General features: G+C 42.7%; 5 protein-coding genes across 5 annotated transcripts; 2 read left to right on the plus strand and 3 right to left on the minus strand.

Annotated features, from left to right (window-relative positions):
• Nucleotides 1-249: 249 nt before the first annotated feature.
• UBA2 (ubiquitin like modifier activating enzyme 2) lies at nucleotides 250-17,215 on the minus strand. The gene is made up of 17 exons (XM_082290252.1): nucleotides 17,070-17,215; nucleotides 13,485-13,568; nucleotides 13,148-13,218; nucleotides 11,967-12,031; nucleotides 11,427-11,527; nucleotides 11,160-11,281; nucleotides 10,433-10,500; nucleotides 8,060-8,181; nucleotides 7,203-7,302; nucleotides 6,499-6,659; nucleotides 5,483-5,576; nucleotides 5,280-5,392; nucleotides 4,663-4,818; nucleotides 4,027-4,123; nucleotides 3,418-3,523; nucleotides 2,504-2,640; nucleotides 250-1,587 (listed from the first exon to the last, which is right to left on the minus strand). Exons 1-17 carry the CDS (start codon nucleotides 17,211-17,213, stop codon nucleotides 1,304-1,306), a joined length of 2,025 nt encoding a protein of 674 aa, XP_082146378.1. The 5' UTR covers nucleotides 17,214-17,215; the 3' UTR covers nucleotides 250-1,303.
• A 1,416-nt stretch (nucleotides 17,216-18,631) lies between these two features.
• On the minus strand, nucleotides 18,632-24,311 carry PDCD2L (programmed cell death 2 like; the record flags this gene model as incomplete). Its single annotated transcript, XM_082290020.1, has 7 exons — nucleotides 24,188-24,311; nucleotides 23,922-24,085; nucleotides 23,741-23,810; nucleotides 22,218-22,705; nucleotides 21,068-21,181; nucleotides 19,289-19,437; nucleotides 18,632-18,762 (listed from the first exon to the last, which is right to left on the minus strand). The coding sequence occupies exons 1-7, from the start codon at nucleotides 24,296-24,298 to the stop codon at nucleotides 18,632-18,634; spliced, it is 1,227 nt and encodes a 408-aa protein (XP_082146146.1). The 5' UTR covers nucleotides 24,299-24,311.
• Nucleotides 24,312-27,906: 3,595 nt separating this feature from the next.
• LOC309577848 (uncharacterized protein) lies at nucleotides 27,907-50,393 on the minus strand (the record flags this gene model as incomplete). The annotated part of the gene is made up of 27 exons (XM_082290101.1): nucleotides 50,291-50,393; nucleotides 49,529-49,733; nucleotides 49,071-49,209; nucleotides 48,673-48,806; nucleotides 48,043-48,196; nucleotides 47,702-47,803; nucleotides 46,852-46,950; nucleotides 46,245-46,385; nucleotides 44,982-45,062; nucleotides 44,014-44,161; nucleotides 43,236-43,385; nucleotides 41,460-41,532; nucleotides 41,139-41,310; nucleotides 40,489-40,507; nucleotides 36,439-36,567; nucleotides 35,224-35,416; nucleotides 34,262-34,406; nucleotides 33,685-33,818; nucleotides 33,215-33,368; nucleotides 32,221-32,322; nucleotides 31,283-31,387; nucleotides 30,462-30,602; nucleotides 30,291-30,377; nucleotides 29,168-29,315; nucleotides 28,851-28,982; nucleotides 28,485-28,557; nucleotides 27,907-28,078 (listed from the first exon to the last, which is right to left on the minus strand). The coding sequence occupies exons 1-27, from the start codon at nucleotides 50,364-50,366 to the stop codon at nucleotides 27,907-27,909; spliced, it is 3,408 nt and encodes a 1,135-aa protein (XP_082146227.1). The 5' UTR covers nucleotides 50,367-50,393.
• A 1,625-nt stretch (nucleotides 50,394-52,018) lies between these two features.
• CIAO2B (cytosolic iron-sulfur assembly component 2B) lies at nucleotides 52,019-53,996 on the plus strand. Its single transcript, XM_082290245.1, has 5 exons — nucleotides 52,019-52,267; nucleotides 52,338-52,417; nucleotides 52,621-52,746; nucleotides 53,226-53,271; nucleotides 53,777-53,996. The coding sequence occupies exons 1-5, from the start codon at nucleotides 52,129-52,131 to the stop codon at nucleotides 53,872-53,874; spliced, it is 489 nt and encodes a 162-aa protein (XP_082146371.1). The 5' UTR covers nucleotides 52,019-52,128; the 3' UTR covers nucleotides 53,875-53,996.
• A 14,668-nt stretch (nucleotides 53,997-68,664) lies between these two features.
• Nucleotides 68,665-72,507, plus strand: RRAD (RRAD, Ras related glycolysis inhibitor and calcium channel regulator). The gene is made up of 5 exons (XM_082290068.1): nucleotides 68,665-68,745; nucleotides 68,890-69,227; nucleotides 69,375-69,448; nucleotides 69,961-70,165; nucleotides 71,639-72,507. Exons 2-5 carry the CDS (start codon nucleotides 68,894-68,896, stop codon nucleotides 71,914-71,916), a joined length of 891 nt encoding a protein of 296 aa, XP_082146194.1. The 5' UTR covers nucleotides 68,665-68,745; nucleotides 68,890-68,893; the 3' UTR covers nucleotides 71,917-72,507.
• Nucleotides 72,508-144,179: the final 71,672 nt, after the last annotated feature.

The raw sequence follows: 144,179 nt of genomic DNA on the forward strand, positions 1-144,179 counted from the left end.
TTTTGGTACAGTGACAGAAATGGCCAATTAATGCATTCTGAGAACCAACACTGACACTGCTGAGTTACAACACAAATGGAGTAGGTTTTAAGACACTAGTTCTAAACATTACACTTTTGTCCTACACACAAAGTGTAATGTATAAAAATCAGAGCTTTCTTCATTCTGAAGGCATGAGGTGGTGAAAGCATGTGTGTGGTGGTGCAACTGCTGCAGCTCACGAGCCCAAGAACTGATTGTCCAAGAAAAAAAACATTCACAAAAGTTTTATTAAAAAAATTCCCCTTTCACCTCAAACAAGTGAAGCTTAAGTTCTGTACTACTAGGTTATGTTTAGAAAAATGGAAATAATACAGTAATTTTTGAAGGCTATACATTGTAAAATCCCATAAGTCAGCATAATCTTGGACTGTGCAAGCAAATATAGCAAGTATTTCAGATGTTATTTATTTGGTCCATCAGATGTACAGTATAGTAGTAGTATCTGAGTTTACAAAACATCAAATATAAATAACCTGAAACTGTAACAATACACAAAAATTTGCTTCTTACATTGACATACCAGGCAGTACGAGCTGAAAAACTGGAGTAAATTAACAGTTTTACAGTAATGTACATAGTGCCAGCTGATGTTTAAGAACACTGTTAAAACATGGCACTAATTTGCTTTGTTGGATTTTCTTCTTTACTTGTTCAGGGTGTGAAAAATGTTTAGGACTAGGCTAAAAATGTTTTTCTTCAAGCATCTGTGATTCTGTGAATGCTGGAGGTGAAGCAGTCACACTTAAACCACAGCCTCAGAAAGGGATAAGCAAATGTGCAGGCAGGCCACTGCTGGGAAACTTCAAAAGTAATCACTGAAAAATAAAAAATGTAGTTGCTTAAAATCTGGGCATCTGATGATGGCCCTTTTCTGAACAAAAGTAGGGGTTTTTTTGTCCTGTTGGATGATACCTAAAAGGTATTTACACAAAAATACCATGCTGTTTTCGTGACTGTTTAGGTAAATACTTATCTGTAAGTATTCATAGACTATGTTTCTACTACATTTACTATATGGAGTACGGAAAAAACTTCTGAAAAGAGTCTACTGATACGAGAGCTTTATCATCATGAGAAACAGACACAAATTATTTAAGCCAGTGATTTGGTATCCACTTTGAACCAAGGCCTTAGAGTTAGTCTAGTTCTGGACATTTTTCACATCCCACCACAATTTGCTGTTGCAGTATGACATTATGTGAATGACTTTGTCAAGGGGCATTTGGAGGTTCCCCCAAATGCTCTTCATCTTGCTCTTAGCTCAGCACACGCTCTTCGCCCCGACACACTCGCACCCTTTCTCCTCGAGTTTTCTCTTGAGGCTCCTGTTCTCCTCCTCCCCAACACTGCTGGAAGCACCTTCATCCTCAGACTCCACGATCATGAGGTCGTCTTGCTCCTGCTCAGCGCGCGCTCTCTTGGCCCCCACGCACTCACAGCCCTTCTCCGCTTTCCTCTTGCGGCTTTTGTTCTCCACATCGTCAGCATTGCTGGAAGTACCTTCATCCTCAGAGTCAACAATCACCACGTCATCCTGGTCTGGAGCTGCAAAAGAGGGGTTTGGAATTCAAATGGGTACTGCAAAGACAGTCTAGTCTCAAACCAGTTTTCATACATAAAATACTGGAGCATTCTTTATCCACATTCTTTACCATGCAACTGCAAGAGTATCTTAAATGTCCCTAAATTACTATAAAATATGGTTTTCACACTGGTATTCCTTCTGCACCACAGGTGTGGAAAATACTGCAATAAGCCAAAAATATGGGAAATGCATTAGTTAGCAGGACTTTTTTTGCATGTACAAAACAGAAGAATTGCTGCTGTCTGCAGTAGTTGTTGGGAAAGGAAGTTTTACACACACCAAGCTGTAGAGCAGCCTCTCATTTCCCTACTGCACTCAGCACAACTCCCACAAGAGGCCACATTCCAGGAGAGAGAACTCACAAAGAGAGGGAGAAGTGGAAGGTTGAGCAGACTTACAGAGCTGAAAGATAACAGTGGATAGTATGTAAGGGAAAAGAGAACCCAATGTGAACTTTCAAGACATGTAGTGGATTTTATTTGGGTTTAAACACAAATTCACTGTAAAAACTAACTTTATGCAATTTTTAATATAATTTGAAGTAAATTTTAGCAATATTCTTAAAATTGAGTTTTCCCTCAAACAGGAGGCAAGGGACTACACAGTGTCTTAAATCTGCACATTATCTTACAGGCAAAGGAACACCAGGTAAATAATACAATTTCAAGGCATATGTACCATAAACTTTTGTGCCTTTTGTGCCTGCTGTAACAATTGTAAATGTGTATTTTTTTATTTAGTATGAGTTATACACAGAGGCAACTTAAATGCCTTTTATTTTGTATTGGTGAAGCTAAATCATACAACTGAAGACAACTTTAATTGGACTGCACTAGTGAAAAACTGTTTTGTTTAATATTGATTACTGTTGATTACCTGTTGATGTTGAGGGCTGTGCTCCATCATCGCTACCATTGCTAATGTTCTTGGGTGTTGGTTCTGATGGCTTAGGGCCAATTCTTTCAGGGGTATCACCAACAACTTCAAATTCTACATCTTTTTCTAGGTCTTCACTGCAGAAAAATACACATGCTTTTAAACAGCCAGAAAACAAACTCTTTTACACAAAAAAAAAAAAAAAATTCAAGTATTTGAGCACCCTGCAACTATGACAAAATGAGAAAAACATATTGAAAAAGAGGAAAATCTGTTCAGTCCTCTCTTGTAATTTATGCTTTGTCTATTCTTAAACACTATTCCACCCAGTGCTATGAACTCAAAATTCTTAGGAATCAGAAAATCATTAGCTGAACTTACCTTTCTTCCTTAACATCACAGCCCTACTCCCACTGAATGTGCAGTGTGCTCAGTTTCTGTGTATAATATGTCTATTACTTACCCAGGGTTAAATACACACCCCAGCTATTTCAGAGTGACTTCTGAACACATGCAGTCAAGCAGAGGATCTATTATGCCAACAGGCTGGGGTTTTCCTGCCTTTCTAAATTTTAGGGTTTTTTTAAAATGCCAGTTTCTTTCTTGTTGGTTGCCCCAAAAAATAATCTGTTTTTGCAATGTATTCTTATGTTGTGTAACAAAAAATTACTGAAATAAACCTCTTTCAGTTATTGTTGTAAAAAACAAAACCACAAAAAAGACACAAAACAAAACCAAGCAAAACCCCTTAAACTATAATTTCTTAAAAAACAACAATTCCTCTTTTGCCTCTATATTTCCTTTCAGCAGCTTAATCTGTGAACTTCATTCACGTACTTAAATTGTGAGTGAAAAATTCCCTGTGGAACTGTTCTATGTATATACACAAAAAATCCTTATTTCAGAATCCTTACCTATGAAGCACATTGATTAACAGTGTATAGTCCTGGAGGAAATCATCTGCTTGTAGTCGAGTGCCATTTCGAATTCCAAAGTCTGATAATTTCCTGTGGTTATTTGCTACAAAAACAGTAAAAAGCCTGCAGTGTAGAGAGCTATTTATAAAGATCTTTACACCTGAAAAAATACAGAGTACTCCAGAACATTTAAGCCTACTAGGAGTTAAAGCTACTTATGTTTGATTTATTTACTCCTCATGCCATCGTGTTCAAGCACTTCACAATTACTGCATTTGAGAACGCTTTGGAGATGGTTTCTGGCATCATGAACAGAGCACCATCTAAGAAGCAGAAAATGAAGGGGGCTTGCAGGCAGATACCTGTTCCTGAAAGGAATCCTGACATGCCAGCTGAGAAGTGCTTTGTTCAGGAAAGCTGAGCTGGACAGCTTGCACACAATACCACTGGCTATCCTCAAGCCACTTGAAATACTTGCAAATCCAGTTCTCTTCAAATACTAGTCCACAGGGTGAACACAGCAATGTCTGCTATACATATATTCTGTATGGTGTCCTCCAAGGTTTTATGTACTCTTATCCCAAGACCCTCAGAAGGCATACCTACCTTCTGTTTCACCTTCTTCTGAAGAGATAAGGATAGTTCCCTTTCCATCATCTATTTGTACATCTGGTGCTACCATAGCAAATTTTTCTTTCAGTATCTGAAAATACAAATATATTAAAATACATTCAATCAATCTCTGACTTTGAAAGTTTTATTTAAAGAGAACCTTGAATTATGTTTATTATTCTGGCTCATTTTCAGACATTTACTGAAAGTCTATACTTTTTTGTTCATTTCCATGAACAAAATGACTGTATTTTTGAGGTCTGATATCTACAGGTTTACGTATGCTGGAAAGTTTTTTAGAATACTTCATAAAATGACAGAATTATGAATCAATAGTGACTACAACTGTAATGTAGCTACTGAACTTTCAACTGAAATACAAATTTAGTTTTTTGCTCTCAGATATTAACAGGCTTTAAAATCACCAAAATTTGCAAAATGCAAACATTCTTTCACAAGACATACAACACACATGGGCAAGAAGCATAGTGGCTATCAGCTCTTCTTGCAGCTGAGAGAAATGTAGAGTAAATAGGAGATGCTCAGTCAAAATATATTGAGCAAATACCTTATTTTAATAATTTACAGTATTAGGTTCAAAATGAAATGTAACTATAGCTCAAGATTTACCTTGTCCTGGAGTGTCAACACAGTAACTTTGTGTGTGTTAAGTTTCACAGTCACTTCTGGCTTACTTGCACATACATAACAATTAGGATTTGGTGGATCCAAAGCACAAGGAACCAGTAGCTTCTTCCTGGGATTTGGCTGCTTGTTCAGAAAAATCTTGAGGACAGACAAGAAGAAACCGAGTTATTCTGTAAGTACCAGCAGGTCTAAAGCCTGTTTTCCTGCAGATTTCTTCTCCTGGTCTCACAAGCTGTCCTGTTCCCTAATCCTCTCTGCTTTGCCTGCTGAGCAGGAGTCTCACACAGCCAGTCCACCCCACGCTGACTGCCCAGCTCCTGCCCAACAGCCATAACACCAAATAACTGCAGTGCAAATTATGGCAGCCTGGTTCTCTCTCCCACCCAGCAGCAAATTTTTATTGTCATAGGAATTTAACGATCCTTAAGACCTGCACTTCTCTCTTCCCATTGTGACTGAAAGTTCCCAGCATATTCAGAATCTACTCAAGTGACAAGTGAGAGACAGCAAAACTACACAGAGTAGTCAAAGAATGTTAAATGGAACTTTTAAACAAATAATAAACAGCAAGAAAGCAAAAGCATTTTATTCCCACTTACCGTTCTACACTGATCTATCTTCCCCGATAAAATCTTCAAACCCTCCAGCACGATCAGCCCAGCTATCACTGCATTGGTAGTAGCTATAGCTGGGATAATATTTCCTGCCATTGCTGCAAAATAAACAAGAGTTGGCAGACTTTTAACAGCAAAAGAAAACAAGATTATAATTTAAATGAAACAATGTTACATTTTATCCTTACACTTGATATCAAATCTGCTCTTCATATTCATTCCAAAAACATGCATCCTGAGGTTTGCAGCAGAAGTGACGAAATCCATGGCAGAAGGGTCATCCTAACAAGAAGTTATTACAAAAAGCATTTAAAAATCAGATTACTCATTGGAAAGAGTTTGCAACACATGGTTCCTAAAACCTTAAAATCTGGAATTAAGAAGTAAAAAGTCTGTACAGTATTTAATTTCGAAGTCCATATACTTCCTCTTTCAGATGGTGTACTTGGAGCAGTAATACTTTAAATACTACCTACAATTTCTAAACATATGTATTTTAGTACCAAGTTAGTATATTATTCGTACTAATAAAATGCCTTGTGTGTTATAAAAATGTTTAAATCCTAAATCTTACAATGTTTCAAACATTTTCAACACTGAATTTCAATACCGAATCAGCTGTTTCAAACATTGGGTGTTTCAGAGATAAGAATTTTTACTATTGGTCATAGTAATATTTTACTATTTTTCCCCCTCCCATATTTACAGACTACTTTTTTTCTTATGCCAAAAGATAACTGACTGGAAGTGATCCTGTGTGTGGTGATAAAAGAGAAAATTCTTGTCTTCTTCAACAGAACTTGTATTGCACACCCATCATCAGCTGATTGCTCATAACCTCAGCAGAACCTCAGCTACTGACCACTGGCTTAGAGCATGTTTTGGAGAGAGGTAAGAAGGGAAAAAATGAAGTTGCATTATTAAAATATTTTCAAAAATCAAAATATGACAAATACTTGTGAATTTGTGCTTTTATAAGCTGGAGAATTTGGTGAATTAAGTTATTTCACACCGCAGCAGTTAATGCTTGCCCTCAGTGAGTCACACAAGACAGTGTTTAAAGAATATATTTGTTGATGTATTGAAAGTGTTTCCATGAGGTGCCAGATAGTTTTGTTCTAAGTAGTACTATTTTGGAAGGAAACTGAATGAGCCCAACTAATATTTGTACTACACACGTGGAGTTTATATGCAGCAAACTAACCTTATCCCAAATAAGTGCTTCTCCATCAGCCTTCTCAGCCAGGTGAAGGCTCAGGGTTTTAACACTCTTTGAAAACAGGTCTGCATAGCTCCTGACATTGAGAACCTGCTGATCCTTCAACACTGCAGAGCTCTCATTCTGCTGGTCAGATATGTTTTGCTCTTTGGGAAAAAAAAGAAAAAAAACCCTAAGATCAGGAATAATTGTAAGCTCCATAGAAGTTCTCTCAAATAACTTTCCAATTTCAGCAAAATTAAGTATTTTCTAAAGTGAAGAACAACATCCTTAACCTACAGTAGCCCTAACATATTACAACAAATCCACATTTAAAACTGCAACTACAGCTACGGCATCAGTCACCTAAACATGCACAAATTACAGCAAATGTAAATTTCGAACAAATTAAACTTTGAGAGATAAATCTATCAGTGCTTATGGCAAGGTGTCCTAGAATAAGGTGACATGTAATTTTGTTAAATGTGTATTTTCTACAGCCAATACTGAGTATCTAAAATAACAACTGAAAAACAGTCGTAAAAATGTTATCTTTACAGAGAAAAATTTGAAATCTTCAGGAACTGTAAAGAATTAATATTCATTATCAGTACTCAACTGTGACAGTAAAAAAATGTACATATCACAGAGATGCCTTAATAAACAGCAGGTGTGATTTACAAATGTACAGTAGGAGGAGGGATAGCTACCTTGCTTTTGTACCTCAGCCCAGTCCAGTGGCACTGGAGGCTTTCTTTTCCTCCACAGCTTATCCATTGTCAGCAGGTATCTAATGTCATCTTTGAAAAGCTAGGAAACATAAAAAAAAATTTTAAGTGGAAGGGGAACAAAAAAAAAGACACTGAAAAATCAGCATTACATGGATGAGGTTTTGATTTTCTCTTTGACAGTATTTTCAACTACATAAAAACAGTCTAAAAACTTATTCCCCACTCTCTAACACCCATGTCATGAGCAGACACAGATCTGATTAACCTGGGGAGGAGTAAAGTGAAAAATCAAGAAACAGTAATCTAAACAGTGGTTTCACCTGTCTACTGAAGCCATCCCTACCGCTCTTTGTATGCCCTCTCTGAGACACGTGAATGAACATGCCAATGAATTTCCAAAGAAAATTATTACTACCCATGAACATTACTCCTCTAATTATCCACTTTCAGTAACTATTTAGAACAAAAACTCCTAAATCAGTTTGTTTTCTCTTATGCCAGAGCCTGATGATGCACAGATGACTGATAGCTTTTAGATCCTCAGACTGGTTCTGATTATGCCCAGTGCAATTCCAGAGGTGACACAGACCCTCTCCCATTAAAAGTAATTGCAATGGAGTTTTGTCTGCACAGAGGAGGCAAGCTGCTGCAGCCATCTGTGCAGAGGCAAGTGGAATCCTGTAAAACAGGCAAGAGACCAACACAACAGCAAAACTGGTGGATATCTTACATGATCACATAATTGATGGCTAGCATTAAACATCCAAGCTGGGGTTTGATTTAACTTTACAGCACCTCATACATTTCAAATAAAGACATTTGGATAAAGAAAATACCTTAGTAAAAAGTTTGACAGGATCATAGCCAGTTGATTTAGCCCACTCCTTAGTTGAAACACGTTTAATCTCACCATCTTCATTGGATGCTAGTGCTCTGGCTTCTGCTTCTGCTGGCTCCCCTATTAATAAAGTGATAACCAGTATTTTAAATTAAAAAAAAAAAAAGAAGAAATCCCATCCAAATATTACCCTGAGTCAATTGCCAAAATTATGCAGGGACCATAAAATGGCTTTATTGCACCCAACAAAAGCTGAATTAGGTACAGTGTGCCTGTTCCTCTTTGCCTCTGCAACTGCAACTCACTGATTTAAGTTAGTAGCACCCAACTCCTTTATCTGCAGAAACAAAGAAAAACTGTTTCCCATTAATTTTCTCCACATTATGATGTGACTTCATAAATGTCTTACCACCCCTTTTTAGTTGTCTCTTTTTCTGGCAGAGTCTTAGTTTGGCTGGGATTTCAAAACAAACAAACAAAAATTTCCGTTTCCAACCTCTGGTTCTTTTTATACAAAAAATTCTCTAGAAAGATTCTAATAATTTTCTTTCTTTCCCAGTCACATTCAACAATTGCTATCATGATTTCTAATAAGCAGGTTGATGTTTTCATAAAACTATCTATTAACATTTTGACTGAATGAGAAAGATCAACTCAGAGATCATAACATGATGCGTAAATTTGTGAATGTTTCCCACCTTTCACCAATGCATCGTTTGCATTATTTCATATTTATCTGCCTCAAGTATCATTGCCCAGTCATTCTATATTGTGAAGCTTTCTACTACTTTTTGCAGTTATTCCTCACCTTTTTTATTTTGAGTGACTTTGTTCAATCATCCGTGCTGAACAGCACACATCTCCCATCTGGGACTCCTCTCACCACCATTTATCATTCAAGTAGTTTAGCCACTTCAGGATCTTCAGCCTTTTTTGTCCCCGTGGCTGCTTATCTCCCTCAGGTTCCCCTCAACAGTTTTTGAATCTGCCCCCTGCACATTCAGAACAGTCTACACCAGATACACTTTCCAGAAGTTTGCTGATTCCTTCCAAGGACCCACAGAGCCGTGCAGGGCACGACTTCCCTTTATAAAGGCTGCCTTGACTCTTCCCTGGATATCCTGGTTAGGGCTGGGAGAGAGTTAATTTTTTTTCTAGCAGGTGGTCTGGTGCTGTGTTTTGGATTCTGCAAGAGAACAATGTTGGTAACACGCTGATGTTTTAGCTGCTGCCAAGAGGTTACTCCAAGTCAAGGACTTTTCAGTTTCCTGTACTCTGCCAGTGAGCAGGAGCACAAGGAGCTGGGAGGGAGTAGAGCCAGGAGAGCTGACCTGAACTGGCCACTGAACTGGGATATTCCAGACCTCAGAATGTCCTGCTCAGCACATAAACTGGGGGAGTTGGCGGGGAGGGGCTGATCTCTGCCTGGGGACTGGCTGAGCATCCATTGGCCAGTCAGCAACTGTGTCACTTGTTTGTCTTTATTCCCCCTCTCTGTTTACTCCAATTTTAATAGCACTAGTATTACATATTTGTTTGTTTCCATTGTTAGCTTTTCTTACCCCAGCCTGTGAGGTTCACTTTTTGTGTGGCTCTCCCTGCTCTGGGCGGGGCAGGGAGCGAGGGCTGCGCAGTGCCCAGCTGCCAGCTGGGTCAAACCCGGACACTGTGTGACCAAGGCACCCTGACCATGGGCAGTCTGGCACTGCAGACACCAGGCTACAGCTCACACCTCCTACAAGTGCCCTGGTGTCTTTACTTAAAGAAGTGGCATCGCACCTGCTACCTCTCGAGTATTTCAGCAGCCATTGTTTTAAGTGACTTTATATTGCCACTCTTTTTAAGACTCATCTATTTCATTCTGGATTTCCTGTAGAAACAACCTGTTCAGTGATCACTATCTGATGTTCAAAGAATTTGAAGAGTTGAAGGATCCTCTAAGCTCCCTGTCCCAAGTCCATTCATCTATCAAAGGATCCAAAAGAAGCAACCAACAATGATGCTTATTCACCTCATAGTAACTATGACTACTGTCCTTACAGAAAAATACTGAATAGCTATAAAAATATCACTCAAAATGGGCATATTTCTCATGTAGATTAATGCTGGAGTGCTGCAGGCTAGAAGAGTTCAAACATAATTCCTGCAGTTCCTTGCAAACCCTCAGCTAGGAGTGGAAAATGCAGAGAGACTACAAATATCACTCAGTGTTCTGTTCAAAATACAAGCCTCCCAGAGGCCAGAAACAGAATCTTCTTTAAAGAAAAGGAGCTGAACTCTCTAACCTTAAGAAATGTACAGAAAGGAGTCATAATCTCTGAAACAGAACATTTTGGTAACAGGGTAAACCACCAGCTTATATCACACTCACAGGCAGCTTCAGGATCAGCTCTGTCAGGTGAGACTTCTTGATCAGCATCTTCTTCTCCAAACAACTGGCTATGTAACAATGAAGAACAACAACAAGACTAGAATTTCAGCATATCTGGTTAAAGACTCAAATATTTGCTAACGGATACATATTCATTTTAGGATTTTGCTGTCAGACTGCCACATCATACATTGTTTTTAAACTGCTGGGATTCATCACACGTGGACTTAACACTGACAACACGAAATGCCCAATACAAGAATGAATTTAGCAAAACATTTTTCTGTATAATTCACTCAACTGTTCACCCAATATTCAGTCTAATATTTACACTGCAGTACTAAATGCATTTTTAGAACCTGTGGGATATCCAAGATTCCAACAAACTTTATACTTGTTAAAACATGCATTAAACTGAAAAATGTGCTTACTTCTTATGAAGATGACGAATAAAGCAACCTCAACCTACACTGTTGTGCCAAACTACTCTGCCAGATTTTTTGTGCTATTAGAGCAAGGCCTAAATACTAATCAACCTTCCATCTTTATAACAACCCCAGAACCCAGGTCAAGAAACTTGGGGTTTTCACCATAATCTGTTTAAATTAATTTAAAATATACATTATAATAAATATAAAAGTGTGTCAATTTTATTTCTCTCTCTGTAGGTTTAGAAACCAGAAGAATGAACCATAGTACCTATTAAAAAAATAAAAAAATCACTTACTTGAACAAATACTTAGCCCACACAATGCAGTGGATAGGCTCCGAGGGCGTATTTCGGATTGTGCAGCCTGGGAACGTTTTCTGAGTTGGTTTAGGCTGACATTCATAACATTCTGTCACTCCCTGGTGAAAAATGAAGCATTTACTTGTCACTCTGAGATGGCTACTGATAGTTTAGGCTACTAAGAGATGAACTGTAACTCTATCTCCAAACACCCACTCCTTGTTGTCTAAAATAGCCAAGGACAAGAGTAACACCCAACCTAACCTTTTTGATAACTGTGACTTGTCCAAGGTAGCCTGCAGTTCCACTCTCTATAAGAGGAATATCAGCAGCCAGACACATCCTGTTCACATGGTTACGGGCAGCTGTAAATCAAGAGGGTTTTAAAGAAATAATTTGAATAGTTAAGAAAAAAAAAGTTTTACTTCTCCAAATTCAAACTAGCATCCTAGGCAAACATTTATCCTTAATCTGCCTTGTTTCTTTATAGAGCAGTACACCATTTTCACGAAGTCCAGTTTCCCATTCTCACAAGATGTAGTCACATTAATAAACACAGCAAACTCAACTGACTAAAGCTACACTGAACCCACAATACCCATCAGTTCCCATGAAGCAGCAATTAGCAGTTAACATTTACTTTCAAAACACCTGCAGAAACATCAGCCACCCTTTCAAGTTTCTAGCAAAGCACACAAGGCTTAGTCCAACTGCAGAGAGGTTAAGAGGATACTTGTTACTCAAATGACACTGCAGCAAGGAACAAGCAACATCTGCAATATAAAATCATAGTGAAAACTTCACCTCTGTTATCCAGAGCATTCATAACCAACGTAAACTGGCGGAAGAACTCTACGTTATAGTCAGGGCTACAGAAAACAAAAACAACATTTCAAATGGCACAAAGTTGTTGGTTATATCTGCACAAGAGAAACTCTACACATGCAACCGATGTTCGTGTGATAAATTACACATATTATAAATTTAGCTACCCTTTAACTGCCCCATTTGTCTTCTGCCCATTTTAAAGCTGGGTGAAAGCATGAATTTATGCTGCTGGAAGGAAGCTACTGCAATTAGTACTAATTTGACCAATGAAACAGGCAGACAAGGAAAAGTGATTAAACTACTCTGACCTAATGAGTAAATTGGCTGAGCTGTGGTAACTGACCTTAAAAACCATCAGCTGTGGCTAAAACATGCACACTGTAATTACCACAGCTCATCAGACTGTGCATAATTCATTGTACTGTGATAGCTCCATTGGTTTGACTGTGTGTCCATACCCTGAGGAGCCAACACATGGGACCTTAAATCTCAACACTTCAGTTATCTTCACATTGCATTTTTCTGACTTAAAGAAGAAGGTGGAAAAGAAGAGAGAGTAAAGAGGAAACAGGATTAGCAGTTTCAGGAAAAGGATGCAGTGAGTCAGTGTTTCACTGGCTAATAGCAACGTCAGAGTTCAAATCTTCATGATACAGAATATCCATTTTTTAGACATTGGGGCAAATATAAATGAAAACGCGGGTAACAGCTAATGGAACCCTACATAATCTTGTACTCTACTCACTGGTTGCAGATCATAAAGACCAAATTTTAACAGCTTGGGGCATATATAAATAACAGTTACCTACACACACACAAAGGACTTAATTTTTTAAATCACAGACTTAACATTCGCATGTCTTTTAATTTAGTTATTGCTCAAGACATCGGGGCATCCTTACAGAGTAGAAACTTACATGGCAAATATAGCCAATAAAATGAAAAACAGACACAAACAAATGACTACAGCTTACTACCAGAGCTTAAAACCCATGCAAAAGCCACACTCCCACTCAGGTGTGTGGTAGCTCACATTTACAGCTATTTCTCCTTACTGAGGACTCTTTGTAAAATATCTTAAAGAACACCATTGTAGCATTTAAATAACACAGTACTTGCAAATCAAACATGTAATTAGAGCTTAAAACCAAACATACTTCATGATGCTATCATGGTAAGCTATAATATTAGCTTCTGGACAAAACTGTAACACGCTTTCCTTGGCAACCTAGAAACAAAACAAAAAAAAAGAAAACAAAAAAAACTTATTATTTCTTCCTTCCTTCTAAAAGACAGACTTGATACCAGCTGTGTATCGACTAAGTTGACTACCTTAAGAGATTTAAATACTTTAATAATGAAATGCTGTGGACAGCCACATTCAACCAACCAACACTTACCTCTTCCCAGCAGAAACTAAATTGTGACATGTTTCTAACACTATCCATAAAATAATACTGAGTAATGAGACTTGGGCTTTGACTTTTTCCTCACCTGTGATTTTGATCTTCCAACATGTTTCTTTTGAAACAGAAACTGTCTGTTGAGATTGCTGACATCAATAGTATCCAAATCAATCTATAAACACACAAGAGAGGCATTTCACTTTCACAGAAAGAGAAGGAACAAAACCATTAACACAGTTTGAAGAAAAGACAATTGGCCAAAATGCAGAAACTTTACAGACCCCTTTTCAGACCTTTCAGGTGTTACATCAGCACCACAGCAACTGAAAAGACACAAGTGGTCACCTAATTATCTTCAGGAATCCATACGTGATCAATCATTGCTGACAGGGGACCATGACAAAAGTGCAGGGCTACCACAACAAGCTTTCTGAAGAGAGTCCCTGCCAAAAATGCACGTGACTCTTGAGAGAGCTCCTCACAGCAGTGAGTAGAACGTCAACACCACCTGTCCTGCTTACACAGGATAAAGATTTTAGTGGCAGTTCCTGAGGAGCAAACTCAGGAGGGAAACTGCAGAAATCCATCTACATGGGTCCAGCCAGCCTCTCCCTGCACTGCCCACCCTGAACACTGGCTCTGTGCTTCCCCAAGGCCCAGGAAAGGCTGCTCCAAATCAACTGGTCCTTCCACTTTATACGAGCATGGCTTTAAGCACCTGAATCAGTAAAACAAGGGCTGCACAGCCATCTTACACACACACTGCAGGGCAAAAGCTTTTACTGCCTGTGCCCAGCACTAATTGCCTAAGTGCATGTTAACAAATTGTGAAGTCTACTTATAAAAAAAGAAACCAAATCACACAATCAAAATGTTTAAAAACACACAGCACCAAACACCCTGAGGTGCAGCCTCAAAGGATGCCATGACTGCAACTCCCCTAACAGCTATGCTTCTATTTATTAATATATACACAGCAAGAGCATAAAATCAAGTATCTTTAGCCCCCACAAGAATTTAAAAGATTCAACTAGAACTTTGACATTTTTTTCCTAGCTTTGTTACCACTACTTTTTGTGCAATTAAAGTTTCTTTGATCAACAATTCTTTTTAGAAGCCTTCTCCAGAGTTTTTCTGAGCATCAGAGAGATTTCTCCCAAATTCCCACAGGTAATGCTGACATACTCAACACAATAACACACCTTCAGCTACCCAGAGAGCACTCTCAGACTGACTGTGCAGTGTGAAGTTAAATTATGACCTACTCAGGGTGTTCTCACACACTTCTAACTTCATTAACCCAACCTGAATTATGAAAAAAGCACGGCACACACTCACTGAACATCCTTTGTGTGACAGATCCAAACTCCAATATTAACCTTCCTGTTTTCTGAAGGGAATATTTTTAATTGAAGGACTAAGTTTTAACATACTAAGAACTGCAATAGCTAGAGAGTTTCATTTAAACAGTTAATAAAAGCACGTGTGGATACAAAGCAAACAGAAAAGATACATTTAAAAAATGTATTATAGAGCTGAGACTGTTAAACAGTACTATCATGGTATCATAGTAACTACCCACGGCCTTGTCTCTTTTCATGAAAATGGTATTTGCATGATTTACATTTCTACCTCCTTTTCTTCCTCACAAGACACACAGAAGGCTTGCTTAGTCCAAAACCAAAAAGCCCTAGAACCTCAAGGGAAAACAGTAAAGTGCAAAACTTTGTTAAAACCTTCACTACCCAGAAAGCTTTGAATATTTCAACTGGAGACGATGACAAGTGACATCAGCTCCTGCTAAAAGCAGGAATTAGAGCACTAAAGGGAGCAAAGGGAGTTCTTCTCCAGAGAGGAAACTTGAGACCATTAGACCTCAACAGAAGCTTCACTCTAGCTAAGAATGATCAGAATTTAACAGCTCACTTATAACACAACTACACTGTTCCCATTTTTGTAACCTGGAAGAAAAGGCATCATAACAACATTTACTCATGTTCTTAATTCAGACCAGGATATTGAAAAAAATTCATTTTGTTCTTCATTCATAGGACAAGGATATGCCTCTCAACATACTATACTTAAGCCACGTATTTGTCAGTTGTCTGGTATTCAAAATTACTAATTTTTTTTAGTATTAATATTCTTTTTTTAAAAAATCACAACTGATGTATAAAAAGCATTTTCAGATGTTCAAGTTTGTTAATATTTAAGAACTGAGGAAAACCCTCAACAATATCACAAATGTTGACAAAAGCAATTTATTCTGCTAATAGCAAATTCCCTCTTTATGTAATAATTCTTTTTTTGCTCTCACCTTGTCTTGTACCCACCTGTTTCCTATGTTCTTAAAACATTACTCTCTTGCATAAAACACTGCCTGTGATATTGTCATATGAAGACAACCCTGATCCAACATGTACTTAACCTAATGGAGTCCCACCAAGTCAGCCTTGAAAGGCAACACCAAACCCCAAACTATAATAAGTGAAACAATAAGCACACCCCAGTGAGATTTGTGCATAATGACTAACTGGAAAATCAGGAGCTTTAAGCTCTATTATAATGGACTGCAGGAGTATATAACTGACACAGTAGAGTAGGGGGGAAAAAAAGAGGAGAACAGTGCAGAGAATGCCTCCACTCCTCTGCAGTTATCTATTTCCCTGGTGCAATGTTCAAACTGGACAGGCTCTCAAACCAAAGGGACAATTTGGAATTAAACATATTCTATAAGTTTCAAAAGCATTCCAGTAGGAAAGCCCAAGCCGTAAGAATAACAAGGCAAGCCAGTAACTATTTTTTTCTACAAGCTGATTTGGTTTTAGGTACGCGCTGCTCTGCTCAACAAGTCTGCCTGCAAACCCAAACTCCTCACAAGCTGTCACATAAAACTCTCAGATGTGACTCCTGGGCACGTTAGTAAACCGGTATTCAAGGAAACAGACCTATGCTCTGGCTGGATTTAAAACCTATGTTCTTTCTCACTACAGTAAGAAACCAGTAAAGGTCTGGACACCAGGCAATCAGTTTCACCAGCAGTATTTGTCTCTATCCCGTTTTCGTTACTACCCTCTCACATCTGCCCTTCCTGTAGGCATTCACAGATTAATATCTGGAAGCAAAAGTGAAAGCACGAGCCCGCGGGAAGCGCCAGCTCTGAGGGAGTTTGCAGCCCGCGATCCAAAAGCACAGTTCACCTCTCCCGGGGGGTTTCTCGCTGCAATTCATCACGGGACCATCACCCCCAGCACCGGCAAAGGCGGCACTGGGCTAAACTAAAGATTTTCAAGGTATCGCCGGGCAGCAAACACGGCACAGCGCGGTACCCCGGGCGGTTCCATCCGCGGGCTCCGGAGATATACGGCCTTCCCGAGGAAGGCGGCCGGACCTCGGCGGGGGAAGGAGGAGCTCCCGCGCCCGGCGGGAGCCCGGGCTGAGGGGGGGCGGCGATGGCGCGCAGGCCGCGGCCCCTTTGTGGCGCTCCGGCCCGGCGGTCCCGCGGCGGCTTTGGCGGGCTGGGACGCTTTGAAACCGCGCACACACAGCGGCGGGCGGAGCGGCCGCGCCCACACCGCGCCCCCGCCGAGCGGCACCCGCGGCCCCGGGCCCGGCCTCCCCCCGCCCGCCAGCCCCGGAGCGCCCCAGCCCCCGCCCCGGCCTCGACCCGCACCACGTAAATGCTGCTGAAGCCGGTGAGCACCAGGTTCTTGAGCAGCTCGCAGCCGATGCCGCCGGCCCCCACCACCAGGACCCGCGCCTGGGACACGGCCTGGGCCAGCTCGGGGCGCAGCGGCCCCGACAGCGGCGCCGCCATGACGGACACGGCGGCGGCTCCGCGCGCCTCCTCACGGGCCCGCCGGGACAGAGCGCCGCCCGCGCGCGCGCAGCGCCCCCCGCCGCCCCGGAGGGCCGGGCACCGCGCACTGCCCGGGAAAGCCGCGGCGGGGCAGGAGAGCCGCGAGTTCGAGCCCCGCTCCAGCCGGGCAGCCCCAGGCACGCATTCCTGGTGCACCAGGAGATTTTTGTTATAGTCATTTTTAGTATATTTGTAGTTCAAATATACATATACAATATATTTATATGTTTAATAGTTTTATATCTGATATTAATATAAACAGATTTCAAGAAGTTTTTGGACACTGCTCCCAAGCACATGGTGGGATTCGTGGGGTGACCTGAGCAGGGCCAGGAGTTGGACTTGGTGATCCTGATGGGTCCCCTCCAACTCACCATATTCTATGATATTTTTAATATATTTATATTTATTTCTAATGTATTTTTATTTTTTATATTTATTTTTATGATTTCACCTAAGTTAACTAACTTGCCTCTAGAAGCTGACATGGTAAGCTACAATTCTTCCTTACAAAGTTTTGCAAACATTCCATCACCCTTGTGTGTCATTTCCTCTCCTCCCCACCTCCCCTTATTTTAAACCCACACCTTTAGTGCATTAATTTCTGTTGCAGCATTAAACCTGTACAGAATGCTCTAAGGACACTTAAACTACCTTTCCTTCAGTCAGTTAAGACACTGCAGTTCAGCCTAAGCCAACAGGGAAGGCACAGGAGAATGCAGACGGTTTTAACTGAAGCTGCACCACCACACTGTGGTACCAAGGCAGGTGCTCAGCCCGCCCCAGTTCTGTACCTGTGAGAACACAAGAGTTAACTCACCCCTCCGCCTCCTCCCCACCCAAACCCATGGCACTGTCACAGCTCATTTAACCACACAAATGGAGCTTTTCCTTCGCTGGAAAAACACAGAAAAGCTTCATGCTGGAAGGCTGCAGGGACAGCAAGGCCCTTCAGCCACTCCCCACTGAATTTCCAATCTGTGGTCAAATCAAAGCAGAATTGCTTTTTAAAATCAAGCTGGCATTAAGTTCTCCACTTCTAGTATGGATGAATATTTCCAATATATGAGAAAGGTTTTCTCATTGCAGTTTTCTCCTTTACTTCTTTCCCCAAATGCTGAGAGTAACTAGAACTGTGAAACAATCTCTACACCTCAACTTCCATGTGTAACTGAAGTACGCAAGTTTTGTCACCACATTTTAGAGGCATGCTAATAGATTTCAATCAGTTATTCCTGGAAATAAGCACAATGCCATCAAACAAATTTAATTTTTCATCACATCTGAGGAAAATTCTGTTACCTAATTAGAAACTTGTAGTAAAAAAAAGCCCAAAACACACCAACAGACTTTTCATCTACGCAGAGAAATACAATTTATTTAAATAATCTCTGATCTGGGTCTTCTTGTACAAAAATAAATTCTTCAAGAGGGGTTTGATGATTTGTTGGCCAACAGCTTCTCTCACATGTGTAAACTATAACAGTTCCAAATTCCACTGACAGATCTAAAAACAAAGCAACAGAGGTACATAAGGGTAAGAAAAATGACATAATCAGGGGCTATTGCTTATCACTACACTTCAGTCTTTGCACAGATTATTAATTCAGAAAATATTTCTCATATTCAGTCTCCTCTGTAAACACCATTTTCCAATGTTAACCATGCTAAAGGTAGCCAAATCGGAATTTTCCAAGAGATTTTTAAGTGTCTGCAGTCTTACCTCACAGCATTTATTATTTTCCATGGCCTCCTTTAAGAGACAATACAGACAAATTATTCCCAAGGCCATGGAATTATCCCTGATTCAGTTATTAAAGTTCACTAGTGAGCGAGTCAAGCTGCAAACAGAGCCTCCATAAAGCAGAGTTCTCTCTTAGTTCAGTGAAACCCGTAATGGAGACAGCAGACCCTCTGGAACACCACCACTGTGGTAAGCACATGTGGGTAGCAGGAAACAACCCAAACTGCAGTTCACTACACTTTCCCACAAAGAACACTGTTAGAAATATTGATTCAAGCAAGTCAAGCACCTGAGTCACTCTGGAGCATGCTGACCAGTGTGGGCATCAGCTGGAACTCAAACACTCTGCTGCTTCCACAGTTACTGCAAGCTGGGATATCCTGGTCCAGGTTGGCTGGAGGACACGCTATGAATAAAGGTTGGCCACCCCAAGAGTATCTGAGAGAAGACAGGGAAGAAAAAAATCATTATTTTTTTAATATCTAAATTTGATAGGAAAACTTGTATGTTGGCAACAGTGTCCAGGATTTGCTGAGATCTCTGAACCTGCTTCAAGTAAAACATGGTTGTGAGTCAGAATCATTGCCTCAGCTACAAAGGAGTCACTAAACAAAGAATAAAGATGGGGAGGGGGAAATAGCTGGTAGGTTAATGCTGGGAAAATCTTAAGGAAAGAGCTGGATTTAAAGGAGACAAATGCTCTGAACGGACACCTCCAAAATATGCTGTACCAGAACCATTTCATTAAGCAAACCACACTTTCCTGAAAAATGGAATCCTAAACAGACAAAAGACATAAAAGATAACATTCAACAAGCCTTAACACAGAATAGGTCTCAAAACCACAGTAGCCATGTCTCAGAAGTGATGGTTTATTTGTAATAGCTATCAGAGCTTCACAACCAACAGGAAACAGACCAAGGATGGTTTCCACTGAATGCCAAGCAGGAGATTTGGTGCTCTGCTGAAGGGCAACAGGGACCCTGCAGCCAGGAGAAATGGGAGTCTAAGAGCACACTGACAGTGCCCAGGGAGGGCAAACGGAGGCTACGGAAAGATTGTAACCAGGGACAGCCCCAGAGAACACCAGAGCTGATCTCTTAGAGGAAGGGCAAATTCAAAGAGCACAATACTGCAAAGTGACAGATCCAGTGAAAAGCTGTCTGAAAATGCTACTTGCACTCTGCATTAGAAAATCTCCTGTATGATCTTTGACAGTTAATAAAAGTGTCTCATGTTCTTTTCTGTCTACACAGCCACTCAGACTTTTAACTCCTCATCAAAAAGGGACCAGACCTGGTACTGGAAAGTTGGTAAACAAAAGCCCTGCCACTACACTTAGGCAGCCTTACCAGACAGGCAGCACTGGACTCCCTGGAACACTTGGTATGATCCATGAAAACCTGTATTTTCTGATACTATGAATGACTTAGGATTTACTCTTTGCTATACTCCCAACCAGAATTAACTCCTCTCCCAGGAAGAGCAGCTACTCTGAGGTTACACCTGCTTCTGTTCTAGGAAAAGCAACAGATTTACAAGACCTGAAGACTGCTGGGGGCTGAGAGGTGTCCACAACAAGCTGCAGAACTGGGGCTTTAAAACAAGAAATTCCTTGCTTCAGTCAAGGACAGACATTAGAAATTCCAAATAGGTCACAAAATTTCAGAGGTGCAGATAGCCTTGTAAATCTATCACAACAGCACACCACTGTGTGTTAGACTTCCACCTCAACACTGTCTCTTGAAAACCTCTGTGCCTGGATTTCAGTGAGGCTTCAAAGACAGTCGGGGTCTTCTCATCAGGTCTTATGTCAAAAGTCTCCCACAGCCAGAGCTACGGCCTCTGATCCTGTTTGTTTATCATGTACTTAAACTCTGTATAAAGAAAGCCCAGCCAGGGACTGAAGTCTGACCAGAGACATGGCAACAGCCTCCACAGCAGGTTTTTTTAATTAAGAAATTAAAACATACACATATTTCCAATTAAAGAATTCATTTTGATGTACCAACCATCCATGCCAATGACTTGTATCTATCTCCCTGTTACAACTAGATTATCAACATACCTTAGAATCTGTTCAGGACACACAGATATTCTTTTCATGAATTTATGGAACGTGTGGTCCCAGCTTTTGACTTCACTCTTCTCATATTTTTCATTACCATCTTCACCTGCAAAACTGTAAGAAAACAAGAAACAAACTGTCCAGCAAGGCTTTCAGTATGACATGAATGTTTTAAATAAGGAATGGCTAATATACACTCACATTAAATTACACTAAATACATTGAGAAAAGATATACATGTTAAGAGACAACTCTTGTTAGAGGTTGTAAGTGCACATTTTCCTTCTACTTCTTTGGTTTCTGGTGGCTTAATTACACAATTACTAGCAGTGTTTCAAACTATCACATGTGACTCAAATCCAACATGTACCTGCTTTATTCCACCAAAAACCTCTTCCTTTAATAACATCGCAAATTTTTTTGTGGTTTTAAATTATGATGTTGTCTTTTTCAATTTTGAATCAAGCATAATTAAAGTTCTATGATTCTATAAAGGTCAACAAAACTCAACAGGAACATCACTGCTGAAAAGTTTCCTGTGCAGATTCTGGGACTGACAGCAACTTTAGCTATAGACAAATTCAATGTTGTCCACAATTCAGGCACAAGTGGCTGAAATGTAAGTGCTCACTGTGACCACCTAAGTTAAATACTTTACTAAGAAATTATTTTCAGTAACAGCTCAACAATTGTTTTTCAGGCAACCCTTACTAAACCTTCAGGTGTCTTACCATCATCCCAGTCTCTAGCCAAAATCCCTAAATAATCAAACTCTTAAAAATGCAACTGAAATACAAGAAAAGCTTTAGCTCTGTAAAGAAAAAGCCATGAAATGTCATGATATAAAGTCATGCCATTTAGCATATATATTGTGTCAGAGATGAACCATCTGTTGCCCCACCTGGAGCCCACGAACACTCCAAGTGCTCAGTCACTCAGAAATAGCTGCATCTTTGAGTAACTCCAGATTTGACAGCACTGGGTGCACTGTTCTGTTCTTCCAGCACAGCTCTACACAGCAATGGTTTCTGAAGGAGCTTCCAGACAAAATCATTCAGGTTCAGTCAGAGTCCCATTTAGATTATCAGTAAGCATACAGGAAACTACACAATTCCTTCAGTTTCACCATGAAATCCAGACCTGTTCTCACCTTTCTGACATCATCTGTTCCAAATCAACACACTCTCTCTGCTGATACTCCTTCAGTAGCTTATCTGCATGATGTGTATCAAGGAAACCCATGTAGTCTTCCTCATCCACAACATTAATGTAGAAGGGCTGGAACACAGGAGCTGAACCAGCCGTTCCCATCACCATGTCCTCACTGGCTGCAGGATGTGTGTCCTGGGGACCTGGGCCATCCATGCCCTCACTGGCTGCAGGGTGTGTGTCCTGGGGACCTGGGCCATCCATGCCCTCACTGGCTGCAGGGTGTGTGTCCTGGGGACCCAGGCCATCGGCAGCCTCAGACAGGTGGAGCTGTTGGAACTGGGATGCAAACTCCACCTCGCTGCTCACAGCTTCGTTTAGCCCAAGCAGCTGAAGGGAGGCACGGGCAGGAAACTCTGCTCCATCACAGGCTCCCCAGTCATCTGCATCCTCACACCAATCCTTTGCAGCAAAGTTTGATTCTTGCTTCTGAGAACCAAAAAAAAAAGAGAAGACAACACTGCCAAGGTTTGCCATCCTACTGCATTTCAAATTCAGCTTCTAACAGATGAGAGAACTGAGACCTTAAACTAATGCTCAGTGTTATTGCACCCACTCTCCTCACAGTGGTACTTCCCAACACACCCACATTTACTTCTCACACCAGCACAGTTATGGCAAAACCATCTCACACTGGAGAATAAGAACAAGAATTCATCAGGCTTCTGAGTGGCCCTTGTGCCTCCCGCTGCCATGCCCTGGCTGTGGCACAGCCCCTGCCAGCTGCCTGGGCAGCTCCAGCACCACAGGCAACCCAAAGGGCAGAATACAGAAGGAAATAATAATAACAACACCATCATTTTACCAGAGTAAAAGCTCATTTACCACAGGCCAAGATTTCACATTGCAAATGCATCAGCTGAATAAGCCCTTCCTGCCTGCCTTCACCAGTGTGGTGCCACCCTACTCTTCCAATCTGCTTTAGCCAACATGCCGTTTTTCTTCACAAATATATTAACAATAATTGAGTCAGATTAATTTAAAAGCTTGTGTTAAATTTAAAGAGATCAATTTAAATTAGAAAACAAAGAAAACAGCTTAAAGATCCAAACCTAAACAGTATAGCCTTTATTTTCCAACTTCAAGTATCACTTGAAGTTGAAAATAAAATTTAGCTAGCTGAACTAACTAAAGTATTAAGTATCACTTTTGGCCATACAGCTGGACTGCAATCTCCACTTAAAAACCCGCCTGACATAGACACAAACAGGAGGTTAAACACTGTTTAACAGTCTTATAGTAAACAGTGTAGTGCAGTGACAAAAATTCCATGACTATGACTTCTCCACACAACCACAGAACACGACTGGAAACCATCGCAGAGTGCAGCTTCTGGAGGAAGGTTATGGTTACTTAAAACAAGGAGATGTAGGGTGTGAGCTCATGCAGCTCAGCCGCGGCTCCGGTTCAGAGCGCCCTCCCTGCAGCCCCGGCACAGCCCGCGCGGGCAGAGCTGAGCTGTACCTGTTTGCCGCTGAGATCTCGGCTTTGATTCTCCTGGGCCTGCGAGTAATGGGAGCGTAGCACCTTCCAGCTTCGATGTGCGGGGCAAAGAGAAACAGAGGGTGAGGGGGGGGATCACTGACCAGCAGCAGGAACAACAATAACAATAACAATGGTAAGCACCCGCGGCCCCCGCGCTCACCTGCGGGCGGCTCCCCAGCAGCGCGGCGCGGCGCAGGCGAACACGTGGAGCGCGCGGTGCGCGGGGCCGCGCTCCAGCGGGCAGTACACCTGCGCCAGCAGCAGCAGCGCCCGCCCGCACCGCGCGCACCGCGGCGGGCCCGCCCGCACTGCCGGCATCCAGTCCTGCAACACCGACACCGCCGCTCAGACCGGGCCGGGACACGCCCCGCCGCCCCGGCCGGGCCCGGCCCCGGCCCCGCCAGCCCAGCCTCGCCCCGGCCCTACCGCGCTGCCGCCCAGCTTGTTGGTGGCCCATGGAGGGAGCGGCCCCGCCGGGCCCGGCCCCACCATGGCGGCGTCGCGCAGCCCCAGCAGCACCGGCGGCCCGCCCGCCATGGCCCCGCCGGCGTGCGCGCGCCCGCGTGTCCGGCGTGCGCGTGTCCGCCTAACCCGCGGCGCGCGGGCCCGCCCGGGCCGGGAGCTCCCCTCACGAGAGCTCCGTGCCGGCGGCCGCTGCTGGCGCAGGGCAGGCGCAGAGCCTGTGCCAGGGAACACGGTCCTGGCCCAAAACGGGCTCTGTCCTGCGAGAGGCCGAGCCGCACAGGAGTCCTGGCATATGGTTTATTTACACTTCTGCGGAGAAGGGGGCACTGGGTGGCAAATCCACCGAGTCAGCAGCACGACTGGCAAACCTTTCCACTCTTTACAACTTTTAGCAAACAAAGATATTAATGTGCATTGGTTACAAGGTACATAGCTCTCTTATTAATTAGTATTCTATCTTCTATTAGTTAATGAGTCTCTTGCCTCTCATGCTAATCAGCGCCACGATCTATCTATCTATCTATCTATCTGTCTGTCTGTCTATCTATCTATCTGTCTGTCTGTCTGTCTGTCTCTTCCTTTGGCTCGGCGGTTTCCTGTGTGGGTGGTCCGTGAGTTGGTGGTCCTGATCTGCCCCTGCCGGGATTCCCTTGCCCAGTCGGAGCTGATTTCAGTACAGTTGCTGAGTTGGCTTTATTGGTTTCTTCCTTGTCTTGGGGGTTCTGCCAAATGTCCTCGTGGCCCATAAATTCTGCATTCTCTGTGTCCGCTCTCAGAAAAAGCTTCTTCCCAAGCTTTGTTAATCTCCCGCTGGGCTGAGATCATTGAAACATGTCCAGCCCTAAACCTTAACAAGGCAACTGGGCTGACCAGGAATTTGTATTTCTAACACCTGGACATCACTTAGAACTTGTTGGCTGCTCTGTTTCGTGGATTAAATCTCCCTCCTTGTTGATTAGGCCAGAAAATTACAAAGATCAAACAGCAAAGAACATCCTATCTTAATAAAATTGTACATATTTCACGTTTTGCAACATGATTACCTGAGAAGCAGGACTGGCACAGAACAAATATACTTGGTGACCAGTTGGAAAGGCAATTATAGAAGTTATGGATAATTAATACATTTTTAAAAAAATATTAAGGCTTTTACTGACAGAATGGGAAAAACAGAACAGCAGTAATTCTTGCTGAATATTATCAGTACTGCTAAGAATTTCTTCAAATATAGGTGCAACTGGAAATCGATACCAAGTGGCCATTAATACTAAAGTTATGAAATAAAATGAAGTTTGGGACATAATGTAAGAATCTGCTACTTAAATGTAGCCTATACATTGTGGCCATGGTGTTATTCCTTTCTCAGCTGTTTGACAGCGTGCCAGTACTTATATTTGGGATTTAAAATGCACAGATGGACAGAACACTTCTTCTCACACAGTCAGAAACCATTTTGTTATCATCCGTGCCTAATAAAATAGTTCCCTTTTACACAGGAGTTATTCTTATGGCTTTGCATTCCCAAACACACAGGATTTCTTCTGTCTTGGGCAAGATAATAATTTTGGTGAACCTACAAGGACAGACACATTGATTCAACAAACATACAAACCAATAATGGACATAAAGGCTGTGTCAGACCAAAACAAGGGAAGGGATAAGAAATGTGTGACACAAGCAGCAGTATGGTTGCTGCAGTCAGCTGTTACTAATTGTATCAAGTGGTGGTTTTCACAAGTTAGGGAAAATGCACAAAAGGGGGTGGCCAGGGAGTGTAGATCATGCTGCTCAAGGTCCACAGGTGTGCAAAAGCAAGTGAAGCCAGAGGTGAGGAGGAAGAAGACACCTACAAAGGGTCAACATCTGCAGGCAGGAGCTTGGGCTGTGTCACTGTGAGAGCCTCTCCTGGGGTGCTGTAGGATGTGGGAGCTGGGCACCAGTAAAGGGGTAGTTAGAGTATTGCTGATTGTTCATTGTCATGAGGAGAGCTCTCCAGGATTCCTGGATTCCCAGATTGTCTATTTCTTTGTATCCTGCTTGTCATGTAACTTGGCAAAAAAGCTACTTCACTACCTGTGCGCTCTGACCCATTCCAGATGTGCCCAGAACGTGGTCACAGCTGTGGGAGACTGGGGGTGCACACTCTGCATGTCAGCAGATCTTTGATGATGCTGAGCCAACAACATGCAGCGAACACCACCAGCCTTTGCTCTCCCCTCTGCCTCCGTGGGCATCTGTCGTGCCAGCAGAGCTTCCTCCCCCCAGCCACTGGACTGGGGATTTGCCAGGAAGGGTGACGGGCTGCCCGCTAGCCAAAACAGAAGGAGCCCAGAGGTCCAGCTGCACCCTCTGGTACAAGGCAGCACTGAACACGAAAAAGGGTTCAAGAGTGAGCTGCTCACCCGATGGGAGCTACTCCTGGGCTGACTGGAGGGCACGCACAGGCAGAGGCGAAGAAGGAGGGAGGGGACTCCTCATACGGATTCCACAGACGAGATTTACTGTGAAGGTACCAGGAACGAAGAGCCCCAGACCTGAACGTGTCCAGGGGTTTTACAGTGGGGATAGGAAAGGTGAGGATAAGGTACCCAGCCAGTGAAATAAAGGGAAAGAGGGGGGGGGGGGTTGAAGCTGAGGGAACTAATGGGATTAACACATAGGCGGGACTTAGGGAAAGAACCAATGGGGTGTCGAGGAGTACAGAACTTTCTAGAACTAATACATAGTTAACTAGGAGAAATAAATATTTATAACTTCATACATAAAACAAGATGGGGAAAACATTAACCAATCACATAAAAACATGTAGATTACAGAACTGGGGGATTATGGGTTCTCACCCTAACTGCGAGTGCGTGGTTAAACTTCGGTGTCTGACCGCCAGATGTTGGTCTTAGTTGTACCTTCAGCGGTCGGGGTGGTTACAGCCACCTGCACTGCTGCAGAAGGCTTGAAGGACACAGTTACACCCCATCTGCAAGAGCCTTAAGCCTCAGGTCCTGAACAATTGGTACTTGAAACCCTTTAGGTTGAAAAAAGAAACTGGGTGTGTTTCTGGTTTCTTGGGTGTGACTTAACCTCTTGGAATTAACTTCTGTCAGTTAAGTGAAAGAAAAGGAGGTTCCAAAAAATCAAAGCAATATTCATTTATAACAGTTCACAAAGCAATAAAACAACTAGAGATTTTCTGTCCTCTTTTGTGAGATGTCAAGTCCATCTCACAGACGTGGTTTGATGGATGCTCTGCTCCCTACAAGTTATATCCAGTTAGAGAAAGAAGAGGCTGTAGGAAGGACAACTGACCATGTTCTTCTGAAAGAAGAGAGGAATAAGCATGTAAGATAGTCTGACACTTACGGTATATTCGGTATAGATAATTTCTTACAGATTTCAATTCATGTGCCCTTTCCCACCTCATTATTCAGTCTTGACATGCACCGAGTAGGTACTGTGATCTGTTTGAACCTAAATGATTGTGGGAATTATTTTCTGCTTCTTCATTAGTGATTTTTAGTCAGACAAATATTCTGAATTCCCCTTGTTTCTCCCCTTTCGCTGTGATCAGGACAACAGATTACACGACAGTGACTTAGAAGGTGATTATTACTCTGCATCCTGACAAACTTATTTTGTTTGACTTTTCTTTGGGTTTTAAAAGCAAACTGTGTCCTCCACAGCTCTTATAGATCTGTGTGTTTTCTTTCAGTCTGTGCTTGTTTCGCGAGTTGTGCCCAAAACTCCACTCTGTGTTCTTTCAGTTTCTCTGCTGCCTTTTGCTGCAGGTCTATTCCCAGGTATCTTTCCTCCAGGTCATACTGAGGCCAATGGACCAAGCCTTCTCCGTTGGGATTTCTGGAAATAATAGTACAAAAAGTTAGCTCTCCATTTGCCAATTCATTGCTCTCTGACTGCTTGGGTTCAGAGCATTTCAGAAAACCAACATGAGTCCAGATTATGTGATTCTGGTACCTGAATAAACGGGCAGTTTTCTATGAAAATGCCCATCGGTGGAACAGCAGAAGTGTGGTAGCTGCCATTACTTTTAGATCTAAAACTCCATTGCAGATGGAGTAACAGCTCTTAGATTTTTTTTTTTTTCTCCTGTCTGCAGGTTCATTTAAAACACCATTAAGAAGATAAGTTGCTTCAATATTTATCTTAAATTCTGCCAAATTTCTAGGAACCACCTTCAGGCAGGTGAGTATGTTCTAGGCAGCACAGCCAAAACTTGAGCTGTAATTAGCACTGTGATTCTCACCCATTTTTAGCAAAGTTGGTCCAGTATCTCATAACAGTTCTGCTAAGTTTATTTTCTTCTTTTGTAGCACCTCCTGCAAAGGGAGAGATGAAATAGCCACATTAGAAAGTAAATAATTAGTAGCAGCTATATGAACTGCAGCAGGCTGTAGTCACTTCTACTTGTTGCCCTGAGCTATTGGAGTTTTTTCTAGGAGAGAACTGCAGATGAATGGTTTAATGAAAAGTATCTGCTACCAAAGACAGAAAATGTTTATGCCCATTACAATGCTTATAAGAGAGAAATTCTATTCTAAAACCCTTCAGTAAGTAAAATGAGTAATAATGAGGTTCTAAAAGGAATATGGAGTAAGCCTGGATACATCACCAGCTAAGAATGGCTTTCCAAAGACAAAGGCAATCTCAGCTCCATGATCTGCTTTTACAAACGCTGGTACCACACCTTCCGCTGAACTTGGTCGATGTTGGAATTCATAGAAGTAGACTGGGTTGCCTGCATCTGGAGGATACAGAAAAGTGCTAGTTTGAGCTGAAAATACCTGCTCCAAAGATTATAAACTTTCATTAACAACTGTTTTGGTTAAATGAAACACTACCAGTTCTCTGGATAGTGAGGAGTGCTGCATACTGTCCACACGACCCCCAGGAGAGAATTCTACAATTGCTCTAATGCTACTGAGTTACCTCTGTGGTATCTGGCCACTTCCACAGCTGAGATGACAAAGAAGACATCTCCCATTGCCTCCAGGAGGCCATCTCGGACCTGAGCAGGGCTTTCTGCATCCCCCATGTACTCCTTGTACACTCTGTCAACAACTTCAGACGTAATACCCTGAAACAGCAATAAAAAGTACTTATCATGACGATGAATACTATAAGGAGTAAGAGCAGTAAATGAGTGTGGCATCTGCACATCCCTGGCTGAACCCCAAACATCACCTTTCAGAGAAAATCCTCAGCTGTGTCAGAGCTCAGGACTGGAGTTACACAGCTATGGATACGGGTGTTCTCAGGGAAAAGAGGGGTGCAAGATCAAGGGATCAAACACCTTTAGATAAACAGCAGTCAGTGATGCTGATTGTTCTCCCTTCTGAGGGAACAACCCTCATAACAGCAAAGAAATCCTGCTGGATTTCATAAAATCCATTGATTGTTGTAGATGACCATAATTTCTCCCTTTCAGAACAAGCCTGGGCTCTGCATTTCTAAGTTCATGGTGGATGTTTGTGTCACTGAATGACACCTTGCAAGTACTGGCCCTGTTTATAGAGTCCTTAATTCTTACCTTTTAATCAGTATTTTTCTATATAGTGGTTTCAGGAGAGCACAAAGGCACCACAAAGCCAAGAGATTTGTGAATTACAGGGAACCAAAAACTCAAGAAACCTGAACATAGGTGTCAGTTCACTCTAAACCTCTCAGGTTTTACTTTCTAGTGCCCAGCTACTGCTTTAGGAGGTTGTGTCCCACAGGTCTCCTGTCATACCTGCTGGTACTCTGCATGTCTTGGATAACCTGGGGGTATCTCATATGTCCCAGAGACCTGTGTTTAGGTACCTGCATCACTCCTGGATTCCCACAGAACTCCTCCTTTTTAAGAAGAGGGGCATTTAGGCTAGAAATTTAGAGAGTATTTTCTGTCACAAGAGGGAACAGGAATGCAGTGCTTCTCTGCCCATTTCTGCCTGATGGCAGGGAGCTGTACAATAGAATGTCATTTCCCTGTGAAATAGATCCCTCCAGGGGTACAAACAGAGCCAGAACAGCAAAGAAGCAGCACTGTGTTATTCAGGAAATGGTCTCTCACCTTAATGAATAGTGCTAAGCTGCTCTGTAAAATTTGACGTGCAACATCTTTATCCAGACCATCCACAAAAGGAGGAAATTTCATCATCTGCGTGATACAGAGAATCATACTTATTAAAACACTTTGTATTTACAAAGGGATGTTTAAATAACAACACTGTAAGTCTCTTACCATTGGAATTCCCCATCCAAATTCACAGTTATTTACTCCTATTATGTAGGGGACTGCATTGATTGATTTTTCAGATAGTAATTCCCTGGGACTCTTTGGAAAAAATACACCATCTACACATGAACTGATGAAAAAGGAATCCTAAACAATAAGGGAAAAAAGAAAAAGAAAGCTTCATTAATACAATAATTTTGCTTCTAAAAGTTTAGATTTTTACTGCAGTTCCAAAGGGAAGCCTAATGAAAATAGAAGTAGTAATGGTATCCAAGCCATCTTAAAATTTTCTCTGACGGATTTTCTGCACTAGGCAGAAGATTCTGTGAAGATTAACATTGTATTTCTAATGCTTGTGAAACAAAAGTCCAAAAGTCATTATACTGAATTTACATCTTTTTTTTAGTTCAATACTGCCATGGATGTGTGGGACGGTGGGGGAAAAAATCAACTTCTGTATTGAAATGTCAAAGGCACGTGGAGTCCAGTATTGTGATAAAAGCTTTTAAGTAAGACATAATATATTATTTGATTTTCAGGTTCTCCAGAATAATCTGTGCCATTTTCTTTTCCTTGCCCTGGTAGAGCATGGCAGAAAACCACAGGTAGCTCCAAGTGCCTGCAGAATGGAAGGGCAGTAACCTGTTTGCACTTTTCAGGCAAGGCATCGCTGCACAGCTGCAGTGCTGTCATGTCCTGAAAAGGTCAAGAAAGTCAGATTTTACATTCACTTCAAGTTCTCCTAATATCACAGCACACAAATAGTATTCTCTGTTATGAAAAAGTCTGAGATGTCAGTTAAATGCAAGAAATATCATTTCACCTACCATCTTCAGTGCTATCTGTACTAGCTCTTCTTCTGTTTTTTCTCTCAAGCATTCAACTATTGCAGCTGAACTGGATTTTTCACAGCCAGAGACAGCAGCAATTTTCTGCAAGCAGTAAAAACAAACAGTTTTGAACACATTTCCTATATCTGGCTCTATGAGACACCGAGTCCAGCTGGAGGAGATGGAGCTCCTTCACAAGAGTTGCTGGAGCCTGGCATGTCCCAGCTCCAGAGGGAGGGATTTGGAAGCCCTCACAGCCCTTCACACCACAGGATGGGCAGAAGGACAAAACCTCTGCCTCCAGATTTTTTTTGATACAGAAATATTCCAAGATAATAATTCTGGTAAATAATGTGCTGGGCTGAGAAGGCTGGGTGACATAAAGGAGTTAGAGAATAAACCCTCTACAGGGTAACAGAGACCACATTCTACCACTCTTGGTGATGTCCTTTTGGCTGGAGTAACAAGCTGTCATTAGAGAGAGCTGTCTCTTTTATATCCCAGGTTCCAGGAAATTGTTTCTTTAGTTGAAGAGAAAAGAAAGGGATTGAAGCCAGTACTTCTCAAATTAAAAAATTTAATAAAGTCTTGTTTATTTGCACACTACAGGCATCAAACAGGAGGGGAAGAGAAGAATATTCAGAATCTGATACCATTTTCCAGCCAAAAATTATAGATTGACTTTTGTTGAAGACACTACATGTTATACTATTCCTTTACATTTAATTCTTCCCTGCCTTCTCTCTTCTTCTTTGTGGATATTTGGGTGTTTGAACATCATCATTAAACATGTACTATTTGCAACAGAAATACTGTCTTTAATGACTGTGTTTTGTTTCACAAGGAAAAAACCATGTTCCTATATTTTGGAATGAACAGTTTAAGATATGCAAAACTATCTGCAAAAAGTGATTAAAATTACCACAAATACTCACTTGTGCTTCCTCTTTAGGCTGTTCAGTGAACAAACCCAGGCCTGCAGTACCACTCTCTGAAATGGCCTTGTGGAACAAGCCCTTGGCCAGGGGAGATAAGACCTGTGGAAAAGCAAGAACGAGCGTGACGAGCGCTGCGTTCTAACTAGCAGCTTGGGATTTCAGTATCAGCAGTAGCCATTTGAAACCTTTTGAACGCCCATGTCGTAAGAGTGTTACTGTGTAGCCGCTGACCATAGTCCAGGTGAGCAAAGTGCTTTGGCAGCGCTCTCAGGGATCAGGAGCTCAGCTGCCTGTCCCCTCCCCCGGCACTTTGCTTCCAGCGCTTCATGGCACTGCACTGCAAGCCAGGTATAGATTGAATGTGCCCAAAGCAGTCTGGCTATGCTGCAGAAGGGCAATAAAGAACTGTTGGCCAGAGGAAACAGGAATTTGTATCCCATGTACAATGAACCCTGGTTCAACCGTGTGATCTGCACCAAATTTTGAGGGACTGCAGGAGAGCGTCGTAGCCAATGTGCTCCATGTTGATACAAAGATTTTTCGCAATCACTGGGTCACAAACTGCAGGGCTAGTTCAGCTATCATGACTATTCACCTCGATTACTTTGCACAAGTGGCTGTCAAAGCAAACAGGGAATGGGCAAGGGTCCACAACTCCTTTTAAAGGACTTTTCTCATTAGGTTAGACTTTGAGGGAATTTTTACATTAAAAAAAAAAAAAAACCAAACCAACCAGAATTTAATTCAGCAGATCAGTAATAACATTCTGGCACATAACTACAACATTTGAGTATGAAAATTACACAGTTTCATCAATCAAAATCTGTATTGTTTTGCTGTATTGTTGCCTTACTGCGGTATCAAAGACCCAGGTGATTTGTCACTGTAATACCATCCCTTTTCTCTCATTGACTTCTCATGGAGATACTGAAAATGGATGGTGGGGTTTTTTTCCCTAAGTAATTAAAATTCAATATTACTGTGAACTTACAAGAGCAGAAACACTGATTCCTCCTGCAGATTCTCCAAAGATAGTGACAGATCCTGGATCTCCTCCGAAGTGTATGATATTTTCCTGAATCCACCGAAGAGCCGCTACTTGATCTAAATATCCCCAGTTACCTCGGGCATGCTCATCACCAGTGCTGCAGGGAGAGAACAGATTTGTTTAAATGCTCAATGCAGGCAAAAAGGTGAAGGAAAACACAATCTGTGGTGTGAAAAATCATCTGCCATTTTCTACACAACTGACAAATGAATGGCTCGGAAAGCCCTGAGATTGGAGCAACAACCCCTCAAGAACAGGTCTGGAAGCTGCCTTGGGACTGGAAATTGTTCCCAACTCTTGCAGATGCAATTCAGAAATGTTTCTTTGCATAAGCAAGCCTTCTGCGCTCCACGAAGACTTTGCAGACATCATTTTGGAAGTCACTTAGGAAAAACTGAGATAAAACATCTTACCTAAGATATCCAGCAATACCTAATCTGTACTGAATTGTTACAACCACCACGTTGTCAAAGGCTGCTAATGCTGAGCCATCATAGGATGAAGCTGCTCCAAAAACTAATCCACCTCCATGGATCCATACTAACACCTGAAAAGAAAAAAACAGGGTCAACCCAGCACAGGTATGAGCTCCCAGTGATAAAAACTAAATACAACCCAAGATATATTATTTTGTGCTGTTTCACTCCTGATTCTTCCAGATTACATTTCGCAAATGGTAGAAATCTGTTGAATCTAAAGCCTACAGGTCTACAAATTTGCATGATTTTGTTAAATACCTACACTGTCACAGTGCCCTGTGACTTTGGACAGATTATTTAGAGTCAATCAAGCACTGCTTAGTTAAAATGCCAATACAATTTTTCTTGTAAAATAGTATTTTTTGTCTCTTTAATTTCAGTTAATATTTGCTGGGGCAAAGCGTTGAAGTTTATCATCACTAGAGAACTGCCCTGTCTGTCTGCTCATGGCACAGGCTGTAGGTTTGCTGTCAGATAATTTTGCTCACAGTGTTATAAGGATTTTGCTTACAGGCAGCTTCTCCTGTTTTCCTGTAGAAACGGGTGTGTACACATTCAGGTACAAGCAGTCCTCAGACACTTGGAGAAGAACTTTCTCTTTTCTATTGGTAATAATGTCTGAAAAATATTGTCCTTGTACTTTATCCTGTAGACACCTGAACAAGTGAAAAAGTAACAAGCAACAGAATTAACTAAAACCTGAAAGCTATGAAGTTTTTTTGTACTTCCACAAAAAAGTGCAAACCAGAAACTGATCTCTAGTACATTTCTGGATTGGTGGCAATTGAAAACTTTTTTTTTCTTTTAATAGATTTTCTTCCTTTGACCTGTCATTAATGAGACCTGTAAAAATAAAGACACTGCAGTACACAGTGACATGCAGATACAATTTTGCATGTTTCAAAATATCACAGAAATATATCTGCAAATACATATGGCTATAAATGACTTCAATGAAAATATAAATTGATTATTTTACATCTCCCATAGCTTTTTACTTTGCAATGGTAGATATTAGGCTTGAGGCACTAAACAAGGGCAGTGGGACAACTGGAGTGAGACAATTACAATGTCGATTAGAATTGCTCTGCATTTTTATGTGCCCTTTGAAGCACTTGACTCAACATTTTTGCCTAATGCTGTATTCCAGCGTTTCCCCAGCTTCTTTCTGTATCTACTCCAAAGGTTTATAGTCAATGGTAAGTGATAGCCAAGTGCTCCTGAGCCAGAGCATTGTCAGAAAAGTGCTGGTCCATCTCAGTTCATCACTGATGCCCATAAGATAGCAGCTTTTAGTAAAGAGAACAGCTTATAAAGGTGTCTTTAGAAATGCATCCACTGTAAGAGCTGCAGGTGCAACGAGATGGCACCAAGGAATTTATCTTTGTGGATTGTCCTGTGTATACATCAGTGTCATGGAATTGCACAGAGTGTAACATCATTAAAAGTTCAGTGGTTTTGTCATGGCCTTACATTGGTGGGTAAGAAGTGGCGTCTCTGACACCTTCCCATGGCTCAGGTGGCTGGGGTTCAGTAAACCTCAGTGGTCCAACTGGAGGCTTAGCAAAAGGAAGTCCCAAAAAAACATTTACAGTCCTCTCAGCTGTGTCTACTTTGAATTGGTACCCTCGGACTCTCCCATATTTGGTCTCCGCTTCTGGTTGTTCTGCTTTTTGTTCTGTGGGACAGGAGCACAAAATCACATAACTGGTCTATTTCTAAGCTATTGCCAGATTTACTACTTAAATATACACCTTTAATTTACTTAAACAAGTAATTTTTATACATAAAGCTTCAACAAACTCTGATCAGTTTTAACAGTACACTATTCTAATCTACTATTTCATTTCACTAATTTGATTACTAGTATTTACTCATTTAAATTTTAGATTTACTAATTTATTCTAACCAAGTTTTATTACACCTCTATTAAATTAGTATAGATGACATTGTTTTAGCCTTGATGTTTCATTTTGATTGGTCTGTATGTATAATCTCCCTCAGGTATATCATATATATTGTCTTGCCATACATGCATTAGTGGTTGCACATAGATCTTAATCTCTTTTTGCCCTGGGTTGTTAGATAAAAACCCAATAGATTGCTCTCATTGAGAAAAGGCAATGAACAGAGAAAATATGTTCCAGACTCATGATAGTATGTACAGCCAGGAGAAAAAGCTTCTAACATACCCAAAAATAGTCTGGCACAGACAAATACTGTTAACATTTAAGGAAGACTCGTTTTAAGATCGGTGTGAAAGTTCTTAATATCAAATTGCAGATGTGGTGCTGCGGCTGCTCGGCCTCAGCAGGCAAGATTTTGGGACAGGGATTTGATTTTGCTATTTGCGAAAAAGGCAAATAAGAGAAATGACTGAAAGCAGATTAAAAACTGAAATAAGCTTTTTGCTACTGCAGCTCAGATTGTGGGTCCAGCTGTGCACGGAGTTGGTGCCCAGCTCAGCCCAAGGTTTGCATCCAGCTCTGCTCGGGGTTTGTGCCCAGCTCTGCCCAGGGTTTGTGTCCATCTCCGCCCAGGGTTTGTGCCCAGCTCTGCCCAGGGTTTGTGTCCATCTCCGCCCAGGGTCGGTGCCCAGCTCTCGGGAGGCACAGGGGCTGCCCCGGGAGGCAGCTGCAGGTGCCCTCTCGCCCTGCAGGGACCACAGAGCAGAACCCCGGCGTTTACCTGTGGCCACCAGCGCCGTGCCCCCGATGAAGAGGATCCAGGCCAGCAGCGCCGCGTCCCTCGAGGCTGCCATGGTGCCACTGGCACGAACCCCGCAGGCTGAGGCTTTATAGGCTCGGCCAGGGCCACCTTACGCAAGGCAAACACGGATAAGGCGAGGGAGTGCTCGGGCTGCGAGCCAGGACCGGGACTGCCGGGCTGGGGTCGGGAGCAGGGAGCCCTCCTGCCCCACGGGGCTCCTGCTGCCTCCCCGCTGCTCCTCTTGAGTTTTCACAGAATCTCAGGCTCAGTGGGCTTCAAAATGCTTTGGAAATAGCCTTGCACTGCACCGGGAGCGGTGTCCTGCTGCTGCAGCACCACCGGCTGGAGCAAGGCGGGGAGGATTTCCTCACCCTGCACAGCAGAGAGACCTGGAAGGCACCTCGTTTCTACTTTATGATGTTTACTTCATTCTGGTACTAAGATCTCAGTGTAAGAAACACAATATAGCCAAATCCAAACCAACACCTCTGAAGAGTGGGATTTTACTGAAGTAAGAGTTGAGTGATTTTTATTGCCATAAAAGCATATTTTCTGACAAAACCAACACTAGAAAAATTCCAGCTTTTCCTGCAGGGTGCAGGAGACACCTGTCACTCAGTCCTGTGTGTTCAGGGATGTTTGGTATAGTGTCGCAACACAGTTACAATAATAAAGAGATGAATTATCAGCTTTTGTAATGTGGGAACAATATTGAAGGGTAGTATTTGGGTGGTAACTATATATTTAATGCCTCTGAAAAATCCAGTGGTTTTATTTTCAGTCATTTCACATCCATAATTGAAGGATGATTTGAAAAGGAGAGAATAGAATAGCTGAATAGACATTTTCTGCTCATATTAACTAAGAGCTTGTGTTGGTTTTACAGAAGTATTAGGCTCTGCCTTTTTCTTTTTTTTTCCCCTGACTCAGTAGCTCTTGCCCCAGAAAGGTAGTTTTGCAATTTCAGATCATGGGAATTCTCAGTTGTCAGAAACAGCATTTCAAAGAATCTTATGATATGACCACAGAATGGTTTGGGTTGGAAGAAAACTCAAAGCTCTACTCATTCCACCCCCTGCCACAAGCAGGGACACCTTCTACTATCCCAGATTGTTCTAAGCCGCATCCAACCTGGCCTTGGACACTCCCAGGGAGGGGGCAGCCACAGCTTCTTTGAGCAACCTGTGCCAGGGCCTCCCCACCCTCACGGGGAAGAACTTCTTCCGCATATCTGATTTAAACCTACATTTGTTGGTTTGAAGCCATTCCCCCTTGTCCTGTTACTACATGCCCTTGGCAAAAGTCCCTCTCCATTTTTCTTGTAGGCTCCCTTGGGGCACTGCAAGGGGCTCCAAGGTCTCCCCAGAGCCTTCTCTTGTCCAGGCTGAACAGCCCAACTCCCTCAGCCTGTCTCCACAGGAGAGGTGCTCCATTTCTACAGATCCCTTACAGCTCACACCTCTCTTTACAGCTGAGTGGGTTACAAGACCCAGAGTCTTTAAATTAGTTTAGCACACCTATTATATACCTGTTAATCCTGTGTGCTGTGGCTCTGCTTGTGCACTTTACTCCAGATGTTGCTTGTGTACTTTACTCCATATCTTCCTGTGTGTATCTGCACAGTTGTGATTTACAGCCCCTGGAGGTAAACCCCCGTCAACTTTAACCTGGACTGCTCACAGAGCAAACTGTTGGAAGGTAACTGCAGGTGACTTCATCCAGTGCAGTGTCTCAAGCCTTTGCTGTGTTTTTGGTGGCTCCTGAGCTCTGCCCCAGTGCCCTGTGCACCCTACCAGGGCTGTGCTGGGGTGCAGCTCCTGAGCCTGAGGGCAACACCAGTGCTCGCTGTACACTGGCACATGGATAATGCTGTAAATCTGAGCTGCTGAGAAAACAATGAGGACAAAAGCTTCAGTGCAGAATTACAATGAACTGTGGCTGTATAGGTGTTCCCTGGGAGACTTTTTTCCTTGTTTCTCAAGAGTGAAGTTCAGGACACTAAGGGTCGATAAAACTGCTCTGGGAGTAGTCTGTGCTGCTTGAATGTATAATAATGATAGATAAATGCATTGTCTAATGCAATTAATAGAACAGGGGCCTGGGGTACAAGGTATGGAGCTTAGAATAAGTTATCTTTTACCTTTATCTGAGTGATAAAGGTTTCTGAGACACCTCAGAAACACTGCACAGGAGTAAACTCTGCACTCCTGTTTGCCTGCTTGGGTGTCATTGTAAATTCTCTCACTGTCTCCTTACCTTGGATTGCTTTGGTTCCTGGCAAGGAAAACTGTTTCCATGCAAGGTGGAACTACAAGGATCCCTCCTTGTGGGTCAGATCCCACACTGGTGGGCATTCATGCCTCAGCTCACTCGTGACCCACAAGCTACAGGAGGGCTCCTTTGCTGCAAAGCCAAATACGCTGTACTCCACCTGCTGCTCTCTCCTTTCGCTGTAAAAAACTTTAGTTCCAAAACCAATTTACTTTCAATCTCCTGGTCTTTACTAGACTCCATATTTTCCCACTTACTTTCCTTTTATTTTCCCCCTTCATTACTATTTTAATTTCCAAGTTTTTCTCTTCAATCTTTGTTCTACTCACTACTTCTCTTCCAAGTACCCACTCCGCAAAAAGTCTGAGCCCATATCCCATCCACAGACCTAGAGAAGCAGCCATTCTGAAAACATTATGTGTGCAAAACAGTTTCTGCAAATTCTGTCCTTCTTACTTACAGTAAGATAACAAAAAATGGGATTTTAGATCCCTACAGCCTTGTCTGTAGATACTTTGCAGGATCTGCAAGCATGGCCTACATGCTTTGCAAATGTAGAAACTCTTACCCTAGTGGCACGGACTAGACTTGTAGAATCTGGGGACAGTGCTACATACCTGGTGAGTACCATTCTTAAATCCTGTTTGGCATTAATTTAAAGATATTTTGCAGCTTCCCCTCAGTCAGTGAATAATGCGTAAGTCAAGGGTCAACCAAAAAATCCTGCCACATGGTGACCTTTGCCTCTTTGTAGTTTAACACACTGCTATCTTTCCTGATTTCAATAGCTGAAAAAAAAATAGACAAATATCACAGCCCCTGGTGAGGATTCAGTGAAGCTACAGTATATAGAAATAGGGGCTAGAGCCTGTGAAACTTGGACAGCTTTACCACATGCTAAAGAGCCAGTGTTAATCTCACCTCAGGATGTCTCTGGGATGAGACAGGAGTATCACAGCGCTTATCTCTACATAGAAATGAGTAAAATCTTCTGACGTTTTCCATTGTGATTTATTTTTAGTGCTGGCCTGTGCTCAGAAGTCAATTCAACTGCACTTCTCTGCACACACAAGATGAGCATACATTCTGTGCACTGCCTGTTCATCTCCTTTTAAAGGAAGTGGCACAGTACCTCAAGGGTTTCTGCAATGAAGATTTAGCAAGACTATTTTGAAATTATATTCCCCTCACAAAACAAAGGAAGTAAAAAAAGGAGTGGGGGCAGATGCTTAGGAGGAAGTTCTGCTTACCAGAACTGCAGTTGTCCTAACAGTCTCACCCTGCTCCTGAGTTCTGCCTGGCAACAGAACCTGGGCAAGAAGATGTAGGAAATCCCACCCTACTCCTTCCAGTAATGCAATTTGGAAAGGAGGGTTGGGTAGCTAGTTGCTGTAGGACATTATTAGCCATGAACAGTTTAAAATTCTTCCAGAGATAAAGAGAGGAGATGAAGGGAGGGGGAACTTATGTTCATTGCCCTGTAGGATCTGTGGAGCTGCATCACTCTGCTGTGAGGCACCAGTGTGACCAGGAATGTGGCTGGGATAGCTGGAGCAGCCTAGGAGCCAGGTACAGGAGAAAAAGACATGGCAGAGAAGTGATTGACAACTCTGCCATGAAGAGTCCAAGCCTTGCTCTTGGCAGCCCAAGTGCCAATCAGCCAGTGAGGGCCCTAGAGTGGCCCTGGGACAGACCCAGTGCTGGCAGTGAGGCTGTGAGCCAGTGCAAACAGGCACACTGGCACTGACTGGCACTGACTGGTGGCACAGGGAACAGCCTGAAGCACAGAGAGAAGCACTGGGGAAAAGACAGAAATGTTAATCCTTGTAGGGAAGTTACAGCCAAATTTAAAAGGAGAGAACTGTGGGTACTGGAGGCATATTCTCCCTTTTCTCCCTTTGGGAGAAGTCTTCATTCCAGCACTACTGTTACAGATTAGGTACCACAACATTCAGAACTATCCTGTCTCAGTTGTAAAACCAACTGATGAAGCAGAACATTCTGTAGTTTCATCTTCTTTCCACAGAGGACATTTTTGTATCTACACCACAACAAAACTTCTGTACCACCAATAAACTTGGCATCAAGAGACAGTTTTACTCACAAATTGGGTCTTCATTGATTTCACTTTATTAAAACAATGTTGCTGCTACATTCTGTCTTCAGTCATGGGGGAGTGACAGAAAAATCTGAGCACTGGGGAAATCAGGTAGCTGTATTTAACAAGTGAGGGATCAACTGGAATTATTACAGGGAATAATTGCAAGTATGAGAACTGTGAAGAAAAGGTGCAAAGAAGGGAAGTGTAATTTTTATCCTCAAAATTACTTCAAGTAATTCCTTTTACTATCCTAACAGTTTGCATATTATATGCATGTTTAGACTGTAAACTATAACTCTAATTTAACCTTCTTGTTTTCCATGCTTTTGTTCTTTGTCTTTTCAAGGATCACTTTTTTCCAGAATTCTACCTTCTTTTCTTTCAACTTTCTGTCTTTCTTTTGTTGTAGATTTATCTGCAAGTATTCTTCATTTTGGTTGTAAGATGGCCATTCAACCAGACCCTCTCCATTAGGATTTCTGTAAGCAAGAAGAAAGAAAGAGTGAGTGCCCTTTTCAGTTGCAGGGGAATTCAATCACAGAAGTTAAGACTGAACCAACAAAACAGCCAATTCCCCATGGAGTCAGTGCAAAGCAGCAATATCTGTCATTAATGTCATGATTCTTACCCATTTCGAGCAAAGTTAGCCCAGTACTTCATTAGAGTTCTGCTGAGGTTCTTCTCTTCCTCTGTAACTTCATCTGACAGACAAAATACAGAATAGTTCCTCTGTGTGGCAGAAATCAAGACATTGCTACTACACGAGCAGCATTTCTGTGTGTGAACATACTGTAACAACTTAGCAATTGCAACAGAGACACAACACCAGCAAAATATCAGCAATACAGCAAACATCAAGGGATTTCAGCACTCCTCATGAACTGCATAATTACCTTACTGCAGAAATCAGGGAATTAGGGTACAAGGAAATAAGGTGATGTGCCTGTAACCTTCCAGGAAATCAGAGCAGAACCAAAACCCCCTCATGTGTACTGCATCCCAGTACAACTCCAGGAATGGGCCACATGGCTTTGTTTCCTGGATCCCATTCTAGTCTTGTGGGACTGAAATTCTCCCTATTACTCAGTGCATGACTAGGCAAAGATTTCTTCATTCTCACACAAGATGATGCCACTCCATTTCTGAGCACGTAAGATCACTGTATCACTGGGTGAGAATTATTTCAGTTCCAGTGTGTTTTTAATTATAAATGCATCTCAATACACTAAGAAAAATATTTGATATCTTAATGCCCTTGGTAAATTCAGGCAAAGAGGAGAAGAACTGTTCAGTGTTTTCTAGTGCCAAGATATGTAAGTAAAAAAAATAAATATAAAATATAAGCAAAAGGAAAAGGCTCTGGTAACAGATTAACAAAGGGCTTTACAACATAGCTGGATTGCTCCAAAGTTCAATGGAGTAAAAGGAAATACTTTCACTTATGTAGGCTTTGAACCAGATTTGAACTACTGCACAAATGAGAAAAATAAAACCAGAAAAACTGGTGAATTCACTTAAAATAAGCAGACATTTTGTGTCTCTTTGTCAAAATAAGAACTGTTCCAAATTTGTTCCATGGGAAAGCAAATGCTCCATGTTGAGTATTACTGGTTTAGGCATATGTAATTAAAGAATGTTGCTGGATTCATAATGTTCCTTAGGAAGTGGCATCATGTATCTTAACTGTTCAGTGATTGGCAGATTCATCTGGAATGTAACAATGTGGGATTCTGCCAGAAGGAACTTCCAGAATCCCATGGAAATGTTGGGATTACACCCTTAATCCTCCCTCAATGGACTGGTTCCATTTGAATAAATGCTCAAGTATTATTGAATTGTGGAACAAAATAGACCTAACCATTAGGTCTTCACATAGAAAATGAAACACTGGAATTCCAAGCCTTGCTCTGAACACAGCTGGAATCACTTCCTGCAAAAAAGATCAAGTCCCTCAGTCTCTGGAGCCTGACAGCCCGTGAGATTTCCTGGAAAGGAGGAGACACTGGCCTAAACTCCTCAGGAAAAGAAGAGATCCTGGATTTCCTGCTTCCCAAGCATTCTGCAAGTTTAATTGACCTTTCCTTCAATTTAATTTTCAGCCAAAGCTATTTGGCAAATTCATGCACAGTCCTGGGATAATGACAGTGAATTTTCTAGCAAATGTCCTATTTGCTGAATTGCTGACAAGATGTGGAACTTACTGTGCTTCAGAACAAGCAAACTGTACAGGAGAGAAGACAGAGAGGGTTAAATTTGTAAAACCAAATCTGTCAGGAGAAAGGGTTATGGTTTGATCTCACTGCCAATATATGCACTTCAGTCTGATAAAAATGAATAGAACACTGAATAGAAGAATGCCAGTGCTACCAGATTAATTTATGAGTGAGCAGTGTCTGTTCCTTACTGCGGAGCTGGATGTCACCAGCCAGAAATGGCCCCCCAAAGACAAAGCCAACTTCATCCCCATGGTCAGCCTTCACATAGTCTGGTTTGCTATCCCAGTATGAACTGGGCCGGTGCTGGAATTCGAAGAAGTAGGTAGGAGCTCCAGACTCTGCAAGACATAACATTTAGAGTTAAAGAAGAGATACATAAACTACAGCTGTCTCAGCTGTTTAAAATATTACTTTAAACAAAGCTTTATACTGGGCATATTTTTAATGCAATTCTTACATTCAAGTATGTACTTCTATTTTTAATGCAGAATTAAGAATTCAGCACTTACCAAAAAAAAAAAAAAAAAGATAAAAATTCAAAGATCCACCCTAGGAAAACTTACAGAAAACAAAATAACATCAGTCTATTTCCAGTTCTGGGTATCTTGGCATGGCTTGTCTACACTTTCAGACCAGAAAATCTCCAGACCACAGAGCTGACCTTCCAAGTAGCTGTGGGCCAAAGGACAAAGGTTGCTTTGATATGTTTTAATTTTTAAGCCTGCATACTTAAGTTAGCAAGCATTCACCTGTGTTATCATGCTCTGCTCTCAATATATTGTGATTATGAGCACAGTGCAAGACACTTAATACAAAGATAAGGGACTACACACAACCCTGCAGACCAGTATCATTCCTCAAGTTCTCAAAGGCAACTTGCCTATATATGACAAGATTTGAGTCTACATCATTTGATCCAGCCTCCAGTAGGAAGTCTGAATGTCCCACTGCTGTTGATCAGCTTACCCCTGTGATAATTCAGTGCTTTGATGGCAGGCATGACAATTGCCATGTCCCCCAGCAGGTCCAGGAATCGGTCCCGTAGCTCTGCAGGATCCTCTGTGTCTCCCAGATATTCATCTATGATCATGGGCAGAAAATGTGAGGGTACATCCTAAGAGACAAGAAACAAACAGACAAATGATCACTGTCTAAATTAGCAGCTGAAATTGCCATCTTTTAAACTTCAGAGATTCTGCAAAGGCACAAAGGTCCAGGACAGCACCCACGTTGATGCAGAACAAAACCTATTCACGATTTTTGTAGGGAAAAAAATACCAAACAAACCAGCCACCTCAGGTCAAATTTGCACTAGATTTATATGGGTTAAAACTCTACAGGAATAAGTGTAGATCCAGCAATTTCTCCTGACAATATCTTTGGCTTCTGTTTTCTTCAGGAGAAGAGAGATGGGAATTTCAAAAGTAAATTCTCAGTCCTTGACAGATTTATGGACTATTAGACAAGAAGACAAGGCCAATGGAATTTCCAAAAACAGTGTAAGTTTTCAGGGTTAGAATTTGCTGCCTCAAAGATACACCTCAAAACTAGGAGTGCAAAGTAACTACTTTAAAAGCTACAATTAGTGTAAACATACTGAAAAATATGCCTTGAAGCCCCCCAAGCAGGAGACTAGCCATGAGATACTTTAACACTCAGGATACCATCACAGTAATCCTACAAACATGTAGGATTAAAGTATTGGTTGAGGTCTAGAATGAAAAAGGCATTTTCCCAAATCCCAGGCCTGACTCAATCCTATTTGTGTGCAACTCTGTACACCCTGGTCCTGTCAGCTTTGCTGGGACTCTCCCCAAAGCATAACATGACCTCAGCCCTTAGTGACACTATGACTCAAGCAGTGAGACCAGGTCTGTTAGATACCTGAAAAAGAAAACTCACTTCTCAAATTAGATTAGTGCAGCAGTACTTACTATCATTGGTAGAAAAAACTCTAGAGTTGAGGCAATTGATTTTCTATCTCCTATTTCCCTCAAACTTGTCATTTTTGATGTCTGTACAGAGAAAAAAACCAATGTTATTAGCACCATTCAATGTCTCCATTATTTTCAACATTGGAACTACATTATTCCATTAGTTCTTACTACTGGTGTTTATTTTTGAACATCAAATCACATGCAAAAGCACAGCACAATGCAGCCACTGTCTTGAAAAGCTTGTATTTACTGCAGTAAATGTTGCCTTGGTGAAGGTTTCTACATAGACCACTCATACTACATAGTTAATCCTTAAATCAACATTAAGAAAATTGTAGGACCAGAAAACATAAGGGCAGAGTTGAAGCAAAAAGCTGCCTCTGTCTCACAGGCAGATTTTCATTCTACTGGGGGAGATCTTAAAAGTCACTGGCAGCCTGTCTCTAGTCCAACTGTTTGAGCCCTTTGAAATAAGGATAAGGCAGGGTTCCTCCTCTTTTACAGCATTACATAAAACAACTGTTCTGGCTGCAAAATAAATTCAAACCGATTTCACTTTGCACTGGGAATCAAAACCAGCATGTTCCCACAGACAGCTGCTACACAGATTCAGAACAAATGCTTTGTACTGCAGAAAGGAAACTGAATACTTAGGAAATGAAAAAAAAAGGGACAAGAAAGAGAGAGAACATAAATCCATCTCCTGCAGTTTTTGAGCACTGAGAGCATTTGCTCATGTTTTTGTGTTACCCATTGAGTTCCTATGAGAAAGGATTTCTGCAGAGTGGGCTGGACACCTGCATTGTCCCCACACTCTGCCCCAAGGTTTTCAAATGAAAGCTCTTTCTGCAGGGTGGTGATGACACACAAGGGAAGCTGGTCTAGGTGATCAGTGGCACACTTTTAAACACGCTATGTATCAACCCTGACTACAGTGGGGGAAAGGATTGGCTTTAATTTTCTTTCTGTAATAAGCCCTTGATTGTTGCATTCTTTTTCCTCTCTCTGCCTGGGTGAGGGATTAAAATTCTAGGATAAGAAAATACTTTACAAAATTGATGTTCCAGCTGATGTGTCCATGTTTAACTTGCAGATGAAGCCTCTCTCACCCTCTTGTGACAAGGTGGTTCTGGGTCACTGCAGAGCCACAATGCAAACAAAGTTTACCTTGTATGTATTTCCAACAATGCAAAGACTTGTCCTAACACCTAACACAAACATTAAAAACACACTAAAAGTGAAGAATAGACATTAAATTACAGATCTAATATTCCAGCCAAATTCATTGTTGGTGACTCCTATCATAAATGGCACTACATTGAATTCTTTTCCAGCCAATATCTCTTCAGGTGGCTTATGAAGAAACACTTCATCCAAAACTAAGGGTAGAAATGAGATTTCCTGAAGGAAGAGAAAAAAAAAAGATCAAATTAGTTGTTAATAGTATTTCCAAATTTCCCTTGAAGTCATGTAAGTTGTCCACATTCAATGTCCTAAGTGCAAAAAAGGGCTTTAAGAAATTCAAGTGTCTACATCCACTGTAACATAAATTTAGTTTGGCACAGGAGTATACAATGGCTGGGTCAAGGTGTAGAGGAATGTAATGGGTTCCTGATCCTGTGCTGCTTCTGACATTAAAACATAGGGATGCTCAAACCTCACTCACAACTTTACAGGTGCTGCAACACTGCCAAAACTTCCAGAGAGAAATTCTGTGTGAAAGGATTTCAACATTTAGGGAGTATTTTGACAAAAGATAAGAAAAATCAACTTTGGAACAGACCATCAATGAACTCTGATCAGAGGCTGAGCCAAAGTTTTGCAAGAGAGCCATTAAAAAATTCTGTTGCCATGAAGTCTCACCTACCTTGCTGTTAAAGACCAGGTGCTCTGCTTCCTGCTTCCTCAAGCAGCTCAGCAGGGACAGGGAACTGCTCGTCTCACACTTAAAGATACTGGCAATTTTCTGAAAATTACCAACAAAGACAAGCACTGTTAGAAAATCATTATACACACTGTTGTTAATAGCTGGATTTAGTGGCAGATTTAGGTGAGCTTGATAGATCTTTGAGTATTTTATTTTACTAGAAATGCTACAATTCGATCACAAAGTGAAATCATTCTGGTGTACTTCTCTTTCTTGCTGTATTTCCATTCACTGTTCTTCAAACTTTGCTGTAGAGATAACACTAGCTTGTAGCATAAACCAAATAAGAAAAGAAAATCCAGAAACATTTACATTATTACTATCTGTCATTACAGGAAAAGAAATTAAAAGGCACTTATAGAAAAAATGTTAAGATTTTTTTTATTTTAAATTAATTTACTTCACATAAAATAAAAGACTCCCTTAAAAAACTGTAGGTCAATAAAAACCTGAATTCTTCTTCTGGATTCTTATTAAGTTTTCCATAATAAATGTCCCAGTTACTGTATAGGGTACAGTGGGTACAAAAATGGACATTTGCCTAGCTTGGCATGTGTATGACTGAATACACCTTTGACAGCCCACAGGTGTTACAATCATAGAGCTGTACAATCTATTTCTAACACCAAATAGACTGAAATTAAACAGGTGTGCTGCAAGAATAAACTGGATCATCTTTGTTGCACAGCACACAATGAGATTTTCCCCTTTTCTCGTTTAAACAAATTATCACATATAAGCATCCTATTTTAGGTTATAAAGACTTTAAAATGCAAAAAAATGAGCCTACCTCAAGATTTGTTGAAAGATGTAAGTCTTTATTGGGGGGAATTAGAATTCCACTCTCTGATATTGCTTTATGAAAGAGACCCTTGGATAAAGGAGATAACACCTGCCAAGAAGGGAAGAAGAGAAAGTATTTATTCTACATTAACACCCTTATCCATAACTCTATGCTTGACTAGGCTCCTGGATTCAGTGGGGAATTACACATCTTTATTTGCTTACAGGGGAAGTCTCCAGATTTAGCACAACGTGCTGTTAAACTTACTGTCAAAAACCAGATTAAGCATGAAAAGTTACACTAATTGAGTTTTTGAAGACTTTTATTCCTATCTACTATATACCTACATGTGCAAAAACAGAGCAAGATCCTGCAGATACACCAAAGAGAGTGACAGAGCCTGGATCTCCACCAAAGTGCTCAATGTTTCCTTGGACCCACCGAAGAGCTGCGACTTGATCCAAGTATGCCCAGTTCCCGCGGGCGTGCTCATCACCAGTACTGAAAGGAAAGCAGCACAAGCCACTCCTCAGGAACACCAACAATCCCACAGTAAAGTCAATCTCAACATTTTCTATATTGTCCAAAGGGTCATATTTGGCCCTGACCTCCAGCCCCGCACGGTCACACCTCAGCCCCTGACTCGCCTCCACTCTCTGCTCACCCCTGCACGGGCGGATCCCTGGCCTTTACTCTACATGAGTTTTTGCTCTACACACCAGAGGATGGAAGCAAAGGCCAGAACAAACAACCCATCCAAATAAGCCCAACTATGATTTGGTAGCAGGCTGCAATCACATGGGATGTACAGACATTTCTTGGTGTTCTGAAGCCCTGATGTCAGTGAATTATGTACATTTAAACCACTGTAAGAGTGGGAAGCTGATATAGAAGTTCAGCAGATTTAGCAAACAGAACTACCCATGCTTTGAACATGACAGCAAGTACTTTGTAAAAAGTGAAATAGGTGATCTTACTTGAAGAATCCAAGGAGTCCCAGTCGGTACTGAATTATTACCACCACAACATTCTCGTAGGCTGACAGTGCAGAGCCATCATACCTAGCAGCACCACCAAATATAAAATTGCCTCCATGGATCCACACCATTACCTTCGAAACAAAAGGGTGAGACACGCCTTTATGCACTGGTTTGCATGTTTCATTTCAAAAAGGAAAGCAACCTCAGAGAATTAGGAACACCAAATCACTGAAGCACAATGGCAGCTGAATTTCAGATTGGTGGACTTTGAATTTTACACGCTAATATTATTTCTGCCTGTGCAGCATCACATTTTCAAAAGCAATTAAGTCTCTTAGGGGCAATCATTACTTGCAAGCTTTATAAAACACAAGTTTGTTCAATGGTTTACATACAGGTAACTTGTCCTTCTTGCTTGAGCCAGCAGGGCTGTAAACACTGAGGTACAAACAATCCTCAGAAGTTTGGAATGCAATGTGCTTTTCTTTATAGTTTTTTTCAGCTGTTTTCAACAGGGACAGATCTTGAGGACACCTTCACAAAAAAAAAGTACAATTATTAGTACAAAAACTGCAATTGCATCAATGTAACAATGATTGAGAAAACACACTTTTTTTTGCCCCACAGGCTGAATCCCCACAGGGTGCTTGAATTTTGTGTTATTTAGAATCAGTGAGAGGTGCAGCCTGTAAAAGCACATCTCCACACCTGTACTTGAAATATTCCAGTACTGGCAATGTATCCACTACCAAACATAAACTCCTCAGCAAAAATCAGGCCCCTGTATCCCAATAAACACAACCCTGACCAGCATGGGCAGGTTCTGTCTACAAATGAACTGAACAGCTCTCACAGTGGTGGGTAAGAAGTTGCATCTCTCAGACCAGTCCAGGGTTCAGGCGGTTCAGGTGGGGAAAACCTCAAAGATCCAAGAGGGGCTTTTGCAAAAGGAATTCCCAGGAAAACATTCACATGCTTGTCTGTCCCCTTCACTTTTGTCTGTGTTCCTTTGAGCCGTCCGAGTGCAATAGTCACTTCTGGCTCAGCAGCACTCTGTCCTAAGCAACACAAAAGGTAAAAAAGAAAAAAAATTAAATTGCACCTTCATAATTATCAGATAGACTTCTCTATTAAGTATTTTTAACTGACTGTTTAATTTAGAACATTTCAGCTTATTCCTTTCAATTTTGTCCAGGTTTCATTTTGCTTTGGTGCAGTGGCAGACACCCCATGCCAAACCCTCCTGCCAGTGACACCTGGAGCCAGGTAGCACAGAGTTTACCTGTTTCACTCTGCAAGAGCAAATTTCAGAGCAAACAGCAAAACCATTAACATTTCCTGAATTTATAATTTAACAAGATCTTAAAAATATTTTGTTTAGATAAGTCAGAAATGTTGCTACTTTCTACCTTTTAAAAAAGACAGAAAGCTTTCTTTTCATTAAATCATCTCAAAAATAGCTTCATCCCACAAAAACAGTAATTTTAGCAATATGAAGGCATTTTTGCAGATTGGTAACCAAAGCATAAAAGATTTACTGCCTTTGAAAAAAACATTGCAACTTGTTGGTGCAGTGGCTTCCCCAGCAGCAACAACAACAGCTCGCGTGTCTCACCTTCTGCCCCGCACACGAGGAACACTACACTACAAAACAAAGTGCAAAGCACTGCAATCGGGCTTGGAAGAGCCATTTTTCACCCTCGAGTGGGCTCTCGATGACTCTCTCCGGTTTTATGCGGAAGAGAAGGGGACAAAGGTCCCAGCGAGGGCACTCGGCGCAAGGGAGCGCGGCTTAATTGTGAATGTGAACTGAAGCGACCGCCTCCAGAGCGCCAGCACAGTCCCTGAGCGCCAGTACAGTCCCTGAGCACCAGTACAGTCCTGAGCATCACCAGTACAGTCCTGAACACCACCAGTACAGTCCCTGAGCTCCAGTACAGTCCTGAGCATCACCAGTACAGTCCTGAGCTCCAGTACAGTCCCTGAGCACCAGTACAGTCCCTGAGCAGCACCAGTACAGTCCTGAGCTCCAGTACAGTCCCTTAGCACCAGTACAGTCCTGAGCACCAGTACAGTCCCTGAGCTCCAGCACAGTCCCTGAGCACCAGTACAGTCCCTGAGCACCAGTACAGTCCTGAGCATCACCAGTACAGTCCTGAGCTCCAGTACAGTCCTGAGCACCACCAGTACAGTCCCTGAGCACCAGTACAGTCCCTGAGCATCACCAGTACAGTCCTGAGCACCAGTACAGTCCCTGAGCACCAGTACAGTCCCTGAGCTCCAGTACAGTCCTGAGCACCAGTACAGTCCTGAGCATCACCAGTACAGTCCCTGAGCACCACCAGTACAGCCCTGAGCACCAGTACAGTCCCTGAGCACCACCAGTACAGCCCTGAGCACCAGTACAATCCCTGAGCACCAGTACAGTCCCTCAGCTCCAGTACAGTCCTGAGCATCACCAGTACAGCCCTGAGCACCAGTACAATCCCTGAGCACCAGTACAGTCCTGAGCACCAGTACAGTCCCTGAGCACCAGTACAGTCCTGAGCACCAGTACAGTCCCTGAGCACCAGTACAGTCGCCGAGCACCAGTACAAGCCCCGGGCGCCACCAGCTCGCCTTACCTGCCCCCGGCAGCGGCCCAGCAGCGGGAGCGCCAGTCGCAGTTCATCCGCTGTCAGTGCCACAGGCAGGGTAAACAGGGCAAATGTGAACAGCCTCCAGAGCTTAAATTCTACAAAGTTCTCAAAAAAACCCCCTTAAAACAACAAAAACCTCACCGAAACACCACGACAAACAAAACAGAGCAACAAAACACCCCCCACCCCAAACAACCGGGATTAGAGATTACAAATAACTAGAAACTAACGATTAAAAAAGAAGAAAAATCAAAATAGTTAATTCTTGCCTTAATCCCCTTTTAAAGGAGTGTATGAAGCCAAAGTATGTTATGGCTACACTCTATCACTCCAGTTTAAGTTTGCGGGGGATTTTTTTGTTTGACTTTTCAAAGCAGGGAACAGATGAGATTAACAGCTTTAATCGGAGCATCCTTGGCAGCACCGGGCCCAGCCCGGAGGCCCCTGACGGACACTGCGCCGCCAACCGCATTCGCTTCCAGCCTGGAACTGCAGCCGAGCGCCTGATCCGGGGCTCGGGGGAACCGGGCCCGCTCCCGCCCCTGGCAGGCTCCCTCAGAGCCGGGCCCGCCCCAATCCCGCCCCCGGGATGCTCCCTCAGAGCCGGGCCCGCCCCAATCCCGCCCCCGGGAGGCTCCCTCAGAGCCGGGCCCGCCCCAATCCCGCTCCCGCTCCCGGGAGGCCGCGCCCGCCCAGGGCCCCGCGCGGTGCGGCGCTGATCGCGGTCCGTGCTGGTTCCGGTCCGGGCTGGTTCCGGCGCTGATCGCGGTCCGTGCTGGTTCCGGTCCGGGCTGGTTCCGGTGCCGCTGCCGCCATGGTGGGCCCGGGCCCAGGCGCGGCGCCGCTGGAGAATGCAAACCCCCTCATCTACCGCCGCTCCGGGGAGCGCCCCGTGACGGCTCGGGAGGAGGACGACGAGCTGCCCGACGCTATCGACGACCGGGAGATCTTTGATATCCTGCGGGAGCGGAGGGCAGGGTCGGGCGGGCCGGGCCGGGCAGCTCCGCTTTCCTTAACCCGCACATCTCATCCGCTCCATCAATGACCCCGAGCACCCCCTCACCCTGGAGGAGCTGAACGTCGTCGAGCAAGTGCGAGTGAAAGTGAGATCCCCCCGGGATGTGCTGCCTCAGCCGTCCGATAGCTAATTGTTTTTGAAAAATACTTAAATATATTCATCGTAGTACCTAAACATAGTACTGAAAAATGCCAATGAACAAATCTGTGAGCGGGTCGAATTTGACCTGCAAGGCCTCGGGGTAGGCTGGGGTGAGAGCAGCGGGTTTGTTGGTGTGTTTTCCCGCAGGTGAACGATGCCGAGAGCACGGTGTCGGTGGAGTTCACTCCCACCATCCCGCACTGCAGCATGGCCACCCTCATCGGCCTCTCCATAAAGGTCAAACTGATCCGCTCTCTGCCCGAGAGGTTCAAGGTGAGGGGTCAAATCAATGGGGAAAGCAAAAGAGGGGGATTGTGTTCGGAAAAATTTAAAAAAAAAAGGCGGAAAAAAGAAATGCTAGCTATCTTATAGTGAAAAATAACTGCTTTTTTTTCATTTTTTGTGTGAGGGAGACTGCAGGAACCAGAGAGGGCAGTGGGCTGAAATATCAGTGCACAGTTGTGGCTCTGGGGCTGTTGTCATGGGCCAGTGGGGTTCTGAGGGAAATCCCTGCAGTGCTCTGTGGCACGGCAGGAGGAGAGGTCTCACCTTGGCTGAAGCAGGCTTAAGCAGATGCAAATGCAGAATACTCTGTGATTTCAGACTTTTATTCTGTTATATAGAGTAACTGATAGTGGCAAGAATGTCCTTTCCCCCCTCTTTTTGTTACTATCCTATTTTTATTAGTTTGAACTTAACCTTCCAATGTTTTGTCGAACTCATCCTCTGTTTCTTTTGTGATGCTATTTCAGCTGGATGTTCATATAACACCAGGAACACATGCCTCTGAGCACGCAGGTAAGGCTTTTAGTCCTCTCTTGGGTGGTTTTTATATCTGTTTTAATCTTGAAAATTAGAGAGGAGAGAGATTCCCACAGCTGCAGAGCAGCTGCTCGGTGTCTGGGACTTCCCGTGCGTCGGATTCTGGGGGATGTTCCAGAGCAGGAACATGGAGTGTCACTTAGATTGTTCTGTGGTGTTCTTTAAACATCTCCTTAGGCAATCTGTGCTCTCAGAGAGTCACTGATTTGCCTGAGCACTCGGAAGAGGGGAGGAAAATGGGAATTTCTTGCGTTACACCTCCGGAGCAGCTCCCTGCTGCTGAATCACGGCCAGCTCGCTGGATAACTGTGATGACAGACAGGCTCTGCCTTTAGACAGCAGCTCTGGGGTGCACTTGGCATCCTCAGAGCTGCCTTCAGTACCATGGCAACTGTGATTATGTGTCTCAAGGTAAAATGCTTTCAAGAAGACATCGAGTCCCAATGCCCTGACTGGTTTCTTGTGGGTTTTGTCTGCACAGTTAATAAACAGCTCGCTGATAAAGAACGTGTGGCAGCTGCTTTGGAAAACTCTCACCTGCTGGAAGTGGTGAATCAGTGTTTGTCTGCTCGGTCATAGTTGCCTGGTGAGGAAGTCATTGGTATTCTGATCTGTTAAACTAATTTTGTATAGAAGTGGTGATGTTACATTATACATAAATCTCTGAGCAAAATAAAATCACTTAAATTCTCTTGAAGAAATGTTTCTTTGCTCTTTCAAAAAATGCTATGTGGGGAGTTAGCTTTCAAACAGCTACAAAAATATAATGAAAATTGGCTTTTTCATTGTATGAGTCATTACACAGGTACAATTTTTCATTAAAGATATTTTTTTTCAACCTGTTTTTAACTTATTTCTCACTACTAAAAGTAAGTTATAAGCTGCATTTTAGAAGTGGATTTTGCACACTGGACTAAGCAAGTACACCAAGATAATTTTAAAATCTTTGCATTCCTATGACAGTTTCAGACTGCTGATATAGTTTTGGCTTCAGACATCACAAATTGTACAAGCTGGTGTGTGCAAAGTTGGAGGACATTTAGCAGTAAGTGTCCACCCTTCCAAATCGTGTATCTGGTTTTAATTATCTTACCTTGGATTAGCCAAAAATGGAAGGCTCTCTAGACTTGTATAAATCATGGTTTATTTTTAATTACTACTTCATTAAGGTAGGAAATACAGTACCTTTGAGAGAGGTTTTATTTGTGCACCTGCACAGGAGTCATTAACAGTTCTCAGTATGAACAGCCTAGCAGGCTCTGCTGAAAGACTGTCCTGGCAGTGTTTGACAGCTGAAGGACAAGTTTTGCTTTAAATGTCTTGAGATTTAATGCTAAAACCCAGCCTATGCTTCTGCTTTGGGAGCTGTGGCATTCACTAAACTGTTGTCTTTGACAGACACGGACAATAGAAAAAACCATTAAGAATTAATTTGAATTTTTGTAGAAGATGTCTTTAGTCCTGAATCACATGGAAAAATAGCAGCTTGTTGAGAAATCCTGTTGGGTATTTTGGTGCATGCACACATGACAATGTTGCTTTCATTGCCATCAGTTATCTGGAAAATAAGATATGCACTTTCTAAAATAGAGGTTGTGCTCACCAGTTTGGTGGCAGTGCTTTGTATTCCAGTAGCATTTTCTCTGGGAGGGTCTGAGATGCTGTTCAAAAAGGGTGAAGCTCATGGACATTGTGTAAAGCACAGCCTGGCAGTCCAGTCCAGTGCTCCAAGTGTGACATCTGAAGTCACACAGCAAAATAGGAGAGAAACAAAGCCAGACCTTCCCATTTCAGAATTGAACCTCCCTGTTTGCACAGGGCTTCTACAGAAAGCCGACTCTGCAGCAGCCTCACCTGCTCATTTGGCATCCTTTGAATGGGCAGCACTGCTGGGATGTATGAATGAAACTGGAAATAAAGACAGTATTTATGTAATATTAATATTGGGCAAGGAACAGAATGACCCAGCTTTCTTCTCTGCCTCTTGTTGAATCACTGAGCTGATTAGTTCTGACATTGCCAACATTTGCACCACAGATGAAACTTCAGCCATGGTAATGCATGCAGGCAGCTCCCAGGCACCACGCTTGGTTGGTTTGATTTTGTTTTCTGGTTTTTGGTGGCTTTTTTAAAAGAAAATAAATTTTGCCTCCTAGATTTTGGGGAAGAAAGAAATGCCAGTATGTGCCAGGGGGAAAACAGAAGGATGATTAAGCTGCCAACAGATTGCTTCAACCTGCACTTCAAATGGAGAAGGAATCAGTAAATGGTGCTTTGCTGAAGCTCTCTGCTTGGCTTTCACAACTACATAATACCAGTATTAAATTATTTGTTGGGATGTTGACACTTGCCTCATGAAGCACACTGTACACAGCAACCCTGGGGATGCACTTTGTGCCATTTACCTTCTCAGGGGAGTAACAGATTGTGTTTGATGGTTTACATTTATAGTTAATAGTTGGGGGATGACTTTTCAATAAGGGGAATTTGCTGTGGGTTTTGAAGGAAGAGGTCTGACTTCTGCTGTTTAGGGTGGGAGAATTTGATTACTTTAGATCTGACATGTTTGTTTAAGTGATGTGGATGTTGTATTTATGATAGAAACAACCACGGTGACTTTTCTGAAGGCCCCAGGCCCTTCTGTCCAGGCTCCCTCAGCTCTGTACTTGCTGATAATGTACCAGCCAGTGCTGGTGAAAGTCTTCCATCCTGCTTTTAATGATCATTAGCTGGTTCCTGTTGTATGGAGACAAAGTGGGAGAAGAAAACACTAATTTGTTGGAAATATTTCTTTTCAGATGTTTATTTTTCCAAAACTAGCCCTAAATTTAGCCTCTGGAATGCTTTGTAATTGGACACATTCCATGAGAAACTATGACCCTTTGGAGCAGCTGTCTTGCATACAAACAGCCTCATTCAAGTCCAGGAAAAATGCCAGGAGCAGACATCTGCTTTGCATTCCTGGGCTCTGGGCAGAGCCTTCTGAGGGTGGCTGGATGGCATTCCCCACTCCCACTGTGGCCAGGGGCTCCCTGATGGCATTCCCTGCTCCCAGGGCACTCCCAGGGCAGTTGTCTGTGCTGTCCCTGCTCTAGAGGGTGTTTGAGCCCGCACACCAAGGCAGCTCCTGCACCCTGGGGCGGGGGCAGGATCCCTCCCACTGCTGCCACAGTGTCCCAGCAGCCTGAACCTGCTGCAGCCTGTGCATGGCCCAGGATCACCAGTGGCAGGGAAGCAGCTCAGCAGCTTTGTATCCAAACCTGTCCGTGGAAGAGCTTCACCCTTGCACGACACTCTTTCCTGTGGCCCTTGGGTGGAGCAGCGTGTGCCGCACACTGGAAATGTTAATTAATAAAAGCTATTTCGGTATTCTGGCTGTGCTCAAGAGTGCTGTGTCTGCGTCAATTGAGGGCTTTGATAAAGATCTCCCTCTGGAGCTTTGATTTATAAACTCTGTGTTTTACAATTTTTTTTTTATAGCTGTTAAAAGCATTTCACTTCAGCCTGTCAAGCAGAGAACTGGACCACTTTCCCTTCCTTTACCAAATGCACTGTTTGGCATCAATACAGACTGAAGAAGTGGAAGAGGCAACGTTTTTCCATAGGCAAAAGAAAAGTTTATGGCAAAATCTCTCTGATGTTACTAAGTAACAGCAAAGAGAACCAAACTAGGGAAAGCTGAGGTGTGTTTGAGTTTGCTGGTATGTCTCACAGCCATTTGCCAGCAGCATTTAATAGCGCATAAAATTTTCATTCCACAAAATGCTAAAAATACAGGGCATTTTTACAAAATGCACAAATAGCAGAGAGCCCTGATTTTGTCCAACAGACTTCAGTAGCTGCACAAGACATTCTGTCACACTCTGTGACCTCTTCACCTTTCTCTTACTATCAACTCATACATTTTATTATTTTATGTCCTACCTGTAAAGAGCTTTTGCATCCTGCCACACACAGGGTGTCTCCATTCCTTAACTTTCCTTTGTGGAAAGGAGTAGCACTGTCTGCAGTGATAAAAACCTCCTGGTTCTTTGGATGGATGGATGGATGGATGAAACTCTGCTCTCCCACTTTCATCCCACCACTCCTCAAGGTCTCTTGCCAGTTGTCTCATCAGTTTGTTGCCTTGCAGCATCTCATTGCAGCACTGGCACCCTTCAGACACCAAGGTTCTTGAACAGGAGCTACGACAGGCTCTGGTTCCTGCCATAGCTCAGCTTCCAGAGCACGACAGGAGGGAGAGAACAGGCCAGAAGTTAATTTCCACTCAATCTGTGGAAAAAATATGACCTGGGAATGAGGAGCAGCTGCTGCCTGGGACCTTTGGGAAGAGAAAGAGAAACGGCAGGGATGTGCCACACCTCCCTGTGCTGCCACTGCCCTCGCATGGAGCTTCTGCTCTGCTGGAGGCTTTGTCCTTCAGATGGCAGGGAAATAAGTGAGCTCCCATCACCTGATGCTAAACACCTCCCTCCCCTCTGCTTTCCTCCTTCCCTACAAGCTGCCTGCCTGGAGGGGAGGTTCCCACGTGGGGCCTGTAGCCCAGGCACGGCCGCAGCCTGGCCCCCCCGTGCCCTCCCTGGCTGGGCTGTGCCACATGCCAGGAGTGCCCTGTGCTGCTGCCGGGCACTGCTGTCCCACTGTAGGTGGGTCACACACAGCAGGAGACAGGAGGATCAGGAGAACCAGTATCCCCATAAACCCCATGTTTTAAGCTGACAAAGGGAGATCTGGCCCACTTGCCAGCTCGAAGTGCAGTGGCCATAGGGTTTGGGCACAGCTGTGTCCCTGCTGAGCCGAGCAGGACCCAAGTGGCTGGCAAGGCATCGCTGCCAAACTCTGCTGGACCTGATCCTCCCTGTTGTTTTGATGTAACTTGGAGATGATGGTTTATCATAGCACTTTTTTTCCTAATTGGCCCAGATTAGTTCCTTCTGGGTTCCCATCAGGTGTGCCACACATGGCTTTGACTGAAATAACCTCAGGAGGTCGTCAGGAGCTTGCTTAACCCTGGGATCCCTGGTAGCTTGATTTCTCCACTTGGCTAATGGGAGAGCTGGCACATGCTCTGCCTAAGGATTATGAAGGTATCTAAGCAGTAAAATACTTCTTATTTCTCCTGCAAAGTGACAATCATTCATGTAGTCTGAAATGCTTGCAGAGAAAAACAATAAATGCCAACAGATTTCATTTTTTTCCCTAGTTTTTATTACTGAAAATCATAAAATGGTTTCACTAACACTGCAGCCAACCTTTAAAAGAAACCCCAAACAATTGCTTTTTAGGCAGAAATAATTAGGAATGAGTCACATAAATTCTTTCTGTTCAAATTTGTACTGATTTATTTTCATAAAAACATTTATTCAATGGGTTTTTTGAAACATAAGTCAACATTGTAAAGAGCCTGTCAAATGCTACTTTATTAATGTTTCTTACTAATGACAAAATTGACTAGGAGCCTGAAACAGGAGCTGTTGTTTAAAAAATTTCTTCCCCTTTCCACTCACCTTTTTGGGTCTGATACTGAACATTTAAGACCTTTCACTGAGGTTATACTCTGGATTATATTCTTAGCATAGAAGTGATGAACTTTTGTCACATTTATCTTTGTTTATAAGGACAGTATGGGGCCGTTCCTAGTAAAACAAGAGAGTAAATTTATTTTTTCAAACAAAACGTAAACAGTGTATCAACTTTAATTTCAGTCATATCTGCCTTCCTTTAAATGCATATGTCGTTTGGGTGCACACAGGTCAGTTCATCTGTAGTTTAAACAGTTGGCTGCACAGGAGAAGTACTTATGCACCTACCAAGACACAAAATTAACTGGTTTTCTGCATTTTATGGTTGAATAAATAAACACTGTAGCTTAGATGCAAATGCTATACACATCAGTTAATGCATCACGTTAGATTAGCCCTTGCAATATATTCTGCTAATCCTTAAAATGGCAGGAATTTGAATTTTGCTGGGAGCGTTATGAAGCCGATGCATCTTCCTCTGACATTCTGCCGCCCTGCGGGCTGCAGCCTCTCAAAAGCTGCTTGAGTCTTCCCCTGACTACAAGGGAATTGTGTCTTCTCCTGGCTTGCGTGGCTAACTGGGCAATCCCTGCTTCGACAGGATGCGAGAGACACGAATCGTGCCTTGGTCCAGCTGGGAAAAATGAAAGCCAGCCCCCAGAGCGGGCTGTGGAATACACAAATAAAACGAGGTGCCAAGGAGAGGAAACACACGAGAGCTACCGAGGCTGTGATGTAATGTCCGTGAGCAGCCGCAGTCAGGTCTGGGCCAGCAAAACCTCTCGCCGCAGGAGCGCCGCGCACTGAGCCCGAGCTGCCACGGCCAGGACACCTCGGGACGCTCCGGGATGGGATTTTTCCCTGCTTCCCGCAGCTCTGCCAGCGCCGAGCACGGCCCGGGCCAGCCCAGCCTGGGAAACTCCGCTCGGCAGCGCTGCGGGTCCGGTGTGTGACGGCACGGACAGACACACCCGGCGAGCCGGAGAACAGGGAACGGCGGGGAAATGGGAACGGGGATGGATCGGCAGCCGGGCCGGGGTCCCCGCAGATGGAGCTGCGCTCTCGGCCGGGAGCGGCCGCACAGCCCCGCGGGCACGGGCGCGGCACCGCCCGGAGCGCACACACTGCCCGGGCACCTGCCTCTGCCGGCCCCGCTGTGCCGGCTTCACCGTCCTCATCCCGGGCTCCAAGGCGTGGTTCTGCTGCCCGGATCATCTCGGTTTTTCTGATATGCACTTGACCAAATCCCTTCACGAGCAAAAAGTCAGTGTACACCATCCACAGCAGCTCCGTCCCTACATATAGTGATGGACTGTTCTTACAACAGGATGTCTTGTCCATTCATAATTTTTTTTTTTTTTAAAGCTGACACAGTTTCGGCTGAACTAAGATACAATTTATTTTGGTCGACTTGGTAATTGTTGAAGCATTCAATTTTAATCTGGGTGATGGTTAGCGAAATCTGCCAAAAATCGTTTGTGGTTTTAGTCTTTGTAAAAAACCTCACAAATGTGTAATAGATACAGAGAAATAAATAAGAACAATATAGAATACATGGTTATTTTCTGTCACAGCTCATCAGGGGAAGCCTATGCATCAACAAGACTTGGTGGTGCCAGGATGACAGACTCATTTCTCCAATGAACCATTTTCTTCTTATATGGCAAAAAAGCACTGCATCTGTATGAGATCATCTAGAAAAATCCTTCTTCCTGTAAAATACTATATTCTTTTTCGTTGCCTAGCTACATGCTGCTGTTACCCTAGAAGGCTGTAGATTCATTTGAATGATTCTGGTGGAGCTGGTGTGCTTGAAGAGAGGAGTGATGCAAATTTATAACCCTTGTAAAGATATGAAAGAAAGGGGGGTGTGTGAAAGAAAGGCTTTGCAGCAAAGCAATTTACTGTATTTGTCATATTCTTTTATGACATTAATAGTTGAATAAAGACCATTTCACCCCTCAGCCCGGGGTGCACGAGCAGGCAGTGAGTGACTGACACAGACTCGATGTTTTTCTTGTGAGAGTGTTTTTCTTGTGAGAGTCTGATCCCAAGGAAATATTTGCCTGGTTCATGTTAATTGCTGCTGTGAGTAAGTGTAGAGAAGGGAAAAGAATGCCGAGGCCTGATTCTGATCTCATTTCCAAAACTGTGACGTGGAAAAATGCCATGAAAAGCAACCAATGGGCTGAATTCCATTAGCACCAGAGAATGGGATGATCACTGAGTCTTTCACTGAATATAAGTAGCTTTGATGACTTGGAAAATGAAGTGCCTGAAGCCCAAAGGTTTACATTGTAATGTGCCTGTCAAAAATACCTCTGACTGGAAACTCCTCATGCATGAGACATGCAGAGATTGAGAGCTGAGCAATAACTCCCTGTCACTTTCCCAACGTGATTGGCAGCTCAGGATGCCCGAGTGAAGTGAAGTGAGGTGAGGTGACAGCCTCACTGAAGACTCCAGTATGCTGCTGTTCACTAGATGTGGGGTATTTGCCTGTGGGAAGACGAACAGGGAAATAAAGTTATTTCTTACCTGCTTCACCGTAACTGGTTTGGGTGTAGGATGTCCTTGATATGCATTATGATTTTGTAGTTTTGCCTTTAGGACTGACAGACTTTTAGCACTGGAGTTTTGATTCAGATTTTTCTAGTTAGGGCTGGATTTCAAATTAAGATCTGCATTTGCTTTCACAAAATATCATTTTTCAAGTCTACTGCCTATAAACCTCTTTAGATAAGACACACATTTCATACCATTCTCTTACCTCAATCTAGGCTTGTGCTTGCTCTCTGTATTTAATAATGAGCATAAATACTGACCATTTTATATTTTTTTGATAGAAGGTGGTAGAAAATGAAGCATATTATGATTGTAATAATTACATAATTTCTCAAGAATAGAATCAGAGAGAACTTTGACAATTTAAAATGAGAAAAAAAAAGAGAATTCTTTTCATTCTAGTATACTTCTACAATAAGAATTTTGAAGGTTTTCACCAGAATGTCTTGTATAGCAGCAGAGACAAAGCAGGAAATGTGACATTCAAGAGAGGGAGAGATGCCTTTTACTGCTGTGGTGCAAATACGGCATTTGCCAAACTGAGCATATTCCAACTGGACAAATTCTCAGTTTTTCCTGGAAGAGATGATAATATCCCTCACATCCAAATTCCCACACGCTTTACATGGGTGATTCCACTCAGCAGAGGAAAAGACACCATAAATTCTGCACTGGCTTATAAAGAAGTACAAAGCTTTTCCAATTCAAACTCTTAAGTCTCCCCTATGATTGTGAGGTTTTGTCCCTTCTTCAAGGGTTTTTGTCCCTTTTTCAGGGGTTTTGTCCCTTTGTTTATTGAAAGATAAGGAAAATGGAGTTTCCCCACAAGGGAGACAGGAACAGACTTTGTCACCTAAAGCAGAAGGGCGGATATGTTTGATTCTGTCCCCACCAGGAGCCTCACGTAACGTGCAGTGATTCTCAGCATTGCAAATGCACATTTGGACACAGGACAGAAGGCATCTGTGTAAGAAAAGACACATTAAACATTCCTTGTCCTTTTTTTCTTATCTGGTACACAGAAGAGGGCAGCACAGCTGAAGTTTCACTTTATATTGCCATAAACATTTAAAGTTGTGTTTCTGTCCTGTGTCCTTCTCTCAGCAAGGCATCGATGTGGCTCTGAATGCTGGAAGCCTGTTGGGTGTTTCCTCTGAGGATCACAAGGCTGCTTCTATTGTGGGTTTTCAATCCAGGGAGACTTTTCCTTCTTCACCTGTCATTTTCATGGAAGTACCTACAATATGACAACTCTATCCAGATATTCAGAGCTGTTAACACGCAACTTTTGAAGACTCTGTCCTGCAGGTGTATGGAGAAATGAACTTGTGGGTTAGCAAGGGTCGCTTTAGGCTGTTTTCTGCCCTATTTCCTGCCTAGTAAATGCTTAGTTCCTCAATAAAATAGAAGCAGGTCTGCAGAAATGTTACTTGTAAACAGATGCTAGGAATTCTTGGGATTAACAAAGAAAGCAGAAAGCCTCATTATCCACAGTGAAAGTCCATGGGAACATGCAGTTTGAATAATCCATGTTTCCAATCTGTGTACTTTCTGTCCCCTAATGTCTAAAAAGATGTATTAGTACAGATAGAGAAGGGCAAGTAAGGGTTCCTGTTTATACACGGAGTGAGGAACTCCAGGTTCCTAAGCCACAAGAGAAAACTCCTGCAGAAAGCTATAAAACCACTGCATGTGTGGAGAAAACGAGCGAAATCTTATTTTCTGCTTCACCATACAGTAAATGGGGGTCTTAACAGGGCATTGAAAATCTTTGTGTGCTAAAAAACAGTTTGAAAAATATGCAGAAAAATCCTTCATCTAGAGCCTCTGGTGGTTGTGTGTGTGGAGTTTTAATTGTGTTTATCGTGTTCTTATTGTGCACTCTTCCTTAGATATCTGCTACTGGCAGCTGCTGGAAACTGGCTGTAAGCTGAGTCTGACCCAGGATGGCTCCTTTAATTTGTTATTGTAAATAGACTCATTCCTCTCGCCAAGAGCTATTGCTGGTAAACAATAAATCTTACATTCTCAGTTTGCTTCCTTAGCACTACGTAATTCTTAGTAAGACTGAAAGCCACTTACTTTGCCCACTCCTTAAACCAACTGTCTGTAAATTCAGAAACCTTTTCATGGTCTCTGAATTCCAGATATTTCTCTTAAAGGAGTTCTGAAATCCCCACTAAGGAGAATAGATCCCGCAGGAACCGTAACAGGATATTTAGCATTCCAGTCGTGGAGGGATGATGTATGTCACACACATTGGCTATGACAGATTTACTTCTGAAAAAGAGGAATTAGGGGTGATTAAAGAAAATAATTATGGAAGTATCTTAGGTCATGTTCTGCTTTTACTCCAAACTTGAAATGCAATAGGGGCAAACAGCTGACCACATACAGTACGTGCTGGGACTCCAAGGGGGATCCAAGCACCCAAGCTCTGCGTCCTGTGGCCAGGGCAGCACGAGCAGCTGCCGTCCCAGTGAGGAGGAAACTCGCAACTGAAAAACTGAAATGAAGTGGGAATTTGAGGTTAAACTAAGACAGAATGTTTTCCCCAAGTGTACCCCAATATATATATATTAGTATTTTACTAACAGTCTGTGAAAAAGAAGCTGAGGAACTCCACAGGCACAATGAAATTGGATCTGCCTCTTGTGCAACTCCTCCTTTTCGGGGCAGTGATTCACCTGATTATCTAGTACTGGAAGTTTTGTAGCTTACTCAAAGCAGTGAGAAATTCAGAGCAGCTGAAAGATGAACCACATTTCCAGTTATTCTTGTCTCTAGTTATTTTTTGCACTCCTTTGCAAGAGTTTCAGAAAGACAGGCCTTTGCTTTACGTTATGAGCCATGGACTTGAAATGTACCTATTTTACCAGTCTCTGCCTGAAAATGCATTCTTTTGCAGTGGTCTTTGGAATTTCTGGTCTGGAGCTGAGAGGAAGCACAGTGGCCATGAAAGGCTGATTTGTTTTGTAGCTGTAACAATGGTTTTAGTTGGGTTTTGCTTGCATTTCTCCCTTGGCCCTCTGTGTAAGCTTTCTAAGCTGTATCGATTTCTATTGACTCCAGAGCTCATATTTCTCACATTATTGTTTCAGCCCAAATTCATGGCTACCACTGCTCAATCAAAAATATTACCTGCTATTAAATCCAAGAGTAAGTATGAGGGAAAGCATGGCCCCTGGGCTGGAGGGGTGCCTTCCCTTGGCAACACCCAAAGGCAGGGGCAGTGTGGATGTGACATTTGTCACCTTCCCACAAAGGAGTTCCTGCAGGGCTGAGAGCTCCACCACTGCTGCTTTTTGTACAGTTCAAAGAGTCCCCTGCTTTTACCCCATGTATTAACAGCAAGACAATGGAATGCAATATGCCTCACGTGAAAAGGTCTGATACAAACTGAACCAGTCAGCCCAGGGCTGTTCAGTTCACACTAATCTGTGATTTTAAGGGTGATGGTGAGGAAAACTTGACACTATATTTGTACTATATCCTACTTTTTGTGGGATAAGGAAAAAAATGTTGTTTTTCATTTCCCTTTACCTCTATCTCTCTTGCTTAGGTTTAAAACCCCAGCATATTTCATACTGCTGCCTCTGTCTCTTCTCCCAGTGGCCTGAGTGTGTCAGTTCTGTAATAAAAATAATAATAAATGCTGCTATTTCTTTCTCAGTCCAGGTATTTGGGAGGTAGCCAGGCTCCTGCTTCTGCAGGAGTAATTCTTCATATAACTTGGCAAGAACAGACCCCTGTGGATATCTCCACCGTTTGTATAGAAATAACTTCACCCACATAATGGCTGATTAATTAGACTTGAGCAGTGCAGATGAGTTGAAAAGTAAGGAGGAGAGAACCCCCAACTTCAGTGCAGAGCCACACTGAGAACAGTGCTGACTCCCCAACCTCGCTGCTCTTAATCCAGCCTTTGGATTGTTCAAAATATTCCTATTGTTCCTAATCAGTTGTGAAACTGTTCTGATGTAAGGCAGCAGCAACCCCTCAAACTGGAAATAATATTAATTTGATGTAAAAAATATAAATTCTATTTCTAGTACGGCATTTGACCTTGAATGAACACTGATGAGGAAGAATCACAAAGAGTTAATGCAACCGCCCCAAATTTTCCTTTTTAACCTGAAAATTCGAAGGGGAGGGAGTTAGGTATTACATGCTTAGTTTTGTTTAGTTTTAACTTAGTTTAGCACTGCACACTCTGCAAAACCTGTGCTCGTCATTTAGGCCATGAAATGCACTTTGCACCTAGTACAGAATAAGGGAACCTCTTTGGCTCTGTTGCCCCAGGAATACATAACTGGAAAACCAGGATCAAACTGCATGTTCTACATTTTCCAGATGATGAAATGTACTCAGGCCAACAGAGTGCACTAGAAATGAACACTTGTGGAAATGTGAGTGGGAAAAGAGACAGAGGAAGAATAAAACAGGAATGAGATAACAGAAGAAAGGAAACTGGATGTACTACAACAGTGAAATGCAAAGAAAGACACCTTAAGTGGAAAGTAAATGAAATGAGGAAAATGAAAAACACACAAAGAGGAAATTAAACTGAAAAAAAAAGGTAATCCCTTTTTAGAAGCTAGAACAATAGAAAATAAGAGTAGAAAAGCAAGGCATGAAAATCTCTTTTAAATAGAAATAAATTACAGTTAATGTATCTTTTAGAAGCATGGTCACACAGAAGTGGAAATGGAGGGCAGGTGAGAAAGAGATGATCCTAAAGTCCTTCAAAGAAATGGAAAGACCAGTTGAAGCCTGTGGACTCATGCACCCCACTGAAATCAGTGGGTGCCACAGTAACGTATACACAAAGATACAGCAATAATTACCAGCAAATAGGAAAAATACAGCAATAACTACCAGCAAAGAGAATTACATGCTATGTGAAGAGATGTGTTACGTTTCTCAAGTGATTAACCTGAATTATCAGCTAATTCCTTCCAGCTTCACAAAATAGCTGGACCTATTAAGATCAAAGGAGACGACCCAGCTCCGTGACCCCTGTGATCCCCGCAGGCAGAGGGGAGCAGGAACAGCCTTGGCACGGCGCTGCTCATCCCTCCAGGAACGAGTGAAACCCCGGGGACACAATCCAAGGCCGTCTCACTTTCCATTAAAAGACAGTCAAGGCACCCAGTGCCACCCAGTGCCACCCTGAGCAGCATCCTGTAACCATGGTGGTGTTTTATGACCATTAATTCATTACTTGTACCTGGGTGCTGGCAAAATACCCCGGTATTTGCCACGGAATACTGAATTTTCTCTATGATTTCTACTGGGTGTAATTTTATTTTCAGTTCCTTTTCCTGCTGAAACACTGTTCTCTCAAAGTTTTTATTCATCACTTTTGCATATGCCTTTCCTGATAGTTTTTGGCTAGCAAGGGGTCTATGTCGCATTTACATCATTAAAATATTCATAATTCTCATCAGCAAAAGGCTTGGAATAAAATACAGTGTCTTTGTCAATGAAATTCCCATTTTTAGTGTGTTTCCAGTCAGTAGTGCTCTATGTGGCACAGAAGTGGCACTGTCTCTTTGGTTCTGTTGCTTCTCAGATTTCCCTTTTTTCACACAGAAAAGAATTAAAAATACCCCCACTTCATATGTCAATGTCTGAAGTGTGACCCTGACACACAGTATAGGCATGCAACAAAGTGGTGCAAAAGACTTGAAGACTCCCTGGGAATAGTTCCAGTTGACAATTTTAAGCAGAAAAATCCAAAGTTTAAAAAAGTCAACTGAAGACCAACCATATCTAGAAATGTATTTACATAATAAATTGTTTATGAACTCAGAATGTTCAAGGTGGTTTGGCAGATTGCAGTTTATCCAAATACCCACAGTGTACTTCCAGTAGTAACCATAATTGATGTAATAAATGATTCCAAATGCCACCAGAGGTTTCTAACTTAGTTCAATCAGCTGAAACACACATGTTTTGCCACCAAACTCTGACTATTTAAACTGACAAGGCTATTTCGGTTGCTGTTTTGTGAGACAGGCAGGGAGAACTTGCTGCAAGCGCTTAGTGATCTTTAACTACCACGTTAACACCCCCAACTGCAGTTTATCAGTGTGACGAGGCCAAAACCACTGCAAAAGCGTGGACGGGAGAATTACAATTGGCTCCTGAAAATAACAGAATATTTGCTCAGCCCAATCCCACAAATTTTTTCTTTCCCTCACTTTATTCCCTACATCTCTAACTCCGTTTCCATCACCTCCCTATCTCTTGCCTTCTTTAACCTTGTTTCTGCCGCTCATTTGGAAACCTCTTGAACTGACACGAGTTTGATGGCAACTGTCCCTGTCCAGAGTCACAGGGATTTTCCCGCTCTGCTCGGGCTGTAATCTTTCGGGAGCAGGGGCCAGGGCTATTTTGGCTGTACAATGTCTAACATGTTTCGGTTGCTAGGTAAACAACAAACTGTATACACGGCGCTGGGTGAGCCATTCAGGAGACAAGTATAGTTATCTGGTGAGTTCTTTCTTCACCCGATCACATGGGAATGACCGTGCCACTGATGAGATAAGACTTTGCTTTGCTGCTCAGGTGAAGGCAAGAGGAGAATGTGACCCTTATGTTTGATGTTGGCCTCCCAAACCGTTCACTCCGCACGTGGGGGCAGCGGCGCGCCCGTGTGTGCGTGTGACCCCCGGCACGGGCGCTGCTCGGAACCCCCTCCGAGCGCCGCGGAAAGCAAGCACAAGGAACGCAAAGAGTGCAAGCATTGTCCCTAACACTGCTGTACACGCCAGGAGTGCACCCCAGCTCCCGCGCCGTGACAGAGCCGAGGGAAGCTCCCTGCGCGCTCCCTGCGCTCTCACGCGGGCTGGGAGGGGAAACAAGCGACACACAGAGCAAATACTGCGGGCATTGCACCGGGGGCATCGAGAGGGCAGCGCCGGGCGGTGGGGCCGAGCCCGCCAGCCCCACTGTTTCCACAGCCGCGCTCCGGGGCCAGCCCTCGCCGCCCCCCGGCGCTCGCTGCCGGCCGAGCCGCGCCGACGGGCGGGACTCCCGCGCTGACAGCGGAGCGGAGCGGAGCGGATCGTGCCTCCCCCCACCCCCGGGGGGCTCCCGCCTCCTCCCGGGCTCCCCGCGCCGCTGCCACCCCCGCGCAGCGCCGCGGAGCCCGCGGGGGCGGAGGCGCTGCCGGCGGATGCGCTGGCGGAGCGCCCGCCGCGCGTCACGGCGGGGAGGGCCCCGCGCCTCTGCCGGGACATAAAAAGCGGCGCGGGGAGCGGTGGCGGCAGCAGCGCTCGGGGAGCTCCCGCGGCGGCCATCGGGGAATCCCTCACTGAGCCCTCACTGCGGCCCTCGCTCCGCGCAGCACTCCGAGGTAAGCGCGGCTCCGGGGCGGCTCTGCGGGGCGGGGGCTGTGCGGGGCAGCGGCTGTGCGGGGCAGCGGGTGCTGGCGGCTCCGCTGTGCCCGCAGCCCGTGCTCTGCCCGCAGCCCGTGCTGACGGCCGTGCTCTGCCCGCAGCCCGATGACTCTGAACCGCGGCGACAAGCGGCGCGGCAGCACGCCGTTCGCGGCGCAGCAGCACCTGCACCGCCGCAGCATGCCCGTGGATGAGCGCGACCTGCGGCCGCTGCCGCCCGACGAGCTGTCGGGCTTGGTGCGCTGCACCTCGTACAGCCCCGGCGGCGCGCACCGCCAGAGCTGGGCCTCCGACTCCTCCGACTCCGTCACCTCCTCGGGCAGCGACTCCGACGGCAGCCTCTACAAGGTGATCCTGCTGGGCGAGCACGGCGTCGGCAAGACCAGCCTGGCGCGCATCTTCGGCGGCGTGGAGGACTGCGCGGACGCGGAAGAGGCCGGTGAGGGCGCGGGGCACAGCGCGGCTCGGAGGTGCGGGGGACCCCCGCCTCGGAGCCTCCCCTACGGCCACCCCCTGCCAGGCCACCGGCAGGGATGGAGGACAATAACTTCTTTTTCTGAACTTTTTTTTTCTTAATTTTCCATAGGCAATACATACGACAGATCAATTATAGTTGATGGAGAAGAAGCGTCTCTCGTGGTGTTTGATATATGGGAGCAGGTACTTACAGCTTTTTCCTTGTGCTTTTGCTTTATGGCTTGGTCTGTAGTTCTCTTTAAAAAAAAAAGTAGAAATAGAACAACTGTGCCTATTTCTTCAATCAGACAGGTGACATAAAAAAATTAGAATTCGTACTGCCTTTTGTTCTCTCTGCAATTAATTTCTTGTAGCTAGGCAGGCAGTCTAAAACCCTTCATAGCGCTGAGTGAGACTCTCTTAATGCTTTGAATAATCAGCATCTTACATGAGCAGCCAAGGGAATTACTGTAAAATTAGAGATGGTCAATCTGATCAGTGCAGACTTGATACTCTTTCTGGAAATGAGAGGTTTCTTTTGTTTTGTGTTTTAAATAACAGAATCTTTGAAATTTTGGGGAGGTTGGCTTACTTTTACTGACTTTTTATTAAAAAGCTAAGAAAAGTATCTTTAAGGTGCTTACAGTAATAAATCATTACCCAGCATGGAATAGATTTTTCAGCACAATAAATCTGTTTCTTGTCTGTTGTTTCAGGATGACAGCCAATGGCTCCAGAACCACTGCATGAAAATGGGAGATGCCTATATTATTGTATACTCAGTGACAGACAAAGTTAGTTTTGAAAAGGCTTCTGAGCTAAGAATCCAGCTGAGAAGAGCAAGGCAGACAGAAGACATTCCTATTATCCTTGTGGGAAATAAAAGTGACCTGGTCAGGTCCCGGGAAGTCTCAGTTGATGGTAAGAGACACTATGAATTTTGCAAGTGCTGCCTAAAGTAGTAGCAAAGGCTATGCAGGATCATGGCCAATAGGAACGGTCTGGGTTTGGTGTAGAAAAGTGTATGATTTGAGGTACACTGGGGAAATGGAGCCAGCTGGTTCATGCTGAAGGATTTGGTACCACAGAAAACACTGGAGATGGTGGTGGGGGAAGATGTGTGGCTGAACAGAGTTCTGAGCTGCAGCGGGAGAGAAAAATGCATCACAGCTGCAGCTTTAGCACAGGGCTTCGTGTAGGATTATTAAAGCATGGTACATGTGCAGCAGCCCTTGCTAGGCTCAGGATGTGACAGTCTGAGCTGTGCCATGTCACAGAGCCCAGGCAGCCGTAGGAAAGGAGATCCCACACAGCCTGTGCAACCCTTTCTTCTGGAGGTGACTTTGAGTCAAGCTGGTGGGACCAGGCTCACGCTACTCAAAAGTCTTTTTGTATATCTTCTCCAGTTGTGATCAGTGAGAATCCTTTCAGTCAGTTCCAGCTACCATTTAGGTACTTAGAGCACAGGAACCACTGCCAACACCACAGTATTGATTCTGCTTGTTTAAACATTTTGTGAGGCTTTTTGTTTGCTTGGGTTTTGTTTTGGGGTAGATTTTTTTTTTTTGTTCACCACTGGAGAAAGTACTCTGAAATATTGGTGCCTTGATGATGAACCATCTCTCCCTATCTGTTTTGCCATGCTCCCAGTGTTAAATTCCTGCGCAGAAAATTTCCGGGAGTTCATCAGGAGAATATTACTTTTTTTCAGGCTGGGGCAGGGCAGGGCTGACCTGTTCTGACATCTGTACTTTCCTCAGGTTTACAATTCTGCCATTATTTACCACAGCTGACTGTGGAACTTCATGCTGCAGCAATGTTTCAGGGTTAAATGCTTATGTCCAGAACACTGAACATTGTGTATTTCAAAAGCCCTGGTCAGATCCAGTGGTGCACAACCTTGTGACCTCTACCAGTGTTTTCAGTGACTTGACCTTGTGGCCTGTATCAGGTCCATTTCTGTTGGTGTGGAAAATTCACTTGTTACAGCAAGGCAGAGGCGCAGAATTGCTCAACAGCTTCCAGAATAAACCCCATTTCTTCCTGTACCTCACACTGTTCCATATCAAGCAGCAAGCATGCTTCCAAGGGTCTCTCCTAAATCAGCTTTAGCTTTTAAACGGTACAGGGACAGCCTGGCTGAAGGACTTTGCTGCCATGTGTTCATTCCATTGATCAAATGAGATTTCTGACCATACCACAACAAAACCAAGAAGAGTAAGGGGGTGAAACCGTGAGAGCAAATTTGGGTTTTCCTATTTTGCAGTAAAGCTGTTTCATGGCATTGAAGCCACTCCCCTTACTTAAAGCAAATTTTTGTTTTGTTTTTCTGCCAGTATATATGAAGAGAAAATGTCCATCTCCACTCACCTTCTTTTTTGTCTTTCCATGCAGAGGGCCGGGCCTGTGCTGTTGTGTTTGACTGCAAGTTCATCGAGACCTCAGCTGCTCTGCACCACAACGTGAAGGACCTGTTTGAAGGGATCGTGCGGCAGATCCGGCTGCGCAAGGACAGCAAAGAGGACAATGCCCGCAGGATGGCCAACACCAAGAGGAGAGAGAGCATCAGCAAAAAGGCCAAGCGATTCCTTGGCAGAATTGTGGCAAAGAACAATAAGAAGATGGCTTTCAAAGCAAAATCGAAGTCTTGCCACGACTTATCTGTGCTATAGGAGCTTTCAGCAAGGCCAGGTGTTGCACATGGGATGAACAAGCACCTGACTGTTCAGAGAAGTGTGTAGATGATCCTCGTGGTGGTAACAGCAATGACTTTTCCTTTGAGTCTCTCGTTAATGCCTTAAGGTGCTCAAGCAAGTCTGGAAGTTACACTACAGTGCTTCATTGATAGATGGTTTAAGTTTCAATGTGTGCAAGTAGATGAACTGACTTGAAATATGAGGCTTGACATGCCCACTGTGTACATATGTTCTATATCTTCTTGTCTTGTGGATACCAGAGATGCAAAGATAAGAAAGGATGATAACTATCACCACAGACTTGTCTCGTTTGCAGAGCAAAACAAACTTGTACGCAGGCTCGTACACTCCTTTTAGTATAAAGCAAGCAATGATAAATCTTTTTAAATTTAAATGGGGGGGGGGGGGGGTAGAACCACAGTAGAATGGGAGAAAACAAATTATATATATATTTAAATACAGAACAGATATCATTTTATGAAGTTAATTTGCACTTCCATTAACTGTTATTCAATTAATTGGTTACTTGTTTACATGCAGATTTTATAATAAAATATTATTTCCTGTTATAATAAACTGTGCTTTTCTCATAATGTGGATAAAGAATGAGAGAACAGTATTTTTATACTGACTTTTTTCCACTGTACAAAATGTTATACACAGACTGAAGATTTACATGTGATAAAGTTCTGGAACAAGATGAATCAGGAAAATCCTGTGTCCTTTTCTTTAACAGAGAGTTTCTTTAAGAAGTAAACCCTGCTTTTATGAGCACTCTGCTTCAACAGCTCTTCTTGCAAGGGGAGGCCCTGACCCTTCATATTATTTTTCATCCTCAACCTGGTTCTCATCAGCTCTGGCAGGAACAAGGCTTTATATACTCCCTTTAGTTAGATTGATGTCTTGTGTTTATACTGATAAGTTGAGCCCTGTAATGTTTGAAGTCCTCTCCTGGCTTGAAGGTCTTGTGCTGCAGCCCATAAGCAAATGCAGGAGGTTGGAGTTTTCCTTTTTGGCAGCAGTATAACTGTCCAGCCTATTCCCACTCCTATAGATACCGTCCAGTGGGTTCAAGTTCAAAGCAGCCTAGGAAGGGAGTTTGAAGGAGTTGTAGGATTCAGTTGTGTACAGTGGCCTTCAGTGCTGTCCAAGTTTTCATGGCAATTTAGTTATAATCCTCATTTTTCCAAGAGTTTCCCCTATTTGCTATGAATGAAATTCAAACAGGTTGCAGTGCAAGAGCTGGGACTTAAATTCCTCTTCATAGAATGTATTCTCTTAAAGGTAATGCATAAACTCAGTTCTCAAAACCCATAAAACACACAGTTCTCTGCCCCGTTCCACTTTCCCTGCCTGATTCCAACTCATTAGAGATTGTTCCAGCTGCCTGAGAGCCCAGTTTGTCCATGGTTTTGAGGGGCTGAGCTTTCCCAAAGCTCTGGGAGGCTGCCTCAGGTCTCACACCTTACACTGGGCTTCCAGAGCTCGGGAAAACAACTCTCCATGGAGTTACCTCAGTGCTCGGGCACTTACTAGGGAGCAGGGCAGGAATACACATAGGGAGTGCAAAAATTTGCAAATTAGCATCTCCTGCTGCACTGCTGGTGGGCCTGGCTGCTTACATGCCCACTTTAGCTTGTGTTGCTGCTAACAGGTCACATTTCTTATGACAAGAAGTGTTGCCTTTGTGTTCTGAGTGGTCTAAAGTGAATGGTTCTGTCCTGCAGTCAAAGCTCACATTTACCTGAGCAGACATTTTAATTGGATTTGGCTTTTTTTCCCACTAGCCTTGCTTTCTGGCAAGCTATTTTCTGTTATATATCTATTATTATCTGTTGTATATCTCTTATTATCCATTATGGGACATCTGACCACTGTCAGAGTACGGCACCAGGCATCTCTGTACATGGAAGCTTTTAATGTCAACACCAAAGCAATTGCTCTAATCCTGAAAATTCAACAGCAAGAGTGTCCAAATGTGGATAAATGTGGCACATCCCTATTCAGGTACATGCCAAGGTTAATGACAAAACTGCATCGTTGTTGGCACAGCCTCGAACTTCTGGTCGCCCTTTGCTTTCACAATGACCAGGAGAGGACTGACCTGTCTGATTGATTTACAAGATGAAATCCTGTCCATAATAAATACAAGGAATGGGATGCACACCCAGAGTGCAAGATTGGGCATTTCACAGAGCAGCAATGATGTGTTGCATCACTGCGGCTTCCAAGACTCTCCAAGGTAGTGGTTACCAGCTGTGATTTTTGCACACTGACATATGAATCAGACTTTTTACTGTTCATGAACTCAAAGGTCAGTTTTGGGCAGTTCTTAAGCCTGAGATATTTCTGAGGAGCTCTAGCACATTCCTAGTGGCTCATTTAAACTGTAGAAAAGAATTTGTGTTTTGCAAGTATGTCATACAGGACACTGTGAGACAATAAACTGTGGGTCACTCTAAAGGAACGTGGGCTAATCTAGAATGTTTTCTATCAGGTAATATTGTACAATAAATTACTTATTCAAATCCTCATGATATAATTTTTTTTCATTGATTTGTTTGTACAGGTATTAGCATAATTCATCTATGGCTCTTGAGAAGAGGAAGGTTTGTTATTGCACCTCTGACAATAATCTGCTCTAGAGCAAGATCATATTCTATGCTGTAGAAGTATTATTATGAATACTGTTTTGCAAAGATCTTGAAACTCCTGGATGATATTCTACACAGAAAAAAAAATTGGGTGTAATTTAGTGGAATTTCCAAGCAGACTTTTTGGAAGCACATATGCAGCACTAGATAAAAACCAGTAACAGGCTGACAAATGTCTCTAAAAATCAACTTTCTTCAAAAGGTTATCTGTATCCTCAAACATTTGAAAGTCTTCTATAAGTTTTTGTAATTTGAGGTGTTTTACTGGTGTGGTTACTCAGATTCTTGTCACTAATGCAGTGAATCTATCATGTGAAAATAGTGAGTCCCAGACAGCAACATTTTCTCTAATTGTTGCCAAAGTAGAACAGAGTATAAGGGGTAATGTGTGAAATTTCATATTTTTTGCCACTGCACATCAGTTTTAATTTGGAGAGACAGTTCACACAGTCATTTAATCTTTACTGCTTTCTCTGCTGCTGCCAGCTGAAGTTCCTACTACTGTTAATTGTGGTGGTGGATTCTGTGTTGGCACAAATCCATTTGGAACAGCCAGTTATTAACAACCACAGCACAAGGACATTGCCTTTTATATGTGACACATGTGCTAGGAAAACAAATCAAACCCTCTGTGCTTGCTGTGACAAACCAGACTGCACATTCTTCACCATATGAAAAATCTAAAAAATACCATTCCTCCACCTGCCAAAACCACGAAGCATAAAATCATGTCACATAAATATAGACGAAATGTTATCTGCTGGGGAAGACTTGACATCACCAAAAATGAAGTTTTGCTCAGATGCATTTTCTCAAAATAGGACTAGAAAAACCAGAGCATGATCTACATAGTAACATTGCATAACATCACCATTCCTCACCAAGAAGGAAAATACTGTGAGCTGACAGTGATTAAGACTGCAGTGTATGACAGAAAACTGGTAAGATGTAGTCTAAAAAAAGTGAGTTAATGCTCACTTATATTTACTTCAGTGCTCTTAATTTTATTAAAAGACAATACAGGTTTAATTTCAAGTACATCACAGAGACCTGAAGGAATCTACAGTTGCAATCAAACGTGATGCCTGTGCATTCCAGGAGGGTCCTTTAACTTATAATTACCCACAAGACCTTTGGCATTGTAATGCACACCTTGACTCCCTCTTTGCAAAAAGGAGCATCTGAACACCAATACTACTGAAGATACAAATCTCTAAAAATTGAATTAGCAAATGACATCAACTGTCCTTGTGCTCTATGCCATGGTTGTTGAACAGAGAAGTAGAAGATAAAAGAAAGAACAAATTCCAATCGCATGTCTGCAAATATCTCTGTAGCCCACTGTTCAGAATTCAAGGGGGAGCAACATTGTTTAACTAAAAAATGTACTGAGGATTCTAGCACTAGAAGGTATGAAGCAGGCTGAAGAATTTACCTCACCAGCAAAATAGTATCAGTTATGTACCACAAAAATGTTCTGCCCACTGGGTAAAATGGCAGTTGTATGTCTTAAAGACTTTCCTCTCTCTTGCTGACTTCTCCCCCTCCCCTTTTTCCTATTTATAAATATGCTGCTGGATGAATAGTTGGAAACCAATTAGGAGCCTACAGATCTCTTTTTTTTTTTCTAATAATACTCATATTTATCACAGGAAATGAAGAAAATATTAATCTGAACTACAGTTCAGTGCTCAGGGACAGAGATAAATATGTTTGAAAATATTAATTCTTTACCCTCCTAAAAAAGCTTCGCCAAGTTCTTGAACTTAGGGGCTGGAGAATGGAAAGGATTTGGACCACAAGTGCTCCTGCTCAGAATAGTTTAGTCAGACCCAGGAAAATCTCCTCATCTTTTTCCTGGCACTAAGTCCCACTTCCATCAGCCTCATTATATTAGCATAAATAATTATGGCACTGTTAAGCTTGCAGCCCCACAGAAGGCTGTGACCCTTTCTCTGGGAATGACAGCTTTCAGTTCAGTAGGTGCCTTGGCAGAGGAACAGTAACTTTTGTCACATCTAAATTGGATTGTTGTAATGCCTTGTGCTTAACAAAGAGCTTCCAGGAGCTGTGGGTAGTAGGAAATAAGACCCTGTAGATGGAACTGGCTGTGGCAGAGGAGCACAGCACTTGTGTGTGCAGGTCTGGGCTCCCACACTTCTCAGCTGAAACGATGACCTTAGAAGGGCTGGAAATGCCATTGGACAGCACCAACGTCCAAAATGCCTCCCTTTGTTGCACGTCTCTTGGCTGGCTACAAAGCTTGTTGGACACCCTACAGAGTCAGAGGCATTGCTTGGATTTGGAGCGCTCCACAAGAGCAAACTCTGCATTTTTAATGGCAGTGACTCAGGCAGCTCATTACAGGTGTTGGGGCCACCACAGCTGAGAGCATTTGATGCTGCTCTGGGACCTGCAGGAGGTCCTGCCCTGGTCATTCCTCCTGCAGGTCAGGGACCCCTGACTGGACTCACACAAGGAGCCCTAAATCCGTGCAGTTCCTTCCAGGCCTGGCACAGGAATTCAGAGAGGAGAGTCCACCACTGCCCTCAACGAAAACAATAATGGGCTGTGGGTATCAGCCAGGTGCTGAACAACTTTCTCAGAGATTTTTCAGATTTGGGTATCTCAGTTGTGGAGCACCTTTGTCCCATGCTTTTCATGTCAGCTGCAGCTTTATTTCTGCAGCCTCCATGGTAACACATTGTCACCCTTGCACTGCTCTGCTGCTGCACGACTTACTGGGAATCATCAGCTGTAACACGAACCTGGGCCCCCAGCTCACTGCTTTACATAATATTGTCTGGGTAAAAATGTCAGATTTTGCTGCACTTAAGTCCCTGGTTAAGACAGCATAGCAAATTAAATTACTCTCTTCCTGAATGTCAGGGCTATGGTTGCATTTGCAAGGCAGAGGGAATGTGAGATTTTCAGCTAATCTGTGTATGGAGAACACAAAGAAAAACTTACGGAATCCAATTGCCATTTTACCCTGTAGCCAGTTTTTCAATGGAAATAGTTTTGGCTATTGAATATTGTTGTGTATGCTCTTCTGCCGTCTCACTACTCATGAATTCTTGGATCTCTATCCTTCCTGCCCGGTTCCATATGGAAAATGTTCTTAGAAGTCTGACATACAAGATCTCAGGGGAAAAAGTAAGGTGAAAGACATGAGCAATTGGAAAGTTTCCATGATTTTGAAAGGCACTAATAGAAGCATTTTATTCAACAAACCAACACTTCTGTGCAGGGTTTACATCTTGCAGTCTACAGCACTTTGGTAGCCCATTAAAGTAAAAAAATTCTATGTTATAGAAAACACAGAACTCATTAGTCTTCATCAATAATAAGTATTTTCAATGTCTGTTTCAATACCCTGCAGCAGATCTGTCTGTAAAAAGCCACACAAAAGTAGAGAAAATGGAAACTACAGGACCAGGCTCTTCCAATCAACCTTTTTGTCACTACTGATAACAGGCTTTCACTTGTGCAAATAAAGACCCTCAATTCATATGTATGATAAATACACAACAAATGCATCTACATGTGGTCCTTACTGCTGAACTGTTTTTCTCCCTTTTTTTCTTCTTAGGTAGTAATCAAAAAAATAACACTGGAGGTCTAAGTTATAGCATAGAAGTAAATAAGTGTGAAAATAAGGCAGCAGACAGCACTGAGTAAGCAAATAATGCCTCCTGCACATCTGTCTCATATTCAGTGTCAGGTTTTCAAGACGCTGCAGAGCTGAGGGATCCCTGCATTCTGCACAACATTTATCCAAAGGCTGAGCTGGTCGAGTACCACAGCAAAACTCCTGAACAGCCGAGTCCTCAAGTACAAAGATTTAGGCTGCAAATAAACACCACTGTACCTCTTACCTTCCCAGGGATTTCATTAGCAGAATATTCAGCTCTGTTTAGAAAGGTTTCAGGGGTTCTAGAAGACAGTACATTATCTTCTATAAACATAGTCAAAACCAAAATGGTGTTAGGAGATTTTTAATGAACAGTTTTATACTCAGCCTTCAGAAAATTAGTAGCAAATTAGATTAATAGTTAAAATTTAAAGATCCTGGCTTGGTTAGCAGTCAGTTCAGTTTTGATTACAGAGTAAATAATTAACGAACAAATCTTTATTATTTCAGTCTCCGGGTAATGTTCTGCCCTTCAAGGGTAAGATGGATTAAGAGCATTACATTTTAACCACAGAAATTGTGAATTGGTTGACTTTCTCTTTTTTGCTGGCTTGGATTGTGACCCCTTTAAACTCACCCTGCTCTCACCTGTCCCCCCTCCAGTGTGAGTGAGGAGATCTCCAGACTCTGAAGTGAGACGTGCAGTTGAGTGTTTTCCCTGCTTTTCTGCTTTTGCTTTTCTTTTTGAATGACTACTGCTACTACAGTATTCGTCTGAGGAGTCCGATGTAGAGCAGATGTCAAGCACAAAAGAACAAACCGCAGGCAAATTCTGACAGGAGTTTGGATGTTCTGAATATTGTAAAGGCAAATTAGTATTTTAGGTGGTACCTTCAGGTCATCCTTGACTGGACAAAGACTTTTAATACTCTCCTCATTAATAAATGTATTGTCAGTACAAAAAACGTCAGTGTTTTGTAGGTTTGTTATAATTTAAGAGCTTTTAAGCATTCAGGTACTCTAAACTTTCAGTTTTGTGCTGAGTGGGGTAAGTTTGGTGGCAAGTATCAAAACCAAAGTTATTTCTATAAAATCACATCCATTTTACACTGAGTTTTCTAGGATTTTTTAATTTGGGTGTCACGGTCAGACTGACTCTGTTGGCAGCCACTGGTGTCACACAGAAGACAGACTGAAAAGGAAAGGGTTGACACGAGCTCTGTGTGCAGCTTGATGTTCCATTCAAGGGAAGGGCCGGAGGGTTCGTGATGCAAAGCACCCCTGAGTTCCCTGCTGGAACTGCAGCTGGAGGATGGAATGGATGAACAGGCCACAGGAACCCTGCAGGTCCAGCTGCGCTGGGCACTCTGGGTCACCCCTGCTGCCAGCTGTTCCCTGCCCACACTCCACAGCCCAATCCAGGGGTTCTTGGGCTGAAGCAGAAAAAGGAAAGACAACCAGAGGAGGAATAAAAGCATCACTTGCACTAATTCCTGGTCTCTGAGCTGCTTCAAGAAGAAGCACAAGGATTGCTGACTTCAACAAGGAGCTGTGCCTGGAGACCAAGTGAAAATCTCCAAAGTGCTCAAGGAGGAGTTTGCTCTTCTGTGCCATGGTGGGAAACTTCCTGCATCTCAAAGCATCACCTCCACCCTTCCTACTCTCCCCTCCCTGTTTCCCCCCAGAAAGCTATTTTTAATTCACTGATTGTAAAGCTTTGTTTCCCAACAGCAGGATAGAGGTTTAATTAAAACTCCACCTGGTACTAACATAATCCAGCAAAATCCATCCATTTCAGGAAATAAATCCTTGACGAGGTTGGTTAACCCAAGCAATGCAGTTTTCTCCACTCTCCCTTGAATTGTGCTGTGAGAAATTTCTGTGAGAAAAACTGCAAAAACCTTTCAAATCTCTGAAACATTTTACAGGACATTGGAAATGCTTATTAAGGTCACTTGGTGAACAACAGACAAAACCCATTAACTGCATTTTAATGCTTTTTGTAATTCCCACAAGGATGAACAGCAAGGAAACCCCAGGCTGAAATTCCCAATACTCCTGTCCCTATCTGGATGGCAGAGAAGGCACAGCACCTCTGTTGTTAAATGTACACACAGCTTTGTAATTCCTTATTCAACTCAGTACTATTTATGCAAATAATGTTATTAGGATCACAAGACAAATCCTGCTCTCTTCTGGAAAGTCAGCAGATTCAGGCCCTGCTTTTGGAAACACCAACTCCTACGTCCTGTCAGCAGGGTACACTGTATGTGTGCAATGAAAATTGAATGAGTGTTCCCAAGGCTGTTGGTTTAGAGTTGTGTTATTGCTACACTATGAGAAAAACAAAAATAGAATTGGGCATTGTGAGAGTGTCTGCTTCACCTTGTGAAAATGAGTGGTACATTTGCCTTTTGAAAAGAGAATAATGGCAGGGCAACTTCTGTGAGACACGAGCACACGGGGGCAAAGACATGAGCAAGCAAAGAGAGTTCTCCAAATGGATCAAAACCAAAGACAAACAGTTCTTCCACTGATGAGGAACATTGTGAGCTTAAAGGTGAATATTACGTTTTTTCCCTTGCCTTTCACAATTCAGACACATTTCAATTTAGTTGAACAAGGGCATCTTGGAAAATAGATGGCTCTGGATCCAGCTGCTTTAGCTTCCAGAATCACTGCCTGATGAGCTTCCTCCACTTCTCTAATGCCAGCAGAGAATATCCTGGGGGTTTGTCCGGAGGCTGGGAATAAGAAACAAGCTGAATGGCTCCAAGGATTGAATGGGAGGACAAGGGTTTCCTGCTGAGCCCAGCAAACACAGTGTGTTAAACACCACCCCGGGTGAAGTCACTGGGCTTTCTTTCCCTCAGACCTGACTGCAGCTGCATTTCCTGTCAGTAAAGAGGCAGTACCTTGAAAAAGCACAAACAGGAAAAATACTTATATTTTCAAGTGTATTTTGGACAAAATGGCAAACAATGCAGAGAAAGAATTTGAAACCTGTACCTCATGTTACGTGTTTCACACAGGAATGTTTTGACAGATGGATGCATTCAGACAGTGAAATTAAGAAAATGAACCCAGTAAAGTTTTCCTGATTATTCTTGTTTCCAGCATCTCGAATATTTGAATGACTAAAAGCAAAAGTATGTTTCTATGTCTGGGAGGCAATTAACAACAACAAAACTGTGGACAAGTCTTTCATTTTATTTGATTAAAAATAGAGCAGAGGTCAGAGTCCTACAAATGCTTCCACCACACTTTCTGCTGCACAAGAGCTTTGTTGAGTTCAGAGGAACAGCTTTAATTTAAGAAATTAAACATCTGCTGGGGTTTTTGAGGAGCTGACCTGCTCCGGCTCTCTCTCCCCCACCTCTTTGCCAGCAGGAGCATGTCCTGCTCCCCAGACCCTTGGCTGACCCAGCTCAAGGCAGAGGACTAAAAGTAGGGCTGAAATACCACCTGGATGCTCCTCACCTGAGAGTTCCCCTCCTTATTTGTTAACAACATTTTAAAGATCCACAGCAGTGTCCCAAAGCTCTCCCATCACAGCTTTCACTGCTGAGAGTTCTCCTGTACAGGCACGTGTGTGTTAAAGAATGGATCAGAATGGAAACTGATGGGCAGCTTTACCAAAGGTAACTTTACTATTGCTCCTTTCCTGATTTGCTGACATTTGGCCTTGTGCTTGGTGCTACTTGAACAAAATTCAAAGTAATTTGTGCACAAGTATTTGCAGAGCTGCTGCTCTAATGACTGACCAGAACATCCGGTGTGCTATTGGTCTTCTTTTTGTGCAAGCCAATATTTTTATCTCAGAATAATTTATTTAAAAGACATCAGGATAATACTGACAAATTAAAATAGTGTCCAATATTTACATGAAAGCAGGAGAAATCAGAAGCATTCATCCACTGTTGGATTTCGTGGCTTTATATCATGGGAATGGTCATTTAAATTTAGTCAATTCTTTTAATTTAGTTTATACCAGGGATGCAATTAAGCCAGTTTTCTGACACTGAGCCAGACAGTAGGCACAGCTGGCTTTAAAAATTATTTTTCCACATATTTTTCTTTTACTTTCATTCACTTTCAGTAAACACAAGCTTTTCCACACAACTCTAAAAATCATCCATTTAATTTTAATGAATAGTATTCACAATAAATATTCTTCTTTAATGTCCCACTCTGATCAAATTTCTACTTCCAATTTTCTGGTATAAATGAGCTCTTATTTCACCCAGAATCCCTCTCCCTTTCACAGGGCTATTTAAATATCAGGCTCCAGGTGTGTGCCTGGACAGAACCATCACCAGCCTCACTCATGGAAAAATGTTTCAGTGAGGTCTCAGCACAGCACCAAGGACACCAGTGAGCTCAGCCCCTTTCTAATGAGCAGGTGTCAGCTGAGATCCCTGATAAATGCCTTCCCTGGCAGACTCCTCTCTTTAAGGCTGAAGGGTGATTGCTTTTTTTAAGTTAAAACTCCCAGTCTTAAAAAGAAACAACATTTTATTTGCAGCTGTAAATGAAAAAGTAATCCAGAGCCATGATAGGTTAGAGTTAGGCCTTTTAGAAAGAAGTCAGTGTTTCTTTCCTTTACTCTTTCTTTTGACTGAAGGGTCCAAGAGTAAATTTATATGAGCATAGTTTCCACTGGAGATGTGTGCACAGTAGGATACCTACTGCCAGGAAACTAAGCAGGAATCCTCCCTGCTTCTTGTTTAGGTGCTGTATATTCCTAGTTAATTTTTTATTTCATAGGGGTTACTGTATGTATTTAAATAACATTTTAACATATTGTTTGCCTCTTACTCCATTAATTTATTTTGAATTTTTTTCCAGTTATTTCTAAGTGAATCAGAAGATTAAAATAGGACAATACAGTTTTCTAGCTATGTTCTTTTGTTTCATTTCAGGGTGTCTAAAGTAACATTTGCTGCCCCCTTACTGATAATTTCCTTTCCATACCTGAAAATAGAAGCAGTTTGCTCCTATTAATAACTTTGCTGTGACACAAACCTTAGGTCTCCATAGAGTAGATATTGTAGGATTCCACATGCAACATAAAATCAAACAATCCCAGAATCCCAGAATGGTTTGTGTTGGAAGGGACCTTAAAGCCCATCCAGTGCCACCCCTGCCATGGGCAGGGACACCTTCCACTGTCCCAGGCTGCTCCAAGCCCCAATGTCCAGCCTGGCCTTGGGCACTGCCAGGGATCCAGGGGCAGCCCCAGCTGCTCTGGGCACCCTGTGCCAGGGCCTGCCCACCCTGCCAGGGAACAATTCCAACAGAAGTCCCTGTTAAGAGAAGTAGTAGAATATTATAATAGGTGTGGTCTGGTCACTGACAAAAACGAAACCAGCATTCATTTTTACAACTTATTTTATCAGCATTAAAATAAGGAAATAAGCTTTTAGTGCTAAGTACAGATTTATGATCCCAGCTATTCTCCATTCTAAAGATGGAAAGCCCCTTCCTTCCAATAAAAAAATCTCCTACAGGGCTGTCATCCTCCTATGAGTAGTTGCCTTATTCATGTGCCTAAAACTGGATGTCTACTCAAGAAAGTGGGTGAATCATGGCTTAAATCAAGACTTATTCTACTGAATTGAACTCACACTGCTGTGAGATCAGAATAGAATATAGAGAGAACCCTTCTGTACTTATTTTTTATATTTTTATGCAAAGTGAGTCTCAAGCAGCAAGGAGAGCAGAGGACTGGAATGAGGTGCCAGCTGCCTGTAAATAAATGAGGTGCAGTGGAAGGGAAGGCCTGGGTGTGTTGTGCCTCATCTGGAGGCAATCTCTGTGGGAAATCCCATCCGTGCAGGTTGCCCATCTCTCTTCTCACCCCACTGCCAGCCAGACTCACACATGGCAAGGCTGTGGTTTCCCAGCACTGCCACGTAATGCTGACTGATCCACATCAGTGACAGCAGGGAAAGAGCAGGAACAAGTTTAGTTCCAGGCTCTCTGAACAAACTGAGGTCTCAGCAAGGGCCAGCTAAGTCCAAACATTCAGAAATTTAGGGTGAGCAGACAAGACACATCTTCACAGTAATAACAATAATGGGATATTTGGATCATAACACTGTATCTAAGGGGACAGGGGACCAAAAGAGTCGTTTGTACCACAGATACTATTCCTGGATCATAAAAAGTGTGAGTTTTGTCCCTAAAGTACACAATGAACCTGCTCTGGGAGTTTGAACCATGAACAGAAACCTGACTAAGATTAGGATTGTTGTAATCTTGTAGCACATTTATCCACAGCCCATTTATTATTGCATTTGTTCCATAATTACATATAAAAGGGTGCAGGATGACAAAGGCAATGACCCAGTAAAGCAGAAAAGTATGAAAATAAGGTGATAACACTGTAGGAGAGCATAACAAAGACTTACAAAGACTCAGATAAATCTCACAGCCGTGCACTGACAGAATATTGAGCCACAGCCACTCTCCTCGTTTGCAGCAGTGAGTTTGTGCTTTATCTCACTTGGATACCACGCTTCCCAACAGAGGGAGATTCATCCCAGGAAACGTCACTGGTATTTCTCGCAGCACTGACGTCTGTCTGAGTGGTGACATCAGCACCAAAGGAGCAGAGTCTCCATTTCCTTGCTCTTCACACCTTCTAGATATTACAGAAAGATTTCCAACACTCCTGTGAGGTCTCTCCATCCTCGCAAAGAGCAGCCCATAGTTATTCATATTCTTTTCCCCTCTCTGTGGTGGTTCACAATACAGCAAATAGACACAAGTCACATTTTTCCTTCTGAGCAGTGAAACATCTATACTGTTTTGACCCATTTTTCGTGGGACTGGTGTCATACAAAAAGGTACAATGTAGAGTTTTATCCAAGTTTGGTTAAACCTAAGTTTCCTTTACTCAGAGGAGTGGAAATGGCTCAAGCTTTTCTCTCACTGCTTACTATGCACAGAATTGTTAGCTCAGCTAGGGAGTAAATAAAAGGAGGTAACTTAATTACAGTTCGTGTGGGATATTCTATCTTTCGCGTGGGTCACTTTAATACAGAACATAAATAGACGCCCCATATCTGAGAAATACCTTTTATATTGGTACACTACTAAACCAGCAAAGTTATAGCAGTGTGTAAGTAATGGCATTTGCATCAAGGAGTCCTGATGACTTTATATTATTAAATGGGCTGATACATTCGTGACACCTTTCAGAGTCTTCCTTTATGCTTTTTGCCTTCTTTTAATCTGTGGAAAACATCAGTAACCAAATCATGGAAATGCAACACCTATCAGTCTCCCAAGTGCTCTCTGCTTCTTCATGTCATCTGATGGTCAGTGATTTTACCAACAAATGTTTCTGCGGTGATGGGAATAAGGTGAATTTCTTCCACATGACCTTTACAAGAGCAGAATGCTGTCACCTGAGCAGCCACCTGTGTAATCTGCCCATCTGTTAAATTATCCTAAGACTTTATTCAGACCTGATTCAAGGTTGATGGTGATTATTCAGATGATCACGAACCATAAACTTATCCTGGGGTAAAATTTTTCAGAAGTACAGGGGCATCTATTGCTCAGATTTTGTTCTGACCATCTGTAACTATAATAACCTGCCAGGTGGAGATTATTAAAGAACAAGAAACTTGACTGTACCAGGTACTGAGGTGAGCTGAGGAGCTCAGCCCAAACCCATATGCATGATTACAGGTTGGTTCAGAGCTCATTCCTGAGCACTAAAAGCTGCTCAAGATTAGGCAGGTGAGTTCAGATAACTGTGGTTAGAAACCTGACACGAAGACATTCTGGATTCCAGATGATTCAGTGGATGTGGTCAATGTCCAGCACTACTCAAGATTAAATCCTCTACGATAGTTAGAGCTTATCCTTTCTACTGCCAGGAACAGTCTGGACATTTCCTTGAAGTACAGCCAGACTTCAGCCATGGGGGTCACATTTAAAGGGAAGATTAAACACAGAATGTTGTGTTTAATTTCTTAACCTATGCAAACATTTCTGTTGTGTAGGAGCATTTCTGTTCTGTGCTTAGGGGCGCTGTACAAACCAGCAATTATTCTGATTAACAAGAGGAGAAAGGAGGACTAAGGTCTGCTCTAATGCCTATCAATCAACTTCAGAAGAACAGGACTAATTATCAGGGAGTCATGGCTCTGAATGAGTTTGGTATTGGTCTCATTGCCGAGAGGAAAGACATCATCCTGGTTATTTGCAATTGATTTCATCTGAATTAAGAAGATAATTTATCTTTTGGGTTTTTATGCTGTTTTTAACAATATATCTCATTAGCAGAAAAGAATATGTAGAGGAAGCTGAAAGGTATGGGGGCTCAATCCCACTGTGTTCCTTATGCTGCCATAAACCCACCCAGGACTCCACAATTGTTGCTCTCCCTTCATTTCCACGACTTAGTAGCACCACCAAAGTCCATGAAATGCACCACTGCAAACCAAGAATGAGCCAAACAGACTAAACTGGCTCACCTGCACTCCCACAATCTGGTGCTGCAGACAGGAAACCTTTCAAACACATAAAGAAAACTTTCAATCTCAGCTTGCTGTGAACTTTCCAATCCCTTCTACTCTTCCAGGTCCCTGTGGCTGGTATCCAGGAAATACATGAAAAATCCACTAGTAACAAATAAAAATATATTGATTTTAATATCTCTGTCTTGAGCAGCCTCTTGTTTGCTTTGTATCTCAAGAAACTTTTATACCAATAATGTTTTTGAAACAGACCAGGAATAGAATTTCAGTGTAAATAAGGGACTATAAAAGTTTTGTCTGGCCTTTATTTACTTAAAAGAATTATCTCAATGCTTAAAAGAAGTATTCGGAAAATCTTTTTCCTCCAAGAAAAATTATCAACAGAAACACATAAGCATGTAAAACAAAATCATAGAATAATTTTAAAAAACCTCCTGAAAACTTGAGCCTGAAATTTTTGCTGTGGTAGCTCCAAGAAATCACAGTTCATACTCTATTCTGCTGCACGAGCTGGGTCCTTAACAGGCAACAGGCACCCATAAAGCAGCAAAGAGTTCCTGCTTCTTCCATGTGTAAAGAGTTCCTGATCATTCTGCATGAAAAACCCCAGCTTGGATAATAGGTAAAGTCCAGAGAGGAGAGAAGAGCTGTAAGAGAATAGTCCAAATATACTATATATATTCTTTACTACTTAAAGCCTTAATTTTTCAGTTTTCAGTCAGCAGCTACATTTTCAATGAAGATTTTTACATACCCAGCCTGTCTTTAGGTCTCCAATTACCATGTTACATCACCTTTGCACAATCAATGGTGGAAAACAAACACAAAACACAATATCCTACATTTGTAAGGACAGATGCTGTTGACTGGAGTCACACACTTAAAATACATTTTGAAACAATTTATAGTGGGTACTTGGGGTCTCATAAGGCATGGGGAGATTTTGGAGAAGGCATCATAATTATTCAAAAAAACTAAGTCCCCTTAACTTAAATATTCTCTTCCTGCTCAGTCTTCTCATGGAGCCTGCAACCAAAACAAAACAATTGCCATTGATTCTGTTTGCCTTTTAATTCCTAACAGCCAGTTTGACTTCAGTAACTGCCCTCTGCTAGAACAACAAATGGAAATTCTCCTTCCCAGCCATAAGACCATCTGCCACTTCATAGGTGCTTCAGTGACTCATTAATCTGTGCTTAAACTGGCTTTGCACAGAACACTGCCATTTTATTGCTGCTGTGCTTTGCAGCACCTCCTTGGATCCTTAAAGTCAATGCTGAGAGTGTCAATATCCCTGAAAACTCTTTCCAGGTTTGTGTAACCTGTGCTGGAACTTTGTTCTTATATTATTTTCCCCACCTGTCCTCTTCTGAATTCTGAGCAGCAATATCATCCAAATAAAACCATGCTATTTTTCATAGAGTGAAGCTAAAGAATATATATTTTTAAGGGGATGTAAAAATGTTTTGTATGAGCTAAAAGTGTGTTTGGATTGCATAACTGTCCAAGTGTGAGTACAGAGTTGATTTTTGTGCACTGAAATAGATATTAAATGCATATGGAGAAGTATTTCTAGAGATATTTTGGATCTTTCTTGAAAGGCTACTCAGAAAATATTAATCGAACCTCTTTAAATAACAAATTTATACCAGTTTGCCTTCTCCTTAAAATCATTTTCAGATGCATCTGTTTCTGTATACTTTATAGCTATTGAATACAGACTAAATCCTTAAGGTCATATTGCTTAAAAAAACCCTTAAAAATTCTTATTACAACCAATGTATGCTTTGCCCATGTCTATCAAAAACGTGGTTTTATACACATCCCTTTTCTCTTGTGTTTGTCACGTCCCTGCTTGTTATGGCAGGCCTGAAGCACTGCACCTGGAGGTCACTGGCTGGAAAAACCAAGTAGCCCCATGTAAGTCCAGATTTCTGTCCCTGAGACTTTGCTGGAGATCTCAACAGGAGCCAGATTTTGTGTTCCCATCACATTTTTCTGAGGGTGATATGAGGGACAAATTCAGACAGGTTAGAGAAATTTTATCTCCACACCTCATTCCGTTTCTTTTCCCTGTATTTCAAATATTTTAAAAATTGGATTTAAACATCATGTGCCGTTTATTAGTAGCAGCTAATAGAAGTTTTCCTATGGCTCTAGTACCAACATGTGCATTATAAAACATGTTTTAAAAATTGGCATGAGGAAAAGATGAAGGTGAACAGCCAGAATTGAATTCCCTGACCATAACCACAGCAGCAAAAGATGAGAAAAAGCAATATGACCAAAGATGTCTTTCTCCTCTGCAGCTCTTAACAAAACTTAGCAAGGTAGCACCAACCTCCCAGCTCCTTTCTGAAAAGGCACATTCCCCTGTCTTCTCCTGCTTTCAAAGTCAAAGTTTTTGCACACCACACATCTCAATCTTTGTAAATTTAGTCAAATGTTTCATTATAATAATTCACTTTATATAAATTACATAGTTTTTACACTAATAAGTTCAGAAATTATTTGCATTCCCAGAGAGAAGACTGGAACTGAATATCTGAAAAAAACCCGAATATAAAATGCCTTCCCTCCCCAAAGACAACCACAACCATCCATGTGGGAAGGAGAAATACCATGCCTTACTCTTTGGGATTAAGGCATTCTTTTAATTTGCCATTTGGCATTAAGAACGCAGTAAACAAAGAGAGAAAATATAGAAACCATGTGACTGCTTGTTCCATAGCCCTTTGCATACTGCTGCTGGAGCCTTGCCTTCAGATGTCAGTACAAAGCTGCCTGCTCACTGATGCTCAGTAAAATGTCAGGGAAGAGATAAGCAGGCTAAAAGGAGACTATTTTAGAAACATGGTCTGTTCTATCATTAGTTCTATAGATAAACTTCCCAACATATTTTTGAAGAGCAAATGTTTTTCCTTAGCCAAATGTAAAGTCAAAAGGAGAGAGTGTTTTAATATGGAACTGGGGGTGGTTTCAGGACCTTCATTTAGGGGAGACACTTTAACCTTGCTAGGCTGGTGGTTTAAACTGCCTCTGTACTTAAGCCTTTATGTTAAAATGATTCTGCTTGTCAGAAAAATGGGGAAAATATAAGTCTAAATTTTCAGGACATAAATCAGAAGTAGAAAGAAGATTATCTGTCTTCATGTTAGCATTAAGATGATGTGGAATAATAAATAAGGGCCAAATTCTTGTTAAGTCTCAGTTTTGTAATAAAAGGAATTCATAGAATCATAGAGTGATTTGAGTTGGAAGGGACTTTTAAAAGCTGTTGAGTCCTGCAGAGAGCAGGGACATCTTCAGTGAGATCAGACTTCTCAGAGTCCTGTCCAACCTGACCTGACCTTGAATGTTTCCAGGGATGGGGCATCCCCCACCTCTCTGGGCAGCCTGTTCTGCTGTTTCACCACCTTCACTGTGAAAAATTCCCCCCTCCTTTTAGTTTGAAACCACTGCCCTTTGTCCTGTCACCATGGGCCCTACTAGAGTCTGTCCCCATCTTTCTACACGCTCTCTTTAGGTACTGAAAGGTCACTCTAAGGTCTTCCCAGAGCTTTTTCTTCTCCAAGCCAAACAAGCCAAATGTCCTCAGACTTTCTGCACCAGAGAGGTGCTCCAGCCCTCTAAACATTTTTGTAACCTTCTTCTGAAGCCAATCCATCAGCTCCAGGTCCTTCCTGTGCTGGCCCCAGGGCTGGGGCAGCTCTGCAGGTGGGCTCTCAGCTGAGGGGGCAGAGGAGCAGAATCCCCCCTCCCCTGCTGCCCACGCTGGGGCTCAGCCCAGCACAGGCTTGGCTCTCCAGGTTCTCACCAGGACACATTGAGCTTTCCCTCAGCAGCACTCCAAGCCCTTCTCCCCAGGGCTGCTCTCCATCCTTTCATCCCACGCCCTGCTCTGACACTGGGTCTTGCCCCGAGCCAGGTGTAGGACCCTGCACTTGATTCTCATGCACGCATTTCCTGAGCTGGCCCATTGCTCTGAGCCACCTCATCTCTGGGACCTGTGGTACCTGATGGGCCCCTGGTGTTCTCTGTCCTGGCACGTGAGCTCTAATGTTCCAAACAGCAAGCAGAGGGCATGTCACTCATCTCCTGGAAACGTTCCAGGAAGTTAAACTGGAGGGATTTGTCAGCTTCCCAGCAAAAAGATCCACTAAATTAACTCTGTCTCTGCTTGTGGTCTACTCTTGTCAGAAAGCAGTAAATTCAGGTGCCTCATGTTTTACTTTTCAATGTTTACAAGACAGAAGAATGTGTTTGGAGCACAAAGGACAAGAGGTGGTTTTATACCACCTTAGGCAGCATATTATGGACATTGTCAAAAACTGGAGAGGTGACAGACTAGATAATACTCTAATTTCTTGAGCTGATCAAATAAAGGCACACTCAATCTGTATATCACCTTTACCTGCAAGCATATATTAAAAATGTTCTTTTTTTTCCCAATAAAGCATGTTGGTTAACATATTTTTAGAAGTCCTCTTAGTCACATCTAAATGCATGCCAAAGGGATTTAATTTAGGCTGCAATTAATTTTCCTCTCCCCTACACAGCAAGTACAAGTGGTATAAAAACTCCTACATGAAACAGAAAGTATTTTAAAGCCATCAGAGATGTCAAGCAGTCATGATGTGAGGTAGAAATCAGCAGAGAGTATGACCTATTTGGTACTTACTCTAGTCCTCCAGCTTTGTTATAAATGAGGAGTAACTCCACTGAGCTCTGGTTTATTATGGTGATGGAAATGAGGTGTAAGCCAGAGAATAAATTCCTTGATTAATCACAAGAAATTTCCTTCTGTCTGAAATACTTAGCTGTCTTCAGTGTGAAGGTTTCCTCAATATATTCTTTTGGCTTGCACTGCTCATGCTGTTTTGCATTATTTTGCCTCAGAAGGTGGCTTTTAACAGCAATATATGTTATATTGTGGACCTTGTAAAGGGTTTGCTGTGCATTTCCATATGTTTGCAAGAGAGGAAAAAGTCACTTCCTGCCACAGCAGCAGAGGGATTCATAGTGTGAAGGCTAAAGAGTTTTAATGGGTACTTGTCATTTGCTCCAATCTGGAACAAAAAGTCTTGAGAACAAAGAGAAAATAGTAGAGAAATGGAGTGCTCCAATCCACAGTGTATTATAAAACATGTTTTAAAAATTGGCATGAGGAAAAGATGAAGGTGAACAGCCAGAATTGAATTCCCTGGCCATAACCACAGCAGCAAAAGATGAGAAAAGGCAGTATGACCAAAGATGTCTTTCTCCTCTGCAGCTCTTAACAAAACTTAGCAAGCTAACACCAACCTCCCAGCTCCTTTCTGAAAAGGCACATTCCCCTGTCTTCTCCTACTTTCAAAGTCAAAGTACATTACTGATATTTCATGTAACAGTGGTTTTTTATAGCTATTTGTTAGTATTGCTGCTGTTCCCAACACTGACCCTCCCATGGGCTGTCTCCCCTTTCATTTCAGTGCAAATTCACTGTGCTGGGTGAGGTGATTTATCACTGCTGACTCCCCAGAGCAATTCTGCAAAACTTCATCAGGCCTGCACTATCCCTCACAAGAAGAAGAGACACATTTTTCTCCTGGCAGACCCTTTGGGATTCCCTGTGAATGTCAAACCACACGATTCCAACAACACCATTCAATTTGCATTTAGCAAATACTACCTGGTTGCATAAGCCACAAACACAGGGAAATTCTGCACAACATCCAGAAAATCCCACTTACACTGGCACATAGGCAAGGGCAGAGTTTGGCTAGGTTTTTACCATGGAAACAGCTGCCTCTAGTGTGGAACACAAAAGCCATTTAGCAGCTGTTTAATGCACACACAAAGGTAAAAATGAAAGGTATAAATGCTTCAAGGTATGTTTCATTTGGAAAAAGTAAGCAGCACGGTGTTGAAATACAGGAGGAAGAGAATGGACATTGTTCACATCAGGGGAACTCACTGAGTCAAACCAACACTCCAAGCAGAACATCTGTTTGGTGGCTGCTTCTCACCTTTGCTAGAGAAATGGGAGAATTGTGTTTCACTTGCAGCAGCAGATGAATGTTTTTTACATATTGCCATCCCTGAGTGAGAGGCCTAGACCTGAACTTACATCTGAGCTGTTGCTGGGCTTCTTGTGCCACAATGGATCTCAGTGAAGGCAAAAGGAAACCCCACGGATCCAGGAGGAAGTACTCCACCCCAGCTGGAGTGGTACTGATGAAGATGAGCCTCGCCAATATCTGTGCCCTGCATTTCCATCATTTGTACAAAGCACTTTAATTTGTTTCGATTTTGTACCTTTGGCACAAGGAGACACACACAGGTGCCTGAAGACTCATTCTCTTTACTGCTGTGTTCCTTCCACACATCACACACACAGATGTAACAGAGACCATAGGAAGTTCTTTGAGCCCAAATTCCCAGGTTAAGTTTTCTGTCTGACAGTTTAAGAACAAAACCAGCAAGGAGCAGTCTGTACCTTCTTCACATGTTTCCAAGGCACAAGACACAGCATGTGAGAAACATCTCCAGCTGAACTGAAGGGTTTAAAGAGCAATAACTGGGAAGAACCTCCTGTGCCCAAAGCCTCGGGCTACACTTTAAAGGTTTCTGTGCAATCAGGAAAACTTGCTGTTGCACAACAGCCTAATCAAAACTGTCAGCAGATGGGTTAGTGAGAAAGGCAACAAATCCTGCAAGAGGTAGTGGGAAAGACAGCAAATACTGTAAGAGCTGGAAACTTTGAGCCTCCCAGATGGGGCTGGTAAGGAATATAGTAAGACCCTTGGATGCCTCAGAGAAAAGGTGCTATCAATTTGCTCTTGCTGGAGTGTCTCATTTACAGAAGGTATCCAAGGCAGCCCTAAGATTTAAGAACTGAAAGGACGTAAGTTTAAAAAAAGAAACCATTAAACAGGCAGAGAATGCAGGATCAGCTTGAACACAGTAATGATGAGAAGGAACACACTGCTCTGTCTTTTCCACCTGGAAAAACCAGCAAAGTGCCACACAAAATGCCTATAAATACAATGCATTTAATGTTTTCAGGGTAGGCAGATGCTCACCAGGAATACAAGTGTGTCTACAAAAAGTATTTGTCAAGTTGAACCCTGCTGGGTTTTAGACAAATTGCTATGCCACCAGAGCCAACCTGCAGCCCTTCAGCCTGGAGCATCCTTTTGGCCTGGCTGTGCCGCTGACCCGCATCACCCTTTGTCCTGGTTTGGGCTGGGACAGAGTTAATTTTCCTCCTAGTACCTGGTCTGGTGCTGTGTTTTGGATTCTGCAAGAGAACAATGTTGGTAACACGCTGGTGTTTTAGCTGTGCTGGGTAGTTCTTATGCTAAGTCAAGGACTTTTCAGTTTCCTGTACTCTGCCAGTGAGCAGGAGCACAAGGAGCTGGGAAGGAGCAGAGCCAGGAGAGCTGACCTGAACTGGCCACTGAACTGGGATATTCCAGACCTCAGAACGTCCTGCTCAGCACATAAACTGGGGGAGTTGGCCATAGGGCAGGAATCACTGCCTGGGGACTGACTGGGCATTGGTGGTGAGCAATTGTGTTACACATCGCTCATTTTGGATACAGTTTTACCATTATTATTATTTTCCCTTCACTTCCTGGCCTATTTATCTGTCTCTATCTCAGCCCACTTTTTTCCTGGCTCCATTCCCCATCCCACTGAGGGTGAGGGGAGCAGTGAGCAGGCAGCTGTGTGGTGTTAAACCACCACACTTCACACCAAACACTGAGTTACGGTACAAAACCCTCCCACAGGCTCCAAGTCACCCTTCAGAGCATATGTTCCAGAGAGATTCAAGGACATGAGCAATTTCTTTATCTGTAGAAGGTAAGATACAGCTGGGTAATTCTCTCTTGGTTTGTATTGAAGTGTTGGAACAATTACAGACCTTAAGCCTTAGGAAGCAGGAGTCAGTTTTCTATTTTGAGACCATGTAGAAGACAGACAAGCATGTGAACTAAACAAAGGAATGTCTTTAGAGGCTCGAGGATGTACTGTCTCTTTTAGAGTAAGGAATAAGCTCTAGGTTTGGAGAGCTGTTTGGGTGCTGTTACCACATAAAGAAAAAGTTCCTGAGCTCCCTGCACTGCTCCAGTGACAAAACCCTGAATAACCAAATTAACACAGAGCAGGGAAACAAAAACACCCAACAAAGCAGCTGTCACATCACAGAACTCCTTGGATTTGTATGAAAACAAGGTCTTTTAGTCATATGTGATGTAGAATTTTCCATCAGGTTTTCGGTTCTGATTTTAAGTTACTGAAGCTGCAGAAACACAATACCTTGGCATTACTCACTGAGTGGAGCTTCACAATGATCTCAGTAATACCAAGATTTTCGTGACTCCAGGCACAAAGCTTTACACCAGCTTGCATCCCAATGCACCTCCCACGAGATGATGCTGCCCTGATGAGTCCTACCCTCACTTCTTTTGTGAATAAAATCCAGGAAGTTTTGCTTTATAGTAGATTATTTTTCTGAATCTGCAGATCATAAAGTACAGCTGAGAATGTGCAGATTGTTGTCCTTGAAAAACACTGCTTTGTGTACACCCACACAGTGCCCCACCACCAATGACTGGGTTCTTCTGTTGTGCAGTGAGAGGTCTTTTTGAAGTTCATTTTGTGTGCTTGCAGTAATTTTGTACTGTATGAGAGTCTTCAAAGACTAAATCCATGCTAACATAACAGCCACAAAAACTTTGGGAAAGTGCAGCTAAAAGATAGATGTATGGGATGGGGATTAAATAAATCTATCTGGGTTTTTTTAAAACCAAAGCTTGGAATTGTGTCAACAAACTGCATATTATTTTGCATCAGTGGGAAAGAAAAGAGGAAGGGAAAGGGAGCTACAACACTTAAAGAAAAATTACTTTCCTTTAAAAAAATCCTACAAAATATTAAATGTCAAACATTTCAAATGAGAACTACAAAGGTCAAATGTCTGCTCCCCCAAAACAGGACATCCAGCCTGAGAAGCTTTTAATTACGTGCTGTATTGCCCAAAGAATTAATGTTTTGGCTCGGGCTGCAAGGGCCTGGCTCTGTAGGAGATTCACCTTCCTTGGACACTCTGCAAATGACTTTTTTTACAGAGAAAAGTAGCTTGAAAATACCACAGTAGAACATGACAACACAGAGACAACAATGGAAAGAACCAGGAAGGTGGAGTAATCTCAGTGTTTGAGAAGCTAACCCGGGTCACAATGCCCTGTTTAAGCATACATCACTGCATTTTGTTACAACAGCACACAGAGGTGCATTCCTGGTCATCTCTCCATGTTCTTTATGCAAGAGAATGGAAAACTTCTATTAATTAATTACAAAATTAGAAGTGCCAGTCTGTGAAGTGCTCCTCAATGTATTTTTCACTTATTTTTACATTTCCATACGCTATGTAAGGCTCACCACCACAATGGGAAGAACACTTGAAAAAAATCCCAATGCTGAGACAGTAATTTAAGTGTTTTCATGGAACTGGGAAAAGAGATTTTCTGATGGAAAAACAGCTGATGGCCATCACTTGAGATCCTTGTTCATGTTTTAGATAAAGGCTGAGGTCAGAGTAACACTCAGGAACAATGACCAATGTGACAGCCAGTTTCTTACGTTATGGGGAGGCTGTTCCAACCAAACTATCACCGAACATGTGTGTCAAACTAAGCAACAAACACTAAAAAGAAATCTTCAAATGAAAGAGATATTTTTCCAGTTTTCTAATCTAATATTGCTCCTCTAATATCTAAAATACTAGAGCTGTCCTTCAGTTGATTTCCTTTGTTCCAGGAGCAGTTTAACAGTGAAACATATCATCCACATAACTCTGTTTTGGGTAAACAGATGGAAAAACACCAGGCTCTAAAAACTTCTCCCTCCTGGCTGCTATAACTTTTGTACTGGCACAGTAACCTGATACAAATCTCACCTCTGGTCCAAAAGCAAAAGCATCCTCTGCCTCCCTCGTGATTAACAGAAGAGCACATCTTCCCTCATTCAAGAGTTCAGAGAAATTTCCGTGGCTTTCAGGTATTAGTCACTACAGAATCATTACAGAAAGCTGCATCACCAGCTCCACAGAAATGTAGGAGGGAGGAACATTCAAAGATAAATCACTGTCCCCCCTTCAGGCTCCTTCAAGATAAGCTTAAGCCCTCCATCCCCTCCCACACCTGACATTCCTGACTCCAGTCAGAGGTTACTTGTACAGAGGAGGCATGAAGGTAACCTAGCAAAGTCCTGAGCTAGAGCAGAACTGCAGAGCACTTGGGGAAGGGAAGGGCTACCTTCTGCTGGAAGGGCAGGGGGGCAGGTAGGAGGCAACAATGACAAATTGCTGGAGCTCAGGGTCTGAGACTGCCCTCCCTGGGGAAACACTGGTCCCCTTGAGTCAGCCTGACATCATCCCTGCCCAGCCTTACTCACACCCTCCACGCTGGCACACCAGGAGCATCAGGCTGCCTCGTGCAGGAGGATTAAGGATGTGGTGTTAGCTTGTCTAAATGGATCCCTCCACTGGGAATGGGAAGGGGCACTTCCCTAAATCCAGCTTCTGAAAGCTCTTCCGCCTGCAATAGCAAAGCAGTGTTCTGTGCTGTAGGGTGTGCAGTCCTACTGTCACAAGAGCACTCAGGAAAGGGATGGTGAGCACAGGCCACAGCAAGGCCCAGAATGACATCAGTTTGATATCGAGGTGGCTGTCCCTCATTTGCCTGCAGACCCCTTCATCTGCCCCTCAGCAGAGCAGCTTTCTCCTCAGAACCCAGAGCTGTGCTTCTCTCTGCCAGCACCTCTTGTTCGGGGCTGCTTGCAGACCTTCTCCTGACAGGGCTTCATTCCCTTTCCAGCAGCAAAGGCTGCAGGCACCTTAAAGTGAAGACTGAGCTTCAGTAACCTGGGACTGTCAGCAGTGAGTGACCAGTACAATCCTTACAAGACCCTGAAAGACTAATAATGACACAGAGGTGTCATGGAAAATACGGTACAGGTCTGTCCCAGAAGACCCCCAAATTCTTCCTTGCTTCCTTGCTGCCTCAGGACCTTGCTGCCACTGGCAGTAGCAAAAGCAGAGTGGACTGTAAGTACAGAAATACAGAAAAACACACAAATCCAAGAATACAGAAACATCCCCGTGGCAAATAGCTGCTGTAATTATTAAGCAGCAATTAACAAGAAAGGCAGCTTAATTCCATGTTCCTGGGCCAGCTGTCACGCATTTGCAAAAGAATTATAAATGTCTTTGCTAAGTTTCCCTTATTTGTAGACAGCTCTGTGCTAGACACATCTCGGGTCAGCAATTGTCATCTAATTGTGCAAGTCAAAGATTTGGGGAATCAGTCTCCGGGAAATTGTGCCTTAGCAACACTGGAAATCGCAATTACGGAAAACACTTGGGTGCCATTTTCCTTCCAGTACTTCTGAACATGAGTTATCTTCAGATCATTTCCAAGGTAATTCAGGTGACCCTGATTTCCAAGATCATTAAACTCAGATGAGCTGAGATTGTCCCGCAATCCTAAATCTACTCTGTGCAACCTTAAATCTACCCTGGGTAAATCCTTTGGATTAGGAACATTGGCTTTGATGCTGCAAACCTGTGATTAATTTAGGCTTATGAATAATCCCATTAAATTCAGCCTTTTTTGTACATTTGCAGAAATGCTGCTGCGTGCACAGGTTTGTTATGAAAGACACATTTGCTGTGTGCTGCACGCTGGAAAACAAAAGGGAAACGTGGCAGCAGGGGAACGTGGCCCATTTTAATGAGGGGGCCAGGAAACAGCTCTCAGGTGTACGACCTTCAAGGGACAACTGACAAGCCTGGTTCACCTACACGAATGGTTTAAAGTCACCTACATGCCTGTGTTTTGGACTGACAGTCTTGTGTTTCTCCTTGCCTAAAGGAGAAATGGTAAACTCCACACTTTTGCATCCTGCCCCTGCTGTTCTTGGGAATAACTAAATCCACTGCTGCGCTTTCCCAGGATCTTGCTCCAGTCCTCACTGCCCATTCAGCAGTGGCAGAAACACGGGGCTGCCCAATGCAGAGTAAAGCCTGCTGTTGTTTTATTTATTGGGACTCCAAAGGGAATCCCTCAGGCATGCAAAGATTCAAAAGGGGTAGGAAAAGGTTGCTTAAAATAACAATCTTATTTTAAACATGGGTTAGAGACTGCCCTATCTCTCCTCGTAGCACAGCAAGAAATGCAGTGAGGGGAGCGAGCTGCAGGACTGTATCCACATACCTTGGGAGGGCAGTCAGAGGGGTTAAGGGGCACAAAATTGGAACAAAATAACCCAAGAAACACACGAATGCATAAACAAATAGATGTTTAAATTAGAATGAGGCCTCCGTCACGGCCTTGCCCTGGTGTTTTGAGGACTGATGAGGACCTGCACACACCCCATGTGTAACAGTCCCTTTCTCCTCTCTCCTTCTTGGGAGCTGTTCTGCATCCATGGAGTTGAAAGGGTTTATGGCTTATAAAAAGAACTGACAAGCTGTATTTCATGAAGACTGTACAGTCCAAACACAAGAGTTTGTAGCTACATTGCCATGGTAACGGCAAAAAATTGGGTTATCATTTTCTCAGAGGTTGCTGTCCATTCTTCCTTAGACTATCTGGCATAAAAGAGTTTATTGCTTTTCACCAGTGCAGTACTGCAGAAATATTTTTAGCTCCACTAACTCAATTTCATATTCAAATCAATCTGAAAATGAGTTACCTTTCAGTCTGCCAAAGGATGTCAGGCAAAGCTTTCACCGATTTGGTTTTGCTTTGGCTTGTGATGATGGAAAGTTTATACCATGTAAATTCATGTTTATACATGTAAACATGTAATACATGTTTATTCCCATGTATACATGGGAATGTGTCCCAAAGTTCTAGAATTCCATTATTTCATTATTTCATTATTTCATTATTTCATTTCAATTTCATTATTACCCACTTGAATTTAACATAAAATGTTGTTGTTTGGAGAACTGTGGAGGCTTGCACTATCTCATCAGAAGTCTGAAAAATAACATAAATACAAATTCAAAAGTATCTCAAAGCAGAGTAATAAAATCGCACATAAAAGTCCTGCAATATTGCAGGAGAGAAGCACAAATTGTTATATTTTACAGTAACTGATGCAGGGTATTTAGATGTTCATTCACAAATCCCGTAAAAGCCAATAGAAACCAGTTAACTTCAGAGTCGTAACTCCCCTGCTTTCTGATACACAGAATGAGCCAAGCACAGCATTTCTCGATTCCCAGATGCCTTCTGTAGCCACTAGACCATATCTCAACATTTTTGATAGAACAAACTGCTTAGGAAGCCAATTCTGGCAAAAGCCCTTGGCACAGCCTCCATCACAGCTGCTCTGGGAGCAGACCCTGCACTGCAGGGACATTCCAGAGCTCTGCTGTCCCCAGCTTCATTCTGAGGCCTGCTGCCTCTCTAAAAACAATAACCGAAAAAAAGGATTAAGTTCTTTTGATAAGAACAAACTCGGGGCTGCTAACACCAGAGACAAGGTTGGTTCATAGTACAGGGCAGTGCTCTGAGTAGATGATTTCTGCAGGGCAGTTTCATTTCTATGCCTGCTTATTCTGAACAGCAACTTCCTGCAGCTGCCAGCAAAATTTTAATGCTGTTTCTGAGGGACCCTTTGTCCTTGAGATTTAAACATTCCAATATTTTTCTTTTTATGAAACTTGGAATACTTCCATTTACATTAATGCTTTACCCATGAACCCAGGTTTAGTGGCAAAGTAGAGAGAGGTCCATTACAGTTTGAAGGGGGGCTCCCTCAGGGCTTTTTTTTTCAGTTGATTCAGCTGGAAATATTTATGTAGCACCAGAGAGAGTTAGTGACAGAGAAATCAGGCAGAGGTACGGAAAAATGTAAGGAGCAGTCTGAAGCTGGACTATGACTTCTTCAAGTACTGCTCGGAACATCTGAGTACAGAGAGGATTTTCTTAATATGGATTAAGGAAACTTCACATCTGTGAAACAATAGGATTTGGAAAGATAAGGCCGGGAAAACAATCTTTTGCTTGCTATTAACTCCTTGTCTCAGCACTAGGATTTCTGTCCCTGCCACCCTAATGCTCACCTTGATGGAGAGCCCTTCAGCATTTCTGGGCAGTGGGGAAATGCAATTGTCTCATCCTACAGAGGGCAGGACACAAGGTAGAGCCACTCACTCCTACAGGCAGCCTGTGACTCACCTAGGAATTATACCCTGGTCAGTGCCCTACCCACTGAACTCCTCCCCAGAGGAATAAGCTCCTGAAACCATCTGCAGAAAGCAGATCTACTTTCCAGTACAGGCAGACTGGATTAAAAGAGGGATTTGACCCTCAGCTATAAACCCAGTGATTTCTCACATATAACTCAGATTTTTAATTTCCATTTGAGTTGAAGCATTAACTCTGTTTAGATTTTTACAGCAGTATTGCACTCCTTTATACTTCTTCCATAATTATTTTCGTGGGATTATATCTTGTGATCTTTCACTATGTAATTAGTTACAATTCCCCCAAAACACCAGGGATATCAACTGTAATTTACCTGAAAACAGAATGAAAGCCCCAGCCCCTGGCCCACTGAGGACAGAAACAGATTCTGGGTTAAAGGTGCTGCCCGGGGCCCTCTGAGGGAAAGGAGAGCACAGAAAGCAGTTTGGACACTGCTGCAGCAACACAGGTCTGGCAGAAACACCAAATCTGGGTTAAAATACTCTTTCATATCCTCCTAAACTTGACTCCAGAATCAATCAGCCCATAACAAGCACTATTAAGCAAGGATACTGACCCAAATGTTGAGCTGGGTAGACACAGAATAGATATTACTGTCCAAACCATCTTGTGTTGGATTTTCTGATGTCCTTACTGTGATGCTCCTGTCCCACTTTTCCAAAAGGATGTAAGGGCAAGGAGTTTACTGATGTTTCAGTGATGCAGGAACATATGGTCCTAGATATTTATAGAAAGAGCCCTGGGACTTCCAGGCATTGGGAAGGCCTGCAAGCTGCCATCTGGGACTCTGCAGCTATTTTCTGTCAGTGTAGTGGCCAAAGGCTCAGAGTCCTGGTGGACATCAGTGACCAGAGGTGTCCCTCAGGGGTCTGCACTGGGCCCAGTGTTATTTAATGTCTGCATCAATGACACAGACAGAGGCATCGAGGGCACCCTCAGCACACTTGCAGGTGACACCAAGCTGAGGGTGCAGGGACACCCCTGAGGGACAGGGCCACCCAGAGGGCTTTGGGTTTTTCTCTGGAATCTGTAAAACTGAGAATAGTGCATGTAATGAAGTCCTGTTTGAAGATCTACTGACAAACTTTCATTTTTAAGCTCCCACACTGTCATTTGACATGGGAATAAATGCTCGTCACAGAAACTTGCAAATAGAAAGTAATTTTAGCGCTTTGTATTCCAGCTCATGGCAGAAACTCGGAGCTTCTGGACAAGACTGAGCACTCAGCTTGTTTTGGTGATGCATCACTTCCAGACTAGAGAGGCTCCGAGGTTTGGAGCATCTACCAGCACAGCCCACATGCAGCATGGAGTAGTTGAAGAGTGAATTTTTATACCTCCCTTTCAGACACAAATAACAGAGGCAAAAAAGGAGGACTTTAGAATTTTTTCTTTTTTAAGCACACTGGCTGTCCCCTATTGTATTCTCCTCTCCTGTTCTTATTTCCATTAATTCTGCTAATACAGGACTAGGCTTTGAACAATCTAAAAAAAAAAACTCCTTGAAAAGTTTTATATAACATCAGGGTTTTTTTTATATTTATATAAAACACAAGCTGCCTGTGCAGCTTAACACAGAACTTGAACAATTTTAACCTCTTTCACATCCTTATAACTTTTCCAAATATTTTTTTAGTATTAAAAGTCAGATGAATGTTATGTCTATCTATACTGCAGATCACAGCAGAGTTTAATACAAACGGAATTATTCATGCCAAATTCTACTAAGATTAAAAAAGAACACTTTAAACATATAACTTAAATGGTTTTTTCACCAATCTGAGCTGTATCAGCCTGTTTTGGGTTCTTGCTGGGAGCAGTGACAGGCTGCTGTACAGTGACCCCCCCTGAGGTGCTGATAACAGTGGTGGATGGGAATGACAACCTGGCAGCATCCACCCAGGAGTTTTATCAGGCAGCCCTCAAGGAGCACAGCCAAACGTGAGAATGGTTCTTAAGCAGTAACTCAGGCTGTGAAATTAGGATGGGCCCACCACAGCTCTGAGAAAGAGCAATAATTTCCTTAGGACTCAGCTGTGCAGTCTTTGCTTCAGTGAGAAGCCCCTTGAAGTGGCTAAATGAGAGAAACCAGTGAATCCCATTGGTTTTGCACAGGACTTGCAAGAGCACTTGAAGTTTCATTGATTTTAATCTACAAGAGGCATGATCACCCATGAAGTAACAAAAAACCTTTGATGGAAAGCTTAGAGATAAGCAGTGGGGAAAAAACTTACTAAAAATTAAGGCCTCGTTAATCCAATTGGAGATGAATCTACAATACCTGAATATTCACTATTTATTTCTCACGTCTGTTTGTTTTAACATCTTGTTTAATTTGTATTTCTACAAGGAAACTCATTATCACATTCTTTACAAAATATATATTACAAAAACTCTCAAACCACTCTAAACAACTTTTTCCCAAGCAGTAATCAAAGGACATACATAATTAAAACAACCTTTTTACTGGCTGTATTTATGTTTGGGTTTTTTTAATTCACTCTCAGCTCAGTGTTCCTGTTTGCAGGAAGTGAGATCATCCCAGTGAAAGCAGAGAATATTAATGACTCAAAGACTAATAGGCTAGTTGCTTATGGCATACTGAGCCAGAAGCCTCAGGTATCAAATGGCTTTTCATTAAATACTGGCAGAGACAGCTGAATGATAAGCAAGGAAATTGGAGAGATAACCTTGCAGGATGACAACGTGGGTGCCAGTGCTGTGTTCCCCTCCCTGCCCAGCAGCAGCCCTGGCCAGAGGCTCCAAGCACAGCAGGTTCCTGCAGTGCCTGGAGGGATAAATGCTCACTGCAGGTCCCTGCACTGGGCACCAAGGTGGCTCCTGAGGTGATGCAGCAACACAGCCCTGCTGCAGCTCCAGTGACGCAGGCATTGCTACAGGAACCTTCTGAATACTAATGGCAGTCCCTGTCTGAAGTGACCAGTCTGGCACACAGATCCTTTTTGCACGGAGTATCCACATGCACATGTCGCAATGCACACAATTTTACAACTAACACTGCCCTGACCGAACAGATCACTCAGACTTTGCTATTCTTTCTTGAAATCAGATTTAGAACAGACCTTGAATCAGAAGAGCAGATTCTTTCTTGTCAAACTTACAGCATCACAGACCATGTGGCAGACAGAACAGCTAAAGAACCTCTCCTTCTGCAAAAAATATTTACTTCGGGCCAAGGAGTTCGTTTGTGTTTCCTTGCCAGATCTCAGCAGCTCTTGTAATCCATAATAAGGTGGAGGTAAACAACTCTCCCCCATTCTTGCAGAGGGCTGCTCTATTCTGCTGTTGGCAAATCCTGCTCTGTAGTGCATGCTGAGTACTGCTACAGTGCTGCATCAGTGACTAGGAGATGTTCTCTGTAGCAAAGGCTTCTCAGAAGCATCTCCCACAGTGATCCCCATTGCAGCCTTGGGCTTGTCTCCTGTGTGTTCTACACATAAAGCAAGCCCAGACACACTGCTGGACAGTGTCAGTAAACTGGGAAAGACATGGGGACTCAGATTCATAGTGTATTTATCAACCATGAACAACAAGCCAATGTTTCAATGAGTGAATAGGCACGCACCTGTTGGCCAATGCATGGGTGGTTGCCCTACCTGTGATAGTACAGAGGCACGTTTTGGGGGCTGGGGGGACTGGAAATACGCTCATATGTCTGCTTCTGCACCTTTAAGCGTGTATTTGAGTACATGTTTCTGTGACTAGCAGTCCATGTAGTTGTTGCTTTGGGAGGTGTGTGTGAATCCTCCATGCAGGTGTGCAGGAAGATTTACCTGCTCTAGCATGGGCCTGTATTTGATGTACAGTCAAGAATCTGTTTGTACAGATTGTGCACCCAGTAACTGAGTTACATGATGGATAACCATCTCTGGATGTTAAAAACATCAGAGTGAAGGCTCCCAGATCATGACATTGCTCTAACTCCAACAGCCATAGAAAGAGATACATTTACACACAAATTGTGAAGGGGAGAAGGGAAAAAAAATTGCCTTTTGTTTTTAAAACCTCTGAGTTTCAATCAATTTGCATTTCTACCCTGCCTGTGGGAGCTAAAGCTTTGTTAAAGTACCAGTTTTCAGAAGATTTTAGCAGCACAAGCCCTGGGCGTACTAACTTGAATATCTACATACCTGTACCTACTTGACAAAATATCAAGTGTATCTTGAGGTTTTTACTGCAGTTCAGAGTTTTAACCTGCACATCCAGGTTTGACAAGGTCTTCTTTCCATTGGGCTCTGAGGACATGGCCTGCTTAGGTTAGAAAAATCCTCTGAAAACTAAGAGCACTTCAATAAGATTGACAGCTCTTTCTCGCAATCTCAGTATTTCTCAGTTGTTTTTAGAAGAGCCTGTGGGGGCTCATGGCCAAGATAAACACAGCTCAAAACAGAGCAGTGACTCCAAGCATCCCTGATAAGTATCTGACTTGTTAAGATGTTGTCAGGCTTATTATAGAAGGTGCAGTGTTTGATCTCAGAGGGGCCAGATTAACACACCAGACGTGGAAACTTTCCTCTGACAGGCAGCTGTGGCAGGAGTGCTGACATCCCAGAGGGCTCACCCTGCAGCGGCCCACAGTGTTCAGCTACTTGCCAGCTCAAGCGTTTCTCCATGTAGACAGCTGTGACACAGGGTAAGGGTAGACCTGACTTTGTTCCCACTAAGGTCAGTGATAAAATTTTCATTAATTCTGGTGGCAGAAGATCAGGCTGATTGCAGTCTGATGCTGTGTCCCAGAGATGAGTTCAGTGCTGGAAATCTGATTACACTGGCACAAACCTTCCCCAGCGTGAGACAGATGACTCATTCCTGTGAAGGCACAGGAGCAGGAGCTGACAACAACCACAAACAGAGCAGGTTAAGCTGATACCCAAGTTCATTCACTCTTCGGATGGTGGAACCTTCTAAAGTGTAAATGACCCCCAGACAGGCACAGTGAGACCTGGTCTGAGAAGGTGCCACAGGGTTTTAGCCAGCGACAAAACAATTTGAATCTTGTGAACCAACGGGTTCAAAGTGGTTCCTGTTAAGAGGTTACAACACACTAAAACCACAGCCTGAATTCAGCCAGTAGGTGTTTATACACTTGGTCCTTAAGAAGAGTCCCTCAGAGAGCGTGTGTTGTGATACATAAAAGGTTGGGAGTTACATGGCAAAGTTGATATTTTTAGATTGGATAATTCACAGGTCAAAGGGTCTAGCAGAAGAGATTTACCAGTATAAATTAACTTCTACATTTAAACCTCTGGGCTAGATAGTAAATTCCAGTATACAAATAACACAAAGTGTCATTAAGAACCCCAATCCAGGGTAACTGTGTGTTTTGTAGAGTAAGTCTGAGTTTTGCTTGGAATTGAAGACAGAATTTCACTATTTGTGTTTTCACCTCAGACATTAGACTAATTCAGCTAATAAATACTAGAATAGTGGCAGCTCCTAATATGAACTGTAGAACTAGAAATACTATTTCTAACAGTGGACGCAGGAAAACCAATAGAAATACCTGCATGATAATTTTTTTTAAATTACATTTTTATTCAGTCAGCTCTGTCCATAGTTTGCTCTTACCGTGGTGCCATATGACAAGGGAAGTGTTATTAGTACTGAGCTGCCTGAATGTGATGCTATCTGACAAACAAAGTTATTATTCCCAGATATTTACCAGCCTGAGGACTGATCCTGTAGAGCACTCCTGTCTTTTTGTAGCATAAGGTTTAATAAGGATTATTTAGAAGCAGTTCAGTCTGGCCTCTAAACCTGAACATCTTCTCTTCTGAAGATTTAAGGTAACCAGGGTTTGTGAAAATGACTTAATGACCTTTTTGGGACTAGCTTTCACTGTTATAAATGTGTTTTTTCTCCTGTGTGTAGGGCAAAGAACACAAGACTTTCTGAGGAGAAAAAAACCAAACCCAACAATAAAAAACCATCAAAAAAAAAAAAACGATGGAGAAAAGGCACTTTAGTCTTAAAATGTATTAACCAGGGTCACCACTACGCCCTCAACCAGGGTGTGTATTAAGCTCACCTCTCCTACAACTAACCTCTAATTAATTTTCTACCTCCTATTTAGCTCACATATAATTATTTACAACAAAGGCCACAAGTGCATAGGTGTGAAAGCAAAGCCCTGGAGATTTTTTAACCTGTCCCCTGTTTTAAAAGGGATATTTTACATGCTTGGTGTCTCATGTAGAATATCTGAGAAACAAATTCTAAAACAGCTTTATCACTATGTTCTTTTTCCTGTGGTTTTCTACCTGAGATGAGGATCTACACAAACCCAAAGCAAATGGACAGTAGCCTGCTGCCAAAAAGAGCAGGCAGAGCTCTGCTCAAAGTTTCCCTATCCATTCTTCTGCAATTAATTATGTACTGAAACAGCTCTCTGCTCTTACTATTGCAGTACCATTTTCACTAATTGTTTGTGACACAGGAATCTACTCCTCAGACAGGACATTGTGATACTGATACTCTGCAAAGACAGAGCAGGACAAAAGCCCCCCATTCCCCACAATTTACTGTACTGGTATTTCTGCTTGAGCAGGGTAAATCAAACAGCAGAAGTGAATAGATCCTTACAATGTGGAGATAAGGACTGGATGAAGCTCAGGCTGGAACTCTGCATGTACCAACAGTCCTTACAAAATGCCTGCACATCACCAAGAGTCTGCTGGAACCACTGCCAGCCATTATCCCTCTCCCTGGAGCTGAAACATTATTAAAATAAAACGGACAAAACGAAACAACAATCCTTCAGTTTGCTGTAATCTAGTTTCCAGGTAACTCCACTTCTCTATGAAAACCAGACTGCTCCCTCTTTTCCTGCCTGGAAAAGCTCAGCACAATGTGATATAAAGCTACAAAAGGAAAAAGGGTGATATGAATATTTTTTATTATTATTAAAATTATATTATCTCTTTCCTAAAATATAGCCTTAAGCTCCTGGAAATCAGTGTTTAGTTCTTCCTCTACTTTAATCAAGCAATTTGGCTGTAATTGAAGTGGCAAGTGATGCTACAGAATAAGTAAACAAATGGGACATTGCACTTGTAAAAACAACCTGAATTATTTCTGCAGTCATCTCCATGAGTAGATGGGGCTGTGAATACTTGGCCTTACACTCCTTGTGTAACCTCTGCCCCATTGGTGGGAATCCTGCAGGGTGAGGGGTTTGAACTGAGTTCTGGGGATCCAGTTTCCTTCAGGTTTAGGTGGCAATGACAGAAGCCATTAAACCACAGTGTCTATTCTGTCCTGGGACCACATGAGTCACTAACAAAGGCAGTGAAAAAAAGAGATTATCTTTTAGTAATTGTGTAATGCAGTACATCCTTATTGGTTTACTTCTGTGTAAATCAGCCTTGCCTTGCTGCTGACGTCAGTGAAAGGGTAAAACCTGGGATTTTTGGTGTCATCAGTGAAAGTGCTAACGCTCCCAAGCAGCCAGCTGGGTAAGTGATAGCATCCTGTCAGTGAGGTCAGCTGGAACAGGATGTCTTTGGTCCCTGCATGTCACCTTCAAGAAAATTTGTCTTCTGACAAAAGTGGCATAAGGTAAAACAGAATATTCAAACCCAGCAAGTTCTCAGTCAATAACTTAATAAGCACAGACTGGCAGCTATCAGGTACCAATTTTAGTACAAACTGTTCAAAACGCAAGGTGTTCATTCAGAACTGAGCTTTCAAATGGTTTGTTTAAATCTGAAAATTTAAAATAGTGTTTTACCCAATCTGCAGATTACAAAATACGGGGTTTGGTGTTGCCAACTAAAAAGACACTTTGTCCTTAACATGTAACACAACCTATTGAATCCCAGCAGATTCCATGAAATACTCTGCAGCAAAACAAGAATATGGCAACATTATATCCGAGGGACATGGCTTTAATTATGAAAGCCTGTTTTTATCGAGTGGTTCTGCTGCCTCAGGAGCCAGTACTTTCAATTACCTTAAAAATGAGGGCTACCTGTGTTCCACGGGTTTCTCCAGACTTTAATCTCTCTGTTCAGATGCCAGTCCTGGCTGCCTTCCTCCCTTGGGTCTCTCTCTCACAGGATGAGCATAATCTGGGGAGCAGGAAAGCACTAGCTCTCAATTCCACTCCCCACAAGAATGTGGGGAAAACCCTGCTGGAGCTCTCTATCAGATTGTATTTTCATGCACTGCAAGCCTGGAAACATGGAATCTGAATGGGCTTAACATAGTGCCAGTGGGGAATGCGTGGCCAGAGCCTGAAAGCTCGGAAACAAAGGGAAAAGACTAAAGTGCTTTAAAAAAAAAATACCCCAGCACACTTATAAATAACATACCAGTGGTCCACAAAATGCTGGGTTTGAATCAGGCAAATTCCTGAATGGAATTTAGAGAGTTAGATCGCAAAGTCTGAGGAAGAAATCCATAGCACTCTCCTAAACTAAATTAAATTGGTTTTACTCTCCCGAGAGCTTTATTACTCTGATTTCAATGAGCTTGGCTCAGATTTCTGAAGTGTAGGAATTGAAGGGTAAATTCTTAACTTCCTGAGAAGGAGACAGTCAGTTTTCTCTCTCTGGTCAACATATCAGTCACATTTCTGTAAAGCAAGGTCCAAGGGGAAAAAGCATTCAGATCATCCTGCCAGTGAAAGCTCCAGAGAGGAATTCCTGTCTCTGGATGACAGGTGGGGAGATGCAAGCAGCAAAGAAGGATGAGCTGAGGTCTCACAGTGCCTGGAACCCAGCACCACACTGCCTGTCCTCCTGAAGTCTCTTTACCCATCACTGTTATCTTGCAAGATTGAAGAGATTGTTTTAAACGGGGGCACACAGAAACACAAGTACTCATGTAATTGCTATTAAAACTAGAGATAAGTTTCCTGCCCATGGCAGAGGAGTTGGAATTAGATAACCTTTAAGATCCCCTCCAACCCAAACCATCCTGTTATTCTGTGTTTCTATGTAACTGCTATTAAAACTGTGGCTAGCTAACTGGGGAAGTAAACAATAATTGTTTTCCACTTTTTCATAAATCACACAAAGCCAGAGATGATCACAGGTAACCCCAAACATGGTCCCTCAGCAGAGACCCAGTGCAGCACAGGGTACTGCTTCAGAGCACACATGACTTTATACGAGCCCTGTTTGCAGAGCAGCCCTTAAAGAGTGATAATTATTGTGTTACCAAAATCTCATTTAACATCTCTGAGACAAATGCTGACTTTGTTTCAGTGTTTGGCAAGCCAACATGATTCTGCTCTATCTCTACAATTTTACTCTGGTTTGTGCGCTGCCCTGATGCAAGCCAGGCTTGTCTGAATGTAAATCACCACATCCAAGACAGATGGAAATTTAAGTGTCCATCAAAACATTGTGGTATTCAGAGAAATTGTCCTCACTGCTTCTGATCTGGATCCTTCATTTGTAGCCAGTTTTTCTTAGGTGGGAGATACTCATCCAATGGCTTTACTGTTTTTTTTTCTCCTTTGGAATAATATTTATCTGGGAAGGACACAGGCTGGGTAGAGGGAATTGAGGTGTTTAATTTAGCTTGAAGGTTTTAATGCTTAATTGTGATATCTGAAAAAACCCACTCAAAGCATTGAATTATTAAAAGCATAGACAACATTCAGAATTGAAGAAAAAAGGCCCAAGGGAAAAATAGGACCACAACCTTGGCTCTTTTCTCTAACTGTATCCTGCTCAGTTTTCCCCTCTGGGAATTGAGGATAGCCTTACCTACTGCACTCACCTGGTGAATCTTGGGTTCTTTCCTCTGGAAAGAGAGAAACACCATTAAATATAAGTCTTTTGAATTCTTGGAGATATTGTGGTGAAAATGCTGCTTCCTGATAATGATTTTGTCATATCTTAATTACCATAGAGGTCACGTGCCAAACTCTCCACAGGCTCCACTGACTGTTTACAGCACAGCTGAGCAGGAGAAGGTGATTCACAGCTTCACAGGACACACTGGGAGCTGTGCCCTGGCCAAAGGCAGGGAAAAGGAGGTTCCCACCTGCAGGGAAACCCTGAGCTGTGACATGTGGATGTCTTGAGCAGTGATGCTAAAAATGTAGCATGTGGTCCTTAAAAACCAGTTGAGCGTATGGGAGAGCTGAAGCAGAAGTTACTCTGGCTCCATGCACAACATGGACAGATTTATCAATACCAGCAACAGCACTGCTACATGTTCATTAATACTTCTAGTGAAAGCTATTTATCTATTCCATAAACTCTTGGAAAGTTTCAGCTTTGTATCAAGAGGCAGAGAAATAAAATTATGCAGAATGTCTTAGATTTGACAGTAAAGGCTGCTCTGGTAAGCAGTGTAATGTAAGGATTTTATTCACGGCTGTAGCTGGGATCACTGATGTCTTATTTACCCTTTCTTAGACCCTTATTTACACACCTTGCTGTCCAATGATTATAATAGTCAAAATCAATAAGGCAAGCTATTGGAGAAACAATTTTTTTCAAAAGGACTTGTGGACTTTGTTTCCTTAATGATGGAGAGGTTGTCAAACCCACACAAGAGACTGAGCTGTTTCCAGTAGCACCTGGATGCTGCCGTTTGAGGAAAGAGGATGAAAAAGGTGTTGATGCTCTGAAAACATTTATCACACTCGTGGTCAGCCTTAAAGCCCACAGGTTTTTTGACAGCATAGCACATTTCCTTTTTATATTTCTTTTTTTTTTTTACAGAGCCTCAAATGGACACAGCAGTGGTTCAAAGAGCAGCCAGGGTAAGAGTGAAAAGGTTGCTCATGTTGTAAAAGCACAAATCTGGAATTCTGATTAGAGCTGAGGCAGTATCTAAGTTGTAGATGCTTTGGCACCCAGCCAGCAAGCACACAGGCACTAACGAGCTAACGCTTGATTTCTTTCAAAGCACAATCTATAACTCAAATTCTTTTCTGTTTGCCTTGTTAATGTGTGCCCAAACGCATGCATGCAAGAGCATAGATTCTTTTCAGAGTAGTTAAATCCCTGGTTAATAGGAACTGAATACAAGGGAATACCATACAAAGGAGCTTTAAAAAACCTAGATCTTTATTTTCTGCCAATCCAGCAGTACACCCGTTCGGGTAACTTACCACGTCCGTACCCTATCTCAGATCTAAAGTTTGTTAGCATTGATGTTTCTTTTCCTGGTCTGCTTAGTACAGATTCTTCCTTTTCAAGCTCCTTAATTCAACTTCCTCCCATCTAAGACAGTGATTTGCATTTTTCCACCATTTCAAATATTCTGGACATCTAAATCCCAGGTAAAAGAGGTGGGCATCTCTCCAACCCAGCACAGCTCTCTGCCATGATGGAGATGTTGTAGCCCTTTACAGTCTTTCTCCAGTGCAAAAAATTTCAAGACTTGTAAAAGCTGTTTCATATGCAGACAATCAAATTACAAGATTGTTTTAAAGGATGTATTATGCACAATCATCCAGCTTCCAATGTCACAATATACAGAGCGCAAAATTATTTCAAAAGCTAGGACATTATAAAAAATCAGACTAAACAATAATGGCCAAAAACATTATGAGACAGTGCACCTGAGAAACTCCTATGATCCTCTTAGCTTCAAAGGCAAAACAAAGATGGAGGTTCCTAGCCTCACATTCTGTCCTTAGATGAAATTATCAAAATTTTTGTTGTTGCCTAATATGAGATCCTTTTTCCATAAAATTCTTCCTTTGTGGCTCATTTATTCCTGGAAAGGCAGGCTACATGCACTCTTGGATCAGCCAAGAACATTCTGCGGCACTGTGGGTACTGCAAGGATTTTTAGAAACCTTTGGTGTGGTTTCTTTTTTGTGTGACAAAAAGAATTTTCTTTCACACAAAACAAGTATCCTTCTGTAGCCCTTTCCTTTGTTTTAAAATTAAGTTTGCTGTTTCATAACCAAATTGTCCCTTAATGCCACAACATTGTATCATGAGAACCAGTACAAATGCACACAAGGAAGAGCTGAACAGCCCCTGCTGGTTTTAAGGCCTTAATAGCAATTCCCCCTGATTCCAAAGTGCCTTCCTGGGAGGCTGGCTGGGACAGCTGCACCTTGGGAACGTCTCGGTTCTCTGAGTCAAGGGGGTGGCAGCCACATAATCCACTTTATACTGAGCGTCACAAACATCAAAACTTCAGTGCGACCTGCCCTCCCCAGGAGCTGCTTTGCAATCAGGTGAGAGTGGGAAGCAGTGTGAGAAGTGCCAGGCTGTGTGTGAGGACCAGGCTGCTCCTCCAGCACCGAGCTCCAGCCATCCCCTGCTCTGGGAGCTCTGCAGTGATTCACATGGCTCTGACATCAACCAGTTTACCTTAAAAAACCCTCCAAGTAAGTTGGACATGAATGCTTTTTTTCAGCCTCTGAATCACGTTGAGCTGTGACAGCAGATGGGGAATCTACTCGTGCTGTTGTGAATGAAAGAACCATCTGTGAGAGCAAGTGTTGTGAGTTAAAACTCGTCTGTGTCACACCAGGCTGTTGTGAGCTGCCCGAGGTGGATGGAGGCTGGCACTCAAATCACCCCCAGCCAGCCACAACTGCTGACTGCTGAATCACAGACAGGATGGATTGAAGAGGGTAAGGTCAACAAGATGTCTGTGACCACATTTCTTTATAGACAATTGCAGTGAGAATCAAATGGGATGATTCATTCCTGAAAATAAATAGCATCAAGCACTCCAAAAGTCCAGTCCGGAACAGCTTCAGAACCAGGACTGGAAGAATCTGAGCTCTGCATTCCCAGCAAGTCTCCAGGAGTGCACTCACAACTTGGGGTGCTGGGAGCAGGATTAGGCACATCAGCCTAATAGACTCTGGGTTGTTACTTTTGCTAATCCAAAACTTTCTTTGCTTGAAGGATTAATCCCAGTCTGAGATTCAAAGGTAAGCAGTACACTACTCCTTCCATCATCTTCCAACAGATCTGTTCTGATTCCAACACATCTTTTGGCAAATAAGAAGAAGTTGTGGCTTGGTTTGCACCCCTTTTTGCCCATCAGCTTTGGAAGAGATTTCCTAGACATGTAAATTATACTTGTAATTTGAGAAAAACTAACATGGATTATGGACACTGCTTGAATCACATGGAATCCACAGACTCACGTGGCAGAGACTTCTCTTGTGGTCCTCTGATCATCATTTCTCTGCCTTATTTCAGCTTCCTGATTTAATAAAGTTGGGGGGTGTGAGAGGCTAACATGATGCATATTTCTTTAAATGAAGTTGAACCAATGCAACACTAAAAGTCATCATTTTGCTTCTGCTTCAAAATCTGTCTCCAGACATCACATGACATCACCTGAGACATGAGTCATATAGACATTGTAAGAGTTCTTTTTGGCAGTGTTGGAATGACACAGCAGTGTCTGCATTTTCAGCTGTTGCTTCTAAATCTGTGCTTACAAAATATCAGACATTAAAAACTGTAGATCACGTGTGTGCAAGTAAGGATTTATTCTTACAGATATTCTGCAAAAGACTATTGCAGTATTTTTCTTGCAGTTTTAAGTAATTAAAGAACAGTTGAACACCAGCTGAACATCTTGCTCTGAAAGATCTGCACTGAAAGAGTCTCTAGGAAATGCACTGATGGAATGCAAGACCAGTAGAGTTCTTGGGATTCTCTTGGCCACAGTGGATGGCAAGGGTGGAAAAAGCTCGTGTTGTTCCCTTCCCTAGTGAGTGGTCATATTAGGATCTGACTGCAACTGCAGTTACAGGTAGAAGTCCCACACAAACACTACCTTGAGCAGCCTTGCTCTTTGTACACCTTTCAGAGAAGAGTGGGTAAGTTAAATATTTGTCTATACCATCTATAATGCGTGTCCAGGGGTGGGCCAGGATATTCACAGGACACTTTGCTAATGTGGCAAATTAAATTCCCTTATTTTCCCTGATTAATCTGCACCTGCAAGGATGTAGGGCACCACCAGATTGGTGATCAGAATGCTGCATTTGACTTTAAAATCTCTACATCTATGAAATAAGAGTGCTCTTCACAGTGAACATTTCCCTAGTCTGTGTGATTTGCCTACTCATCCTGAGCTTCCCAATGTCCAGACTCCAAACCAAAAGAAACTGGTTTCCCACTTCATTCCCTAAAAGTTGAGAACTATTTAGGTATATGCTTATATACTTATAAAAAACCCAAACAAACAAACCAAACCAAAACAAAACCCCAGAGATGTTTTTCAGAGAATTGCATGTTATGGCCCTGCCCTCCTGACAGCTTCATGTTAAGGTTGCTCCATGCATTCTCACTGATGCTATTTTTGCTGCCTTGCTTTGAGCTGCTCTCCATGCCAAAGTACAGTTTTAGGAGAAGCAGTTTTGTTAATCTGACAGCATGCCGTGGAAGCTCTCTGTCCCCCTGCCCCAACAACAAAAACTCCTATGTCTCCGTGTTGCTGCTGAGCAGTTGCCTCTGCATTTGGTAAATTACCTGCAACTTCAGCAGCATCTAGACAGCAAATTATTTTCTTGTCCTCATTTTTGTCTTGCCACCTATAATGCAGGAAATAACTGAAGGGAATAAACCTTTTCCAAGACTTTCTTTCCTCTTGCACCTCAATCTGGATTAAGTGTGTGCAATGCCCCAGCATTACACCATTCTAACTATCTGTTTAGATACGCTATTTTAATTCAAAAAACACATTTTAATCATGAAAACTCCTTATGGAATTTATCTGCTTAATAGTTCCATTCGCAGGCTTTTTTCCTGTACTATAGATTCAAGTACATACAGTGATAACTCGGTGGAAAAACAGCTCAAGTGTATTTAGGAGAAACTCGGGGCAGAATGTGAAGGGTTTCCAGTGGTGGTATCCACCTGCAGGGACTGCAGAAGACAAATGAGTTACTGAGTAAGCAGGGAAGGAGAAGTTTGTCTCCTGTATCTGGGTGGATTGACACATGAATAAGAGATGAAAACACACAAAAATAAGATATACAAGCTGTTAAAAACAAGTCTACATAAATAGTAAATCTTGTTTGACAGACTTAGTGGAATTTATTTTAAGGGCAAATGCAGAGGACACAGGAGGCTGAAGAAGGCAGGAAACAACATAATCCACATTCAGGAAAGGACACCTCTTGCCTTGCAGCCTAGTGGGCTATCAAGTCGAGGTAGCAACAGGACAACACTGAGAAAATAACACTAAAATATGAAAAAGGAGTAATGCCAGGAGTATGGAATGGGGCCTCATCTGAACCTGCACCACAGCACTTTTCAGCAGCTGTATCACATGAGTCTAAGGAAAACAGCCTGCAATTTATCCTGCACACTGACCTTTGCCTTGAAGGGCTAAGTTGTTGTACCTGCTGTTGAAGAAGTCATGGCATCTTAAAATAGAATTAAGAACAGATTGCCAACTTTTTTTTTTTTCCCTGCTGTTATCAGTGACCTACAAGATCAATTTATAAATATTGCTCACTAGTTTCTCCAAGCCCTTACTCACCAGAGTGGAAAGGCCAAGGACTGTTACTGCTGCAGCACAGATGAAGAAAATTATTTCCACCCAGAGAAGAGGGCAGGGACCTGCTTTGCTCTTATATAGCCAACATTCATCTGTGCAGAGCTTCCTTGATTGGCCTTAAGACCTCATATCTGTTTCTATGAAAGGTAGGATTAAAATGCAAAATTAGGAAGGGCTGCTGGATAAGTTCATTTCAGTTTGACGCTGGAGCATCGGGTACTACCAAGCCACAACAACCATTCAGGGCAGATCGAGTATTATCCATCTAAAATGTTATTTCTGTGTTCTCCTTTCCTTATTTCCAGGATATTGATGATCAGTATTTGGTTTCCCCACACATAGAACAGTTTGCAGGAATGTACCAGCTCCCTGATGACCCTCAGCATCTCCAAGAGCTCAAATCAAAAGGAAGCTCTCCTGTGACACCTCTGGGACTGACACATCTGCCTACTCAGGAGATGTAGAATTCCTCTTGAAATGAGGCTGTATTTTCTTCTTCAGGTAAGGTGTTCTGGCCCTGTTTGTAACTGCAGTAAGCCAGAACTGATCTCTTCTAGGTCCTGCTGAGCTCCCACCTCAGGCTGGGCACCTTCACTCAGTGACTGTGAAAAATGCCAGAAACAAAGCTCCCCTTCAGATCCTGTGCCCATGCTTGCCCCACGCTGAACCCTGCAGGATACAAACAGTGGCTTCTCCCCAGTGCCTGAGCTTTCAATGCCTCCCTGAAAAATCAGCCCAACAACACCAACCAACAAGGACCACAGGAAGGAATTCAGCATGGCCAAGGAGTCATCCAGCCCTAGGGCAGCACAGGTTGATGGAACCTGAGGGAAAATTGAATCTTCCTTCTTTGGTTTGCAGCTCTCAGCTACAGCAGGTAGCTGCCTGTGAGGTGTGCCTTCAGGGGCACAGCTCCTTTTGTCTGCTGGGCCACTGCATCTGATGACACCTGCTTGTTGACAAACCTGGCCATGAGAAAGTTCTATCCTGGGCCTTGCCTGGCACTGCCGTGGAGTAACCTGGCAGTCCTGGTTGTGGATCTGAATGGATAAGGACACAAAAGGGAATGCAAAACCTTGACAGAACCCATGGTAATTCCTCAGGGCCTGATCTGCAGTAAGGACACATCAGCTGTAGGGAACACATTTGTCACGAAATTCCCTTATTCCATGAGATTTCTTTTGCAGTAGGGTCCTGATCCCAGCTTCTACATGAGCTGGAAACAGATGAAGCTGCACAATGGTCTGATACACAATTTGCCAGTTTAATGAGCTTGGGATTTTTAATAGCTAATGCACTGCAGTGTATTTTGGCTGAGCTCCTAAGATGTTTCAAAGCCCAATTATATCTTACAAGGTCAGTAGGCACTTATTCTTAAGGGCCCATGATTCAATATCTGTTTGCATTCCATGCTCCCTTTAATGTTTTAATGTTTGTTATAAAAATTGCCACAGTGATTCATTTGCATGTATTTCTCCTTTGTTTGGAAGGGAATCGTTTAGAGTGGCTATTCTAAGGGTTGTTAAGTGGAACAATCTAAGTGTGAACACTCTGAAAAGATAAATGGAAACATTTAATATTTATGCTCTGCTATTCTACTGTGTCTCAGTCATGTAAAACCAGATCACTATCCTACAGCTCTCGTTTTAAAAAGACGGCACAAAAAGTAATAAAATGTAGCAATAATTGACTTGTTAAAACAAGTGGTGATAAACAATTCAGAGGCACAATTCTATCACACTTACAATGCTGAACGTGTGCTGAAACCATGCTGAAATAAAGAAATACAAAAGAAAAGACTCTTCTATCCTCAAGCAACTATTTTACAGTGAGCCTGCTTCAGCCATAGCTGCATCCAACATGATTTAGAGCTGCATCAGCCTCTTGCTCCTGCTCCCAGTACCTCCTGAAGGTGCAGTTCATATCTCCTGGCAGCAATGTTAGTTTACAGAGTTCCCCCAATTTTATACCTACACAACTGCTTGTGAAGGTACTGTACAAATCTAATCATTGGTTCTTGTGTTAGCAAAAAGAGACTGTGAAAGACAACACAAAATCTCCTTGAATGGGCTTTGCTGCAGAAACCAGACTGTTCTAAACACGGCCTCCCAGTACTGCAGGCAAGACACTGATCCCAATTCTGTGAGCACTGAAACTATGGACGTGAATATGCTTATTTTACTGAATCAGAGCTGTACTGCATCCAGGACCAGCTGCCAGGCACCAGGGCTCATAGAGCCCATGGGCAGTGGCACAAGGACCCTGCAGAGCCACCCTGAGCGACAACCACAGCTTCACCTCAAAGCCATTCCCTCTGGGAGAATTCTTCCAGCCTTGAGCTATGAGATGAACACACTGATTAAACTTGTCTTAGTGTTAACCAGTATAAATTTACACATTGCCCATATACAGATCTAGTCCCTTCTTGAATCTTAGTTCTCAGTCCTTACATTACAAGGATTGGGATCCACTGTGCTACACAGTCAAAGGGATTCCTTGTTAAGAGCATTTTGGATCAAGCTCCCACAGACAGACTGATCAGTGCATTTATAAAATCTATAATAAGTGTTCAACTTCTGGCATGACTTGGTGTCTGATTGAATTCTGAAAGACTATTTTTGTCCTTCAAATTGAAGTTAACAGATCTATTCATCATAGGAGTGTAACAGAGCTATTTTTTCCTGCTGCGAAACATTTGCCAAACATTTTTGACTGACAATAAGTTTTATAGGTGCAGACATTTGCAGGCAATACATGAACTAAAATTCACCATTTAATTGTTTCAAGTCATTCACCCACTTCTAAGTGTCTAGTAGTATCCCATATTAGGGTTAAACCTTCATTCTCAGAACTGAAACTCGGCTGCTAAATATAAACTTGAGCCTAATCCAGGATCTTGCTTCAAAAATGTTGTTTTATACAGCTGACTGTGCTAAGTGGGGATGGAAAGCTGTTATGCTGAAGAAGTTCCCTGCTATTTTAAAGCAACTTTACCAGCAATTCCTTTGCTGTATCTCTCCCTGTCACATTGCTTGTCACAGCTAAAAATACGTGGAATATTTTTTCCATTCTCCCTGGGGCAGTAGGTGAGTGTGGTGAAATGGTCAGGGGTTTCCATAGCTGATATCCTGTGTGCCCAACCACACATTTGGCCAGGAATGAGGCTGGGAGAAGGAACACCAGAAAAATAATCCGTGAAGATTAATCTGAAGATAAACTCATAACTTGTGAATAAAGGTCTATTAGAGCACTGAGAAGACTCTGCTCTCCTCAAAAGGAGGGGACACACCCACAGCACCTGGTGTGACACTCAGTCACATGGCAGCTGCTTCCTCCTTCTCCTGCTTTCTTCCTCCTCTTCCTACTCCTTGCACTAGGGTTTAACTTGACCCAGTCTTTATCTGTCCTTTCGAGTTTGACCCATCTATAGCTGTGGAGAGAAACAAAATCTTTTAGATTTAGAAAGGAACAGACCTTTAAGGTAGAGCTTCACTGCTGAGCCCACACTAAGCCAGGTCCCTGTGCTCAGATCTTCACTCATGCTTGGCTATGCTGCCCATCTGCAAGGAAAAGAAAAAAAAAAAAAAGGCAAAAAAATAAAAGGTGAATTTTGCTGCCAGCTGGGGATTTCCTGTTCTGTGAATATTCAGAAACACTTGTGCATATTTTGTTCCACCCTATTCCAAAATTGGCAAAGGAAGTATAAATAACTATCTCGCTGCATGTTAATAATGACCAAAAAGGGCTAAAAAGTTTGGGTGAATATTAATAATTATTAGTATTAAGACTTTCTCAAGTGGGACCTCTTTCTGTTAAGAGCTACAGATACACCTCAGTCTCATTACAGAGCTGGAATTTAATCTCCAGGTTTTCAGACAAGATTGTGCTTCCACATTTCACAGAATGGTTTGGGTTGGAAGAAAACTTAAATCCTGTCCCATTTCACCCCTGCCATGGGCAGGGACACCTTCCACTGTCCCAGGCTGCTCCAAGCCCCAGTGTCCAGCCTGGCCTTGGGCACTGCCAGGGATCCAGGGGCAGCCCCAGCTGCTCTGGGCACCCTGTGCCAGGGGCTGCCCACCCTCCCAGGGAACAATTCCTTCCTTAAACCTATTACAAATCTACCCTCTTTCAGTTTAAAGCCATTCCCTCTTGTCCCCAGTCCCTCTCCAGCTCTCCTGGAGCCCCTTTAGGCCCTGGAAGGGGCTCTGAGGTCTCCCTGGGTCCTTCAATCCTCCAGGTGAGCACCCCCAGCTCTCCCAGCCTGGCTCCAGAGGGGCTCCAGCCCTTGGAGCATCTTTGTGGCCTCTTCTGGACTCTCTCCAGCAGCTCCATGTCCTTTTGTTGGTGTCCCAGAGCTGAATGCAAAGAGCCAATTTGATCTTGTACTCTTCCTATTCAGTGTATTTACTCACGACAGGATCAAAGGACACGTTAGTGTGGTCTCCATGGCAGCCTAATTAGGCAGAATTTATTCCCCTTTTTCCCACATAAGATACCTACTATTGGAAAATAGCCTTGTGCCCCTGAGGAGAAAAGTAGCATTGCTGTGTGTGGCAGTACAATGGAGCATCCTGATCACATTGTCCCTGATTTGGTCACAGAACACGACAGACTGTGCTCTTAAACAACCATTACTGCTAAAAAGGTTTTCATCCCTGTCTCTTCGAACAGGAATTTCTCTTTCCTACCCTTGCTTCTTGCTCCTAGTTATCAACTACCAACTACCATCAACTAAAGCTGAGAAAGTACTCTTCTGCTCATTATCTCCATAGTGCAGTGCAAGTGGGAAATTAGGATATTTGCTTTAATAAAGAACTACATTGGAGAGCTACAGATCTGACTGGGAAGCTTTTTAGCAACTTTGTGAATTTATGGACCTCAAAGGAAATCAACAGAACTGGTGATTAGAGCTTTTGAGATTTATTGGTTTATGAACGGTATGAATCCAATAACATTTACTCAATATTGCAATGAAATGACCCATTGGTTTTATCTGATAAGCAAAGTGATCTGTAAGCTAAACTGTTCCCTAAATATCTCCCTGGTTACTCCTAAGCTGTACCCATGGAGTGCCAGACAATGGATAAGCATCCTAAGAAAGGAAAGCTCCTTTCATATCCCATCCTTCAGTAATGAAATTCAGTAAGAAGCACTGTTGTTCTGCACTGTTCTCCAGAGCTCTAAAGCATCAACAAGAAAACCACTGAAAGCAGGAAAATGTGAATTTTCTTGGCTCATGTGATGATCCAAAGGTTTAAGTGGCCAAGGAATCTCTTGTGCAACTGAACCCTCAGTTGGTGCCAGACAGGTTTGTTCCTGCTTTGTCTCCAAAGACTCCTCCTGTCACCTGGAACAACACAAACGCATTTTATGTGTGTCCTGACTGCAGAGAAAAGACAGCCAGCTTAAACTTAAACTGTCCCCTTTGCAGGGGTGGTTTGGGGTAGTCATGGTGCAGGTCAGCAGAGGGATGGTGACTTCCCAGGACAAACCAAACCAGTTGCTTGGCAGCTGTTTGACTGTATCTGCACACCTGAGTGGGGAGAAAGGAGGAATTCTCCTCCAAACTCACAGGAGTGCTTTTAACAAAATGTCACTTTGGTGGTGTTGATGTGACAGCTGCCAAAGATCCCTGGGGTCTCTGGGTCCAAGGAAAACTTGTGTTTTGGTGGGAAAAGTTCTGGATACAATGTGCTGCTAGCAAGAATTTTTCTTGCTTCTTTCCAGTCCCATGAGATATTTTTCTCTCTCACGGAAGATATTAGTAGAGTTCTATAAGCTATGAACACCTGTGACCTTGCAAAGATTTGTTTATAGTACAGTAGAAAAATACTTTGACAATGGATGTTTTAGGATTTTAGCCAATCACCCCAAGGGGTGGCTGATCCTTTGACCAATTAGTCTATGAAGTAAAAAGTCTATAAAAGAGTTGTAAAATAATTAAATAAAGGAGTCTTGTTGCACAATTCCAGCCTGCTGGATCTCTCTTCTCCTCCCTACCACTGCGGGATACCATGATAAAAAGTAAGTGTACCTCTTTCTGAAACAGCTCTAGCACGTACCTCTAAATAAGCTCCGGTGTATGAGAGGTTGGTTTTTCAGCTACATGTACAGGAACCCAGCTTTTCAAAGGGGAGAGGTTCCTGAGCCAGCAAAACTACCCCTGTTCCATGAGGATAACAATCAGAGTCTCACACACTTGCTGCCATGAAGAGAAGAGCTGAACTGGTTTCTGTGCCAGTCTTTCTGTTCCCTCACACTCTGAACAACACAGGGTGTGACTCTTGGAGTGTCCTGTGAAGGGCCAGGAGCTGCACTCAATGATCCTTGTGGGTCCCAACCCATCTGATTCCATGGTTCTGTGAATTGTTTTGTTTCCTTGTATTCTGTACCTGTCAATCTCTCCTCTTGTATCCACTAAAAGTATACTGGCACCTACAACCTTTTAATCAAATGAGAACATTCCTCCTCACTAGTCCAAGGTAGGAAATGCACAGAATGACTGCTCAGAGTGAAGCTGTTTCTGCGCCAGACACCAGCAACTACATATTCACAGTGAAAGAGGAAGTCACAGTGAGAACTCTCTGGAGTCAAGCAGCAGGAATTCAAACACCCATTTTGTCCCTGGTAGCAGTTAAGCATCTCCTCATTATCTAAACCTAAAGTTAAACGTGATCAACAGGTTCCTGCAGAAATTTCTCTAAGTTCTCAGCAGAAAAGTTGGTTTGACTGCCTGAAGGGAATGACTTTCAAGAAGTGCAGCCTGTGCTTACAGAGGCACTTTGGGCCAGTAGAGTGAAAGTTCAGCTCCATTGCTCTGGGCTCACATTTGAATGATACTCCTTGGAAACTGAGGTACAGCCAGCCAGCTGAGACTGCTTTTGAGAATGAAGACTTCTAATTTATAATTCATATGACATAAATACCCTCCCTGAGTGGTTTAGGAGAGTGTTTGTGTACCTTTGTAACAAGGAAGAGAATTTCGTATGAGGGAATTTCCTTTGTCTTGTGATAAGGGGGAAAAGCTTTCTTATAATTGAGGCTGATTTGAGAGTTTTGAACTTGAAAAATAATTAAATCCACTACCTGTATGTCTGAACCTATTTTTCAGTAAATTTTAACTGGAAATACAACTGAAATGCAGCAGGTCATAGGGTAGGGGGACAGTGGAAGTGCACCAGGGACATGCAGTACAGTACTTTCCATTTAGGTTTGGTACTGAGCCCTGCACAGAAATAAAACTGAAAACCACAAAGAACCATATAAAGTGAAAAGAAGAATTTTCAGTCACTTTTGGAACCAAAAAAAATCCCATCTAGAAAAAAAAGATTATTGGAATCAGGTAGAAATACTGTGGAAGCTAATTTTGTAAACTTGTGGAAGCTTGAGGGGCTGCTCTGTCCCAAGAGGTTTCCAGACAAAAATTGCTGAAATAAGTGACTAGGTAGGAACTCTTTTAACTTAATCTAATGAGCTTTTCTGGGGTTGGGAGGAACTAGCACCTTGTATGAACAGATTCTACAAAGCAGACAGAAGTTTGAAGGGAAAACTGATGGAATTTTCATCTTGCTTGCTGAGAAAAGGACCAAGTTTAATTTAAATGCCGAGCATTCAGAGCAAGAGGGACACTCCCCCTCCTTATCCAGGGATCCTCACTCTGTAAAAACAACCTAATGACCTAGAGACAGTTCTAGCTTTTTTCTTGCACATATTTCTGCCAAGTCTGAGTGAAATGTTCAGGAGAAAGGAGAAAATACTGGTATCTTTTCATGGCACAGGATTCTGAACATGCTATGTCAGGTGATTAAGGAAGCTAATCAGGTGGAGTACAGTTTGATTTACATTTTGTTCCAGGAAAATTATGTATTTCCCAGCAAAATCATCACTAATGTACAGTTTTGATGCAGCTGAATAAAACTGCCCCTAACAGATATTCAGGGATTCCCTTTTTCCTATGAGTATTCATTTCCTCGCAGTGGTAATACTTAGAGCTGAACCAAGTCCCTTCACAATACTTGGCAAAACCATATCTTAGAGGGGGCCCTTTGGAGAATACTGTTTCGTTTAGATAGAATCTAAGAGAACCTAATGCCATTTCAGAAGTATCCACAAGGGTATTGCTGCAATTAGTTGTGAATTTCACATTAAAAAACCAGACATTGTTATTAAAATGCACAGCTTGGATTAAACAAGTAGACAATGACAACAACCTCTAGTTTGGCATGAAAGATAAAGGAGCCTGAGTGACAGATAAGAGGTTCATAGCAGGTAAGAAGCAAGTCAGTTCTTTGCCATCTCCAAAACAAGTTCCTTGCTACACAAAATGTAACAAATGGAACTACAGGGCCTTGGCTGATAATTCTGGTGATATTTTCTAATTAATAAAAGCACACTGATTAGCCCTAGGGCATTTGCTTTGGGCAGCCAGGTGCTCTTTACCCAAATGCAACAGAAGTTGCCCCAGCTGCCTCACCAGTGTGTCTCCAGGACATCAGCATTCTACTGAAGTCATTAAGGTGAGCTTCCTATTTTTAGCAGTCCAGAAGCATATTCTGCCAGAATTACTTCAGCATTCAGGCAGTGAGCAGTTAGGGGAGGTGAAATTGCATTTCTTAAAATCTAAATCCTGGCAGTTTAAGTGTCAGACGCTCACAGAGATGTGCTGATGGTTCTGACAACTCCTCTCAACCTCCCGTGCAGAATTCCTGCTTTCATACTGGAAATGTGCAATCCTTAACCAGACCCAGAAATAACACCAGCTCAAAAGGGGCCAAATGAGACAAGTTTCCAGTCTAAAAGTAGCTTAAAAAATGAGCAATGAGTGATTAAATAAACAAACCAAAAACAAGAATAGAGCCACTATACACAAGGAATGTAAACATGAAGCATATTTTTAAACTTTTTCCATCCCCAGGATGGTGCAACACCTTAAATAAGGCAAATGTTTGCTCTGGAACCGAAAAAGACTTTGGTGAGTACCATATTGATCTTTTCAACTGACGTACAAATGCATTTCTATTGACAAATTTCTGTTAGCAATCTGCTCAGTAAACCAGCGATGATCCACTAGCATCCTACTGGGAAGTTAGAATATACTCCCAGATCTACCCATGGATACACATTTCCATTCCATATGTGCCTAAAAAAATGAACATTTTCAAGTTCCCATTTCACATAGATAGGACTAGTTGGCCTACTAGAAATCTGTGATAAGAAAATGCATTCTCAACTCCACTGGCAGCCTATGCACCTGAGCTAAAGTGAGAAGTCAGGTAACTCAAGTGTAATTCACCCTGACCTTTTGGCTGGTCACCTACTTAGATCAAAGATTCCTTGTTTGGCTGTGCAGTTGGGAACCCAACAAGGTTTACATTCCCTGTTGAGGCATTTGCATGGGGAACAAATCTAACAAGACTTCTACTACTTCCAATACTAGTACTAGTATTTAACTTGGCCTGTAGAACCCCCACATTACATCAGGTCTTGCTCTGAGGTAAAATGAAAGAGCTTCTTCTGAGTTACTTGTAGACTGCTTTCTTATAGAGCTGAAGTTTAGGTGTCAGTGTGGTTACATATTTATGTATAATCACTTGTGCATCTCAGTCTCAAAACATATTTTGAACCTGGTGAACAATTTCACATAAATTGCAGAATCTAATACTATCAATCAGTTAAATTTATGAGGCCCTTGCCCAAGAGAATAAAAACCCCAAGCAACCCTTGGGCAGCAGAGTGTGCAGGCACTCTGTACACAGCTCCGGATCAGCTGCAGAGCGCTCTGTGTGTCACTCAGCCCAGGACAGGCAGCTGGGACACTCTGGCTGCAATGCCATGAAAAGCTGGTGAAGGGCAGCAGAAAATCCTCGGAAACACAGGAAGGATCTGGGGGATTGCAGTGAAGGTTGTGGGAGATGTGGGAGATGTGGGAGATGGTGCAAAGAGATGAGATGATTGAGATGAGATGATTGAGATGAGATGAGATGAGATGAGATGAGATGAGATGAGATGAGATTTGTGTTTATAAACTGGTGCCTTTTGGCCTCCCCTGCTGTGGCTCACACCTGCCCAGCAGGTTCCAGGTAAACAGGGAGCAGGGGAATAGGGGAAGGACAGGAGATGAGCTCCATTCCACAAGCACAGGAGGGAGACCTTGCAGTTAGAACTTGGCTTTTTCAGCACCAGCTCACCCCCTGTCTCGATCTATCTGCCATGTGGATTTTCTGGTGTCTAGTCAGGACACACTCCCACTGCAGAGCCTCCAAGCACACACTCAGCTCTTCCTGTGGCATTTCCCTCCCAAGTAATACAGATTCATATCAAGTTTCAGCCTTTTAAAACTCACTTAAAATCCATCAACTACAGGAAGTGAATATTTAGACAGCCAAGTTACATCAATGTTTCTGAGTGAGAGTGAGAATGAGAATATTTGTTTCACTTTGAGATCTTTTTTGGTTATCTGCATTACTCCTTACTCTAATATGGTCTTTCAAGTACAAGGTACATTTATTGTCATCCTATCTGTACAACCAGTGCCTGGAAAGGAGAATATTCTACACATGTGTCATTTAGAGACAAAGAACATTCACTATTTATTTCAATGAAAAAAATTACATTCATTATGTGCATCCTAATGCTGTAGATTCACAGCCATTTCAGACTTCAATAAAATCACATTGTCACTGAAAGAAAAGATTTCCAAATATCTCCCTTTTCTTGAGCAGAGCAAGCATTCACAGACAAGAACTGAACAAGATTAGCAACAACAGCATTTTCAGTCTGCTTTGGGAAAAGGAACTTTTCCACATAAACTGGAACTTTGCCTTTTTCCTGCAGTCTCCCTGGCAGCCAGACACCCCACCTTTTGGCTGCTCCCCATCACTGCTTGCCTTACTAGGCAAAGTGTTTTAGGCATCCAGAGAGGGCCCACACACCCTGCTTGGGCTCCTCATGCTGTTTTCTTGCAAAAACCGCCAATTTAAACAGTTCCTGTTCTTAGCTGCATCCACATCACTCCTCCCACTGTGCCAGCACAGCTGATGTGCCAAATGTGCAGTGCACAAGATCATCTTAAAATGATGTTAAAAACAAATGCCCAGGTGTTTCAGGTGGTCACAGCCTATTCCAAGGGCACCCTTCACTTCTGTCACGTAATGAGGTGACAATGCACAGGTTCTGAATGGTGACACAGTTCCCTGGACTGAGAGGGATAAGTCAGTAGTTCTGCCTGTACAGAGTGAGTATCACACATGGAATTAGACTTCAGGAATTCTTGGATAAAAAGATTAGTAAAAAACCCATATTTAGTAAGCAAAGCAGAAGAAGAAAGAGTAAAAATGTACAAAAATAGGAACAAATAGGAATCCAGTAAAGTTAAACTGCAAAGTCAGTAAAATACCTTGTGCTTTGAGGCTGGCAGTGTGTTTTCATTCTGTGCCTGGCACAGAGGGAATCCTGGATTATAGCTGAGGTCCCAACAGGTACAATGTGAATAAAAATACCACAGGAATAAAGACTGAGCCCTCATCACACATTCTCAAAACCAGCACATCCTCAATAGATCAAAGTAATCTTTTTGCAAAAAAACTAAACAAAACAAAATCACTTTGAAACACAACCTCAGACAAAGTATTGATTCCACATCACTTAACAACTATGAACCTCTGTTCAAGCCAGAGCTTTTTAGTTTGGAATTTACCTGAAGAAGCCATGAGAAGGAGACACTGCTGTGGGGAATACTCCAAAAATGCCTCAGAGGAAAAACAGTTATATAAATATTGTGTGCAAGGCACCAGAGGGGCAGAATTACTTTGGTTATTGAAGCAAAGTCTTCCTGTGGCCACAAGAACTGCCTGTGCAAGCAATTGTCAAGATAGATCATTGACATATTTACATATTTACATATTTGATATTGATATAATTGCCTTTAATTTGCATGATATTTAAATGAAAAATGAAAATTTAAATGCAAAAAACCCCCCAAAGTCTGTACATTTTGTGCTTTCAAACGTTTACATACAAGTCTTAGCACCACAGCTACAGATCAAAGATCTGGGTTTACTTCTTCATTCAAGTTTAGGAAAAAATCCTCAAAGATTAAGGAAAATTCTGCATCTGTGTTTAGAGTTACCAAGTGAGGCATGTCTCTAAAACTGGGTGATTGACTGGCCTGAGCAGACCCTTTTTGTGTAGGGGAGATCAGTCCCACAGACGATACTGTTAGCAAACCCTGAGTAGGAAAACTGCCCTTGCTCCTTCTCTTCCTCCTGTCCTTCGGCCAAGCACTCGTTTAAAGGGAAAGCTGAATTAGGAAGGCATTGAAAAGGAAGCTGTAAGGTTCCCTTCCAGCTGGCCAGGGCTCCCTGTCACTCCCAGAAAGGGCACCAGAACTGCGGGAAAACAGAGGCAGGCTGCATGCCAAGGGCTGCTTCCATCCTTCCCTTTGCTTCCCTCCTGCCTCCTGCTGAAACCCTTCCATGGATGAGGAATCACCACAGCCTGCAGCAGCTCCCTGGCAGGGGCACAGGGCCAGGGAGGATTTGAACATTTGGGTGTCCCGGTCACACAGCCACCCCCTGCCTGGCCACTATCCCCAGGGGCCCTGGAGCCCTCAGGACAGCCAGGCCACGTGAGGGGCCATGGCCGGGCAGTGGCACCATCCCCATCCCCATCCCCATCCCATCCCATCCCCATCCCATCCCCATCCCATCCCCATCCCATCCCCATCCCCATCCCCATCCCCATCCCCATCCCCATCCCATCCCATCCCCATCCCATCCCCATCTCCATCCCCACCCCTCCACCTGGATCCACCTGGATCCACCGTGGGTGCCATCCCCTCAGCCACGGGGGGCTCCTGGCACCGCACCCCTGTGCTGGGATGCCAGTCAGCATTCCGGTATCGTGGCTTCATAAGCTGTTCCAGGCAGTTCCTGGTGAGCAGCTTCAGTCCAAGCATCCCAAAGGGAAGGAGTTATCAGCATAAAGAAGCAAGTAGTCAAAAGCAAATATTCAGACACCACATCACAAGTCAGTGGATCCCCAGTGTAAGATCAGATTTCCCCAGCTGCTTTTCTTACCAGTGCAGATGGTTTTCTGTTCACAATAGGATTAGTAGCAAAGAAACAATTACTGGTTAAAAGTGTAGATTCGAAACTGGGTAAATTTTAGTTCATAATCAGCTAAAGCCCCAACTCAACCGTTGCATTTTATAAATAGCGGTTTAAATTTGTTATTTGGGATTTCTTATACAAATGAGAAAGGAAGAAGGAATTTAAAAATCAGTGTAAATGGGGAGATGAAAAATTTTAAAACAGTATTTTGGGACGGTTGTAAGAGTTTTAATTAAAAAATATAAAATCCATCCCCTCAAAATACTTTGATCTATTCAGGTTGTGATGCATGTGTGTAGTAACAGCAACAAATAATTTAATCTACTATAAAATTTCTCAAACCAAGACAAGGAGGTTACCTGAATCTTTTAGTCATTACAAGAGAGAGATGTTGGTTTGTTGACCCATTTACAAAACCAGAAGGATTAATTTTGGTTTAGATTTTAGGACAAAGATGGGGATGATAACAAGCAAGGGGTGGCTCCTGTCACCAGGCTCTGCTCGTGCAGGATCTCCAAGGGATATCCAGGGGCCAGTGAGGACACCCACAGCTTGTGCCTCGCTTCTGAGCTGTTGGCTCTGAGTTCCCCCACGTAGGTTCCGTGTCTGAGTCAGGGGAGCCTGGCAGCATTCCCGACTATCCCACACAGCTCTGGGAGTGAGCACTCCCAGGGCCTCCCTCCCCGGCCCCTGGGGCTCTGGGTGCCTCTCTGGGTGGCTGTGAGCTCAGGGACACTCCAGACTCACAGACTGTGTCTCATGGACTGCAGCTGTGGTGAAATTCTCTCATGTGGAGGAAAGGAGTGCACAGGAAAAAAATCCCAAATTCTGAACTCCTAAAGGACAGCTCCCAGGATCCACACACAGGAGCACCATGGCCCTGCCTGGGAACTCCCTGGAAAGGGGGATTTTGTACTCGCTGGGTCCCTGTGCTCTGGGGGCCTCATTTTAGACACGTCACTGCATCCCAGGAGCTGCTGGGATTACTGGAATGGCCCTGCCAGCTTGACAGAGCTGGCAGGGGCTCAGGAGCTGCAGGGTGTGCCAGGGCCAGCTGGGCACACACAGGCTCTTCATCTCCAGAGTCCTCCTCACAAGATCTTCTACCAACAGCCACTGATGGCAATGTTTTCTGTGTAAAAACCCATCGGCCAAATGCCTGGATGCTCCAGGTCTTTGGTCAAGCTATTTCTAAGCAGTGTACCAGAAATAGCACCTGGGTTTATTTACTGTGGAGCAATGCACATTAATTCGCCAAGTGCCATTACATAACAGCAATTAATTACATTATTTCTTCATTACTAGCTGTGAGCATAGACTGTTTTCACAATGTGCTGAATGCATTTCTGCAGCTCTTCTCAGAAGCTTTGAAGGGAAGATAAATGAGGACAAGCAGAGTGCCTAGATTAACAACAAATGATAAATCCAAGCCCCTTCATTGAAGCCAAATTAAATATTCTGTTGTAGACCTTGACCTAATTCCAGCTACTTGTCATTTTTCTTGTACTTTTTCATTAAACAGATTTTTTAAAAATATCTGGGTTTGTCATGAGAATAGGCTAAACTCTTCCTTTAGACATACCTTCAGAAATTATTTGCAAGCTATCGATAATTTCAGATGGCTCTAAAAGTTACTACTAGATTTCCTGGAATCAGGATTTAATTCTCTATTTAAAGAGAAAACCTCGTGTTGTTAAGAATAGTGATTTATCTACCTCTGAAACACTGCAAGACAACTCCAAATGTTATTGACATTGACCTGGTCCTCAGGTTTAACTTTTTAAACTTTTCTTTGGTTATTCTTGTGTTTTAGAACACTGATGTGTCCAGAAGATAGGTGTAAGGTATGTGCTGGACACCCCCCTGGCATATACACTATATACTGTACTTACAGTTTTATCAGAGTTGTACTGCCTTTCAAGCATTTGTAAAGAGCAGTAAACACTATACTGAATTACTTTAAAGTAGTCCATTTATTTAATCTTCTCTGGTTTTGCAGCCTTAGAATCTCCTGAATTTCTTTTTTTAGAGCTTTGTTTCCTCTCTCTACATCTTCCCTGTAATAACTGATCTCTCTGTCCCTAGGATTCAGTCTCCCGCATCAGAAAAACTCCAGTGTGGTCTATCTCATAGATTCAAAATCAGCCCTAAACTACTCTGACCTGTTTTACCCCTGTATCATGGTCAGAGAGAAGATGTGCCAGATGTCTGAGAAGTTTCATTATTCCCTCAGGGAATCTGACCTGTCCTAGAATAAAACTGAGATTGCAGAGAAGGACCAAACTCTGTTTTCAGACAGATTCAGAGCCTTGGAAGTGCAAGTGTATCCATACTGGTGTGGCTGGGGTCAGAATCTAGCTAAAGAGCTGCTCTCAAAATAACAGTTTTGCCAGCTGATCACCAAACTGGGTGCTAAACTGAGTCTCTCCTGTGCTCTTAAAATGCTTTTGGCCCAGGTAGGCCCCAGATATGTGTGGGTGTTGATGTTAATGATATCTCTGATGTATCTGCTGAGCAAAAGCTTCATATCCAAACTCAGTGCCAGGTCTGCTCCTCCACAGGCAAAATCCCAACCAGGAGAGGATGTAATCATGGAAGTAAATAGGTCCACACATGCTTGTTTAGTCACTTAAGTGTAGAACTCTAAAAACCCCAGAATATCTGCAGTATCCCTGCCCTTCACACGCTCCCTGGGCTGAGGCTGGGGGCCTCCAGGATCCTCCCTCAGCCCTGCTTACCTTCTCCTCCACATCACAGTTTGTTTATTTCTCTTGTGCAGCCCTTCTTAAAATTTATTTATTTTGACTGGTCTCACAGCTGATTTTATTATATTCACAAGAATCCCAGCCCTCCCTGACCATCACAGCCCTGTGTCCCTGCAAGCCAGCACTGCCACCTGATCACTGTCCTTGCTCTGCTGTGTTTGCTCGGTGGGAAAACAGTTCCACAGCTGGAGACCTCATACAAAGGACTTCCAAGCTGTCAAAACAGAACTTACTGCTCTGGGGGTTTTCAATATCATTTCCTCAGTTCAAATCCAAAAAAGAATGATGCCTGCAGAAAGAAGAGAGGGTGCATTTTTAATGCTCCCTACCGTTCCTAAGCTTCTAAGGCTGTGTGACTTTTTTTCCTGATCAGAGTTCATAAGGGATATACAGATAAGGCTCTCCTAAGACACACACTCAGCATTGCAAACACTGGATTTTGTATCAGACATTGAATTAAACTGGCTGTGTATTTGGGGTATCTGCAAGGGTACAGACTGAACTGTGTCCGTGTAACTTTAAATAACCACCTCTGTATCCCAGAGTGCCATCCCGAGGTGACCTTTTAAAACCCCACTGATTCATGAGAGACATAATTGAAATTTGTGCCTATTCTGATTAAATCCAAACTGGACCAGAAAAAGCCTATTTGGTGACCTCTGTACTGCAGTCGCTTTTCCAAAAAGCAAAAAGCAAAGTTGCAGTTGCTGAACAGGAACTTATATTGAGCTGTTTTGGTGGAATGGGCAGTGACAGGACAGGCTTGAAGGCAGAATAACCTGATCTTTCTCTGGGATGACATCTCTAGCAAGGCTTTTAGCATAGGGGCTGTCAGCACAGGGGAGCTTACCCTGATCCTTCTTCTGTCACACAAGTTATTCGGCTGGCACCAAGTAACACCCATCTAGTCCAAAGAAATACAAAAAAAATCACTTCATAGGTATAAGCACATTTTTAGGCATGATTACTGTAAAAAATTTTGTGGGGTGTTAATTAGATTTCCAGCACATGGAACGAATATAATCAGAACAGTATTAGTAGGTGCAGAGCTCAATCAGAACAAGCAGAAACTGTAAACTCTAAGTATTCCCTATGGAAAAATTTGGGGTGTCTTATTTTGACATGTCAGCACTGAAAGGAAAAATCCTGGGACTTATGACAGCAATGAATGCAGAGCCCAGAGTCAGAAGGCCTGGAAAATCTGCCCACTGCTCGAGGGGAAGGGAGACAGTGAAATCACATACACGGTAAAGATCCATACAAATTAGATAAGCGAATCCTTATTTTTAGCATTTGCCCAACAGCAAAGACAAGGGAACAGCACACAAACAACTCAGAAGGGAAGCAGTAACCTGAGCTAATCCAGGGTACATTGAGCAGTCAAGTTCCAGAGGCAGGAGGTGCTCACGTAACTGAAGAACAAGAACGCCTATAACTGAAGAAAAATTGTAATTTGCAATCAAACAGGGAAGAAAACCCACATTTTCTGTGGTTGGACCTTGCCACTCCAGGGGTGATATTGCAAAATGCCAAGGGTCTTTTGCTCAAAACTGAGTGCCAGAGTAAATCAAAGACTTCGCTTGCCCAGAATTATGAGAGTAACTTGGCACTTAACTCTCATTAAACTGTCATGAAAGTCAAATGGGGTTTAGGAAGATAAACCTCGGAGGATCCAGGCCTTTGGTACCTAAAATAAAACCTGGGCTTAATTGAAAACCAGCACCAAAACAGTGATCCTGAATTCTTTTCAGCCATCTGGAGATGCCTGACATTTTTAGTTTTCCCTGTTTTTCTGAGAGAGGCATAAAGATAGAATAACACTGTAGCATAGGGAATATGGAAATCAGTCTTGAGCTCTTTCCCTCTGACATATTTAAAGCAAAAAGAATGAATAACACACATTTCCATACCTCCTTCCTGAGCAGCTGCCTTTACCAGAAAAGGAGACACCACCACCACCTGTCCTCTCAAGGAACCTTTCAGGACAAAAAAGGAAACCCTGCTCTGTTCTGTGGGTGAACAGGCACAAGGGGCATCGTTTGGAAGGGGAATCAAAGCTGTGGCATCTGAATGGAGACAAGATCCCCCCTGAGTGTAGAGAATGAAATCTCTTGCAACTCGGTGTGTGAGATCCAGCTTGTCCCCACTGCTTGCCTAAAAACCAGCACACAGCTGCCTGCTCGGTATGGGACTCTCCAGATCCCTTCTGCTGCTCTTCCAAACTCTGCTGCAGCACTGGAATATAAAGTCTGCTCCCGAGATCAAGGTCCAAAATGTTTGGAATAGATCTGGCCTTGAAGCCATTCATAATTCCACAACAGCTGGAACTCTTGTGGAAAGGGACATCAATTATATTTTATATACATACATGATTGCGTTTTATATTTTGCAATATATTGGAGAATTTAAGATGGATCTCCCAGACTATAAGAGAATGTAGGTGATAAGCTCCTAGGAGCTTATCTTATTCACAATAAATGAAATATGATCTACACTTGTTCATGGTATAAACAGAGCTAAATTGTAATTCTCTCCCCTGATTCAATTCTGTTTGTAAGTAACGAAAGCAATTAAAGATGCCATTAGCCTAGTGATGAGTATGTCTCCATCCTCCACGTGACTCTTACTTGAGCATCTGTCTTGTGAGCAATCCTGTGATTAAATTCGTGATCTCTGAAGATAATCTCTAATTTCTGCTTGCTTATTCTCTCTGAAAAGTTTTGTCTGTAACCTGAAAACATTACAATTAAGTGTGTGTAGCCTAAAGTAAAGCCACGTTTTAGAAATTATATAAATTGTACCTGTTGAATTATGTTCTCCGTTCAAGACAAAGATTTTTTGCTAGGACTGGCCAAAGACACTTTCAAAATCTTACTTCAGGCACCGGGGGACAAAAAGGAAACAGTTTGTATAACTGCATTGTAAGAAATCTGAACAACAGCAGTAAAAACATTTCCCAGAACAGAATCTCCTGGAGTGGGAGTCAGTGTGACCCACATGCTGCTTGCAAAAAAAGTCTAAGGAAAATCTCTGTACTTGACTTGGAGCAGATCAACAAAGGGCAGCTCCGGGAAAGACTGGGCTGTTTATTAGCTTTTGTCATCACCCTGTTAAAAAGGATTGGTTGCAACAGCAGGGGCCTATCATAATTAGTACCAGTGAGGGAGGGGTATGATCCTAACCTAGAAGAGGAAAATTAGGGATTAGGGAGTTTTCATATGGGCTTGGAGAACTTTGTCATCCTTGGTTATTTATTGAAGTGACTGAAGCAGTTCTGCAGCTCTTAATAGTTCTCTTTCAAAAATATTACGCAAGGGTACCAAGGGGAAAAAGAAAAAGAAACACAATTCTTATGCTAAGAAAGAGTGAAGCAGTCAGCAGATGGGGAATTATAAATTACACTCATTAATTAAAATTCCTGGGAAAATACTGACACATTTTCCAACAGTTTACAAAAGGATGTGGGAAACCCAAAGATTCACAGGCATCATGGATTTATCAAGAACAAATCCTGTTAAGACAACCTAATTCCCTTCTCTCAAAGACAACCAGCCCTGGGAATGGAGAAAAAGCAGTGGGAGTCAAATGTCTGGGCTCCAGTAAAGCCTTGGCTGTTGTCTCTTGGAACATCCACACAAGGAAGTATCCTCTGGATTAAGTTACTGCAGGATGTGTGCAGGGAAAGGATATTGAGACTGCAGAGTCCAGTGATTCAGAGAAAACTGAAGGACTTGTGCTTGATTCTGTCCCAGAAAATCCTGTTTGTGCTCTCACTGCTGACTTGGAAGATGGAATAGAGAGTCTCCTCATTAAATTTGCAAATGCCAGTAAGCTGAGCCTGCAAGTGCTCAGGATAAATTTGGAAAATAAATGTCTGAAAAGAGACACAGGTCAATAGCAAGAAGTGCTATACTGGTCCAAACAGAAATAGTCAACTGCAAAAATAAAAGATGGGGAATAAATGATGAGGGAACATTAATGCTGAACTTGGGAGCCTCAGTGACTCACAAGCTGGACGTGAGTCAGGGAGCCAACACTGCTAATGCAGTCACAAAAATGAGAGAGGACAGACTGAGAGGTTTAAGTGAAGGAACCTTCTACTCTGCAATGGTGCAACTTCTGGGCCCCAATTTTGTGGGCCATTCTTCAAGAAAGCTGTTTCTGAGTTTAAGAAAATTCAGAGGAGAGCTACAATGAAGGATCTTTTAAATTCCGTGCAAGAATGAACAAAATGGGTTGTCTTGCTTAAAGCATTGAAAACTGGGAAAACAATGAAATGCTCCCCAGATGGACAGGAAAAGAAAAAAGAGATTTAATGGCAACAAAAAAGCCCCAGCAATGTTCAGGTTAGACGTTAGGAAAGCTTTCCAAGGATAATAGTGAAATTTCAGGAGAGCTGACCCTGGAATATTTCTGTCCCCAGCACTGTCAGTCCCTAAGGACACTGCTGAGGAAAGGCACAGAGCAGTTTTCTTGCCATGTGGCTGAGGGATGAAGCTGGTGATAAGCTGAGGCTTCCTGGAACAATTCTCTGTGACTTTTTAGAATGCCTTAGTCTCCAGCTGCTAACAAATCTCCATTTTGGAGTAATGATAAACCCATTTGTATGCCCATGATTTGTTCTCTGAGATAGCCCTGTACATGGCCCTGCCTGTTTGCTGGGGGAGGTTCTGTCCACACTGCCCCCATTCTCTAATGGCTTTATTTAATATCTTTCAATAACAATCTTTTTTTGTCTAATTTTAGGATATGGATAAGAATTATCCAATACAAAACATAAATTACCTGCATAAATACAACAAAGTGGATATGAACTCAATAGAGCTGTTTGTGAAGACACTTGGACATAAATATGTTGTGGAGTTTGAACAGATACAAAAAGGAAGCCCTTTTGTGTTACAACATGACATACATGTGTTAAAGCAGTAAGCCTTTGTTACTCAGGTGAAAAGAAAAATACTACAATGTCTTTGTTTGTTTTGTGAGTGACTTTACTTGAAGCAGATACTCTTTGAACTAATAATCTCATACATGGAGCAAGCCCCAAGTGCCAGAGCTTTTCCTTGAAGTCAAAAGCGAAAATTTCTCCTTATATCATTCAGAACAGATAAAAGCAGCATTGCAGCTGCACAAGATTTTCTTTGAAAACCTCGCTTCGAAATAACACCAGAAAAAACCACAAAACACCAAAGTGGAAAAGGTTAATGCTGGTACATTCACAAAATATCTATGTTAGATACCTTCTTGAATTTAACCTAAAATTATTTCTTTTGCTCTTTCCTGTAAATTAGGAATCTTCAAGAAACACAGTGACATGTCAGTGTACAAATGGACCATGTAATACCTAAATAATTTTCTCATTTTCCCTATAAAGTTATTCTATACATCATGAAACACTGATTTAACAAAGTAAACTCTTTGCATTTTTACATTTTTAAAAGGATCCTTTCAGAAAAAATAGAAACCTATTGATTATAAGATGGCCTATTTGTGTGTTTATTGTGAGTTTATCTCTGTCATAGCTGATAGTCTCCCAAAGAGCCTATTCATCTGGATTTTCCCACTAAATCTCTGGGACAGGATTCCAGCTGGGTTGAGAGCAGGTGCCTGGAGCTGCACTTGGTGCCTGTGCTCACAGTGACGTCCACAGAGATTCCCTTCCTAAGGATTCCACAAGGACACTGGCCCAAAGAAGAAATATTTTTCAGGAAGCTGCCAAAATGAGGAAAAATTCAGGAAGTGAGTCCCACTTCAGTGAAATGCATGTTGCTCGTTTCAGAAGAATTTATTGAAAGTACTTTACACTTAAATCTGTTTTAAAGCTACTCAGAGTAACCGAGCTCCCAGCGAGTTTTGTTCCCTGGGTAAGATTGAAATATTGTTTCCAAGTAATAGAGGATCCCAAAATGATAAGCAATTGATCAGCTCAATCCCAACCCCTTTTGCTGTGTGCCCCCAGCCCAGGACTCTCCCTCTGGCTGAAAGCACAGGCACGCAGGAGTGAGGGACTGGCACCCCACCAGCCCCAGTTCACTGCGCCGGCAGCGCTGCTGCTCTGCTGGGACAGCACACAGGGACTACAAACAGCACTGAGAGCTTTGTGGAACCAACACTTCCCCCAAAATTGTAACAGTGGAACACAGAAAGGTCAAATAAAGGTGATGAGATACAAATCAAGGCTGTTCAAATACATAGGATTTGGGGTTTGACTTCTCGTGTCCATTAGAGGTTTCTGTTAACTGACACATTCTTTTTTTCTGAAAAATCAAATGAAATGGTTGTTTATGGTTTGACCATGAGTCTAAACACAGGCAACTGGAGGAATTAACTGGGCTACTCATCAAGGATCTGGTCTTCCTTTCCAAATGCTGGCAAAACAATACTTCTGAAGAGGTGTTTCTTAGCAGTCATGGCTCATCGAGTGAAGGAAGAAATCCACTCTGGCTTGGGTCCTGCTTCAAACAGAACCTGGGTGAACTACAATCTGAGCACAGCCAGAATTGATAAAGGACAGAGACAATCTCTGATGTCACCATTGCTAAAGACACTCAGCAAAACACAAAAAGACTCAATGTACTATAAATATGATGTAGACTCCCCAAGCTGGGTATAATAACATCAAAAAGAGAGACTTAGTTTCAATAACCCTGGTTAACCCTGGTCTCTTTTAGCACTAATGAATTTTCAGTGCCCATTCCTGCCTCATGCAGGGAGCCTTTCATGTGGTTACAGCAACCAACTGAGCTTCTTTGAAAAATCGTATGCCTGATAAAATGGAAAAGATTCTGTTCCAGTTAGATACCAGCCTGTTGGCAGCCACAGGCTATTTTGGGAATCACACTTCCAATACTGCATGTCAAGCCAAGATATTGACTTCTGCCAAGGGTACAGCTTGATGGGAGTTTAAAAAGACTTAAGGTTTTCTACCAAGATCTTAAAAAAACTATTTCTGTAAAACTGCTTGAATCAAGATTGTAGTAATTCAGGGCATTAATTATTCTGTAGTGAAGACTATTATGCGCACCTCTTTATAGTATTTGGATCCTATACAGCAAGGTACATAAACAACTGTTTACTGCTAATATATATTTCAGGATAGATGCATGTGCCTTGCCAAAGGAAAGCCCAAATTACTGAGGATAAACATCTGTGTCAAATTTTCAAAAGCAGCTTTTCATTTTACTGCTTGACCAAACTGGTTTTTTGCTAACAGTCAAAGCGTAGTTCTGGGGAAGAATTCCAGCACCTTTGCAGGTCTCCAACCTCCTGAAATCTCCACTGCTGGAAGACAAGTTCTTCTGTGAGCCCTGGAAATGACAAGAGGGCTGCTTTCTGTCAGTGTGTGTTCTTCATCTCCACGAATGCTTGCCTACACCATTGCATTAACACATTTCTCTCCATATGTTCTAGAATGCCCCTGCCTGTGGGTTGGCCTGTGGGCCCTGCTGAGCAGGGTGTGGCACTCAGGGTGTCCCTCTCCTCCCCTCACTTAGCACAGATTTTCTCTTCTGCACAGCCTTCAGTTTTATAGGAACCTAATTATGAATCAGTCTTCCACATTTTTTGTCAGCTTTGGCTAAAATTATCCCATGGGTATAAAGCATTTCCAGGGAAATAGAATGATGTTATTGCTAATAGTATGATAATATAAATCTCATTTTCATAAGAAGCTAAGCTACACAGAAAATGACTGCCAGTGATTATAACTTCCATGAGTTCAGAGGAGTTCTCCTAGGGCTTCAGCTGATTTCTCCTTGTCTCAGAAGGCAAATCTGGGAAAGAATCATTGGACTAATTTCTTTCAGTGAGAATCCAGTGGCTGAAGTCACTGTCCTCAAAGAGACCATTGTTACCATCCTGTCTGAGAAATTCCAGGGACAGTGACCTCCAGAGTGTAAGATGCTTTGCTGTCTGCAAGTTTTCCAGAGGCACTGACGAAAGATGGAAAAAAGTTCAGTGTGCACCATGGGAAGGCCTGGTGAAGATTTTCTGGATCTGGCTCCTATTCTCTTTTTACATTTTTACCTTTCCTGGATATTGGTGGAAAACAGATTCAAATTCCCCAGAAAATGTATATCTGGATATAAAACCTGAATGGTGTGTGACACTCTAACAAATAGGTAGGTGCCTGTTGTCTGCTATTTTTACTGAATTCATCAAAAATACTTCTTTTCTGATTTGGAACAGACTGGATCTAAAGAAGAGGGGTGACAGTTCAGTCTTAAGGGCCACTGCTAATAATGGCTCTACAAATGTTTCTTGGGGCTTCCAAGCCTTCAAAATAATGAAGTATTTATTTGATTTATTTTAAAAAATTGTAAATCATACCCACTTAAGAAGCAAACTTGCATATCTCTTTAATAACTCTTTCCTAGTAGCTTAGAACTGTGCTTTATGTACAAGCTCTTCTTTCTAGAGGTGGGAGCCATTTCAAGTTGGTGGCTGATTCTCTTTGCATTTTATCAAAGCAACACTGACCTGTGAAAAATACCAAAATTCCTCCCAGTTGCAACCATGTGTCTGGAAACTCCTTTCAAACTTATTTTTGGAGTTTCCATGTACCTTGTAGCACCCTTGAGTCCTGCAGTTTGCAGGAAAGGTCTCCTGTTCCCACTCGAGTTGGATTTGTGCCCAAGCGCACCAACGTGAGCAGCAGAGGGATAAGCTCTGCTCTCAGTAAAACCAATGCCAGTGAGCTCAAGAGGCCCATTAAAATAGAAATAGTGAAGACAAGTGGTGCAGCCACATAAAATTTTCCTGGCAGGGAAGGAAAGGGGTGCACTGGAGCTAGGACATAAATGTCAGACTCAGGATTCCCCTCCTGTGGTGATCTCACTGTAAATCCCCAAGAGGGGCTGCCTCCTGGTAATGGTTTAGCTACAGAATAACATTTCCCCTCATTCAGAGGGGATGACAGAAACCCAAAATGCCCTTCTTCTGCTCTTTTCTTGCTTTTACAATCTCGTTGTTTCAGTGAAACCTTCAGAAAGCCAGGATAGGGGAATGAGTTTCTGCTTGCCCAGCTCCCCGTCATCCTCCAATTTGATTTATACTTCAGCAACATTTAGGATTAGGTCTTTTGATAATTTGGAGTTTTGGAGAAAATAGGTAAGAAAGACTGATTTTTTTTCATTTCAGCTATTGGGACTGTAGACTTTTGCAATTATTTGATGGCCTGACAGTAGAGTAAGCGATGACTCACAGAAGGTAATGAGAAGAAGCAATCGTCTTTCATGGACAAAGCGAGTGAAATGACACAAAATGGAGTTGTATTTCAGAGATTTCCATAGTAACAGCAGAAGCAAGTCGTTTGTACAGGTTCAGAAAGATTCACAAGAACAGACCTGAGGCAGAAAACACCTTGAGATCACAGATCTGAGAAAGTCAAAAAGAGCCACCTTCTTCTTCCAAAATGCCCTTCAAACACTGGCGCCTAACAAATACAAAGGAAGCAAGCAAGCCATCAGCCAGACAGAAATCTGGGCTCAGGTGCTGATTCTTGCACTGCCTCCTCTCCCTGTTCCTGCCACCAGGTCTGGCAAGACTGGGATGAGAAACCTGGAAAGGAATGGAATCCTCCTTCTGGGAGCTGTGCCTTCCCTTGGGCACTGGTGCCTGGGTAGTCTCCACGTGGCTCCTGCCTGTGGGAGCCCTGACATCTCTACCATCAATCAGTGGCTGTGAACAGCACCCAGAAATGGGGTGAAGGTAGAATTACTCATTAATTACGTGCTCTTTACCTTCTGAGTGGCAAAGGCTCAGCTGTTCCATGGCAGGGACTCAACAGAGCCCATCACTGAGGGCCCCTCCTGGGCAGTCACCCTGATCCCATTGTGGGATATCCCACACCGGAGGCACCAACAGCCTGGGAAAAGGACTGGAACCAGTTACTCAGGAGCCTCCTTCCTGCCCTGCTCCCCTCAGACTGAAAAGTCACCTTGCAGCTGCAGGAGCTTCCCTGCCTCGCTGGCAGCTCTGCCAGGAGCACTCTGGCTGTGGCAGCTCGGCAGTGGCGAGCACTCGGTGACTCTCACAAGTCACACTTCCCTGCCACTGAGTGCTTGAACTATTTATAGCCCCTGCCAGATTATGCAAGGATTCCCAGAACACCGCAGACTCCAGTTGGAAATTATATCTGCACAGCCTGGATTATATCAAGCAATATTTTTTAAAGCCCACTGTTAGCAAAATAAGCATCTTGCGGCTAAAGCTATAGAAAAGCTGAGGTAAATTGGGATCAATTCCTTACAATAAAGAAGTTAATTTTGTTTGGTTTGCCAGGTAATTTTGATAATTTATATCTTTTAAAAAGCCCAAAATATTAGCTGCATTTAAAAAAGCCTGAAAACCCAACATAAATCGCTCATTTCTTTGAAAAGTGAGATTTTTCTGATGTTTGAGACAATATACTTTAGAAAGTGTGAGGGAATAATTGTGTGAATAATTTAGACAAGAATACCTGAATTTCAATATTCAATGTCAACTTAAAATTTCTTGAAAGCAACAAAATGCTTTCAAATTTCTGACAAAATACAGTACCTTGCTCTCCATTCAGCCACGGGACAGGAACTTCCAGTGAAATCTTGTTTTGTGTTGCAAACATAACAAATTTCTTACACTTGCATGTTGAAAAAACCAAATAAGAAATCTGGGACTTAAGATATTTCAGACATTTAAAAACCTGATAATCCACAAGAAAAGCAACTTAGCAGGAGAGCTACATGGATATAAAGGCAAAATACATCTTTCACTCAGCATCCATGTTTTCAATGCAAATACACTGTAAACACCTGCATCTATTTCTTTTCTTATGCCATGTAAACTTGAAGTACTCTTATGCTTTGAAATAGGTCAACTGGCAGAGCTTATTCTTAATATTCAAACAGTTTATTGCTCCTGAAGCAGGAATTTCTGCAAGTCAGGCTCAAGAAGAGCCATTGTGAAAATTCGGCTGAGTTTTGTCAAAAGCAAAGAAGATTCTTAATTCTATTAAAAAGTTTATTATCACTGAGTTATCACAGGTTTTCACTGAAACATCAAATACAGACACAAGTTTGGGTCAAGTCTATTCAAAAATATAACCAACAATGACCATTTTCATGCCAGTGCCTTCTGTTAGACTTCATAATCTTCATTAATTTCAGAAGTGGACTATTATTATTTCACAGTCTATTTTAGTGAAACAGTGAAACTCTGTTCACTGGTTTGCTGGTTAGCTAACCAATCCAAGAACAAATTGCACTCTTCATTATGAAGTGAACTTTGTGGTCTAACAATAAAATACAGCAACAGAGTCTGCACAGTCATCCTCAATAATAGGCTCACTCAGTAATATACCTGGGCTTAACTGTAACATTTCATGAAATGCCTTAAACCTGCTACAAAGCAGAGTTTATACTACTAGAATTAAAAACCCCAACTTCTGTGCTTGATTTAGAAACTGGGAGTTAACAAAATTTCCTATCAAACTGTTAATTAATGCAGCATTCTGGTCTCTGTACCCACATGTCAGCTTCTGCAGCCCTTCAGTGCATTAAAAATATAAAATAATGGGAAGAGGAGGAAGAAGAAAAGGGGTTGTTTCTAGACCCCAGCATGATGTGGAAGGGCTTTTTTGTGGTATTTTTGTTTAGGGATGTCACTCAAATGTTAACCTGGGAAGTGCCATTTTTCTCTCACCAAACTGTGGGAAGAGGGCGATGTGAGCTCCTCGGTCGTGTCTCCAGTTATCCATCACTAATGGGCTGGGTTGCAACACAAACCCTCAGCAGTAACTTTAGAGTCAGCAAGGAGCCAGATTAGACAGTTTTAATTACCCAGGAGTCTTTATTC

This window comes from Coloeus monedula (assembly GCF_965178545.1).
Source record: "Coloeus monedula genome assembly, chromosome: 13".
In the NCBI taxonomy this organism is placed as follows: domain Eukaryota; kingdom Metazoa; phylum Chordata; class Aves; order Passeriformes; family Corvidae; genus Coloeus; species Coloeus monedula.

Bases quoted from the DNA above. Each gene is read 5' to 3' on its own strand.
- CIAO2B (XM_082290245.1), top strand. From the start codon at position 52,129: ATGGTGGGCCCGGGCCCAGGCGCGGCGCCGCTGGAGAATGCAAACCCC. The intron at 52,268-52,337 runs ATATCCTGCGGG...CTTAACCCGCAC, and splicing joins CGACGACCGGGAGATCTTTG to ATCTCATCCGCTCCATCAAT. The intron at 52,418-52,620 runs GTGAGATCCCCC...GTTTTCCCGCAG, and splicing joins TCGAGCAAGTGCGAGTGAAA to GTGAACGATGCCGAGAGCAC.
- RRAD (XM_082290068.1), top strand. From the start codon at position 68,894: ATGACTCTGAACCGCGGCGACAAGCGGCGCGGCAGCACGCCGTTCGCG. The intron at 69,228-69,374 runs GTGAGGGCGCGG...AATTTTCCATAG, and splicing joins CGCGGACGCGGAAGAGGCCG to GCAATACATACGACAGATCA. The intron at 69,449-69,960 runs GTACTTACAGCT...CTGTTGTTTCAG, and splicing joins TGTTTGATATATGGGAGCAG to GATGACAGCCAATGGCTCCA.
- UBA2 (XM_082290252.1), bottom strand. From the start codon at position 17,213: ATGGCGGCGCCGCTGTCGGGGCCGCTGCGCCCCGAGCTGGCCCAGGCC. The intron at 6,660-7,202 runs GTAGCTATCCCT...TTTTTCCCAAAG, and splicing joins GGCTGAGGTACAAAAGCAAG to AGCAAAACATATCTGACCAG. The intron at 5,393-5,482 runs GTAAGGATAAAA...TTTATTTTGCAG, and splicing joins GAGCAGATTTGATATCAAGT to CAATGGCAGGAAATATTATC.